Source organism: Notolepis coatsorum (genome assembly GCF_963971535.1).
Source record: "Notolepis coatsorum genome assembly, chromosome: 1".
NCBI lineage: Eukaryota > Metazoa > Chordata > Actinopteri > Aulopiformes > Paralepididae > Notolepis > Notolepis coatsorum.
This window is the reverse complement of record NC_140165.1, coordinates 48,910,660-49,054,838: the sequence shown is the minus strand read 5'-3', so window position 1 is coordinate 49,054,838 and position 144,179 is coordinate 48,910,660. Positions and strand designations below refer to the sequence as shown.

At 44.0% G+C, this 144,179-nt stretch overlaps 1 protein-coding gene across 1 annotated transcript; it reads left to right on the top strand.

Annotated features, from left to right (window-relative positions):
• Positions 1–23,421: 23,421 nt before the first annotated feature.
• Positions 23,422–72,325, top strand: LOC311232067 (carbonic anhydrase 12-like; the record flags this gene model as incomplete). Its single annotated transcript, XM_084318743.1, has 7 exons — positions 23,422–23,712; positions 25,703–25,799; positions 27,016–27,164; positions 27,570–27,665; positions 30,132–30,210; positions 30,689–30,852; positions 72,305–72,325. The coding sequence occupies 7 exons, from the start codon at positions 23,422–23,424 to the stop codon at positions 72,323–72,325; spliced, it is 897 nt and encodes a 298-aa protein (XP_084174869.1).
• Positions 72,326–144,179: the final 71,854 nt, after the last annotated feature.

The following is a 144,179-nucleotide window of genomic DNA, read 5'->3' as shown; positions in this document are numbered from 1 at the left end:
GGTGGTGACGGGGGGCACGTCGTCTCACGCTGGAGACGCGGCAGTAGAACACAGGGGTTCCAAGGGGAACAGGGTGAGAACACGGCCATCCTCCCGTGGAATAATAGGGAGCGATGGCGAGCCTCACCCCAGGAACGGGGATCATGAAGAGGGAGCTGGGAAGTAGCCGGCTTGACGTCTGGAGTGGGAACACTGGAATCCTCCCGTAGAGTATTAGAGAGCGAAGGCGGTGTCCCACTCCTTGGCTCGTTTAACAATATGCAAAATATGTGTACAGCCCTGTACTCATACTGAAGTTATTCTTGGTATATACTACTACACATACTAGTAGTTAGGGAATTTTAGCAAGATGTTTGGACCATCTGTGAAAAAATGTATTACCAATAGCTTTCTTCACCAAAGTGTTCCTATAGGTGTCTACTAACACCACTCAATTTATTCAAACCCAAATCCTCTGGGAAAATTCTGGAGAGCCAATCAAAGTTAAGGAGCCCAGAGGGCTTGGGCGGAAAATATGAAAAAAATAAAATATTAACGTGTGGGGTGACTAACTAGGGGTTTTCAGGGGTGCTGAATCTATTCCAACCATTAGTTTTGAGTAAAATTGGCTCCCTGGCCATAAAATATTGGTATACCCAGAGGGCTTGGGTGAAAAATATGAAAAATCAAATATTAACTTGTGGGGTGTCTAACTAGTGTTTTTCAGGTCGCTGAATCTATTCCAACCATTTGTTTTTTAGTAAAAAACTATTTCTTTCCATAAGAACATATATTTTTACTTTATTCCAAGAGAAATGTAACGTTACATAGAATGGAATGGTATAGAAATGTGCATTATTGATACATGGTTTCAGTTTTTTTTACTAAGCCAACTCCCCATCTTCCTCACTCCTTTTCTCGTCTGTCTGGTTGTTATGGCACTCTCCTTTACACTTGCCACAAGCAGATATGCACTTGACCCCCTGTTTTTTACAGCAGCACCTGCGTGTACTGCAGTCTCCCTCACAGTTGCAGCTGATGAATTTCAGGAGATAGTCTGGGGCAATGGGGTCTGTGGTAGGGACTGGTGCATAGCCTTCTTCTCCCAGTTTCCAGCCATAGTCCAGAACATCCAGTGATGGACTTTGTAGTAGAAGCCAGTCTCTGGTTTGGAGATATGCCCGGAGAGAATGTTGTGCTGCTGATTGTGACGAATCGATTCCACGTCGCGCTGTGTGTGAGAGAGAGAAAGAGAGAGGGGGATACTAATTAATTCCGCCCCCCCCCCCGTGAAGAATTCACGAGCCGCCACTGTCTCTCATCTCCCCCTATATCTCTATCTCTGTCTCCCTCTCCCTATCTATCTCTCCCCCTATATCTCTATCTCTGTCTCTCTCCCTCTCTCTCTCTCCCCGCCTATCTACCTGTCTCTCTCTCCCCCCCCCCATCTCTCTCTCCCTCTCCATGTGCCTGCGAAGTGCGTGCAAGGACCTGGATTTATGTTGTTTTACTGCCTCCCCATTTAGTGGGTTGCATGCGCATTAGGTTTCATGAGTACGCCATCAAATATACACAGGGACAGCCTCTTAAAGGTGACATTATTATGTGTCCTTTCAACAGTTTTATATGAATTCCTTGAATCTGTGGAACATGTTTGTGAGGTGATTTTTGTGTGTGTGTGCAAAGAAACAAGTCTAAATACAATTTTAATGAATAATTTCCGAGCACATCTTTCTTCCCGTATTTAATACGCCAGTATTCATATTTAGCACAACATCTATTTCCTTCCCTGCCTGTCTACCCTCTGTAGTTTGGTAGTAAGTGTTCCTGGCTCCAAAAAGCAGTTTTGGCACGATTGATTACTTAACCTCTTATGCATCAGGCAAAAAATGGGGCTAGTTTTGCATAACACAGCTGGCGATTGCGATTATTATACTTTATACTTATAGCACATGCATTCTCTTCTTATAGCACATGCATTCTGAAAGGAAATATTCTGAACTTTCTTCCACACAGGAAGAATCACTCTGAGTGCTAATGAAATAGAGTTACAGAGGTTTGAACACACTGAAGTACGTTTTGTTTACTCACATTTCTGTTTACTTGTTGCCATATGCCTGTTTTGGGGTTCCAGCTGAGAGGAAGAAGCTGGAAAACATAACGGTTCCATAGCCTGAAGTCATATGTAGTAAAGGTCCAAAGTTTATAAAAATCCCACAGAAGATTTGTGTTTAACAAAGGTTTTTGTAATGTGCGTACCACAACAATTCAGCAGGATTATCCAACATGGCCGTCCACTTCCATTCATTCAGACGTGTGAGTCAAAACAAAGAGCTTGTACTCTTCTTCTGCCCCTTTCTCCTTGCAATCAGCGCTTTCAGAGCAGACGCTCCTTGACTAGAAAGGTGGTCAATAATTTTCACCATCAGCGGTGACTGGTCAGTTTAGGACCCTTTACAACCGGACGTGGTCACTCGTCGCAACGGCTTGTCAAATATTTCGTCTTATAACTCGAGACTCAATAGGTTGAGTGTGGTGACGATCGAAAGGCAGTAAATTTAACCTTCAAACAATGTATTGGATGATCGTCGAAAAATGCAGCCCGGAGCCGACACCACTGATGGCAAAGATTATTGACCACCGTTGTAGCCAAGGAGCGTCTGCTCTGAAAGCTGATGAGCGCTGATTGCAACGAGAAGGGGGCAGAAGAAGACCAACAAGTTCTTTGTTTTGACTTGCGCATCTGAATGAATGGAAGCGGGCGGCCATTTTGGATAATCACGCTGAATTATTGCGCTACATACATTACAAAAACCTTTGTAAAACACTCTTTTTCCGGGGGAGTTTTATAAACTTTGGACCTGTATGACTATAGGACTTCAGGCTATGGAACCGTTATGTTTTCCAGCTCCTATACAGCTGGAACCCAAAAACCGGCGAGTCAACACAAAAGTAAGGAGCAAATATTTTATTTCAGTGTTCAAACCTCTGTTTACCTCTATTACATTAGCACTCAAAGTGATTTTTGTAAGAAACCTCAGAATGTTACCTTTCAAAAGAGACCAGACTCATGCATGTGCTATAAGTATGAAGTATAATACATTGCAAATGACTTTGGGTATGCAATCGACAGGCGTTTTATACGTGCCCGATTGTAAAGGGGTTAATCAAAGCTAATGTATTGCTTGTAACGTCACAAAGGGGCAATCGTTCTGCACAGCTTCTTTAGGCTTGTTAACCTGAAGACTTCAAACCCTGGCTAAACGGCATGGATTTCCTGTGTCATTTTACCCCTCAGAGCCCTACATAATATTTCAGACTGCCACATCCGTGAGACTAGACAAAACACGCTTTCCATAATATGTCCCGTATAATATACTTACCCCCTCCTGTGCACCACATGTCTCATTTGTCTCATTTGCTTAAAGACCCTTCTTTAAACTGTCTCCTCTCCCTGCGCCTAATGGTGCATTCCATTAAAGAGGGAACTACAGCAGGAAAAATCCCACCTCTTTACTAGGAAAAAAGGCAACGGAACGGCTCTCGAACATGGAATTCAAAGTAGGAAACCTGAGGTTGGTCTCTCAACTGTAAACAGCTCGAATGGACCTCATGCTCCAACGGACTTACGATAAAGTTACAAACACATTTCTTCGTAACTCGGGCGATTTTGGCATGATCGAGCGGTTTCTTTTCGGAGATTAGTTCATAGCTACGAACATGATTTACGAACTCGATAAAGCAGTCGTAAGGCAGACAAGGCATCGTGAGCATTACACACACTGCAAATTACTAAATAAATAAGAACTAAACCCAATCACATGGATATAGCTATAGTGGAATAGACTAACAAATAGATATTGGTATTGTTATCAACTTTGGACCTGTATAGATAAGGCTTTAGGTTTAGGCTATGGACCCATTGTGTTTTCCAGGTCATACCTATCAGCTGGAACCTGTAAGAGGCTTCTGTTTGCAAGATAATTCAAATCAGTAAAAAAAACTTAAAAACGTTACTTAACTTAACTTAAAAATGTAAAAAGAACTCTGAGTGATTATTGCAGTTGTGGATGAAAATTCAGAATGTTTCCTTTCAAAAGAGACCAGCCTCATGCATGTGCTATAAGTATAAAGTATAATAAAGTATACAGTGATGGGAAAGCTACTTGGAAAATGTAGTAAGCTACACTACAAGTTACTCTCGATTAAATATAGCTCAACTACAATGGAAGCTATACCCAGATAAATGTAGCAAGCTACACTACAAGAACTTGGCAAAAATAGCTAACTACATCGGCACTACTTTTTTATTATTATAATTTTTTTACTTTATGATCAAGTTTCCACCAAAAAAATAGGCAGGCAAAAAAAAGTTCAGTTTGATTGTTTATTAGAAAACTGAAACAAGCCCTCGGTCTGGCTTTTTGTGTCATCATTTTAACATGAACTTGTATTATGTACAAAATGTTAATAAAGTATGAGGAAAGAACTGTGGAAATGTAATAAATAAAAGGCCAAATCAATCAAATAAACACCAATATATATACTCTCTCTATTGGAATGGAGACTTTTCAGCACAGGATAAACTGCCCACTTTATCAACCAAAAACACACTTCTTCAATATCATATATAATTTTAACTAATAATAACTGTCTTACTGCATTTTACTATTATGCTACCATGTCTATACTACCACCAACTATGCTAATATGTCTATACTACTACAGTATGTACTCAGAGTATAACACTCAAGCTCGACACTGCTAGACAAACAATACTACTTATCCTTGGCTGCTAGATATGTACCACTCCTGCTGACTTGTTGTACACAATTTGTAAGTTGCTTTGAATGAAAGCGTCAGCTAAATGACCAAATGCATTTAAATATGTAACTCACAAAACATTCCATGGCCCCAAAATCATGTGGGGACCCCCCCTGGGGGTCCTGACCGACCCACAGGTTGAGAACCACTGCTCTAGGTGATCTTTTCCCTCTTAGGTCGCTTTCACACAGGGGCTGTTTGGTCCGGACTTTCGGACCAGAATTCGATAGTCCGGTTTTTCGGGTCTGTGTGAATGCGCGTCGAACTCGGTCCGCGGACCAAGCAGGCAAACTCTAGTCCGCCTGAAAACGTAGGTCTCGGTTCGGCTTCAGCGGACCAAACGCGAACCAAATATAGGAAGTGATTATTATTACCACTGCTTGCAGCACTCACTGCAAAACAAGCACACTGCATCTAATCTCTCTATCTATCTATCTATCTATCTATCTATCTATCTATCTATCTATCTATCTATCTATCTATCTAACTGTGCATCTTGGGAAGAAGGAAGAAACACGCGGCTTATTATTATTACCGAGGCGCACGGCATTAATAATGGATCAATGCCACGTCAATACTATTATTATTATTATATTATTATTATTATTGGTCTACAAGTTGTTTAGCGAGAGGATGGTGGTAATGTGCTTCAATAGAACAATGGATCAATGCCATGTCAAAACTCGCTCCGCTGATCTGGAGGGCTTGCAGACAGCACACACAGACACACACGCGCGCGCGCACACAGGCTTGCAGCCACACACACATTTCCACTGTCCAATAGACAAGCGCCCTTTTCGACAGCGTGACATTGTTCAGAAGGTCTCGGTCCGCTGACAGATTTCTCTATGTGAACGCAGGCGAACCAAATGAAGAATGCAACAATGTTGCAACTTCACCCCCAGAACCGCACAGAGTCCACCAAAACTATATGTGAAAGCGACCTTAGTGTATGTATTATTTATGTTAGTTTGTTTTTTCTTTTCTCCACCCCCATAATATTGTTCATTTTCTGCCTACAGTGAAACATGATAGCAGCTATCTGTTAGTTAAAGCTGTTGACAAAAAGTGCACTGACTTGTGTGCTGTTTGGGAACAATTGACAATGTTTATGTAAAGCTTTTCATCAGCTCACCTGAATATGTGTTCTCAAGTTAGTGCTGGACGTGTGGGAAGTTGAGAGCAGCTTCGTTTTTGGCTGACACAATAAACACCTAAACACATATGTTTTAGGCGTTTTTTCAGTCAAACTCATAAATGTATCCAGATAGGGCCATGGAGAGGCATTGTTGTTATTGACATCATCTTCATCAATGCCATCAGCCCTGGAAACATCGAATCCCTCTGCCATTTCGCGCGGACTGGTTCATTCATTCATTCATGGTCTGTGTTTTGATTTTTTTACTTCCTGATTTGCGGAGCTGGAGTGGCATGTCCCGCCCTATCCTGCCTCTGATTGGCCTACACAGTCAATTTTGCTGAGTAAATTTTACTCAAACTGAGTACATTTTACTCAAACTGAGTAAAATTGTACTCACTTGGGCTCAAATGGACTCAGTTTGAGTAAAATTTACTCTGCGAAATGTACTGTGTACCCGTAATGTTTTGGCCTAACCTTACCCAATCGCGAGTCGTCATACTCATATCTAAACCAACCAACCAATCATAGTGGGTTTTTAGTCTGTTTCTCCGGATAGTAGCATGTAGCGTTTTACTCACGCTACGTCACTACTTGATTCTAAAAATAGCTGCACTACAGAGAACGCTACTTGGTTCAAAAGTAGCGACGCTACCATCACGCTACTGAGAAATGTAGTTAAGCTATGTAGCGTTGCTACTTGTAGCTAGCTACTGCCCATCACTGAAAGTATAATAAATTGCAGATTACTTTGGGTATGCAATTTTCAGGCGTTTTCTGAAAAATTTGCCCGCCTGTTAAGTTAAGAGTTTAACAAATTCCATATAAATCTATAGCTTATTAACGATGCAGCAGCTGATGCAGGCGTCTTGGTGAGTATACTGACATATCTGGACACTTGCACTCAGCGCACACACACACACTGTATACTGTATATGTGCATAATTAATCGTTCCAGCAACAGTAGGTCATGAACCAGGGGCCAGCGCATATCCGCAATCTCCTAATAAAACAAGTCATTCGAATAATAGAAGCCTACTGTAGCTGAAACTATTCATTATGCACATATACACTATACAGTGTGTGTGTGTGTGTGTGTGCTGAGCGCAGGTCGATGATGAGGTCTATTGTTTTCATCTTTCTTCTTTAGAAGGCGACTCAAGCTAGATTCTTATCAATGCCAGTGGTGTAGCCTAATATACCAGTGTCATAACATATTTTACATATGGTTCTTAGATAAACTACATATTTTACATGGATATGGTTCTTAGATAAACTACATAATACATGTATATGGTTATAAGATAAACTACATATTTTACATGTATATGGTTCTCAGATAAACTACATATTTTACATATCTATGGTTCCACGCAAGGCCTCTATTCTTTTGACTTTCAACAGAATGCAGTGAGAACTATTTATGTCCCTAGTGACGTGTTCATCTTTGAGGCTGTTTAAGTTGTTTGTTGAGCAGACTGTTGTTTGTTCTTCAGAATAACACAGATGCCTCACATGATAAAAAATTTATAAATATATATGTTTGTAAATATTTGCAGGCAGACAAGAGATAGTATAACCGTTCAACGTTGTCTTCCTGTCAAAATATAATTTTTATTAAAAAGAGCCTCATGCATTTTTATTATCTCATCTCTGTGTAGCAGGAAAGATAGACAGCCATGGATGCTTGGTTTTGCAGAAGCCACAACATTTCAATCCCGTCAGATATTTCCCAGTATAGGACGCATTACATTTCACTTAACACATTCCCTGCCATAATTTATATCCATCAATATAGCCAGTCTGACACCACTGTAAGCCTATCTTTGCAGGGCTATAACTTTTTAAATTGTATTGATAATTGACATTACTATGGCCCATTCAACATCGATTATCTATCGTTCAGGATGTAGGAACGTTATACTTTTTCATTCAAACATTCATACAAAAATACCTTCTAGAATATAAGTATGTTTTTATAGTTTTCTGCAGTAATTCCTAGAACGTGAGTCATAAACGCATATAGATTATCGATTGCCGTTTATTCCCGATACACACTATATAAAAAAAATTCAACTGTATGATACTATACGTTATGCGTCATCATGCACGGAGGAAAGGAGGGGGGGTCGTTTATAATTCCGTGATCGTCAGTAAATGCTTTATGTAGTATGGGTGATATATTGATCAGATCGGTTTGCAGTGACATGAATAAACAATTGGGCTGAAAATAACGTTAGCGTCCTTGTTACATTCAAGCCTAAAATATGGCTCGTGTAGGCCTTGAATGTAAAGTGGTGGACACTGGACAAGAGTTTATCAAAAAATAACAATATTTATTTGAACAGCTATTTAAATGGACAAAAGAGTTGGAGCTGGGTGTTCCAGACTCCAAAGGTCAATAACAAAAACTACTGCACATGGGTAAAAGAGAACAAACAGCAAAAATAGACAGGTAAGAGTGAGAGCAGGTGAGACTCTGGTGAGCTGACATCTCTTGTGAAGTGGGAGACACTGCAGCCTGCACTCTGCTCTGCTTTGTAGGGCGTGGTGCCTCATCACCACACCTGTGTCAATTAGAAGAGCGGCCATTTTAACTACAATCAAAATGACAACAGAAAGAAAACAGTGTGTCAATCAAACCACCAATTAGTGACAAGCAACACACTACAACCACAATGTGAATATGCACCACAGACAGTAAGTATCCCTCCACCATGTGAAAGTAATACGTAACAGTCCTCTTACCGTTCGCCAATGAGACTGGCGGTGAAATATCCCAGGTATACGACGCCGATCGCCTAGGTCCATTTCCGGTTTGTATGTCGCAATAAATGCCGAAATCATATCGATTATTAAGTTTATAAAGCGATCCATTATGTACATAGTGTCTGTCGGGAGTCATGCAACAATGTCTGACGGCCGGATGAATTTAATCGACGCACACCTCCCACTCCCTGTTGTTCGAGTGTAACTAGCCCGACCATCCACCAGGCGGCGGTATTGAGCCGTCGTTGTATTGAGCCGTAGGGTCCAGCTGCAGCGCCGGAGGTGTATATATGAATTATGAATGCCATGGCGAAAAAATGTAATATTGATCTCAATATCGCTGTACAGCGTGGTCTGGCGGTCAAAGCATGGCGGGCAATAACGTGTTACAGCGTGAATGGCGGTGGATGTGTTAAAGATGCTGTAAGTGGTATTTATTTTGTTATAATAAGTAGTCTACATGTTAAAATAATAGCTCTACAATACAGCCATCACTGTTATGTTGAGTATCTGGCCAGTAACATGGGTCTCCCAGTCCCTCCACTCTGCAGTAATCAGGAGAGAGAACTCCACACAATGGTCTGACAAAAATAAGTAAAAACTAGTTTTAAGCAAATATGTGCTTGAAACAAATAAAATAATCTGCCAGAGCCAGAGCAGTAAGAACAATTTCTTGAAATAAGTAAAAATATCTATTGGATAAAATGGGAACGGGAGGACATGTATTTTGTGTTTACTGCAGAGCGGAGGGACTGGGAGACCCCTGTTACTGACCAGCACGGGCGTAATTATGGGGGTAGGACACAGGGGACATGTCTCCTGCATGTTTTCAGAAGTTATTGTCCCCCGCACTTTTTTACTGTCCAAAACAATGTTACACGATAATAAGCGGTGACGCGACGCAGCACTTGGACCACACGGAAAACGGAAGCTTGTCCTATCTCTGAGCTCAGGTCTCTGATACTCTGAAGACCTGAGCCATTGTCATGCAAAGACAGGTAGCCAGGTGAGCACCTGGCGAGGGACGAGTCGCATTCCTGTGTGCACGCGCTAAGTACCGACCACAGCTGTGTTTGCATAACAACAGCCCCTCCCCTCAAAGTTTGGTGTGAAACTGTGAACGATGGTCTGTGTGATTGCCATGAAATGCAACAGTATTGCTTGGTGTCTGTGAAATATCTGTCTATGACCTTGTTGTATTTAAAAGCCTCTAGAGTCTAGGCTGTTGTTTTATACATTGTAGATAATAAATAGCGCAATCTCTCTCTCTCTCTCACACACACAACGCAGTATGTACGTTCCGAGACTTGCACAGCGTTATGACTTGTTGTCATAATATATATAAGTGAATTGTATAGAAACAACTCACCAAAATGGACTATTGTTCAACTGATTATCTTTTAAATCTACGACGGGGGTGGACCCCCCAGCAACAGCCACCCTCCGCCACTGACCACGCCCCAAATGTGCCCCCCCCCCCCCCCCCCCCCCCCCATTGAAAACAAAATTACGCCCTTGCTGACCAGACACCATCAGTGATGGCTGTCAGAATGTAGACCTAACTTAACACTTATTTGAACAAAAAATACCACTTACAGCACCTGTAAAAAAAAAAAATGAAAAGTGAAACATCAGAACAGATTGTGCTCTTCAAGCAGTGCCATGAATAAAGCCACGTCGGAACGCTTTATTTACCTGAGGATTCAATGGGATGGGGGGTGAACTCCCGACATGCCTGTCTGCCTGCAGCTCACCCCTTACGAAGAAGTACCGCGGTAGCTTGATGGTAATTTCAGTTTTACCATGTCTATAAATCATGTATATAGGTTATGTATTACGATACCGTGGGACTTAAATAATACCATGGTGTGCTCCAATTTAAACCCTGCTACCGATGGTAATGTCATGGTACTTCCATCATACCAAATTACATTGACACTCACCGGGTCAATGCCATTCACCTGGAAAGCCCTTGTGCTTGGAGCGTTTTCAAATGGACAGTGATGCAGCACGAGAGGCAACAACCATTTGTGTTTCATAGTTAACGAGTAGGTTGTGTGCTCGTAATGTGCATCCCACCGCACGTCTGGCTGCTCCACATGAAATGCACTTATAGTTAAAGTTGCGGTAAATGGTATGTCATTGCTCTACATTCTGACAGCCCTCACTGGTATAGAGTGTTTTGGTCAGTAACATGGGTCTCCCAATCCCTCCGCTCTGCAATAAACAGAAACTACATTTTCTGGTATCCCTTCCCATATAATCAGGAGAGAGAACTCTAGATATGTTTTACTTATTTCAAGAAATCTTGCCAAGCCAAATTTGCCTATCGCACAGGTAGATTATTTTACTTCTTTCAAATAGTACTAATTTGCTTAAAACTAGTTTTTATTTCTTATTTTTGTCAGACCATTTTTGCAGTGTGGAGTTCTCTCTCCTGATTGGATAAAGTGGGAACAGGATACCAGAAAATATATTTTGTGTTTACCACAGACCAGACAATCCAGTGATGGCTGTTGATAAGTGTAGAGCTATTATTTCAACATGTAGACCACTTACTTTAACAAACAAAAAACAACATTTACAGCATTGTCGCCAACTGTTGAGCGCCAACCATGGTGACTCATCTGAGTACTTGAAATTGCAATGACGATTGAATCCCGCAAGGTGGCAGTATTGCATGCCTTATTGCCAGCCCCACAGCCCCCAAACAACTAGGGACTCGTTGCGAGCAGCAGTGAGCAGGACACGTTCGACAATCGCGATCGCCTATTGGATATTATGAAGAAGAAGACTAAATGGATTATATGGATGATGATTATGGATGATAAGGTGCGTTTCCACCAGACTATGTTGGACTCAGAGCCTTCTAAAAGAGAGTTGTGACACTCTGTGATCTCGCCGCCATGCGATCACGTGGTTCATGTAGCTCCCATAGTTCCTCAACAAATCTGCACTCAGCGCTGGCAACCTGATTTTAGCGAGACAGAGGAGCAGCAGCGACTACTACTAGTCTGTTACAGCAATTGTCTGTAAATAAATATGAATACACAATGTGCATTGATCACTGTTGTGTTCTACCATTTATATGTCTGCTACTTTATTATTTACATTTATAATACTTTCTTTATATCACTAGGCACTGGCGGCAATATCGAACGTTAAACTATTGTTTTACTTTACATTAGCCATTTAATGGCAGTTGTTAAACACTCAAGCAACATTTTATTAATCAGCCCACATTACAGTTAATATGTTGACAACACTTTATATTCAATATATAATAGCATTTCTGGGGGGTGGCTCAGAGACAGCATTAATCAGTTTTTCTGTTGTCTGTGGGGACTGTCCCATAACCTAGGATAAGTTACGAAAGATATTAATGCATAGGCTAACGTTACATACTGTAACATTTACAGTATGTATGCATTCATATTTTTCTTGTGCTTCTAGTCATAAATATACACACACATCCTAATGTTATCTTATGTTAACACTTTCAGTGCCGGCCGTGTTTTCCTTTTTACCCCGTTGAATGCCACCATCCACGGCCAATGTTAACGTTAATATCGCCTAATCTATGTTTTAAATTATGGCTATGTTTCTAATTGCCCATCGCTTATCAAAGACTCATTTTCCAGTCAACATTGGCAAGGCAGATTTTATTTTTATCGCTTCATTTCCGTTTGATAGCATTTTGAAAATCACCCGTTTTCCGGGGAAAAACAACCCATGCCTATGATAATCGCCTTTTACTGGAATATTCCAGAACGTTGTCATTTGTCGGCCTATTTATGAATCGTTTTCAAATAAACGCTAGATGATCGATAGTATATGTGTGCACACACATGCTCGTGCCGTGCGCTGATAATCGCTGCTCTTATTTCCTCATGGCTTTTACAGTCAAAACAGCCATATCACATATCACATAAACTCTTATATCCGTGAAAACGAGTCTGATTATCCTAACACTGATAACATAGATTCCTTACCTGAGGTCAGATGGTATCCAAATGGTTTATTCCAATTTCCGATCGCCATTCGAAAAAATCGATAAATGTATTGATCCATCGTGTGTACAGTATAACACATGATCCGCGCGGCTCAGAGGCTCCAGAATGAACTCTGGTAGACCCCGGCTGCCAGAGTCAGTGAGAAGTAAAATGTGGAGTCAGAAATCCGTTCTCCCATTCACTTTCATTGAGTCCATTCCAAAAGGGTGATTTACCATCTGGGAGACGATAGGGGGTGCTTTTTTCACATCTGAGCGCCGGCGGTTCCTGGATCTCCAACGGTAGGCTCGCGTGATGCAATATGATTTCAGATCGCTAATAAAAAAATAAATACTTCAAGATGGCGGCCGTGCAGTAGACAACTTGCACCACATGCTCCCGGTGATAATTGACTAAACTATCTGAAAACACGGCTTAAATCCGAATACCCCCCGAGAAAAGCGAAGGGGAAAACAGTTTCAAGACTACTCTATTGAGAAAATGAAATGGAAAACTCTGAGTCGGAAGGAAAAGGCGATGGAGAGTCGGAAATAAATAGGCGCTCCAATAGGCACAGACAGACCCATGTACCGGAGGCTTTGGGCCTAGGAGCGATTAGCAAGAAGCTAACGGCGGTAGACACCAGGACACCAATGGCTAGTAGGGCTGAAATAAGCGCTGGCAAAGAGGAAGAGATAGCAGCGGGTGTGGAGACTGGAGAGGGAGAAGGAAAGACGGCTATGACAATGGAAAACATGCGCTCGCTATTGAGAGAGCTCTTGTCAGAAGAAGCCGAGAAGAGAAACCAACAAACAATGGGGGCCATGTGCGCACTGTTGAAGGGAGAAGCAGAAAGGAGGAACCTGCAGGGTCCGTGTACGTTTTGATAGTTCGTTTTTCGTTTCAAAAGGAAAAACCAAAAAACCAAAAAAAAACTGAAATACGAGGTGTTTCCTATTTCCGTTTGAAACCAAAATCGAAAAAACAGGGAAAAACTGAAATACGGACCTGTTTTTCTTATTTTGGTAGCAGAATCAAATGAAAAAAAAGAGTCAATAATGTAACGTTTTTGATGTGAAGAATGGAGAACGGAACCACGTGACAAGTACATTTTTCAATGTAAAAGCCATGCACGATCTAACGTTAACGAATATGTTATGAATAAATACATGCATACAGATCTATACCAGGGTAATGTTATGATACATACATTTTTTGTTTTGTGCATTTCATTTAGACATGATATTTTATGTGAAGTAATAGCCTAATAATATGGAAATAGCCTGTGTGGTCTGTCCCAAGCAGTGTTCTAAACGCACGTTATACAGATGGAAATAGCCTGTGTGGTCTGTCCCAAGCAGTGTTCTAAACGCACGTTATACAGATATCCTAGTTCAGTGCAGTGGTCGGCAATAGGCGGCTCGCAGACCGAAATAGGTCCGCCAGCAATAATATCTGCCGATCAGATTATTTTGAGAATATGATTTGTGATGAAGACTCGCTTTATTGTATCGGAATCGGGAGACTTAGGTAAAGTTAGAAAGATATTCACAGATTCGAATTTCCGCGTCAATAATTCTTAAGCGAAATGTTTTTAAAACACAAAGGACACCTCTTTCCTATCGTAGTAAGGTAGACAATGAGCTACAACCTTACTTTCACCTAAACGAGGCGAGCCGGCCTCGGAGCTGTACATTTAATAATAATAATAAATTGATCTATATGTGCAGTCGGCCTTGACGAGGCAAGTGCGCAGCCAGGGATCGTCTAAAAAGTGCAACACCGAAAAGAGGCACTGCAAAAAGATTCAATAACTTCACGTCATACAGTGTATAGTGTCACCAAAATCACTGCACACATCATCAATGGTATCCTATTGGTTATACTACAACACTTAGATTTGAAAAAAATGCTTTTTCATAATTCTGGGGATTTTGTATTGGAAAAAAACATTAAATATCTTCACTCTTATAGAGTGTAGTGTCACCAAACTCACTGCACACACATCAATGTTATCTTACTGGTTATCCTCGTAGAAGGGGTGGGGGAGGGATTCTCCAGGATAGTGTAGTGGATTTGGATAGTGTAGTGATATGCAGTAGGTACCATATAGTGCATGTCTTGATAACACAGATAGCAGCCAGCTTCCTTCTCATCCCCCTCTCTGTCATCACCTCTAGTCTGACCAGCTCGACTCCCACCACAGAGCTCAGCTTGTTCAGTTTGTTGAACGAATGAATGAATGAATGAATGAATGAATGAAAACTTTATTTAACAGATTGCAGAATGGGTACAATACAGTACGGCTCAATACACACAATTGTTAAGGGGATGCAGACCAGAGAAAGACGTTTGTCTTGTTTACATCATGTGTCCCTTGAGTTGATGTAGCGCCCCCAGCATAGAAGAGGACGCTGGCCACTACAGACTAGAATGACTGCAGCAGTCTATTGGACACATTGAAGGACCGGCCCACAGCAAAAAGACCAGTGTTGAATGAACTCCCAGAGTTGATTTCAACACTTTTTCAGGGTTTATATAGCTCCAATTAACACTTGTAAAATAGTTAAACATTTAACACTATGCCAGTTCCTTCTTTAACTCCAAAACAGAGTTAAAGTAACACTAAGGGGATTAGATAAATAACACTGCTCCAAGTTAAATTTTTACTATTTGGGAGTGTTAATTGTACTCCCTAAAGTGTCAAGTCTTGCCCCTCCCTACCTGTCCGACCTCCTCAACCGTCACACGCCCACCCGTCGCCTTAGGTCTGCAGATGCCAACCTCCTAACACCTCCCATGACCAAGCTCCGGACCTGGGGCGACAGGGCCTTTGCTGCTGCTGCCCCCTCCCTCTGGAATTCCCTCCCCAGCCATATCCGTGATGCAAACACCCTGACATCTTTTAAATCAGCCCTCAAAACTCACCTTTTCAATCTTGCTTTTGACCTCTAATTCTGTCGGTTTTATTTTATTTTGTCATGTATTATTTTTGTTCTGTTTTGTTCTGTTTTTTTGTTTTGCCATAGTTTGTCTCTCCTGCCCATGTGAAGCGTATTTGAGCACCTGGAAAAGCGCTATATAAAATAGATGTATTATTATTATTATTATTATTATTATTATTATTATTATTATTATTATTATTATTATTATTATTATAATAAGTTATCAACTCTGATTTTTTTTTTATGAATTTTATATACGTATATAAGAATGAATTCCATAAACAAAATCATTTTCAAAAATAACCATCTGTGTGCAAGCCAGTGCCGGTTCTAGACCCTTTTTAGGGGGGCTGAATGTAATATTAGCCCCCCTAAGATAAAAAATATTATTATTATTATATATTTTTTTGTAATTACATTTTTTTATGTTTTATTCTTGTTTTATTATTATTATTATTATTATTATTATTATTATTATTATTATTATTATTATTATTATTATTATTATTATTATTATTATTACAGACATAGATTGCCGGTAGTAGCCTGTTGACCTCATTGGTCAACTATAAAAAAATAAAAAAATAAATATTCAAAGATGTTGGTAATGTCATGTCAAGTCCCAGTCCGACATTCAACACAAGACGTGGAAGCAGATGTAGCTAGCAACCTACTGTAACTAGTTTAGTAATAGTGCATTTGCCAGTGCTGATGGGGAACAAGACAAGTATGTTGAAACGTTAGCTAGCACTATATAAAATTACTGACTATTCTGACAGGGAACGTTGTAAAATAGGTCATTAGTTCCATGGTGTTGGTGACTGTAATCAGAGGTGCGTTGCTCATGGGACGGGGTTGCACACCGGGCAACCAAGCTTTTGTGAGCAGAAGCCAGTGTGTTCCTTTCACTAAAAGGCAAGGTATGGCGAGGAAGGGGGGGGGGTGAAGGGGGGTGTTTCCCCCCCTTTATTTTTATTTTTTTTGGTGTCAAATCAGTTGTGCAATAGTCACTTTTGGTGAGTTGTTTCTATACAATTCAGTTATATGACATTTAGGTATGACACAGGACTACACAAGCATTTTTAGTATAGAAATGTGTCAACAGACTAAAGCAGGGAACCACAATATTTTGCATACAAATTATGCAGAATGTAATATCATAACTGTCTATTACTTTTCTTGCAATTGAGCCAATTTTCCTTAGGTACGGTTTTGAGGTGTGTGTTCAACAGAATGTTGTATCAAAAACACATTCACAAAAAGTATGCATTACTGAATGCTGAACTGCACTATTATAATCACTAAGCCAGACCTGTATCACTTGTCTCTGCTGCCCTTTGATAAAAAAAACGTCCCTATGTCCATTTTCCTTTTTTTTGGGCATATTTCAGTTAGTCACAGCAAAAGTCACCTAGTAAAAGTGAGATAATTGACAATATCAAAACATGCTAGGGCTGTACCGAATAGTTCGAAGCTTCGTTCATAATGTTGACATTCAAATTCTAAATCAACATAAAAAATTGTAATTTTTTTTTTTTTACATTTTTATTTGCCATACCAAATGGACGCCCCTGGCAGAAGCGCGTGCACGCAAGAAAGCGCTGCACTCGACTCGTCGCGTGTACCTGGCTACCTTGCATAAGCATAACAATTCATGGCAATCACATTCACAGGCAGGCATGCGTTCTTCATGGGACGGGGGTGCCCCAGATAAGTACTCGCTATTTGCATATCAATAGCGCCGGTCGTCAGGTGTGTTAAATACGTTCTCAGATACATTCACACCTAACTTGTTGTGAAGACATGTGTTACATTCCATTCGTAGAGGCAATTAGGCACTGTCTTTAGTCTGTGCTCAAGCGAGGGGACATTAAATGCACATTCAACTGGGAGGCGATACAGGGCCTTCATCTGGGAGGAGATACAGGGCCTTCATCTGGGAGGCGATACAGGGCCTTCAACTGGGAGGCGATACAGGGCCTTCATCTGGGAGGAGATACAGGGCCTTCATCTGGGAGGCGATACAGGGCCTTCATCTGGGAGGAGATACAGGGCCTTCATCTGGGAGGCGATACAGGGCCTTCATCTGGGAGGCGATACAGGGCCTTCAACTGGGAGGCGATACAGGGCCTTCAACTGGGAGGCGATACAGGGCCTACAACTGGGAGGCGATACAGGGCCTTCAACTGGGAGGCGATACAGGGCCTACAACTGGGAGGCGATACAGGGCCTTCAACTGGGAGGCGATACAGGGCCTTCATCTGGGAGGCGATACAGGGCCTTCATCTGGGAGGCGATACAGGGCCTTCATCTGGGAGGAGATACAGGGCCTTCAACTGGGAGGCGATACAGGGCCTTCATCTGGGAGGTGATACAGGGCCTTCAACTGGGAGGCGATACAGGGCCTTCAACTGGGAGGCGATACAGGGCCTTCAACTGGGAGGCGATACAGGGCCTTCATCTGGGAGGCGATACAGGGCCTTCAACTGGGAGGCGATACAGGGCCTTCAACTGGGAGGCGATACAGGGCCTTCATCTGGGAGGTGATACAGGGCCTTCAACTGGGAGGCGATACAGGGCCTTCAACTGGGAGGCGATACAGGGCCTTCATCTGGGAGGCGATACAGGGCCTTCATCTGGGAGGCGATACAGGGCCTTCATCTGGGAGGCGATACAGGGCCTTCAACTGGGAGGAGATACAGGGCCTTCATCTGGGAGGCGATACAGGGCCTTCATCTGGGAGGCGATACAGGGCCTTCATCTGGGAGGCGATACAGGGCCTTCAACTGGGAGGCGATACAGGGCCTTCATCTGGGAGGCGATACAGGGCCTTCATCTGGGAGGAGATACAGGGCCTTCAACTGGGAGGAGATACAGGGCCTTCAAAGCTCCACCTCCAGGCTGCAGAACAGCTTCTTGCAGAGAGCCATCACTGAACTGAACAATCACCCCCCCCGCCCCCTATTGTTGCCACCACATCTACAACCCACCTCACTATAATTTATACTTGTATGTGCAATATGACAGATGTTGGGACATGTGCAATAATGCAATAATGGTTCATGTGCAATATTTTCCGCCGATGTGCAATCTTTTTTTTCTACTGTGATGATTTTGCAATGCTTTTTTTAACTGAATTTGGTGGTACTACAGTGTACAAGAGTGAACTATTTTATACTATTTTCCTCAATCAAAAATCCCCCAAATTATGAAAAAGGATATATATATATATATTTTTTTTTAATCTAAGTGTTGTAGTATAACCAATAGGATAAAATGTATCTGTTAAGTGAGTTTGGTGACACTACACTCTGAGTGAAGATATTTAATGTTTTTTTCCAATACAAAATCCCCAGAATTATGAAAAAGCATTTTTTTTCAAATCTAAGTGTTGTAGTATAACCAATAGGATACCATTGATGATGTGTGCAGTGATTTTGGTGACACTATACACTGTATGACGTGAAGCTAAAAGCAATTGGTTTTGATAGTTTATCAGTGAGCTGGATACAATCCTACCTGGAGGGGAGGGAACAGATGGTGGAGGTAAACGGTACCCTATCCCCCCCTCACAGTGAGCTGTGGTGTTCCACAAGGAAGCATACTAGGACCGCTACTATTCCTAATTTATGCAAATGACATGTCGTCAGCTTGTGACTGCAACTTGTTCCTGTTTGCGGACGACTCAGCCCTGCTGGTCTCTGACAAGAACAAGTTACAGGTTGAAAAAGCCCTCAGCTCGGAACTAGGCAAAATCTGCATATGGCTCGCCGACAACAAACTATCATTACACATGGGCAAAACAGAGTCCATTCTCTTCGGTTCAAATAACAAACTCAGCAAGACCGACGGCTTCTCGGTTACAGTGGGTGACAATATTATCACAAGGAAAGATGAAATTACCTACCTGGGTTCCATCCTAGAGGCTAATCTTTCCTGTGACAAAATGGCATCCAATGTAATAAAAAAAGTCAACCAACGAACCGATTCTTGTACTGGATCTCCTCTTTGGTAAACAAGAATACCCTGAAGACTCTAGCAGGAGCACTCATTCAAGGGTACTACGACTATGCTTGCACCTCATGGTACCAAAGCACCTCAAAGGCACTAAAAAACAAATTACAAACATCTCAAAACAAGCTAGTCAGACTACTGCTTGACCTGACTCCTAGAACCCACCTCACCCCTGCCCACTTTGACAACCTAGGATGGCTTAGAGTAGACGACAGAGTACAGCAACTTGCAATGGGCCTGGTCTACAAGATACACTACGCGACCAAGGTACCCATGTACATGTCAAAATACTTCCCAAAGGTCAGTGAATACCACGATCACAACACCAGAGGGAGCTCCACAAATCATGTAAAACCCAGATTCGGCTCAAACAAGGGACTAAACCCGTTTCGCAATTATGCCACATCAATGTGGAACGCCCTACCTAAAGCTGCAAAGGAATGTGAATCACTACCCACTTTCAAAAACACTCTCAAAAAACACCTACGTGAGACTGCAATTCGAAACTGGCCCCTACAAATGTCCTAACCTAGTTGTACAGTAAATGACCAAGTAAGGCTTTGTCAGTATTCCAATGTACAGTGTAAAATGTGTGTGTGTCCCCTACCCAACCCCCCCCCCCCCCCCCAACTCCAATGTACAGCCCTCACCCACCCAACCCCACCCCACCCACCCAACCTCCTCCAATGTACAGTTTCTACGCCAAATGTATATACACTCTTTTTCTGGACATTTTTGTATCACAAACAGTACTGTATTTGCAAATCTGATGTCATAAATGTATAGATGTAGCAGTACTGTCTATCTGTATGTCATGTATGTCATATATGTTATGATGAATTGAAAATGGGGGACCCTGATGTAAACAAGACGAAAGTCTTTCTCTGGTCTGCATCCCCTTAACAATTGTATGTATTGAGCTGTACTGTACTGTACCCATTCTGCAATCTGTTAATAAACGTTTCAATCAATCAATCAATCAATCTTTTTGCAGTGCCTCTTTTCGGTGTTGCACTTTTTAGACGGTCCCTGGCTGCGCACTTGCCTCGTCAAGGCCGACTGCACATATAGATCAATTTATTATTATTATTAAATGTACAGCTCCGAGGCCGGCTCGCCTCGTTTAGGTGAAAATAAGGTTGTAGCTCATTGTCTACCTTACTACGATAGGAAAGAGGTGTCCTTTGTGTTTTAAAAACATTTCGCTTAAGAATTATTGACGCGGAAATTCGAATCTGTGAATATCTTTCTAACTTTACCTAAGTCTCCCGATTCCGATACAATAAATGCGAGGCCCCCCTTCCCGCGAGGCCCTTTTTCATCACAGACCTAAAATCTAGTTTTGCTTATATGCTTATATATTTCACATTAGACACGTTTGTAGAATGTGTCTGACTTGTTCCTGGGTCTGCAGTCCTGCAGACATACTCACTATTGGAGCTCAGCCTCTGGTGGGGTTCTGCAGCAGACATACTATTGGTTTCAACGAAGGGAGTGGTTTTACTTACATCATGTGTAGTACGCCGGCGTGGAAGAAGAAGAAGAAGAGTCAGCTGCGTTTGACTATTTCGCGCGTGCAGCTTTTGACTATGCTTAGTTATGCCAGCCAAGACGAAGAAAGAGGTCGGTCATTATCAGTCGGTCCGGTCGGTCACCAAGGAACGTTGCCGAAAGGCCTCTCGCTAGCGGGACAAATGGCCGGAGCCTTGTCATGGTATAGCCATGATGATGTCGGCTAGTAGCTAGCTTAGCTAAAGGCTAACTAGCGTTAGCTAACCTATTCAGAGGAGCGAGGCGAGGCGAGTGGATGTCTTTTCAAAAGAAGGAGAAGAGAACTTGTGAGCAGATAAATCTGTTAGGCAGCAATACGCCGAAAGGTGTCCAGTCTGCCGGAAAGTACTCGAAGAAGAAGAAGAAGAAATTACACCGTGGGCCAACTTTACCATTGGCGCCGCCGCGTTGATACTGCGTTATGGTGAGTCAACCTATGATTATATACCCGCCGTGGACCTGACCTATCTCTCTTTCTCTCTCTTTGGAGCCAAACTGGTCGACTAGCTAATACTACTAGTAGCTAACGGTGTGTGCCTGATTGAGCTAACTGTTAGCCAGTTAGCTGTTTAGCGTCAGCTGGGAACGTTCGTTTGATGCTATCAGTTAGCCTTGAGAATAGCAGGCCCTTTGACAGAAGATGTAGTCGGGCCTGCACCATGACAAGGCTCTGGTCCCGACAGCGAGAGGCCTTTCGTCAACGTGGAGACCTGTGTTGCGGCCTTTCGCCCTGCGTTCCTCGTGCAGGTAAGATTAATGAAAATGTCATTAATTAACCCCACTCTTCCTTCCTTCCCCTCCCGAATGTTTTGTTAATAACGATGTTTTTTTCCAGGCAAAACATATGCTACTTCACAACATTTGGAGATACGACATGTGCTGTGTGTGAATTCATTGTCTTGGTCGTTTGTGTAGCTTGGGTAGCGTTGGGCCGTTGGCCAAAGCTGTGTGTGGCCTGGTGTCAGTAGCCTACCTGGCTAGCCTTTAGCTGATGTCGGCCATTGGCTCCTTGCTGCTTTGTTTTATCTGGTATAGACCCTCTTCTCTTTGGATTTAAGTGTTGATACATGCTCTCTCTCTAACACACACACACATGACAAACACACATGTTCTCTCTCTCTCTCTCTCTCTCTTTCTAACACACACAGTCTGCCTATGGCGGCCTTTCTCGATGGCTAGGCTGTGCTCAAGGATCTTCAGTCACAGTGCTCAGGTATTCTGCCACTGTGTACTCTCTGCTTAGGGCCAAATAGCATTTCAATTTCTTTCCAATGTGTCTCTCTCTCTCTCTCTCTCTCTCTCTGTACACTGTATATTGACTGTAGAACGGGAGCTCTCTCTCGCTCTCTCTTTTGCTATATGTTGACTGTATCATGCCCCGCCTCGGGCAGCGCTATTATTTAAGAATATGTTGACTGTATAAAAAATATATATATATATATATATATATATATATATATGTATAATTTTTTATTTTATTTTTTACCTTGGGGGGGGGGGGGGGGGGGGCTTGCGTTAAATCTCGCACAGGGCCTCGCATTTCTCCCAGGCGGCCCTGTCTGTATGCATGTGTATTTATTCATAACGTTATACATATTCGTTAAAGTTAGATTGTGCATGGCTTTTACATTGAAAAATGTACTTGTCACGTGGTTCCGTTCTCCATTCTTCACATCAAAAACGAAAAACGAACTATCAAAAGTACACGGCCCATTATTTACCCCTTTTTTTCATTTGATTCTGACACCAAAATACGAAAAACAGCTCCGTATTTCAGTTTTTTTTTTTCGTTTTTCGTTTTTCCTTTTGAAACGAAAAACAAACTATCAAAACGTACACGGACCCTGCAGTTAATGGGCGAATTTGCACGGTTGGAGGAAAAGCTGGAGAAACAAAACGAAACTTTATTGGCAAGTTGGGAAAGAAAGATAAAAGACGGGGTGGATGGAAAGATGGAGGCATGTGAAGCTACCGTGGCTAACCTAGAAGCGAGGATGAAGGAACAGGAGAGACGATACACGGAAAGAGAGGCCTCGTTGGATAGCAGAGCTACGGACCAGGATTGTTGGGAGAGGGAGTGCCAGAGGCTCCGAACTAACAGTAAGGAGATGGGAGAGAATATGGAAAATATGATCAACTATGCTAAACGGAAGAATCTGAGAGTGATCGGCATACCAGAGGAACAAGACCCGAAGGACCGAGAAGGACAATGACAGAATACTACTCAAAGATGTTCGGGGGGTTAGCGGAGGTAGGAGTCTTCACTAAAAATCCCAAGCTGGAGGCGGTGTACAGAGGGGCTCCCGCAAGAAGGAAAAAGAAAGGTGAAAACGGAGCCGGGAGGAGGCCACTCATAGTGGTATTCTCCAACCAACGGGACAAAGAAACCATACTAGACATCGCAAAAAAGAAGCGAGTTTTGACACACGAAGGATTACAAGTGAGGATATACCAAGACCTCGCCCCGTCCCTGGTCAAGAAGCGGGAGGAATACAGGGAAGTGAGACTACTGCTTTCGGGGGAAAGGATAGACGGGCTTTGTGAGAGGAGTCATTCTGAAGGTGACGTGGGAAGGAAGAACTACTTTGTGTGATACTCCGGAACAAGCCCGACGAGCCTGGGGTATGACGGTGGGGACAGACCCAACGCGACTGAGACAGACACTTGCGGGGCAAGGACCAGGAGAAGAGCAACAGGAGAGACCGCCACAGGTGGATGACACGGGTAGCTAAGAATGGTATATAGAAGGGAGGGGAGGGGGGGAAGGGAAATAATCTATAAAATCGGGCAATTTCAATGGTTCAATATATACCCAGATAGAAAAAGGTGTTAATTCAATGTTGATTTATGGTCACAATGCTTGATTTTTGGTTAAGGTCGACGATTGATGTTGAATCACCCATTAACCTTTAAAGCAATTGACTAATGTTGAAAACATATCATTGAATCAATATTGTTTTGTGGTTGCATTTTAATGATTGAAATGCCAATATCTAATAAATGTTGAATCAACGGATGCTGCTCAACATGCTGTCGTCATTGTCTCATCACCCAGACTGCACTGCACTTGTGCTGCCCCGCCTCCCAGAATGCACCTGTGCGGCAGCTTCCTGGCTGCTACCTCATGTCTCTCTGCATCGGTGAGTACTGCATGGCAATAATGTCGATTATGTTGTATGTTGTATGTTGTATGTATGCTTTCGATTGCAAACGCCAGCGGAGTAGTGCCGTGTTCGTTTTTACATGGTAGAGAATATTATATTAACAGTTATTCATGCCTGCTAGCTGAAGCTAATTTAGCTAGTAGCGTTAGCAGTTAGCTATGATTGTTTCTTGATTTTGGTGTTTAGTGATATCCACCTGTTGTATATACTGTTATACATTTTATGTAGGCTAACGTCAGTAACGTTTCAAAATGTGGCTTATGATGTATTCTTTAACAGGATACACTGGCACAATCAGTTAGCTTAGCATTGCTGCTACCTTGCTTGCTAAAAAGTCATGGTAAACCAACATGGCAGGGTGCAGGCATACAGGCCGGGCCTGTCTCTCTCCCTCCCTCCCTAATGTGTTTGTGCTTAAAACAGTGAATGATGACCGCATGTTCTCAGAGCATTTTCAGAGCACTGTTAAACTGTTAAATGGTCATTTTAAAACTAATATAAGAAATTAATGTATATAGTGGTATATTTATGAGGGAAAACAAATATTTGCAACAACTTTTAACATTTATACAGGTAGGCTATTGATAACTAATTCTGCTATGAGTGTCATATTATAATCAATCAAAGCGAGGAACATAGAACCCGGGGAACATAGGACCGGGGGAACATAGGGATGATCCCCTGGTGGGTATCCACTTGCATTCATTGTGCTACAGTAAGCTAGGCTAGCTGGTTTGTATCCACTTGCATTCATTGTGCTACAGTAAGCTAGGCTAGCTGGCCTGTTCTGTTTCCATTCATTGTGCTAAGCTAGGCTAGCTGGTTTGTATCCACTTGCATTCATTGTGCTACAGTAGGCTAGCTGGTCTGTATCTGCTTCCATTCATTGTGCTAAGCTAGGCTAGCTGGCCTGTTCTGTTTCCATTCATTGTGCTAAGCTAAGCTAGCTGGTCTGTACCTGCTTCCATTCATTGTGCTAAGCTAGGCTAGCTTGCCTGTTCTGTTTCCATTCATTGCGCTAAGCTAGGCTAGCTTTCAGCAGGATATCTTTCTACTGAATGCACAGAGAGGAAACTGGTATCTATCTTCTTGTCTGACTCTGGAGAAGACGATAAGACAATTTCCCATAATGTTGGCGCATTCTACTTTAAACACTCACTTTTAACATTCACTTTAGACACTTTAAAAAATGTTTAACACTCCATCATATAATATCTATGTATTACTAAACTATACTATATTTTGTATCCAGGTGACAGCCACTGGCCCACTATCGCCCCAGACCATTGCAATGGTTCCAGACAGTCTCCCATCGACATTGTGTAGGCTAATGCCACCGAGGACTCTGCCCTCACTGCCTTCTCCTTCGTCAACTACGGCAACACCTCTGCCCTGTACGAGAGCGAGAACACCGGCAAGACAGGTGAGCAATGATAGGGACCCTGTATTGAGAAAGGATAGGGACCCTGTATTGAGAAAGGATATGGACCCTGTATTGAGAAAGGATAGGGACCCTGTATTGAGAAAGGATGGGGACCCTGTATTGAGAAAGGATAGGGACCCTGTATTGAGAAAGGATAGGGACCTGTATTGATAAACTATAGGGAACATGTATTGATAAACGATAGTATTCAGTCACATAAAGAGGAACAAAAATAAACAGGATGATTAGTAGTCATTTAGAACAACGCCACCAGACTGTTTGTAAAGAGTTTCTAGTTTGAGGAGAAACAGGATTCCTTTCACTCGAGTCTCCAGTCAGTCTGGGTGTAGTTTGTGTTCAGTGCATCACCTCCATCCCAACAAGAAGACCCCCTGGAGACCCCTGTCCTAGAGGACCTCTCTCCCAGTCCAGACCCCTGTCCAGGACCTCTCTCCCAGTCCAGACCCCTGTCCAGGACCTCTCTCCCAGTCCAGACCCCTGTCCTAGAGGACCTCTCTCCCAGTCCAGACCCCTGACCTAGAGGACCTCTCTCCCAGTCCAGACCCCTGACCTAGAGGACCTCTCTCCCAGTCCAGACCCCTGACCTAGAGGACCTCTCTCCCAGTCCAGACCCCTGACCTAGAGGACCTCTCTCCCAGTCCAGACCCCTGACCTAGAGGCCCTCTCTCCCAGTCCAGACCCCTGACCTAGAGGCCCTCTCTCCCAGTCCAGACCCCTGACCTAGACTAGAGGACCTCTCTCCCAGTCCAGACCCCTGACCTAGGGGTGGTTAAGGACGGGGACATGTAGGCCTGTATGGAGATGTTTTTCATCCACATGCTCTTGTACAACCCCATCATGTCTGACTCTGTGTGCATGTTATGCTTGTTCAGTTTATTATTCAACGTTTTGTGCCCTGGCTTTCTGGAATAACTTATTTTTTTGTATGCAAGAATGTGCTTTAAAACTCAATGCATTATTCTGTGTTTTGGATTATTAAAGCTGCAGTAGGCAACTTCGGAGAAGTTTAGCAAATAGCAGTTATGAATAGAGGACAGTTTAGCAGTTATGAATAGAGGGCAGTTATGAATAGAGGGACAGTTTAGTTAGACGAATTGTGCACCATGACAATTCGACGAAAGGTCATAAGCCAGGATTTGAACCTGTAGCGTCGCGGTACGTAGCTGAACCCACCCTCTGTTTGTTTGTCTTCCAGTCAAAGTGACTCTGAGGAGTGGCGTGCAGGTGTCCGGGGGGGGTCTGTCCGAGGCCTACGACAGCCTACAGTTCCACCTGCACTGGGGCAACGGCTCTGAGGTGAAGGGGTCCGAGCACACGGTGAACGGCAAGCGCTACGCCATGGAGGTACGGGTTCGACTAGGGATCAGACTGGGGGCTAGATCCACAAAGAATGTATTGCACGGTGCTAATTGCACCCTTACTTACAATTCATTATGAATTCAAAATGGGGGACCCTGATGTAAACAAGACGAAAGTCTTTCTCTGGTCTGCATCCCCTTAACAATTGTGTGTATTGAGCCGTACTGTATTGTACCCATTCTGCAATCTGTTAATAAAATGTTCAATCAATCAATCACCTGCACTGTGATTGATTGAATGACATTTGTACTGTACTTTACTGTACATATAAAACCATTGAAACAATAGAAAAAAGATGCAGGTGCGTTGAAAAAGGAGTCCAAAGAAGTGGGCGCAGGCGAGCGTTTTGAGCCCCAGATGTTCATTAACCCCCGCATGGCTTCCCCTCAGATGCACATCGTGAACCTCAAGTCGTCCTACGGCGGGAACACGTCGCTGGGCGTCGCCGACCCCGCCGGGCTGGCTGCCTTCGGCTTCTTCAACGAGGTGAGGATGTGTGTGTGTGTTTGGGTGTTCGAACGTTCGGACCTTCGTTCATTACGTTGGCATTCAAATTCTAAATCAACATTAGAAAATTTTCATTTTTAATTAAAAAAATAAATCTATTATTTTTAATTGTTTATGTCTATTCATTCTGTTTAAACCAATGGGGTTTTTCTTCACAGTTGCAGATAGAGATTAGGCTACACTAATATTATAGTATTAAAAACTGATGAATTATATTCATTAAAGAAAGTTGATTTAATAAAAGAAAAAGACTCACTTTATTCAAATTGAGGATTTAGTTTGAGGATATTTATATATATAAAAAAAGAAATACATTTTTTTTTTAAAGATTTTTTTTTATTAAAAACGTAGGATCAAATGTCCGTTTGAAAAACCCTGACGAAGTTCGAATCCCAAAAACAGGCTTCGGGGACAGCTTTAGTGTGTGTGTGTGTGTGTGAGAGAACAGGGTACAATAGACTCGAGCGCTAAACCATGACTGCGTTTTGACAGGAAATGTCTGGAAATGCGACTAACTCACCTGCCAGTTGGAACGCCTTGACCTCCCACCTGAGCAACGTCATGCTGAAAGGTAAGAGGATGTTTCGATATGTGTTGCCTTGTCCAACGAGAGTTAAATCATCTCCTATCAGGCTGTCTGGCTGCAGGTTCAACAAGTTAAATCATCTCCTATCAGTCTGGCTGCAGGTTCAACAAGTTAAATCATCTCCTATCAGTCTGCCTGTAGGTTCATATAAAACCATTGAAACAATAGAAAAAAGATGCAGGTGCGTTGAAAAAGGAGTCCAAAGAAGTGGGCGCAGGCGAGCGTTTTGAGCCCCAGATGTTCATTAACCCCCGCATGGCTTCCCCTCAGATGCACATTGTGAACCTCAAGTCGTCCTACGGCGGAAACACGTCGCTGGGCGTCGCCGACCCCGCCGGGCTGGCTGCCTTCGGCTTCTTCAACGAGGTGAGGATGTGTGTGTGTGTGTGTGTTTGGGCGTTCGAACGTTCGGACCTTCGTTCATTACGTTGGCATTCAAATTCTAAATCAACATTAGAACATTTTCATTTTTAATTAAAAAAATAAATCTATTATTTTTAATTGTTTATGTCTATTCATTCTGTTTAAACCAATGGGGTTTTTCTTCACAGTTGCAGATAGAGATTAGGCTACACTAATATTATAGTATTAAAAACTGATGAATTATATTCATTAAAGAAAGTTGATTTAATAAAAGAAAAAGACTCACTTTATTCAAATTGAGGATTTAGTTTGAGGATATTTATATATATAAAAAAAGAAATACATTTTTTTTAAAGATTTTTTTTTTTATTAAAAACGTAGGATCAAATGTCCGTTTGAAAAACCCTGACGAAGTTCGAATCCCAAAAACAGGCTTCGGGGACAGCTTTAGTGTGTGTGTGTGAGAGAACAGGGTACAATAGACTCGAGCGCTAAACCATGACTGCGTTTTGACAGGAAATGTCTGGAAATGCGACTAACTCACCTGCCAGTTGGAACGCCTTGACCTCCCACCTGAGCAACGTCATGCTGAAAGGTAAGAGGATGTTTCGATATGTGTTGCCTTGTCCAACGAGAGTTAAATCATCTCCTATCAGGCTGTCTGGCTGCAGGTTCAACAAGTTAAATCATCTCCTATCAGTCTGGCTGCAGGTTCAACAAGTTAAATCATCTCCTATCAGTCTGCCTGTAGGTTCATATAAAACCATTGAAACAATAGAAAAAAGATGCAGGTGCGTTGAAAAAGGAGTCCAAAAAAGTGGGCGCAGGCGAGCGTTTTGAGCCCCAGATGTTCATTAACCCCCGCATGGCTTCCCCTCAGATGCACATCGTGAACCTCAAGTCGTCCTACGGCGGGAACACGTCGCTGGGCGTCGCCGACCCCGCCGGGCTGGCTGCCTTCGGCTTCTTCAACGAGGTGAGGATGTGTGTGTGTGCGTGTGTGTGTTTGGGCGTTCGAACGTTCGGACCTTCGTTCATTACGTTGGCATTCAAATTCTAAATCAACATTAGAAAATGTTCATTTTTAATTAAAAAAATAAATCTATTATTTTTAATTGTTTATGTCTATTCATTCTGTTTAAACCAATGGGGTTTTTCTTCACAGTTGCAGATAGAGATTAGGCTACACTAATATTATAGTATTAAAAACTGATGAATTATATTCATTAAAGAAAGTTGATTTAATAAAAGAAAAAGACTCACTTTATTCAAATTGAGGATTTAGTTTGAGGATATTTATATATATAAAAAAAGAAATACATTTTTTTTTTTAAAGATTTTTTTTTTAATTAAAAACGTAGGATCAAATGTCCGTTTGAAAAACCCTGACGAAGTTCGAATCCCAAAAACAGGCTTCGGGGACAGCTTTAGTGTGTGTGTGTGAGAGAACAGGGTACAATAGACTCGAGCGCTAAACCATGACTGCGTTTTGACAGGAAATGTCTGGAAATGCGACTAACTCACCTGCCAGTTGGAACGCCTTGACCTCCCACCTGAGCAACGTCATGCTGAAAGGTAAGAGGATGTTTCGATATGTGTTGCCTTGTCCAACGAGAGTTAAATCATCTCCTATCAGGCTGTCTGGCTGCAGGTTCAACAAGTTAAATCATCTATCAGTCTGCCTGTAGGTTCAACAAGTTAAATCATCTCCTGTCTGGCTGCAGGTTCAACAAGTTAAATCATCTCCTATCAGGCTGACTGTCTGCAGGGTTCAACAAGTTAAACCAAGACCTTTTAAGGCTTTAAATGGAGAATTATGAACGTAATACTTTTTAAGACTTGTTAACCCTTTCACTATCACACTACAGACGGTTAACCCTTTCACTATCACACGACAGACAGTTAACCGGTCTGTGTCTCTGAGGATGTGTCTGCGTCTCTTTTCTGAGGATGTGTGTCTCTTCTTTGAGGATGTTTGTCTGTGTCTCTTCTTCTTTGAGGACGTGTGTCTCTTCGTCTCTGAGAAAGTGTGTCTGTGTCTCTTCGTCTTCAGGTCAGCACGCGTCCCTGCCAGCAGGCCTTTCGCTGGACGATCTGCTAGAAGGAGTGGATCGTACCAAGTACTACCGCTACCTGGGCTCCTTGACCACCCCCGCCTGCAACGAGGCTGTGGTTTGGACCGTGTTCAAGGACTCGATCAAAATCAGCAAAGATTTGGTGAGGTTTCATTTCATCATAGATGTTAGCTAGCTGGCACCACAAGTCTCAAGAGAGATGTAAATGATCGACCACAGGAAAAAAGGTACATAATGTACATTATGTTATATCCTCATACGTCTTGTATAAGTCAGCAAAAGTCAAAAAGTGACCGGTAGTCGAACCAACAATGATTGTAGTTGTGGTTTGAGTGCTCTCACCACTTGACTAAGCATCCCACCCTGAAACAAACACAGCTCTCACCACTAGACTAAGACGACACCCACCCTGATACAAACACTGTGACAGACCCTCTAAACACTGATAGACCCTCTAAACACTGATAGATCCTCTAAACACTGATAGACCCTATAAACACTGTGACAGACCCTCTAAACACTGTGACAGACCCTCTAAACACTGTGACAGACTCGACAAACACTGTGATAGACCCGACAAAAACTGTGATAGACCCTCTAAACACTGATAGATCTATCACAGTGTTTAGAGGGTCTATCAGTGTTTAGAGGGTCTATCACAGTGTTTAGAGGGTCTATCAGTGTTTGTAGGGTCTATCACAGTGTTTAGAGGGTCTATCACACCCTCTAAACACTGATAGATCTATCAGTGTTTAGAGGTGTCACAGTGTTTGTCGGGTCTGTCACAGTGTTTAGAGGGTCTGTCAGTGTTTAGAGGGTCTAGCAGTGTTTAGAGGGTGTGATAGACCCTCTAAACACTGTGATAGATCTAGAAGTGCATGGATACACATTGTATTGCCTAGATGGTGTCAGGCTAGGCGATTGCTTAATTCTCTTTCCTGTCCAGTCTAACTGGATGCTGACTGTAGCTTGTTACTGTAGACCTACAGAGTGAGTAATTGAGTGATTAAAAAAAATCGCACTCGTGTGAAGTGAGGGGTGCTCTTATCATCGTACATCATCTCACCTCTCTTCCTCCCTTTTTTATTTTTGTGTCTATCAGCTGCTGCTCGACAGTTTGACCCCAAGCTGACCGACCAGGACTACAGCGAAACTGTCAAGAAGTGGCTTCGTTATGCGCCAGACCGGGAGGGAGGCATCTCAAGGAACCGAAGTGACCCAAACTTAAGTCAAGCGAACCAGAGTCAAACTTAGGGTACCACAGCACAGCACACACACACTGTTTCCCTGGTTCATACAGTACAAGGAATTACCCTGGCATCTACTTGAATGACTTATGCTGCTTCAGCCTGTTCTTGGAACCGAAGTGACCCAAACTTAATTGTCAAGCGAACCAGAGTCAAACTTATGGTACCCCAGCACAGCACAGCTACCCCAGCACAGCACACACTGTTTCCCTGGTTCATACAGTACAAGGAATTACCCTGATGGACACTGTTCTTCCATGGACGGCATCTACTTGAATATGCTGCTTCAGCCTGTTCTTGGAACCGAAGTGACCCAAACTTAATTGTCAAGCGAACCAGAGTCAAACTTGGGGTACCCCAGCACACTGTTTCCCTGGTTCATACAGTACAAGGAATTACCCTGGACACTGTTCTTCCATGGACGGCATCTACTTGAATGACTTATGCTTCAGCCTGTTCTTGCAGTGTTTATTTTTTTAATTTTTTATTTTAACCTTTATTTACCCAGGGTAGGTTCGCTGAGCACAGATGCTCTTTTTCAGCTACGCCCTGCTTCACATTCACAGAGTTCCATTCACACCTGGGAGCTGCCCAGGCCTAACAAAATTAATAGTTGGTTTCAGGTTGCCGACCGACCCTGCCGATTTAGGTGCGACCCAATATATTTTATGAGTTTTTAGAAAAAAGTATTAAAAAAAAAAAAACACATTTTTTTTTTTTTTTTTTAATAAAGTTTCATAGAAATCTTAGTCAAACATTTAGTATTATGGATATTAAACATGCTGGCAGAGTACATGCATCCATGTTGTTGTGAACATTTTAATTAAATAAAGAAATTCCCTATCCATAGTCGCCGTGGGAAAGAATAAAATAAAAAAATAAAATAAAATAAATTCCCTACCTACCCATGGCCAAACTGACAACCAACCTGAAACCAACTATTAATTTTGTTAGGCCCCAGTACAACCACAGTCTGACACTGTTGGCCACTGAGCAACTCCACTGGAGCAGTTGGGGGTTTAGTGCCTTGCTCAAGGGCACTTCAGCGGTTGGTGTTAAGGGTATGGGAGAGAGTTATATGGGAGAGAGTTATAGAAACATTAGGGGTGTAACGGTACACAAAATCCACGGTTCGGTACGTACCTCGGTTTTGAAGACACAGTTCGGTATTATTTTCGGTACAGTGGGGGGGGGGGGGGGGGGGGGGGGGTAATCCAAAAAAAATTGCTTTTCATTTATCTATTTATTTAACTGTATTAAACAATATAAAACGAATTGGCCATAATTGACTGAGCAAACTAATGCTTACTGCTGTAACCTACTAATAACACTTAAGTAAATCTGAAGATTATTATATAGCAGATGCCTTGGAGGATAAGTCGTGGACAACTGTAGATCATCTAAGCTCCACTGTGTTTAAATTCAAATCCTATGCCATTGTTTATATTTAACCCTTGTGTCTGAAAACTAAAGTATTATACTCTTATTAGGGGACTAAATTGAAAAACTCCATAAAAAGATTATGTTGAAATAATTTCCCACTTTCTTTTCCATAAATATTTTATTCAACTTCAGCCCTGATCATAACCATTTTTTATATTATTTTTGTAATGAAATACTCCCACTTTTCTGAAAAGAGTTGTTAAATATGACAAAAAAAATAATATGTGGTGGTTATGATCGGGCTGAAGTGGAATAAACAATTTATGAAGAGTAAAAAAAAAAAATACAAGATAATTTAAAGATTATGCCACATATTATGTTGGCTCATCACTGCAAAGTTATCAAACAAATACGAATCTGATCAGACACAAGGGTTAAGTTGTTCCCTTTCTAATTTCCTCAAACATCTAGTCTAGTTAATGTGATCAATATTATTTGACAATTGATGCTTTTTGTTGGACATTTCAGTCAGTAGTGAGCTCATACTTTGAGCTCATAAATTTATAGTTAAAATGATTGCAATCTTGTCTTCGTTGTGCATGAATGCGTGTGCTCACCACACACAATATGTGTGTCACTATTCTGGCAGTGGCTATATTGTTAATGAAAGCCTGTTATAAGGTCTGTTATTTGTTTTTTGTAAAGTTTTAGTCACTGGAAGTTCTGATACCCTAGAAAAAAATAAATTTTCATTTTAAAAGCCATGTTGTCATTTTTGTTCACACATTTTTGGAAATATGGTCATATAAGAATTTTATTATTATTTATTTAACAATAGTGTGTTTAACAGCAGGAAAAAAACATGTAATGTTATGATGTATACATATCAGCAGCAATATTTTAATGTAAAATGTACATTAATCAGTATTGATTCCTTAACTTTACAAGTTACAAGTAGATGTACAAGTTACAAATGTACAAGTAGAGTACCATTTAGATTATGGTTGAATAAACATTGATGTCTAACATTGATTCAATATAAAATCAACTAAAATGTGCATGTAGATTACCATTTAGATTATGGTTGAATAAACATTGATGTCTAACATTGATTCAATATAAAATCAACTAAAATGTGCATGTATATTACCATTTAGATGATGGTTGAATCAACATTGATATAGTATCAGCTATGGTTGACACCTAACGTTGATTCAACGTTAGGGTCATAGACAACGATCTATATAATTTAGATGTCAGGCTTCAACATAGATTCAATATTTCTGCTGAACCCTATTTCAACGTTGATTCACTCATTTTTTGCTATCTGGGTAGGCTGTACAGGTACGGAGACACTATGGATTGTAATTTCTGATTGAATTCTCTAGGAGACATACCCCCATTCTTGAAATGCAAGGGAAAAGGCTTGTATATATATGGCAGGCCCCCCTTCTTACCGGATAATTGATATGAATATAAGATATATATAGGGGCTTTATGTAGGAATAAGAGGTTCAAGGACCCAACTTAAAAGTGGGAAGGGGGGGGGGGGGGAATGGTATATTCTATGGAAAAGGGTAATTTCTATTTTTCAATATGTGGAATGTGCAGTTATAGTTAAGTAGTTATAGTAGTTAAGGGCACTATGGAGAGACCGAGGGCCAAACATAGACAGAAGGAGGAGTGGTTAGCTAGTAATGGGGAAGGAAGGGAAAATGTATATTTCATAAAGGCACTGCAATTTTTGGTTTAGATAGGGGAAACTAATAGAGGGAAAAATGTATAGGGTATAAGGTCTGGCGACCTCTACCGTTCAGTATAGGTACTGGACACACACAGACAGGTAAACGGGATAGTTATATAGGGACACTACGGAGAGGTCAAGGACCCAACATAGGCGTGAGGAGGAGTGGATAGTTAGGATTTGGGGAGGAAGGGGAAGGGTATAATGCATAAAGGTGCAGCAAGTTCTGATTTAACTCTACAAAAGATACCTCCCTTCTTAACGGGTAAAGGGTATACTGTATGTGACATACGTGGGTTGGTCATTATCATTATTACTGTATTTTGGAAGACCATGTGAACATCAGGTTATGTTGTTCTTGGTTGTGTGATGTGTCATCTTTAATTCTGTTTCTTCTCTCTTTTTCCCAGAGACCACTCATCCTCCTGATTGAGCTGATTGCACCTGCTTGATTACACCTGTGGGCAGTTAGTTGGATGAGTGGATATAATCTGGAAGATGACACACACACGGGCCCTCATTGATGGAAGTCACTGCCACGTTTCAGGGTGGAGTGAGGAGGCTGCCGTCTCGCCTATCTGTTGCCTGAAGCAACACTGTGTGGCTGGGTGCCATTTATCGCATGGAGTGTGGATTAAACCCCATAGCTGTGGTGTCCTATGATGGGCACGTGGTTGTATTTTGACTACTAAGTGTTTGTTTGTTTACCTGTATGTATTGTTTGTCCTCCCCTACCTTTTCCCCTTTTTGCATTATGGTGGAGGTTTAAATCCCTACCACCATAAACATATAATTTACTATTTGGAAAACGTCTTGTGTTGTGTCTTCTTTTACCTACACCTGGGACCTTGATTTGAACGCATTTACTGAGAGAGGCTGCTTTTGCTCATGTGCCGCCCTCCAGTTGTTATTATTAGACCTTCGTACATGACACTGTAGCTTAGAGGTTTTCGTAGGTCATATCCCCTTTCTTAACAGGTATTGGATATGGTCGATGCCCGGTTGGGGGCGGATTTGGTTTTGTTTCAATGTTTTAAGGTGATAGGGATCCAGGAGTTTAGAGGCTGAAATAGAGGGTTCCTCGAGATGGTTACGAGAGGAGGAAGGGGGGGGGGAGTAGGGATACAGGATCAAGTTGAAGATAGTTTAGTCAAGTTAGGCTTTAAATAGCAGAAATGAGAAAAAAGGAGCATGTGGTTAGAGCATACTAGGAGGGAAGAGCGGCAGGAAAGGGAAAAAGGCAGGTAAGATGCATCCTGTCAAAAGGAAGCAGGAAGGGACCTGTAGGAAGTCGGACAAGAGGAGGGTCAGAGGTCCGTGCCCAATAGGGGGGGACGTTAGCTTTATATGTGGGGTTTGGGGGTACTTGTGTTTTTTCTCTTTTTTTATTTATTATTACAGGACACTTCGGCTGGATCACCACATCACAAAACATAGAGGAGAGAGGGGGGAGGAGGGCAAGAAGAGAGTGGGCAACATAGGACATAAGGATGAGTAGGAACGAAATAAAATATATGAGCTGGAACGTGAGGGGGATGAGCCACATTATTAAAGGATAACTCCACTTTTTTTTTTAAATTAGCTTATTTAACATCTTCCCTGGAGTTAGACAAGAAGATGCATACCTTTTTTGTCTCTGTGCGTGCATTTTAGCTTTGGGAATAGACGCTCCGTTAGCATAGCTTAGCTTCATCACTGGAAGTGGGGGAGGACAGTAGCCTTACAGTGCCTTACAGTGTATTGCAAGGTCTGACATTGACCAAACTTGATATGCATGACCTTGGTGGGCTCTAGGTCAACTCCTGAAAAGGGGGTCAATGTCAGACCTTGCAATCAAAAGTTAGGGGCGCACTGAAATTATGGCAAGGGTTATTAGCCCCCTAACTTTTGATTGCAAAGTCTGACATTGACCCCCTTTTCAGGAGTTGACCTAGAGCCCACCAAGGTCATGCATATCAAGTTTGGTCAATGTCAGACCTTGCAATACACTGTAAGGCTACTGTCCTCCCCCACTTCCAGTGATGAAGCTAAGCTATGCTAACGGAGCGTCTATTCCCAAAGCTAAAATGCACGCACAGAGACAAAAAAGGTATGCATCTTCTTGTCTAACTCCAGGGAAGATGTTAAATAAGCTAATTTAAAAAAAAAGTGGAGTTATCCTTTAAGCTAAAACAGATTCTAGGGAAGATAAAACGATCAGGAGCAAAAAAGTTTATTTACAGGAAACACACAGCACCGGGGAAGATCTCAAGAGGGTCAAGAATAGATGGAAGGGACAGGTATACTCGGCGCCATACAACTCACAAGCTAGAGGAGTAATGATACTAATAGACAAGTCGATACCATTTACTTTAAGAAATAAAATTGTAGACCCGGGAGGGAGATTTATAATATTAAGCGGTACTATAGTCTCCACGCAGGTGAACCTAGTAAATATATATGGACCAATCAATGATGACCCGCTGTTTTTTCAAGAACTGTTTATGAAAATGGCATATCTCACGGGCCAGTTCATCATGGGGGGAGACTTTAACTGCGTGAGGAGGCCGGAAATAGATAAATCAGGGGGAGTGGATACCTCCCACGGAAGAACAAGGAAAGTGATAGATACGTTTATGAGGGACCTCGACTTGGTTGAGATATGGAGAAAACTAAACTCAGGCAAGAGGGAATATTCGTGCGCTTCAAAATTACTAAGTAGGCCATCGTTCTCTAGAATAGACAATTTTTTTGTTTCGACAAGCTTGATGTCTAAATTTACAGGAAGTGAATATGACAGTAGATTACTGTCTGACCATTCTCCGATGACGTTAACTATGAAAATGCCGGAAATAGCGAAGGCACCCCCTAGATTCAGACTCCAAACCAAGTGGCTCAACAATCCGAAATTTATGACTTTTATAGATGAAAAAATAGACATATACTTCTCCATAAATACAGACCAGACAAGTGCAACGACGAGATGGGAGGCATTTAAGGCGTATATAAGGGGAGAGATGATAAGCTATACTAAACATAAATCCAAGGAACACTATAAGCAAATGGAGGACATAGAAAGACGGGTAAAAGAAGTGGAAGAACAGCTATATAGGGGAGAAGACCCAGCAAAACAGAGAGAACTACGGGTATTAAAGGCCCAGTACAAGCATCTATCCACTACAAAGATAACATCGGACTTACAGTGGTTAAAACAATCATACTACGACCAAGGGGAAAAAGCAGGCAAGATACTGGCATGGAGAATTAGACGGAAAGGATGATAAATACGATCAAATTAGGGAATGGGGTGGAAACAAATGACCCAATAGAAATAAATAATGAATTCCTGGACAAGTTAGAATTCCCAAAAATAACGGAGGAGGAACAGAAACAGTTTAACCAAGAGCTAACAATAGAAGAATTAAACGAGGCGCTTACGGTTATGAATAGCGGGAAGGTGGCAGGACCAGATGGGATACCAACAGAAATATACAAGAGATTCACAGGGAAACTGCTACCCCACCTACTGGAAATGTTCAATGAAGCATATGAGGAGGGGACTTTGCCTCCATCCTTAAGATCGGCGATGATTTCGGTACTTAAGAAACCGGGAAAGCCACCCTCAGACACAACTTCATATCGTCCTGTGTCCCTCATGTCCTGTGATACGAAGATTTTATGTAGGGCGCTAGCTAGACGCATAGAGAAGTCGATTCCACATCTGATAAAAAATTACCAGAACGGATTTGTATTGGGAAGACAGGGATTTCATAACATTAGGAGATTACTAAATGTTTTCACACTAAGAAAAACGAAAAAGACCACGCAGTTCTGTCATTAGACGCCGAAAAGGCATTTGACAGGATTGAGTGGGGATATCTGTTTGAAACACTTAAAAGGTTCGGGTTTGGGGAAGGATATATAAAATGGATCAGGATTCTATACACGGACCCAATGGTCGAAATAGCTACAAACAACCACATATCAACACCGTTTAAACTACAGAGATCTACCAGACGGGGATGTCCGATTTCCCCGTTGCTATTTTTATTCGCAATCGAACCATTAGCGATGACGATTAGGCAGGACCCGGGAATCACAGGGATGAGAATACTATACTTAACAAAATTGGAGGCCTCAATTAGAAATGCGAACGAAATACTAGAGACATTTTTAGTATTTTCAGGATATAAAACGAATCAAAATAAAAGCGCACTTATGTTACTTAATAAAAGAGAAAGGGAAAAAGCGCCGGTGCACACGCAGTTTGCGAGCTCCCCCAAGGGGTTTACGTACTTGGGGATAAAGATAACCCCGGAGATTAAAGACTTAGTACAAAGTAATTACGATCCAATAATGACAGATGTAGAAAATAGCCTTGAAAGATGGAGCAAATTACCAATATCAATGATAGGCAGAGTGATTATTATTAAAATGACTATATTGCCTAAATTCCTTTACCTATTCCAGTCAATCCCAATGCCCTTACCGGAAACTTTCCTTTGGGAGATTGAAAACGATGTTCACACGTTTCATATGGAACAATAAAAAACCCAGGTTGAGACTGACAGAGGAGGGCTTAGACTTCCAGATATGAGGCTTTATTACTGGGCGGCACAGCTCAGGACAGCAATGCTCTACTTTCAACATGCTGATATACCGGCTTGGATGGAGATAGAAAAAGAAGAGACAAAGATAACACTAGACGCATATATATATTCACGACAGAGTAACTTGTTGATAAAAAATACAAAGAACCCGTTCCTCCAGAATACAGTAAGGATCTGGCACAAGGCGCATTTACACTTAGGTAGAAGAGATAAGTTATCGGGGTATACACCAATCTGGGGGAATGAGGAATTTAAACCGGGAAGGAATGATGGGGGGTTCAAAAATTGGCAGAAAGAGGTTTGGGTAAGATTAAAAACGTATACTTAGAGGGAGAATTGATGACCTTCGAACAGATAGTAAGCACATTTGAAATCCCAAGATCACATAGATTTAAATACTTTCAAATCAGGAGCTACGTAGTCTCAAAGAACGGGGGCACAGAGGAACCACCCACATCCATAATAGAAAGACTTACGAGGAACAATATGGTGGGAAGAGGACAATTATCCAAGTTTTATGATGTGTTGTTATCAGGATCGGAAGAGAGCTCTTTGAGCAGTTTGCGGGCATGGGAGAGGGACATGGGGGTAGAAATAGCAGAAGAGGACTGGGAACAAGCATGTGAGATGTCACAGACACTTTCAATTAATACCAGATGTAAACTCCTACAATATAAGTGGATACATAGAGTATATATGACACCAGAGAAATTACACAAGTTTTATCCCATGATCCCGGATGAATGTACTAGGTGTGGGGTAGAGGTGGGGACCCTGTACCACTGTATGTGGGAATGTGAAAAGATACAGGAATATTGGAAGGAGATATTGGAACTCATATCGGAGATGACAGAGATAGAAATCCCGACCGATCCTAAGTTATGTATACTACACTTATACCCGGAAAAGTTCCCAGCTTATATTAGAAAGAGGAAATTGATAAATTTTTGTTTGTTACAGGCCAAGAGAGTGATAGCTTTGAACTGGAAGGAGATACAGAGACCAGGAGCTAAACAGTGGTTATATGCCGTATTTGCTATCGCGTTCCGCTCTGAGCCTTATGAGATATTCTATATTCTATGATACCTATTGTATCCCCTTACGAACAAAAAATACATGCACCACACCTGTATGGGGCTCCGCCCCCATGGCGGCACCGCCCATATAGCAGTGACGATAGTCACCACACACCCTTCCTCTATTTTCGTCCCAGCGTACTCGGATGCGTGCACCGTACGATAAACTAGTAGGATGAAAAGATTAGATTCATAATGTTGGAAGCTTACCGGAGGTTGCTGGCCCCTGGCATCTTCGACGCATGTTTTCGGCGACACGACGGGCCTGTGTTGATGTTCCTCGTTTGATGACAGCACATCGAGGTTCAGCTGTACAAGGCTGGCTGTCGGGCCAGCTTGTACTCAGGTAGGCCCTGTGTCTTCAGGCATGGGTATTAGTGTTAGTAATGCTGGTTTGTTTTGTTAACACAACCATGTTGTGTGTTGGCGCCGGGGGCAGGATGGTTTGGTGAACGTTCTCTGCAGGGAACGGTTTCCAAGCTGTCTTGGGCGTGCTGCTAAAACATCTAAAGCTATGCTACATGCTATCGCTACTGCCGCATGCTATTACTACTGCTAATTGCTATGCTGTTTTAATGTCTCCGCCGTGAGATGTTGTCACTCTCCCTCCTCTTGCCCGGTTCATCAATGAAGGTCAGTCGGTAGCTGTTGTGGGGTTTTTTGAGTTCTATTTACCTTTTTCGGGTAAATGGGTTGACAACGGGGTAGGTCGTGGCTAGGTTCCTAGCCAGGTATTTTACCTTGTGTTCTGGCGGGGTTTGTTGAACGGTGTTCCCATCTGGGTTGGCGTCGGGTAGTGGGGCTATGGGTCCAGCCGACATGGTAAACATGTTGCGTGTCTGTGCACAGGCAATTGTTGTCTTGGGTCCCACATTGCCTGGTGTTAGGCTGCAGTAGTATAAGGGCAGGGCCGCCTGGGAGAAATGTGAGGCCCTGTGCGTTTTTAGACGCAAGGCCCCCCACCTCCTGGGGCGGCCCTGTGTAGGGGGCTATTGTTTCGTTTTGTCACTCTGCTATGAGAAGGTCTGTCTTGCTACAGTTTTCTCTCCTCTCAAACCATTCATACTGACGGTCAATCGGTATACTGGGGGAGTAGTGCGGGGGGGGGGGCTTTGTTTACCTTTTTTGGTAAATGGGCTAAACTGGGGCTGGTGTCCTGTCGTGAATATTTTGAATGAAGACGGGTCTGGTCCGTCTCCCCTTAAACTTTGTGTGTATGGGTTTGCTCATTCTACAGTTTTTTGTGGTTTAGCTCTTTTATTCATTTAACCCTTTCATGGTGCACACCACAGTGGAGGGTGCTGTTTGCAATCACCACTGGTGCTCCATGTTAACATCAGTCCTTTGTTTTTGATATGTTGAAACAATGCCCCGCCCGGTCGACACCATGGGTGGGTCAGCCTGGCGAGTGGCTGGTGGGCTGTTAAGGCTTGTACCGCCACGGTATGGAATTGGCAACGAATAGAACTGTGTTCGAATTGCTGTTTTTTTCTATAAAAAAAATGGTGTCTGGTGGAGGGGCCTTGAGGGCCAGCCGACGTCGACACATCGCGCGAGGTTGTTGACCCAGCCGCAAGCTATAACCGCTCAGGGTTCCCCTCTCCGCAGGGGATTTTGGTCTTCTGCTGGAGCGCGGGCGGTATTGTCCTAGGCCCTACACCGCCTCACACCGCGCAGCCAGAAGAAGAGAGAGCACGGCCTCGTCAGCGGCGATGACGGGGCCCTCGACAGGCGGCCATGTTTTTCCCCCGCCAGAGGTATCCTGGGCGTTGATTCGACAGGTGTCCACAAGGCCGACAGCCTTGGCGGCCGAGGGATCGGCCATGTAGGATGGGTTCGGCTTGAACAAACAAGCCGTCACCGTCCTGCCGCGAGCAGCCCGCTCTCCGATCACTCCCTTCCCCAACACCAGCGGAAGAAGTGGGCTCTGATTGTTTCCTTTGGCTGCGGGCCGCGTGCCTTCTTGATGCGCGGGCGGCCCCCCTTTTCGCTTCTCATGGGGACAGGGGCTGACACCCAGTTGATGGCTGAGCCTGGGTCTGTCCGTGAGAATGTTGTGCTGTCAAGCGGCTCCCACACCTTGAACTGTGTTGGTTGAGCCTGGTGTTACGTCTGTCAACTTAAGTGTTGTCAGCAGGGGGGCTCGAAACCTTTTGAGGCACACAGTGCGGGCTTCCCCGGCCTCGCCTTCGCCAGGCCAGGTATCATGTTGGTGCCTCCCACTCCTGAAATATTGGCAAGTGGTCGCAGCTCACATGGTTTGGGGTGGTAGTAATATCACTGCAGGGCTACGGTGTGTAGGAACCCATGGGGGCCTTACACCTTGCATGTCCGGCTGCAGAACAACTCCTTCAGGATGTTCTGGAGGGGTGTTCAGTGGGGGGGCTTTTTTCATCGGAAGCCCCCCGTATCAGACCGGCCCTTTCTGTCGGGGTTCCCCCTTGGGTGCGATTGCCTCGTGGGTGGTGTCAGGGTCAGGTGTTCCGACACGGAACGCGCTCCTCGCACGGTTCCAGGGTTGTCTACGCACAGCGGGGGGACCGGGCCAACTATCTACAGTTCCTGGCGGACCTGCGCCACGTGACGGCGGGTGCGTTGGGAGTGTCGTCACATATGACTACGGCAGTACCATATGTCGAGGTAGATGGAGAGAACGGTGAGGCGGGGACTTGTGTTTACACAACCCCACCCGTTTTCAGGTTTGGTACAGACCCTGTTGTCGGGGTCTCCAGCAGGGACAGCTCTGGTCAACGAGATCCAATCTCTGTGGACGAAGCAAGCCATCGTCGTGGCGTTCTCCTCCCGGTGTTCTCAGCCCGAGAAGTCGGGAGGGAGGGGTGTAAGACCCAGGCTGGACCTGTCCCATGGGAAGGTTCAGCATTTTTTGGATCGTCTCCTACCTGTTGAACACTGTCAGGTGGGGGTCTGGTTGCGCATCCCCGATCTTCCATCCTAGGGCTTACCTACGCTTCCTTTGCAGGGTTAGCGTATGAGTACCAGAGGCTGCCGTTCGGTTTTCTCTGGCTCCCCGCATCTTCACCAAGTGCGTGGAGGCCGCACTGGGGCCTCTGCGTCGTCCGGGGTTACGGAGTGTTCTGCCCTGATGACGTTCTGGTCCTTCGCGGTCAGGGTGGATCGTCAGGTCTCGTACCAGGCAGGTCTCTACCAGCCTGGGGTTGCTGTAGACTGGATGTAGAGTATTCCTCTTCCCAGTCAACGGTTGGAGGGCTATGGGCATCCATCTCAGAGCGTGTTGTCAACACGCTCGGGAGGTTCCGTCCTAGGACGGTTACGGCGCTGTCTCACGTCGCGTTTTCACCGACGCCTCCCTCGCTGGTGATGCGTCGGGCCAACGCAGTAGGGGGCAGCTGGCAAACCATGCTGCCCGGTCTGCGCTACGTTCAATGTGTTGGTGTTGAAAGCGGTCCTTCTGGTCCACAAATGGTGTTGATCAGGACGGACGATACGACGTCAGTGTCGTGTATCGACAGACAGGGAGGAGTACGCTCCCCCTGTCTGCACCAGGCGGCGGGCGGCTGGCTATGGGCGTCCTCCATCTGCGCGGCCTGAGGGCTCCCCACATCCCCGGCAGGGAGAATGTGGGTGCAGGTGTACTGTCGCGGGGCGGCCCTCATCCTGACGGGTGAGGATTGCGTCTGGACATGGCCAGGCAGGTCTGGGACCGATGCCGTGCCGCCAGGGATTCTTCCCCATACATCTGTTAGGTCAGTTGTTGGGACGGGTACGTTGAGGGGCGCAGGTTCTTGATCCTGATGGTGTTACCATCTGGAATGCGCATGCTCCCTCCACTGTCGCGCTTACGCGGGCAGATGACGTATGTTCCAAGTGTGGTGTAAGGCGGGGGGCCAGGACTCAGTCTCCTGCCCCCTGGATGCTGTCCTTAGTTACCTCCAGTCTCTCCTTGATAGACTGTCGGCTTCGACGGTGAGGGTATATGCAGCAGCTATATCCTCCTATCATGAGGGGTTTGAGGGGATGTCTTGTTCAGCCACCCTCTTGTGAAGCGTTTCCTGCTTGGCGCTCAACGCGTTAAGCCGGTGCAACGCTCCTTGGCTCCGACTTGGGATCTTCAATTGGTCCTCGGTCGGTTGTCCTTGGCCCCGTTTGAGCCGCTCGAGCAGGCGCCGTTGGGACAGCTGTCCTTCGAGACCGCGTTCCTTCTGGCTGTCACTTCCGCTAAACGCGTAGGTGAGCTCTGTGCTCTCTCGGTACGTCCAGAGTGCCTGTCTTTTCGGACCGATTGCGGTGTCACTCTGCGACCTAATCCTGCTTTCGTGCCTAAGAATATCCGGAGTTCCTTCCGCTCCCGGGATATTGTGGTTCAGGCGTTTCGTCCTCCTCCTCACACTAGTGAGTTAGATGCGGGCCTTCACCTGTCATGTCCAGTCCGTGCTTGGGGATTTACCTCAGCCGTACTCAGGATTTCAGGGTTACCGACCAGCTTTTTGTCTGTTACGGTGGGGCTCGTGCTGGTAAGGCACTGTCGGAGCAGCGCCTGTCCCATTGGTTGTGCGAGGGTGTTACCCTCTGCTACACGTTGGCTGGGCAGGATCCCCCTGGGGGCGTCAGGGCGCACTCCACTCGTGGGGTGGCTGCCTCTGCCGCTCTCCTGGGTGGGGCCTCGGTGGAGGCCATCTGTGCTGCAGCTTCATGGTCCTCCCCGGGCTCCTTTGTAAGGTTTTTCCTCATGGACATGACCGGGGGTTCTGTCTCCCAGGCGGTTCTGGGGTCTGTGGCCTTTCCTGCTTCCCGTCCTTTGGTCGGGTAGCCGGAGTGTATGGGTTTGGGCCACAGTGTGTTGAGTCACACGTGGTTCCGCCTGTACGGTGTGTTCAAGGGGTTCTAGTTTCCCTCTTGTTCGCATTCAGGTGGAGTTGACTGCGCCCCCCCTTCATTAGGGAGGATGGGGTGACAGGGCTCCCCGCACCCCTTGATGTGGGCTTACGGGTCCTCAGGGGGTACATTTGTCGGGCTTCGCGTCCGCTCTTCCCCATATCTCATAAGGCTCAGAGCGGAACGCGATAGCAAATACGGCATATAACGGTAGGTTATGTAGATAACCTAGTTATATTAGTATTGGCTGAGCGTTCCGCTCTGCGCGGCCCTGAGTTCCCTCTTGAGGAATCTTTTCCTGGGACGGGTTATTGGCGAGGAAGGGTGTGTGGTGACTATCGTCACTGCTATATGGGCGGTGCCGCCATGGGGGCGGAGCCCCATACAGGTGTGGTGCATGTATTTTTTGTTCGTAAGGGGATACAATAGGTATCATAGAATATAGAATATCTCATAAGGCTCAGAGCGGAACGCTCAGCCAATACTAATATAACTAGGTTATCTACATAACCTACCGTTAAAGGAAGTGTCAGAAAACTTAGCAATGGAGAAACTAACATACATACAGAAGGGAAAAACAGAACAGTTTGAAAGGAAATCGTTTATACACTTCCTGGAGAATGTAAGAATCTAAAGGAGAGAGATAGGAAACATGAAAGGTAAGGGAAAGGAAAGGGAAAATGGGAGAAAGGTTTAAGGGAAGAAAAAAAAGAAGAAAAGTGGATGGAGGTAGAGAAGCCGAAGAACAGTTGTTTATTTTTTATCTTTATTTTTTATCTTATTTTTTTTATTCATTTTATGGTATTTTATTAGTGTATCTTGTATTGTATTTTTATATTGGTTTATTTTTTATTTTTGTGCTGATATTTCCGTGATTTCTTGTAGGTAATTTAAAGGAGAGCTATTTTGCTGTTTCTTTCACGGTGTGGGAACTTTTACACAGTTCCTGTGAGTCTATGGAACACCTCTGAAAGGTTTGAAAAAAAAGGAAAATAGGAGGATCATTGTTCTATATTTCTAATCAGGTACTGAAAAGCAGCAGTGTTCTACATCAGGATCTTGGGACATATTAAGGCTGGGCTCCTACCAGTGCATGTGAGCGGATCGGAGCGTGAGCGGCGCGGGGCGCGGAGCGGCCGGTTTTGACGTGAGCGAGGAGTGGGTTTTAAAATGAGTCGGCGCGACGTCCGGAGCGAGAGTTCTCCTCCGCTCCAATCCACTCCAGGCCGCTCACAGTGGTTTAACACTGATGTAATAATATACATGCAGTACAATGCCAAAGCAACAGATGGCGATGTACAAACATGAAGGCCATTTTCAACCAATGAGAAGGGTGAACCTGTGATATCATGTTCAGGCTTCACTCCTCCTCCTTCACTCACTCCTGTTAGAAAAAGTATCGACGCCATTGTTGTTGACGTTAGCTTACATGCTAACGTTAATGGCAGCGACCATAGCATTGTGGCTCGGCTAGCCTATCATCGCTTAGTAGAGCTAGTGAATGGATAAACAACGTTATTTAACATTGCAGAATGGGTACAATTACAATGCGGCTCAATACAAACAATTGTTAAGGGGCCCAGGGGGTGTAGACTGTTGTAGTTTGAGCTAATTTACACCATGCTCAAAAAAAAAAAAAAAAAAAAATGCCGAGCGATCTGGAGCGGGGAGCGCTCGATTCAAGGTGAGCGGGGAGCGAGCGGAGAGCGACTTGGGGGCGGGGTCAACATGAGCGATTAGCGGAGCGGACCAAGCTTTAAAGAGCGAAGAGCGGATTTCTCGGCCGCGCCGATCCGCTCACGTGGCCTGGCTCCTACCACTGTGTGGCCTGGGACCAAATGCCACACCGACTGCCACATTATTAGGTGGTTGAGGAATCTTGGACATTGAGAGTCGGAGACGTGGAGCATGTAGATATGAATCCACATAGCTGGGGGACTTTACTGGACACTGAGGAAGGCCATTTATAAAATAGTTCCCCTTTAACGATTAACAATTAAGCATTAACAATAATTGTTTCTATGGTAATTGTAAAGTGTCACAGCTAAATAATGACACGGGTTATAATGACATCCTGTTCTGTCTGTCAATTATGGGATGTAAAAGGTTTAAACATATGTTTATTATATAGGATTGGAGCTATGTATATGACCTGTATATTCATCATACACTTTAAAACTAAACTCTGGTTGGAAGACAGTGATTGTGTGAATCTAACCTCGTCAGCGTAAGAATGAATTGCCTGCTCTGTTTGTGCAGGGGATAACAGAAAGAGGGGGGGGGGAGGCCTCTGCCTCTGAGAGCATGCCATAAAAGCACAGAGGGCCTAGCCTGCCTGCATCTGTTACTACCTGTTACTTACTGGTCCGCCTGCTTTTTGCTGATAACATGGCAAGCGAGGGGGCCCCAGGGAGATAAAGGCGGAGGTTGTGAAGTTTTAGAGTAGAGGAGACACACGTTATGTGTGCCACAAATCAACAAGCGCCACCTGTGTTATAAACTTATACAGAGTCTTGAAACGATAGAGAGAATCTTAAATCTATATAACAATTAAATGTTAAATGTTTACAGTCAGAAATGTTGGAGTAAGAGGTGTATACATTTCTGCTGCATTAATTATATGTTTCATAATGTCATGCTTAAAATTAACTGTCAGTAGAGAATAATACTATATATTGTGTAAACTGTTTTCTGGAGGGCATCTCTGAAGATTCTCTGCTATAAACTCTAAGGAGTCTTGATAAGAAATCTCATGGATGGCCTCGCCCGGTACTGCCTGGTACCGCATGGTTAACAGGCTAACCCTTTGTTTGTTCTGAAAAATGGAGGGACTTTCTCATACTTAAAAAACTAGGTAACTAAAGGTAACGCAAGTAAAAGAAGGAGGGGAGTCCATCCTTACTACGTATTGTACTTTGGTTTGCTAGTGAAATGACATCCCTGTGACATCACTGTTTTTAGACCAATCGGAATATGATACAGGATCAATATAAAAATGACTGTTGCTCCTTCGAGAGCCAGATTTTTGAGAGATTTTGTGGAGATGACTGAATTCTGATATATTGTGAGCAGAAACCTGTGTACTTATAAACATGAAACTGTGCCTTTAATGTAATCTTATACTTTAAAAAAATGAAACAACCTTCTTTTGGAACACACCTTTTTGCTTCCATTCTTCTAAAACTGAAAGACGACGGGTAAGCATTGAAATGTTTTTTGCATTGTAACTTTACCCATTGCTTCCTGATTTATGATGTAAAGACTTTAGAAGTGACCCTTTAACCAGCCGGCAACCACGCGGTCCCGTAATGTTCCTGATTTATGATGTAAAAAGAAGTTTAGAAGTGTGGCTTTATCCAGACGGAGACCTAAGGAGAGAAATATATATATGTATATAGATTAAAGGTGGGTTCTGTATAATGTGATTATCAAGTAAAGCCATACAGTGATAATACCTCATCTGAATAGGAAAAGTCCTTCCCAGTGCAAATAAAATAAAAAGATTCCGCAACCCCAATCAATCGACCTAAGGTCGATGACTGGGTGGGGTCGGAACAGTGCATTCGCTGTGTCTTGTCGGTCAGTGAAGTAACAAACGACAGTTTGTAGACTCATTTGGTCCTGCATGTCAACCGCTTCGCAGGACGCTGTTTGATGTGAAGATGAGCAGACCAATGAGATATGAAGTTATCGATCTGACCTAAGACCTAGCATGGGCACTTATCAGTAATATGTCTGCGGAAAGGTCAATTGTGTTGTAATCAGTGTTAATTTTGTTGACTAAATTGATGACGAAAGATGTTCGTCAACGAAGGTTTTTTTCATGACGACAACGAGACGAGACGTCACGTTATTGAAGACCACGTGACGCCAACGCAACTAAATAGTTAATTACATACCACAACTGAGTACACAAAAATGTAGTTTACAAAAACCATGACGAATTCTCTCTTAATTTATGTTGACTAAAACAAGATGAGACAAAATAATTATAACTTTTAGAATAAGTCACGTTATTATTTCAGCATTTCCCATTTCCGTTTCCGGGTTAAGCGTTTATGGCTAAAAGCCAAGCTACATAACATACGTGAGGCTAAAAACCGTGTCCCAGGTCTCTCGTGACTACAGCTTATACCAATAACCATGAACGGAATCTGCTACTCTCTCAACACTCCTGCGGCAGCCGAACAGTTCTACCAAAAGAACATAGCATTTAAGACGACGGAGGCTGAGAGGATGGCTAGGCTGCCAGAAGAGCTAATAGCTAATAGCCTGGGAGTCGGGACCTATATCCCAGACACAGACTTGCTCTCTTTCATCTGTGTACACTCACTACTATCAACATTACACATGGATACAACAAGGACAAGACCACGTTCACTCAAAAAGGTAATGTTAGTATGAAAAGAAAAGAAACAGACGAGTACTAACACTGAGATTGACTCTGCTATAAGTTATGAATCCCTTTAGCGCTTGAAGTGCACTAAAACGTCGTAATGACTTTTTATTTTTCATATAATGTTGGGTACATGCTCAGTAGAGTTAGAACGCTCCCAGTCTTAGGGGCTGTGATATTTTGTTACCACACTTTATGCACATAGAAGTGCGGTGGCAGGGTCGCTAAGCTAATGTTATTAGCCGAATGCTCTGATGGGGGCCGCCATTTTAAGTGACGTCAGCGATCTACGGTACGACTCGAGGGACAAAAGGGAAATAAAGCAATTTAAATCAGAATATGTTCCATTCCATGTCCACTATTTCTGAATCTATTGACCATTTCAAGGAATGTTTGGTTACTATTGTATTGGGCTTCTAGTCTTCTACTGAACTTATTGTGAATCAGCTGATAGGGTTTGGGCTAGACTATACTTAATAAATAGAATTGCATTATTTACAATATAAAAATATAAAATGCCTTTTTTTCATTAGCAAAAACTAGACAAAAATCATCAGTTTTCTGCGACTAAATCTAGACAAAAACAAAAAAGACAAAATCGAGACTAACACTGACTAAGACTAAAATGCTCAGACATTTAGTTGACTAAAACTGACTAAACGAAAAATAAATGCAGATGACTAAATATGATGAAAACGAAAAAGGAGCACTTGACACATGACTAAGACTAAAATGAAAATAGCTGCCAAAATTAACACTGGTTGTAATTAGGGAAGGGAGGGGATTGAAGGGTGTCTTTTTAATTTTTGTCATGTGCTGTTGTTTTGTATATATGTATGTTTGTGTAAAAACATTGTTTAAAAAAAAATACCCGAGAATACTCGTGACCGTGGCATTCAACGGTCGGGGCGTAAACCCGAGAAAAGCCGTGAGTGGCACTCAAAGTGTTAAGACATCACATATACATGCACAAAGTGAATATGGAAATGCAGTGAATATCATACCTCAAGCTGTTATTACTCTGCATTTCTTAGCATTTGCATTTCATACTGTATTGATTGATTGATTGATTGAAAACTTTATTAACATATTGCAGAATGGGTACAATACAGTACAGCTGAATACACACAATTGTTAAGGGGATGCAGACCAGAGAAAGACTTTCGTCTTGTTTACATCAGGGTCCCCCATTTTCAATTCATCAGGACATATATGACATACATGACATACAGATATACAGTACTGCTACATCTATACATTTATGACAACAACATTGTGATACAAAAAGAGTCCAGAAAAGAGTATATACATTTGACGTAAAAACTGTACATTGGAGGAGGTTGGGTAGGTGGGGTGGGGGGCTGTACATTGGAGGTGGTTCGGTGGGTGGGGTGGGGGGGCGGGGTTGGGCAGGAGGGGTGGGGGGGGGACACTGTACAACTGTACAAGCAAAGCTGTACATTGGAATATTGACAACCATACTTGGTAATTTACTGTACATTGGAGGGGGTTGGGTTAGGACATTTACATGGGCCAGTTTCGAATTGCAGTCTCCCGTAGGTGTTCTTTGAGAGTGTTTTTGAAAGTGGTAGTGATTCACATTCCTTTACAGCTTTGGGTAGGGCGTTCCACATTGATGTGGCATAATTGCGAAACGTGTTTAGTCCCTTGTTTGAGCCGAATCTGGGTTTAACATGATTTGTGGAGCTCTCTCTGGTGTTGTGATCGTGGTATTCACTGACCTTTGGGAAGTATTTTGACATGTACATGGGTACCTTGGTCGTGTAGTGTATCTTGTAGACCAGGCCCATTGCAAGTTGCTGTACTCTGTCGTCTACTCTAAGCCATCCTAGGTTGTCAAAGTGGGCAGGGGTGAGGTGGGTTCTAGGAGTAAGGTCAAGCAGTAGTCTGACCAGTTTGTTTTGAGATGTTTGTAATTTAGTTTTTAGCGCCTTTGAGGTGCTTTGGTACCATGAGGTGCAAGCATAGTCGTAGTACCCTTGAATGAGTGCTCCTGCCAGAGTCCTCAGGGTGTTCTTGTTTACCAGAGAGGAGATCCGGTACAAGAATCGAGTTCGTTGGTTGACTTTTTTTATTACATTGGATGCCATTGATGTATTATAAGAGCTCTAATACATCCATGACTAACTTAAATGCTACATTTCATACTGTCCATACTGTTACTACTAGTGTTCACACTGTATATATCTTAGCGTATTCATACCAGTCTTTTCATACAGTTCATTCTGTTAATGTTCATACTGTATCTTAGCACATTTGTTGTGAAGGATCAGATTAAACCGAATATATATATTTATTTATGGATATATATTTAATAGTATTTGTATATCGTTTGATATCCCCTGTATATTCCTTGTACAATATGCACTGAATATCCCTTTAGTCTACTAACAGCCCATAATAGTTTCATTCTACCATTGGACGAGAACCTGGCGCCAGCAGCCATACCCCTAGGTTCAAGTTCAATCGTGCCGACCAACATGTCGTGGCAAGCCCGGTTCCGCGTAGGAATACGTCTGGCGAAATACGAATGGTACTATTTGTTCACAGCGCATATATATATGGCGCAAGTAAAGTAGAACTTTCTTTTAGTCCATTAGTTCTTTACCCTCCAACTAAGTAACAGACGCAAAGCCTCACCCACGACGCACGTGTGGTGCAGTAAGGCCTACTTGGCCTCAGAATAGGCATTGAGATATCGTGTGGATTAATAGTTGAATTGTCATAGTTTGGCACTATACCGTCGAGTTGGACGTATTTCTATTAAGCTAATAATAGTCTATTATGTATGGTGCATCGTTCGGTTAGAGTTATAAAGTGAGCAGTACCCCCATCGTTCCTGACGTTATCTGGAGTCTTAACCAGGCTGGGCAGACCACGTGTGGTGCTTGCATCCGAGGAGCTCCGGGCCAGGACGAGTGGACCTGTACATTGGATTACTTTACCCGGACGACGGCGAGCCTTCCACGGCTTGGATTATCTACATGCTTTGGGTGCTTTGATTATTCCATGGATAACGGCCAACACTGCTGAGTGTTGGAACTACCCCCCGGAGAGGAGTCCAGGTGAGACGGCGCTCTACCCCGAGTGAGGTCGCCTCACGTCTCTTCATCTGTGGACCGGCAGCTACCGTCCACCAGAGGGTCCAGCTGTATTCATCTGCGGACCGAGGTTCTGTGGGCATCGTGTTCAGGACTCTGAATTCTCCCAAGAAATCGTCGGCCAGATGGGATACCGCCAGCGGCTCTTCTAACCCCCCCCCCTACTGTCTTACAACCAGCGGGACCCCCCCCCCCCCCTTAGTGTATCCAGCTATAATCATTTAAGTACCATCGCTATAGTTCCCTAAAGAACCAGGTTGTATATTTGCTCCCTGCGTAACCAGAGATTGGACATTCAATGTTGATTTACCTACGAATACTCATTTGCCATACAAGTGCATTTCAAATCATAAATGTCATTAAGTGAACGTTGTATATACCCTTTGCTATATAAAATATTCGATTTATACATTTGTGTGGACTTCGTTTCATCAGGTGGGAAAGTGTTCATCATATCTATATCATGTACTGGATGGCCAGAAGTTAAAGTACAAGCGGTAGTGGTTTAATGATACCATACTTATCAATACAGTCAGGGAATTGTACCCCTCAGTTACAATTGGTCCTTCGAGCCGGAGGGTAACTAGTGTAATATTAATATAGTGTTATTAATATTAAAATGGCCTATGATGAACACTCCACGAAACGGTCCTCCTAACGTAGAACGCCCGCAGCGCAGACGACAGCCACCTCAGTACTTAGAGGATTACGCTGTCAGTCAACTACCTAGCCTTCGACAAACGGTAAACGCGGTAAAAGTAGAAAGTAAAATTATGTCTGACCTTAACGACCAGGTTTCCCCAACCACAGAGGCCCTAGTGGGTTCTAATGTAACTGACCAAGCTCACGGTGGGGACCAGGGAGCTGACATGCCCTTACCCCCCGCCAATACCGAAGAAGTAGTTCCCGACCAGCCCCGGGAGGAAGACAACCCTACAGAGAGAGAACTCTGCACGGAAGAAGAGGAGGAGAGCGCCGAGGAAATAGAGCTCCAGGACTCCCCAACGAGTACACCCAGGAGCGGCTCACCCAGGAGCGGCTCACCTCCACAACCGTCTTCCCCCAGCGAAGCGGAGAGGATGCTACAACAGGCGTTCCTCGTCAGCCTGACAGCCTCTACCGAACGCGATCGACTTCAGGGTGAACGCGATCGACTTCAGGGTGAACGCGATCGACTCCAGACACAGCAACGGAGCGAAGAAGAGCGCATACGCCTGGAGATGAGACGCCTTCAGACGGAAGAGAATATGGCAAGAGACCGGGCCGACGCCCAGCGCGCCGCTGCCGGTGCCCAAAGAGAAGCAGATCTCACCAAGCGCGAAGTCGAGCGCGACAAGTTACAAGCGCAGCTAATGGAGCAGCTGATCCTCAAGGCAACACCCTCTCCCTCCGCCAGGGGTTCAAGGAACTCGTCGAGACAACAGTCAAGGGCAGCGTCTCCTAACCGATCAAGCGACCCTGAACTTGACCAACAGACCAAGCCTATACCCCCCGCAGACCCCCTTCCCATACCGGTCCAAGCGAGACCCAGCTACAAGGAAGGAGCGGCATACACTGCGGAGAAGCTAAATAAACGACTACAGGATCTAGAGGACCTGATAGAAGAAGAAGAGGGAGAGGAGGAGAACCAAGCCCGACGACAGCACAGTACTCCACCGGACCAGGAGGTCCAGTACAGCCCAGGCTATACCCCCGCGGCGCTGCGCTACAGACCCCCGACTCTATTCACGGGTGAGCACGACGCACGACCAGCCCCGAGGAATAGCACCTGGACCAGCGGGCCATGGTACCCTGTCGGTACCAGCCCACAGAGAGGCGCAAGAGGAGACTCGCCTAGGAGGTCTCTCCCCCAACGCTCGCCGATGTATCAGCCATCCACGGCGTCATACATTGCCACGCCGTCGTTTCCAGACTTCACCTATGAGAATCGAGCACAGTACACGGAGCTCCGGATGTGCTTAGAGACAATGATGGTGGATGTCGCTGATGAACGCCACAAGTATGCAATATTACTGAAGCACCTGAAAGTACCGCGAGCGCACAATATAGCGCTAGCCTATGCCACCTCTACGACCCCATACACCGCGGCCCTAGCAGCGCTGGACCAGAGATATGGACGTATATGGGATTACGTAATCCAAGAGATAAGGCATATTGATCGCCTACCCCCAGCAACAGACAATCGCTCATTAGACGACCTGTCAATCAAAGTGCAGTCCCTGGTAGGGATGCTGGGAGCGCAACGGGAAAAGGGCATGCACGAGCTATACGCCAACTCTAACGTCGAGAGGATTCTAGAGAAGCTGCCACCCGCAAGACAAGAGCGTTTTAGGCGGCAGAGAGACTACCGGGATCCTAACGGCCCCGAACCATCCCTCCTTGATCTAGCCGACTTCCTGGCGAGAGAAGTCAGCAGCTTACGACTGGATACGTTCGGGCGGAGCACGCCAAGCTCCAGAGAGGGACCCAGGAGAATAAATGATGGAAGAAGATCGGTGACTGTCATGCACCAATCAGAGTCAGTACCGAGCAGTAAGAGCCACAGTACCCCCTCGAGAAAAGAGAAGTGGAAGATGGTGTGCCCCTACTGTGAGAAAGAACACTGGCTGTCACAATGTGACCTGTTCACAAAGATGAATGCAGAAGAAGTGAGTCAATGGATAAAGTCCAACAGGCGCTGTTACCGATGTGCGCGCAGTCACATGGCAGCCGAATGCCGCCTAAAGAAAAGGTGCAGTCGGTGCGACGGAGCCCATCTAGATATACTACACGACAGTAACAGAAGACGGCCTTCACCTGCACCATCGAGCGGCACCAAGGCAAGTGTCATGTACATTGACCCCGCCAGCAGCAGCGGCGCCCAAGTGCTCTTAAAGGTAGTCCGTGTGACATTGAGCTACCAAGATAAAGTCATGGACACTTACGCCGTCCTTGATGACGGGTCAGAGAAGACCCTTCTGCTCGCGTCCGCTGCGGCCCAGCTGGGACTGCGGGGGAGCGAGAACCAAATGACGATTCGGACAATAAGAAGAGATTTAAAGACGATAAAGGGCGAGAATGTCTCCTTCACTATCGCAGCAAGCGGGCAGCCAGAGCGACGGTATAAGATTACAAATGCTTTCACCAGCCAAGAAATAGGACTATCGCAGTACACCTACCCCATCGCCAAGCTGATGGATAAATATGTGCACCTGCGTCAACTACCTATCCCGCTCATAGACGGCGCCACCCCGACCCTGCTGATAGGCTCCGACCATGCAGAACTTATAGTCCCGATTGACCGGGTCCATACAGGACCCCGAGGCTGTCCTGCAGCAGTCGAGACCCGCCTAGGGTGGACACTACAAGGCCCCCTCGCTAAATCTCTCAACCGAACAGCAGCCACTAGCTGCCTCCACTCCAGAACGACAGAAGAAGACACCACTCTCCTGCAGCATGTCGAGAGGCTATGGACACTAGAGACAATGCCCTTTAAGAACGAAAAGAAAGATATTCGCTCTAAAGAAGACATTTACGCCATCAACCTACTCGAGCAAGGGACAAAGAGAGTCACAGTCGGCGGAGTGATGAGATACGCAACTCCACTCCTGAGGCGAGAGGGAATGCCCACCTTTCACGCAAAGAAAGACGCCACGGAGCGCTATCTATTGAACACAGAGCGGCGCCTAGCCAAAGACCCCGCTCAAGAGAGTGTGTACCGCGCTGAGATTGAGAAGCTAATCACAGCGGGACACGTGACAAAGATTGACATTAAAGAGGCCGATCAGACGACCGAATCATGGTACGTGCCGCATCACAAGGTCCACCACAACGGCAAGGATCGCATTGTGTTTAACTGCAGCTACCAGATCGGATCCCAAAATCTGAATAAAGAGCTCTTGCCCGGCCCCACACTCGGCCCCTCCCTACTGGGCGTGCTACTGCGCTTCCGCCAAGACAAGGTGGCTATCAGCGGGGATATCAAAGGGATGTTCCTGCAGGTGAGACTAGTGGAGGAGGACAAGCCCCTGCTGCGGTTCCTATGGAGAGAGAGGATCGGAGATGAGAACCCAGCCATCTACCAGTGGGAAGTACTCCCCTTCGGAACCACATGCAGCCCGTGCTGTGCTACATTTGCACTACAGAAACACGTCGCAGAGGACCCAGCAGCAGATGAAGAGGTCCGACACAGTGTGAAGAACAGTTTCTACGTGGACAACTGTTTACAAAGCGTTTCGACTCAAGAAGAAGCCGAGGCTCTCCTAATCAAGCTACGCGCCTCCCTGATCAAAGGCGGCTTTGATCTCAGGCAGTGGGCCAGCAGTGACCCGCACGTATTGCGCAGCCTCTCCCCCGCGGACAAGGCTGCCAGCAGCGAGACCTGGATGGCGACCATCCCAGGAGAAGCCCAAGAAATGACACTAGGACTGGCGCTTCAAAACAGACTCGCTCCACTATAGACACAACCCTGACTCCAGAGCAGGGAAGGTCGACGGCGACACCGACCACCAGACGGAGTGTGTACAGAACACTCGCCAGACAATATGACCCGTTGGGATGTATTCTACCTTACACCACCAGGGCAAAGATGATTGTACGAGCACTATGGGACAAGGACCAGGGCTGGGACGACCCAATACCCGCACACCTTGCCTCCACATGGAGAGAGTGGGAGACGGAACTCCGCTCACTCCCAGGCGTCAATATACGCCGCAGCTACTTCCCATCCACAGTGAGGCCAGAGACATGCAAGATTGATCTACACGTCTTCAGCGACGCCTCCGAAGTAGCCTATGGATCGGTGGCCTACTTGCGTGCCCAAGAGAAGGGAGGAAAGATACACACTGCTTTCATCCTGGCTCGCTCAAGAATAGCCCCACGAAAGCAACAATCTATCCCGCGTCTAGAGCTCTGCGCAGCCCTAGCAGGAGCGCATCTAGCCACGTTAATCCAACGTGAACTCACCATTCCGGTGCACAGAACAATCTTGTGGTCAGATTCCACGACAGTACTCACATGGATCAAGTCTGATTCATGCAGATACAAAGTCTTCGTGGGAGTCAGAGTCACCGAGATTCAAGAGTTAACAGAAGCAGCGAGCTGGCGGTATGTGGACACCAAACACAACCCAGCTGACGTCATCACCCGGGGAATGTCTCTGGATGACCTCACCCGTCGCAACATCTACAGTGACGGACCAGAATTCCTCAAGCTCCCGGAAGAAGAGTGGCCTACGCCCACCCCACGGGAAGCAAGTAAAGAGGAGGCTGAGAACAAGAAACCTATGTTCTGTGGACTGAGCACAGTCGCCTCCACAGACCCCAACATAGATGACTGCATTACCCTACAGAGTGCGCAACTAAAGACATTCCTGTGGCACCACCCAGAGAGTCAGTCCACCACTGACATTTCAGCAGCTGACTACGAAGAAGCAGAACTTCTTCTACTACAACGAGCCCAGAGAGACTCGTTCCCCGATGAGCTAGACTGTCTACAGGGAGGAAAGCCCGTCCCATCAGACAGCAGACTGCTCCACCTGGCACCCGAGAGTGACGCCCATAATCTCATCAGAGTGGGTGGTCGCCTGCGGAGAGCCCCCGATCTACCGGATGACATTAAGTACCCGATAGTCTTGAACAGCCGACACAAGGTCACAGAGCTGATCATAAAGAAATACGACGAGGATGTACACCACGCAGGAGCAGAGAGAGTCTTCGCGGAGATCAGACGTCGCTATTGGATACTTCAAGGAAGAGAAGCGGTGCGACGCTTCCCAGCATGCCACGGATGGCTGACCTACCCCCCTGTCGCCTCCGACTCGGCGACAAGCCATTCCACTCCACAGGCATGGACTGTTTTGGCCCGTTGTATATAAAGAGAGGAAGAGGAACCGAGAAGCGGTGGGGTATTGTATTCAAATGCATGACCACCAGAGCGATACATATCGAGCTCCTTCCGACCATGAGCACAGACTCATTCCTTATGGCCTTCCGAAGATTCACATCACGGAAAGGAAAACCGTCTACATTGTTGTCTGATCACGGGACAAACTTCAAAGGCGGAGAAAGAGAGCTGAGAGAGAGCTTCCAAGCTATGGGCCCAGAACTTAAGACCCACCTCGCTCCATCCCAGATTGACTTCCAGTTTAATCCCCCGAACGCACCCCACTTCAGTGGAACCTGGGAAAGAGAAGTACGTTCTATAAAGACAGCCCTGTACGCCGTGCTTGGGGCCCAGACTGTGGCGGAGGAAGTCCTAATGACAGTCCTCACGGAGATCGAGGGAGTATTGAACTCCAAGCCCCTCGGTTACGTCTCCAGTGATATAGCAGATGTCGACCCAGTCACCCCCAACACACTCTTAATGGGGCGGCTGGACCCCGCGCTACCCCAGACAATGTACAGGCCTGAAGAAGCGAACGGCCGAAGAATGTGGAGGTACAGTCAAGTGCTAGCTGACAAGTTTTGGAGCAGCTTCCTACTCCACTACCTACCGTCTCTACAGACCCGCCAGAAGTGGGTAAAAGAGAGAGACAATTTGACAGAAGGAACAGTCGTCATGATTATCGACCAGTCACTACCCAGAGCTATGTGGCCGGCTGGCCGCGTAAGCAAAGTAATCACCGGTGCCGATGGCAAGGTCCGAGCAGCTGAAGTGCTCGTCCAAGGGCGAACTTACACACGACCCGTGGCGAGGCTAATAGAACTGCCCCGACTCCCAGACACTATCGATGATGACCATGACCCCATGACTTTGTGAGTTGACTGACCCTTACAGCGGACCTTGAGTGGTAGACAGTGCGGTTAATCTGTCTCTGCTTAGCTAATTAGGTGGGACTAATTAGGGGGCGGCTGTTGTGAAGGATCAGATTAAACCGAATATATATATTTATTTATGGATATATATTTAATAGTATTTGTATATCGTTTGATATCCCCTGTATATTCCTTGTACAATATGCACTGAATATCCCTTTAGTCTACTAACAGCCCATAATAGTTTCATTCTACCATTGGACGAGAACCTGGCGCCAGCAGCCATACCCCTAGGTTCAAGTTCAATCGTGCCGACCAACATGTCGTGGCAAGCCCGGTTCCGCGTAGGAATACGTCTGGCGAAATACGAATGGTACTATTTGTTCACAGCGCATATATATATGGCGCAAGTAAAGTAGAACTTTCTTTTAGTCCATTAGTTCTTTACCCTCCAACTAAGTAACAGACGCAAAGCCTCACCCACGACGCACGTGTGGTGCAGTAAGGCTTACTTGGCCTCAGAATAGGCATTGAGATATCGTGTGGATTAATAGTTGAATTGTCATAGTTTGGCACTATACCGTCGAGTTGGACGTATTTCTATTAAGCTAATAATAGTCTATTATGTATGGTGCATCGTTCGGTTAGAGTTATAAAGTGAGCAGTACCCCCATCGTTCCTGACGTTATCTGGAGTCTTAACCAGGCTGGGCAGACCACGTGTGGTGCTTGCATCCGAGGAGCTCCGGGCCAGGACGAGTGGACCTGTACATTGGATTACTTTACCCGGACGACGGCGAGCCTTCCACGGCTTGGATTATCTACATGCTTTGGGTGCTTTGATTATTCCATGGATAACGGCCAACACTGCTGAGTGTTGGAACTACCCCCCGGAGAGGAGTCCAGGTGAGACGGCGCTCTACCCCGAGTGAGGTCGCCTCACGTCTCTTCATCTGTGGACCGGCAGCTACCGTCCACCAGAGGGTCCAGCTGTATTCATCTGCGGACCGAGGTTCTGTGGGCATCGTGTTCAGGACTCTGAATTCTCCCAAGAAATCGTCGGCCAGATGGGATACCGCCAGCGGCTCTTCTAACCCCCCCCCCCTACTGTCTTACAACCAGCGGGACCCCCCCCCCCCTTAGTGTATCCAGCTATAATCATTTAAGTACCATCGCTATAGTTCCCTAAAGAACCAGGTTGTATATTTGCTCCCTGCGTAACCAGAGATTGGACATTCAATGTTGATTTACCTACGAATACTCATTTGCCATACAAGTGCATTTCAAATCATAAATGTCATTAAGTGAACGTTGTATATACCCTTTGCTATATAAAATATTCTATTTATACATTTGTGTGGACTTCGTTTCATCAGGTGGGAAAGTGTTCATCATATCTATATCATGTACTGGATGGCCAGAAGTTAAAGTACAAGCGGTAGTGGTTTAATGATACCATACTTATCAATACAGTCAGGGAATTGTACCCCTCAGTTACAACATTCATACCTACCTTTACTGTTTATTCTATTTATAAATATTATACATAATATGTACGTTTTTTCACTTCTGGTTCGATGCTAAACTGCATTTCGTTGTCTCAGTACTTGTAGTCTGTGCAAATGACAATACAGTTGAATCTAATCTAATCTAAATATCAATCATGCCATAAACTACTCAATTAAGCCAAGAAAGAAGTTTGGTCAACAGTAGAAAAAATACAAGGCAAGCAATTGCATTCCACACATTTGTAGTAAGTAAGTGCAGTAAGTAAGTAAAGTAAAGTAAATTTACCAGCGTGTGCCGCCTCGGAAACAATGAAAATGAATGGCGTTCAGCTGGAAGCTTTCTGTGCTTGGAACTATGGACCGCCCATGAGGCGCTTCACTTCGCTATCAGAGTGTCGCAAAAATCTTATTATATGGCTCTGGTTGGACTATGTTGGACTCAGCACTACTGGTAAAACATAAAAAAAACTATATTCAAACCAACCGATGAGAAAACCTATTCGGCTCCGTCTATAGTCCCGAGCAGATGAAGAAGACGGATGAGGGCTACCTAACGTTATATGTATTGATCCTGTTCTGATTCAAGACACTTTTTGACTCGAAGTGAGAAATGGAGTACCTCTAAAACAAAGGTAATGTCTATTTTACGTGTACTTTATCGAAACTCCATCATAAAACATGCATTTGTATGATCGCAGCATCGGATAAATGACCCCCCCCCCCCCCCCCCCCCGGCTTTGTGAAGAAACAAGGTCATGTGTTTACCTTTGACCTGGCAATAATATAGGTTTCAAGCTAGCAGCCGCGAGATTTACACATACGCTGCACAAAACACTTTATCTCACAATCTAGAAAACCAGCCTGGATTATTTTGAAACGGGGCAAAGTTTACCTTGGGATTGTGAACGAACGAGGGTATGTAGAAATGAGCCATACTATTGTCTCCATAGCTATAATATAGAATATACAATAGCTCCGCAAAGATCATGAAATATTGTGAAAATGGTCAAAAACAGCTGGCGTCAGGCAGTACAGATGGGGAAAGAGCATGACAGTCAATGAGTTAATAGCAATCCTAATCGGTAGCCTATTGTTGACACTGCTGGTAACTTCTCTCCTTGGGTGAAGATAAAAAGGTAGGTGTGTCCGAGATTCAATACTTTCAGTTTGTTACGACGTAAAAAAAATTCCTTCCTCAGAAATGGAGTGGTACTGACTTGTGAAAATAAATTAGAATCATAGCAGTGGGTATACGCTCATTATACCACTGCTATGAACCAATCAGTTCGCTTGATTTGAGACACCCGTTTTATAATCCAATTTAAACCATGATACCGATGGTAATTTCATGGTATTCCAATCATACCAACTGACATTGACATTTTCCAGGTCAATGCCGTTCACCCGGAAAACACTTTTTGAATGGATGACGGTGATGCAACATAAGAACCCCCTCCCTTTTGCTTTTGACAGTGCCTGCCAATCTAACCTACCTGCCTCATACTATAGTCTACCCATATATCTCTGTATGATAGCATGGACAATAGTGCTGTACAGTATATATACATTTATATATTTATATTTACAGCATATATATATAACGTGCTGCGCTAACGCTATACTAGTATCGTGCGATAATATAATTAACGCATTAATCTAAAAAAAAAAAAAATGTTACCTTTATTTACCCAGGGTAGGTTCGCTGAGCACAGATGCTCTTTTTCAGGAACGCCCTGCTTCACATTCACACAGTTCCATTCACACCTGGGAGCTGCCCAGTACAACCACAGTTGACACCATTGGCCACTGAGCAAACCCACTGGAGCAGTTGATTCAAGCCATGTCACATAGTTCAAGTTTGAAATGATTCTTTCTGTTTTGCTCCTGAGAGTGTGCTAGATACTGTACTGTACTGGTAATATTATTTATTTGTGTTAACTTCTGAATAAAACAACTTATTAAACACAAGTACATCTTATTGAACATTATTTTGATATTTTCATTACCAATGATCATAGCAAAACAGCTTTTTTCAAACAGTCTGTAATGCATTTTGGAAACGGGAGATGGGCTCATGGTGTAATGGGCCACCTGGCCTGAGAAACATAAGGAACACACATATTTTGAATGCCTTCTGCAGTTTTTTTTTTTTTTTTTAGCCATTTTAATCTAGATTAAATCCAGGATTGCAGATAGATTAATATATATCCATATCTGTCTGAATATACCTACATATAATTATTCTATATATCTACTATACACCTGCATATGAGCCATATAACTGTTACAGGTGAGTGTTGACAAGGTACCAGTTGTGGAGGAAGAAAAGAGGCAGAGAGTTGTTGCTCTTCAATAGTGGTTCCTTTAATGAAGGAACGGTACACCAGAGCAAATAGGTAGCAATGACGCTGAGCGTCTACTGAGAAAGCACACAAAATAATAAACCTAACGAATACAGGACGATTGGGTGCCAGGGAACATCCGTGATCCAGGGTACCACCGTGTACCGACGCTGGAAGTAGAATGAAGAACCGACGATAAAACACAGGGGAGACAGGGGTTACATAAGGTCACATTCCACAGTGACAGCGAATCAGAGAACACAGACAATCAGTGACAGAGGGAAGCAAGTGACAGGTGTCAGAATGGTGGTATGGTTCTCAGGCAACAGCCAGAGAACCCAGAACGTTACGATAACTGTATGATAGCATGTACAATAATGCTGTATATACCATATATATTTATTCTTAGCATATATATCCACATATGTCTGTACATACCTGCATATAATCCTTTTTACATATCTGTAAAAATATGCCTATACTGTACCTATTCTTACTAGCTGCTGGCCAGAATGACTACTACCATAGTCTCTTTGTGATAATATGTATCACTGTACATATTAATACTACAACCCTGTACATACATCTGCTTATCACTATATTCAGTAGTAATTTATTTATATATTTTATACTCAGTTTAATCACCTGTGCATTATTACTATTGCACTTTGCTATTATATTTGCACTCTGGTCGGATGTCAAACTTATTTTCGTTGTACTGTAGCCTACTTGTGCTGTATGATCATCAAATCAAATCAAATCTAGAATGAAACGGCTTGTTGTTGTTGTAGACGGCTGTGTTTCATCCCCCCCCCCCCACCCTCTTCTCCTTCAACCGGGGGGGGGCTGTACGAGGCAACTCTATTACAGCACTGCGGTTTGAACAGATGAAGGGGCACTAATCCTATATAGCCTGAATAAACACCTGTCTGGAACTGGCGGAAATCTGGAGCACTCGACGCGGTGAAATGCCACGAAACGCCATCTTAAGTGCCTGCGCCTGCGCTGCCGATTTCATCAGGGCCCCAGGTTTGCCGCCTTCATGTGCCGTTGACAGCCCATTCATAGGCTCACAATGGAAGCCTTATTTATTTCTGCTCCTCGTGGCCTCAAGAGAGCGAGCGCTCGCTGTGTGAGGAGTTTGAAGAAGACCCTCGTAATGAAAGCAGACTAATGTGCCCTCCTTTTTAATGTCAACACGAGTGTGTGTGTCACACACTTCTACACGTGCATGAATGCACACAGACATAGCCTGTGTGTACACGGACACTGCTTCTTGAGTCTGCATGCACGCCCACACACACACACACCACATTGCGCTTCATATATCCATAAAGTCCACACTAATGCCCGAGGCTGTACTGGCAATGAGCGGGCTGAAATAATTGGTCCGCGGGGAGTTCCCTGTTTTGTCTGTGTCAGGAGAAACTACACAGTGATAAAAGGCAGAGATGCGTTAATCAAAAATAACGCTGGGTTATTGCGAAGCGTGCGCTGACCCCCTAAGTTAACAGGAAGGATCTCTTTGAGAGAAAACATATCTTGGACAGATGAAAGGCTCGACAGCCAATACTGCACCGTATACTATGCTATGATAAAGCGCAAGCGATGATCAAATATTATTCAACTCCGTTGGCTCGTAATGAGAGTTAAGAAAAGTCCACACTATCTCTTTTCCTCGGGCCAATCTGGAACCATGTCGCTGCAAAAATAAAGGTACATCTCAGAAATGACAGCGTTATCGTTTGAAACTTGCCAATTAGCCGATTTCTTTTTTTGCGACAAGGTCGCGGCAAACTCTGCCCATGGGGGTAGACGGACACCGAATCCGCACTCTGGCAGACCTGCAGAATCCCTCGTCCGCGGCCCCATTAGACCCGGCAATCAAACAATAGGACTCCACTGGCCAACAGCAAGCTTAACAGATCTGTGGCAACTCTGTGGGCCGCCTCTCCCCGGGACCCAGGGGTTCAAATCCTGGTCAGCTTTTCACTTCGACTCCAAAGAACTTCCAAGGTGATTCGGGAAGTAACTTTTTTTACATTCTCTCTCTCTCTCTCTCTCTCTCTCTCTCTCTCTCTCTCTCTCTCTCTCTCTCTCTCTCTGTCTCTCTTTCAGGACATGAGCATTTTCCCTTCTAACTTTGGTTCGGTTCCAGGAACATCCTGGAACATCCTGTACATTCTGCCAGGAGACGGGGGCGGGCGGCCTTTCAGAACTTCAGACGTGCGCGCACACCTCTCCATTCACATTCAACTGAATATATGCACAATTATTCTCAGCCTCGCTTTCTTCCAAGGTTGCCGTGGCTGTCGCCGCCGATGGGAAACTGTCCAGAGACCACTCTTAACGACAACAGCGTTACGGCAAAACTTAGCCCAAACTTAATTTGCATCTGGATCAAGGACAAAGGGGGGGGGGGGGGGGTAGTTAAAAAAAGGGAATTGTGCTGTACTCTCCCATCCCCTGCGGAAGGGGGTATTGTAATTTTTTTTGTAAATTGTATAGTAGTCTTTTGTTATCATGCACAACTTGTGTCTTACCTATTTTTTTTTTCTATGCCTATTTTTATTGTATTTTGCACAATCGATGTGGGCATGACCACCCGCATTTCACTGTATGCCCTGGTATGTATGTGACAAATAAACCTCTTGATTCTGTGTTGGGGAGTCGTCACAGGATCTGAACCAAGACAACGCACGCCGCCCCGTGGGAACACTGGGTATGTCTCGAGATCGACTCTCGGAGATGAGAAGTGAAAGGAGGTAGGTTTTGGTAGATCAGACGCCCCCATCAACCCCCCCCCCATTCTTCTCTAACAAGGGTCTGTATGTTTTGGTAGAGCAGACACCCCCCCCCCCCCCCCCACCATTCCCCATTCTTCTTTAACAAGGGTCTATACTGTACGTTTTGGTAGAGCAGACGCCACCCCCCCCCCCCTTCATTCTTTTTTAACAAGGGTCTATACGCTTTCGTAGAGCAGACGCCCCCCCCTCCATTCTTCCTTAACCCATTTAGACCTAAAACGCCTGCTAATAATGCATTATATAGCCTGCATATACACACAAATGTGTTTCCCGGTTTCATAACACAGGTCTATACGTTTTGGTAGAGCAGAGACGCACCCCACCCTCCATTCTTCTTTAACACGGGTCTATATGCTTTGGTAGAACCAACCCATTTCCAGTTCCGCGTTCGCGTTCTGCGATCTGATTGGCCACTGACGTTTCTGGTGCGATCTGATTGGCCACTGACGTTTCTGGTCATGTGACATGTGCGCCCAATCGCGTGACGCCTGTTTCTGCGCCCATTTCCGCCTCGAACAGCCTGCAAACTACCTAACGCCTAGTTTATCACTGGTTAAGCTTAGGCGACTCTTTCGAACTTGGTTAAGGTTAGAGTTTGGAATCAGGGCTGGTGTTCTATCGCCCTGCTCTAAGACAAACTCTAACCTTAACCAACTTCGAAAGAGTGCCTAAGCTTAACCGGTGATATAAACAGGCGTCACACGATTGGCGCAGATGTCACACAACCAGAAACGTCAGTGGCCAATCAGATCGCAGAACGTGAATGCGGAACTGGAAATGGGTTGGTAAAAAACTAGACGCAAACCGGACAGACGCCGTAGTTCTTCTTTATAGGGCCTCATTACGGAAAGACAGCTTCTCTTATCTCTCTGCCTCTCTCTCTCTCTCTTTGCCTCTCTCTCCGCCTCTCTCTCACTTGCCTCCTCTATCGTTTGGTTCTACTGTATGTGTTCTCTCTCCCTCCCCTTCTAGTTGGCTCTCTCCATTCCCTCGCTTTCTACCTGGCTTTATCCATGTCTCTCCCTCTGTCCTTTTGAAGGGGATAAAGGTTTGTTACGCAACGGAAGGCCTTGCTCATGCCTGCCATTGAAGAACAGCCCTCGACCCAGGGCCTCTCTCTCGTCAAACACTAGGGAGGGAGAAAAGAGGGGGACAAAAATAAAAATCGTAGTGTTTTATGTGTCTGTAACTCCATGGGTGGGCCGCCTGAAAGAAAATAGGTTGCTGTCTACTTTATTGACCTCATGCTGCAACATCTACCTGTGACTGTGATGTTCTCTTCTCTGTAATAAGAGGGATGTCACTGCTATGGTACTGTAAGGCTGAAGAAGTGACCTGGGGTAACATTACATTTTCAGTGATGTTGGGTGATTAAAGTAGGCCAACTGTGGCCAAATGTCAGCTAACTGTGAGGGGATATTACAATCAGAAAATCTACAGGTGTGTTTACATTCACATTGATCTTATATGTCAATTCCAATATTATTTAGGATAGATTCAGTACAATGAAATTTGTGTTTTTCGATATTGTTGCATTTTCTTTGTTTTGAATTTGATTGAATACTTTATTTTGACACAATCGTAGGACAAACATTTGAAAAAGACAATAACAGTGTCATCACGCTGGTCAAAAATGGATAAAACACAATAAAGCCATGGCTTGTTTCCATTGTGGTCCATACATGGAACATAAAATGGCACAAAACACGAATGTACACGAGACAGGACACCCTAAAAATAAGTACAATAACACCTAACCTGAAAACTCATATAGTCAACTAATGTTAAAAGAAAATAAAAAATCTGCAAACCCTTAAAAGCAACTCATGATAAAAAGAGATAAAAACCAAGTTATGATAAACCATATTAAGACCAATTTGAGTTGCTGCTGAGCCATGTTTTTACGGCGGATTTAAATCCGAGAGGGGAGTTCAGGAGTTTTATGAATGTTGGCAGAGCATTCCACATTACAGTAGCCGAGTAAAATAAAAAAATGTTTGATGTAAAATCATCCAAACATTTTGTTGTTGAAAATTATGTCTAAAGCCATTTCATATATCAACATAATCAAACCATTTCAGATATCCAATCTGCTTCCCTGAAAACATTGCATAATCTACCCAGGTTACCCAGATAGGCCAATGCTACTTCTTTGCTACAATTCTATTAATTTTAGTGGTTCAAAATCATCCACTGCAACTGTGACAATTCATGTATCACCTGCTAGCACTGGTTAGACAATGTTAATCTCCCATAGCAACCGATCACACTGGTCCCATGAATATGTGGTGACCCACTTGGGACATAATAATTCATTGCAACTTCCGTTGTTTGTAACGTGTCTGTGTGATGTCGGTGCGTTCAGTAGAAAGCTATCTGGCTGAATTTAGTGCTCATTTATTTTTTTATTTTTTTATCCACTTTTTCTCCCATTTTCTATATTTTCTCCCATCCCAATTTCGTATCATCCAATTCAACCCTCCCCTGTCACGAACGCTGTTTCTTGCCTCCCACAAGCCGGCTGCAATGTGGACTAAGTCATACATAGCACAAGTCCCCTCCGGTACTTGAGGTAACAGCAGTCGCATCTTTTCACCTGCGCAGCTCGATCTCTCAGTGGCGAGGAGTAACGCGTGGGAGGCTCACGCTGCCCCCGACACTTCCTGATTCTACTGCGCAGGCGGACCAACCGACCTGTAGGAGTCGCTGTCCACAACGCCCGATCCCCACCCATCAGTTTCCCACCCCCTAATACGGCCAATGTGTATTAGTATGAACGACCAGCTAAACTGAAAGCAATGTGGAGCGCTGGGCTCGAACAGGCAAGCCCAGCGTCTCCGTCATTCGTGGGGAGCGCCTTGCCCACTACGCCACGTAGCCGCCCGCAATTTGGTGCTCAATTCTCATGTATTGCTCAGATCAGATTTTGTTCACATTGTTTTTATTTTATTTAAGTGGCTAATATCAGATTCCAGTGTGAACTGAACTGACCGGCATGCGCAAAATGAACAATATTGAAGATGGAGTTTTTTTTCTTTTTTTAAAGAATGACGTTGCATGAAAGTTGCATGACTCCTCAGACTGAGATCGCATTGCAAGAAATCTGACCTGTATCTGATTTAGGACCACATACGAAAGTGGCATGCTTCTCACTGTCCATAATGTAATCTGCACAGCGAGAGATGACTAGAGAGAAAAAGAATAGGCTTTGATATTTATTTTGCGTGTAGGCATGAAAGAAGTCCTCTCTTTCCCTACACACGTTCAGAAGTGAAATGTTAGGAGCACCCCCCCCCCCCCTCAAAAAAATACAAGGATTCCTTTTCTTGGCAAATTTTTTATGTAGAAAATAATGAACTGCCCTGGGACCAAGTCAAACCCACAGTACGTGGTAACCTTCCAAAGCGGCAGAAAGAATGGGTGTCGACAAGAAAATCTGTTTCCTCTTTCTCCCCCGTACACTTCCTGAAAAGGTTCACCGTGAGACACCGACAATTTTGACTAACACCCCTCCATCTGTATTCACCAAAGAGCCCCTCATCAATCACTCCTCGGCGTGTGATTCCACGTTCAGTTCGCCTCGCTACAACACGAGTCGCGAGTCGAGTTAATGTGCCTCGCATGAAACTCCCAATGAAGATCCGCGGGGCGAAGATAAATAAATAAAGACCCCCCCCCCCCGATTTCCCTATCGCTCTCAGCCTGCCAACGATTTCCAGGCGCCCTGGAAAAAGCAAACAGGTGGCGCACGGCTCCCCAGAGACACCGGGACATGTCGGGAAAACAAATGTTGGGCCGTCTTGACTCGTAGAGTCTGTGCCGAGTCGGCTCCGCACATGAATATATTTGGGTTTACTTTTCATGATCAATGAGTGGTTGATGGACTGGGGGAATATGTATACAAAAACAACAAAAAAAACATGATACACAACCCAAGGTAATTCCCCTTTGAAAGTGTAACGGCTGTCACGCGATCCACGCACATGTTCCCCCCCCCCCCCCCCCCCGCCCGCTGTCATGTGCCTGCTGTTCACGACACAACAATCGGGTTTGCTTTGCATGACACAACCGGATAGACCCTCTCTCTTTCATTCCACAGCCTGTCCGTTGCTTGTAAACACAGCGCGGTAATTTGCGGCGATTATGGCTGTAGGTAGGGTCGACTCCTCCACTTCACCAAAAAAAACAATGCTGATTTATTTTGCACATAATATAACGCACTTCCAAAAACAGTTATTGAGAGTAAATTAGTTTTAATATGGCCACCGGTCATCGGGGACATTGAATCCTCATCTTAATTACAGCATGTTGAAATGTAGTGGATGAAACAATAGCAATATCTTGTCTAAGGACTGCTACCTTATCATTTCACTGAGCTGTAATTAACACAACACAATGATTCAATGTCAACGATGACATCACTGGTAGCCATATTTAAAGTCTGATAACTGTCAAACTAAATGAATGTGCGCTAAACTGTTTTGAGTTTTTGGACGGAGATTATGTGCAAAACAAATCAGCATTGTTTTTTGGTGAAGTGCTCCTTTAAACGTGTGACGCATATTGCATGCTGACAGTTAATTATAGCTTGGCCTAATGTTTTACAAACCAATATGACGGAATGAGTCCAATATATATGTATATATATATAAATTGTTTACGTTCTCTCAAATCAAATGGAATGAACCATTTATGAGCATTGACACAGATCAATATTTAATGTCTATGATGTAATTAGTATGCTAATGAGCGCACAGCCACATCATTCTATTTATATTCCATTGTTTCCATGTTTTCCCTCCCCAGAACTGTCAGTTAGAGTCTGAAAAACGATGGAATACGCAAACTAATCTTCTGTGGTTTGTTTTCCCATTACAACACAAGCTATATTTCACCAATTCCGTAAACAAAAGTGTGTCACAGATTCACACGAAACACAAAATCTTCTGGTTGAAGATGTTTATGTTGTAATTTAACAGGTTGCCCCCTCTCCTCTCAGTTTGGGCGGCCGTGTTTCATTGTACATTGTTGTAAATGTTCCCGCTGACAGTGTTTTACTACCTGGCTGTGCGCGTTGGGTGACGAGGGTGCATTGGGTGACGGGGAGGTGTAATCGCTCGGGGTAATTCTCATATTTATTCATTTAACCTAGACCAAGGGAAACGAATGAAACGTCTCCCCCTGGCAAACCACAATCGTTTCACATCTAAATATGTAATTAATCAGGCCCAATTATACAATTAGGTTTTAATTGCGTTTTCCAATTAAGTAATCAAGAACAAATTGGCTAGCTCCAATAAATATGTGGGTCTGTGTGCAGGCCTTATTATCAAACGCATGCAGGTGTTGAAAACAACACAACATGTGTTAGTATTAGCAACAGTTTTAAGCCAGGTGTAATTTTTTGTAAGGGTTGTTTCAACACACTTTCCTTTAAGATAGAGAGAGAGTATATGTGTGTGTGTGTGTACACTAGTATTATCTCCATCCATTGGCCTGGTCCTCTGTGTGTGTGGAAGCATGTGGCCCTATAATCCGACATGATTGTGATTAGAAAGACACCGTCTAATTGGCAGATTGATCTCAGTTTGATGTCAATTATCCATTAGTCACCTCCCAGATTCATGGACCTCTCCCCTCTTCTCCTCTCATGTCCCCTCTCCTTTCTTCTCTTCTGCTCTCCTCTCATCCTCTCCTCCTTTCCTTCTCTCCTACCCATCCCCTCTCCTCTGTCCTGTCCTCTCCTCCTCTCCTGTTGTCTCCTCTCCTGTCCTCCTCCCCTCTCACCTCCAGTCCTCAACTCTGCACCCGTAGCGCCAGTCTGTACAAGCCCTGAAATAAAGCTAAATCTTACTTTGAGAGCACTTTAAGGTGATCACAAGTGGGTGAATATTGGCCATTTTGGTAACAGGGCTGCAACCAACTTGACCGTTGAATTGTTATGCTAAGCGTACACTGTCAAAATCACAACACCATTCACACTAAAACGTGAAAATCTCTCTCGCTCTCTCAACTCTCTTATTGTCAACCCTCTGAGGTTGAATCTCCCGTCGTGGGAGAACAATAGACTTGAAAAGGTGTGAAAACAGACAGGCCATGTTTTGTAAACTAACGTTATGTTTAGAATGGAATGAATACATGGGTCGGGAAAGATAGTTAGCTCAAAGCTAATCCGGAAGGACAGCTAACAGTAGCTACTGTCTAACTGTGATGCATTTTCTGTTTGCAGTCCAATGTTCACCAAAACACACACCCACACACTTATAATTTGTTCCTCAACGTTATATAGACAGGTCATGTTTTGTAAACTAACGTTATGTTTAGAATGGAATGAATACATGGGTCGGGAAAGATAGTTAGCTCAAAGCTAATCCGGCCTGTTTAACCACTAGCTTCTGTTAGCTAATGCTGGCTGAGCAAGGAAACTAACAGTAAACGTTTTTACATGAAATACAGCCCAAAAACCCTGCTGACAAACGTTTGCTTATTAAATACATTCTATACTATAATAATACAAACGTTTCATTGCCTCTCTGTGACGACAAAGTTGTTTAAATAAGGGGAGAAAAGTAGCTAAAACCAATGTATTTGGATGGGACAGGAAGTGCTATTGGCAACCGGAAGTCAGCCGGAAGTCCCTATATTCAGGTTGTGCAAGTGGAGAATTATTTTAATGGCAACAAATAAATAATAATAATAAAATTAATAAATAAAATGTTAGAGGAGTGGAGGGGGGGGGGGGGGGGGGGCAGAGCGAGGTGGGTGTTAGAGGAGTGGAGGGGGGGCAGAGCCTCATAACATTAGCTGCACTCATAGGATGTTGATGTAGCCTCATAAAGCTAACATGCTGCACTCATAGGAGCGTGTTGATGTAGCCTCATAAAGCTAACAAGAGTATATGTAATACTGTGGTTATGGCCTCTATAGTTAGCAGCTCCCCAAGCTAACACAACATGGACCGCAGCTCCCCAAGCTAACACAACACAGACTGCAGCTCCCCAATCTAACACAACACAGACTGCAGCTCCCCAAGCTAACACAAGCTAACACAACATGGACCGCAGCTCCCCAAGCTAACACAAGCTAACACAACACAGACTGCAGCTCCCCAAGCTAACACAAGTTAACACAACATGGACCGCAGCTCCCCAAGCTAACACAACATGGACCGCAGCTCCCCAAGCTAACACAACACAGACTGCAGCTCCCCAAGCTAACACAAGCTAACACAACATGGACCGCAGCTCCCCAAGCTAACAGAAGCTAACACAACACAGACTGCAGCTCCCCAAGCTAACACAACACAGACTGCAGCTCCCCAAGCTAACACAAGCTAACACAACATGGACTGCAGCTCCCCAAGCTAACACAAGCTAACACAACACATACTGCAGCTCCCCAAGCTAACACAAGCTAACACAACACAGACTGCAGCTCCCCAAGCTAACACAAGCTAACACAACACAGACTGCAGCTCCCCAAGCTAACACAAGCTAACACAACATGGACTGCAGCTCCCCAAGCTAACACAAGCTAACACAACACAGACTGCAGCTCCCCAAGCTAACACAAGCTAACACAACACAGACTGCAGCTCCCCAAGCTAACACAAGCTAACACAACACAGACTGCAGCTCCCCAAGCTAACACAAGCTAACACAACATGGACTGCAGCTCCCCAAGCTAACACAAGCTAACACAACACAGACTGCAGCTCCCCAAGCTAACACAAGCTAACACAACACAGACTGCAGCTCCCCAAGCTAACACAAGCTAACACAACACAGACTGCAGCTCCCCAAGCTAACACAAGCTAACACAACATGGACTGCAGCTCCCCAAGCTAACACAAGCTAACACAACACAGACTGCAGCTCCCCAAGCTAACACAAGCTAACACAACACAGACTGCAGCTCCCCAAGCTAACACAAGCTAACATAACACAGACTGCAGCTCCCCAAGCTAACACAAGCTAACACAACACAGACTGCAGCTCCCCAAGCTAACACAAGCTAACACAACATGGACCGCAGCTCCCCAAGCTAACACAAGCTAACACAACACAGACTGCAGCTCCCCAAGCTAACACAAGCTAACACAACACAGACTGCAGCTCCCCAAGCTAACACAAGCTAACACAACATGGACTGCAGCTCCCCAAGCTAACACAAGCCAACACAACACAGACTGCAGCTCCCCAAGCTAACACAAGCTAACACAACACAGACTGCAGCTCCCCAAGCTAACACAAGCTAACACAACACAGACTGCAGCTCCCCAAGCTAACACAAGCTAACACAACATGGACTGCAGCTCCCCAAGCTAACACAAGCTAACACAACACAGACTGCAGCTCCCCAAGCTAACACAAGCTAACACAACACAGACTGCAGCTCCCCAAGCTAACACAAGCTAACATAACACAGACTGCAGCTCCCCAAGCTAACACAAGCTAACACAACACAGACTGCAGCTCCCCAAGCTAACACAAGCTAACACAACATGGACCGCAGCTCCCCAAGCTAACACAACATGGACCGCAGCTCCCCAAGCTAACACAAGCTAACACAACACAGACTGCAGCTCCCCAAGCTAACACAAGCTAACACAACATGGACCGCAGCTCCCCAAGCTAACACAAGCTAACACAACACAGACTGCAGCTCCCCAAGCTAACACAAGCTAACACAACATGGACCGCAGCTCCCCAAGCTAACACAAGCTAACACAACACAGACTGCAGCTCCCCAAGCTAACACAAGCTAACACAACATTTTCTGTGCATTGAGTAGAAATCTATCTGGCTTAGCACAATGAATGGAAGCGGACATGACTGTGTATAGCCTTCGGGAGAGGTGTTAGTTGGACAATGCCTAGGCTAACCAGTCATGCCCGCTTCCATTCATTGTACTAAGCTAGGCTAATATGCAGCCAGATAGCTTTCTACTCGACGCACAGAGAGGAGACTGGTATCTATCTTCTTGTCTCTCTCTGGAGAAGACTGCTAATTTCACAAAATGTTGGGAGTTTTAAGTGAAAGTATGGGTACCGTCTCAAAATTGTACTCGAGTAAAACACATGAGTAAAAGTCTCTACTAAAGTTTCTACTTTTAAATGTACTTAGTTAAAAGTACAAACATTTTTTCTGACTGTCTATTCTTCTGATAGCAGTGTTTAATCAAAGATCCCCGCCTTCTATAGTCTTGCACAAGGACCAATCCGCACTACTCAAGTAAAGTACAAATGTACTTTTGACTAATTGCACTTCATTCTTTACACCCATGTTGCGTGTATGGACTATTTTATCTTGTTACATGTTTTGTTAATTATCTCTCAAGGCCTGTTTTATGGTACACATGTTGAGTATGGACTCTGGGAGAAGACTGTTATTGAGTTGTAACAATGATTATATATCTATAGTCTTGCACAAGGACCAATCCGCAAACCTAATACTACTCAAGTAAAGTACAAATGTACTTTTGACTTATTGCACTTCGTTCTATACACCCATGTTGCGTGTATGGACTATTTTATTTTGTTACATGTAATTATCTCTCAAGGCCTGTTTTATGGTAATAAATGTTTACTAATGTTCACAGAGAGAGAGAGAATACATTATTCTATATGTATGTTGGTGTAGGTATATTTACATAATGAGCAATAATGGATATTCAAATGTTTATTTTTTTGAAGGTAGTAATTACCACCATAGGTAGAAAAAAATTGAAACTGATCATTCATGCTTATGTGTATTTGAGTAATCTATCTGTACATGATTTATTGTGATGTTGATTTTGATTAACCTCATTTTGGGTGTAATGGCCCAGTAAAGTCAAATGTGATATTTCATTTGCTAATAAATGTTTAAATATCTATTCAAGTTGTCATTTTTAACTGGAAAAAGTAGCATTGTTACTTTACTTGATATTTGAGCTTCACTGCAGAATGATGTATATTGTGTACAATATGCACATACATTGAGAATATATTTCAGTGAGGTAGGAGACGGCATGTAAACTTCTGAATTTTTCAATGAGGGACATGCCAATACTGAATTGGTAAAGGGAAGGGTCCTTAAATATGTGGCATTGTATTACTAATCAACCATTTCCTACTGTATTTCCGGTAATGTACGGTCATAGGCAGATAGTGGAGTAGCTCTGGCAGATGGGTACACAGTAAATTCCGCTGACTCAAACTGAGTACATTTCACTCAAACTGAGTAAAATTTCTTTACTCAGTTTGAGTCAAATCTACTCTGCGTAATTTACTGTGTAGTACCAGTATTGCATTGGCAGTGTCGGCTAGGCTTCGGGCAACCAAACCTGGCCCAGCGTGTGTGGGTCGCATCTGGGCTGCTTTAGGCAACCGGACGTTCACCGCTTCCGGCAACCCCGGACATGGCCCAGTGTACTCGGGCCGGAATCGGCCAGTCAGTCATTGCCGCCTACTGGGCCGATTCCGCCAACGTTCACCGCTTCCGGCAACCCCGGACATGGCCCAGTGTACTCGGGCCGGAATCGGCCAGTCAGTCATTGCCGCCTACTGGGCCGATCCGGACGTTCACCGCTTCCGGCAACCCCGGACCTGGCCCAGTGTACTCGGGCCGGAATCGGCCAGTCAGTCATTGCCGCCTACTTGGCCGACTCTGGCAGCCGGACTTGGGCCGACTAATTTCTTCCGGCCTGCCGGATACAGGCCATTAATGGGCCGGAACTTTTTGGCCACCTGGGACATAGACTGAAGGACATAGCATACACTAAACTACCAATCAAGCACTGTGAACGGAAATTTGGCCCCATAATTACTCATGCGATCCGGATATGGCGTGAAACACAAAAAAAATATCCTAACCCACATAAATGGCACAATCATACTCCCTTATTCAATAACAAGCACTCTTAATTGAAAAACGACCTATACGATTCCCCATATGGGAAGAGCAAGGCATACACTCATTAGGGCAGGGGTCGGGAACCTATGGCTCGCAAGCCATATATGGCTCTTCTGGTGACAGCATATGACTCCCATAAATTTTTTAGAAAAAAAAAAAAAAAAAAAAATTCGACTAATCGGTCGAAAGGAGCCGTAGTCGACTGCCAACCTCTTAGTCGAATACAACAAAAAAATAATTATAATTATTATTATTATTTACTTTTTTTTGTATCATTCTTTCCAAAAGAAAAGAGGCCTAGAAGCGTGGCTAACACTAATGTCACGCATACCAGAGGCTAACTGCCTACGAAAACAGGCACAGAGGCACTGAAAGAGGATTTCACCCATCTAATGAACACGCTAGACTAGACAAATATCAAGATGTATCCATCAGTGGACCAATCGCATGCTTTTGCAGAGGACAAGAAGCCTTCAGTCGACTCCTTCAGACATTAAGCACCCCCCACAGCCCAAATGGAATGATAAAAAAATAATATATATAATAGTCGACTAACGGCAAATTTTGGCCAATCATAGTCGACTATCCAAATCCTTAGTCGGGGACAGCCCTACTATCTATATAAGAATGTATTATTATTACAAGCCTTTGTGAGTGTGATATCTAGACTCTTGGAAGCACTGTTTTTGCATTGGCAGTGAAAGAGGTCATTTGGCATGCGGATGAGGACACACATTTCCAAGTGTTCTCTTGCACACTTATTGCTAGTGTGCCATTGGCTAAGCTACCGCGTGCCTAATGTCGCTAACCCCTGATATCGATGCATTTCTATTAGGGGTGTAGCGGTACACAAAAACCACGGTACGGTACGTACCTCGGTTTTGAAGTCAAGGTTCGGTACAGGTTTTCGGTACAGTGGGGGAAAGTTTGGCTTTCCATGTTCCACTCAGGGGTGATGTAGTGTGCAGTAACTAATTGTACTTGTAGGGCTGTCAACGAATATTCTACATTGAAATTAATAATCGACTTGTAAAAAAAATAATAATAATAGAATAATAATTATATTAGATTGTGAAAAAAACTGCCCCAGGTGGGCGGTCGTTAGTGGTCAACATACCGTTGTATTCGTTCGGTACACAGCCGTTCACTATGGATACGTGTACCTTTACACCCCTAATTTCTATACATTGAATGAAATCAGGTTTAAAATATCCTCTCCCCTCCTCTTCCCGCCCGCTGTCCCTCTCTCCTCCTCTCTTTTCCCCTCCTCTCCTCATCTCTCCTCTCCTCATCACGTATACCCCCCACCAAAACCATCCGTGAAAAACACACACACACACCACCACCCGGTCTTCCCGGAGGGAGAGAGGGGGGGGGGGGAGAGAGAGAGAGGGGGGAGAGAGGGGGAGAGAGAGAGGGGGGAGGGAGGGAGAGAGAGATAGAGAGGGAGAAAGAGAGAGAGAAAGAGAGAGGGAGAGAGATATAAACACATCATTCTAGAAGATCCGTGCGTCATTGGCTTTCAGAGACCATTGGCTCAGTTACAAGCCACCTGCTGTGAGCCTTGGCCCTGCGGTTTTGGTCGTGGCGTAGGGTGTTATTTTGTGGATCCAACTGGCCTCCAACTGGCCCCCAACTAGCCTCCAACTGGCCTCCAACTAGCCTCCAAGTACTGGCCTCCAAGTACTGGCCTCCAACTGGCCTCCAACTAGCCTCCAAGTACTGGCCTCCAACTAGCCTCCAACTGGCCTCCAACTAGCCTCCAAGTCCAACTGGCCTCCAACTAGCCTCCAACTGGCCTCCAACTAGCCTCCAAGTCCAACTGGCCTCCAACTAGCCTCCAACTGGCCTCCAACTGGCCTCCAACTGGCCTCCAACTAGCCTCCAAGTCCAACTGGCCTCCAACTAGCCTCCAACTGGCCTCCAACTAGCCTCCAACTGGCCTCCAACTAGCCTTCACCTGGCCTCTAACAAGCCTCCACCTGGCCTGTAACAAGCCTCCACCTGGCCTCTAACAAGCCTCCACCTGGCCTCTAACAAGCAAGGGGGGAAACCAACGCAAGACAATTTCAATCCAACCCTCTTCTGGAAAGGGCACAGAGACGCAGCCCAGGGCCTGAATGGAGAGTCGGAGTTAATCAATAGGAATTCTGAGAGAAAGAAGAGGTGACCATGAGGGGTCAGATCATCTCAAGAACAAATTGATTCCTGGGCGACTGTGAAAGATTGAGGTTAGTATCGAGAGTCAACAGAGTCAACTGTGAGTCACATCGCCTGGGATTTAGTGGCTGTTGCTTTACATTATGAAAAACTGATTGTGGCATTGGGAGTTTATGCATTTTGATATTTAAACACACACACACGTATGTGTTATGATGAACAAATCTCTCGTGACTAGAGTGTGTAAGGAAGGAGTACAGGTATCTACAGTTTCCTGCACCATGTTTTATTTCACATTATTATATGAATATAAGGAATCAGTATTTTACACCATGTTCATATATGCACATATAAATACATACACAGACACACACGTGAAAAATCTATACACAAGCACAAATGCACCCACACACGCTACACATACACACGCTACATGTACACGTACACCCGCTACACACATGTACACACACTACACATGCACGTACCCCCTTCTTCCTCCCTTAGTCTATATTTAAACATAATCATATAAAAAAAAAAAGCAGACATTAGCATATGCATGTACATGCATGCTCTACTGTTGGAACATGCATGCTCCCTCTTTCTCTCCTCTCTTCCCGCTGTCTCTCACACACACAGAATAAGCTTAAAAAATGTGGTATATTGAATAACAATTGGTTTGGTATGATCTTTCCACCAAAAATGTTTTCACTAAACTACTGAAAACGCGTGGCAGCATCACTACACCTTTGTCTAGTGCCTACGTCTTCTTCCCTCTGGCCGGTTAACCTTTTCCACCTAAAATGTACTTCACACCCATTCTTGTGTTCCTTCACTCACTGGCTCCTCCCCGTAAGGTATAGGATTGACTTCAAAATACCTCTCATCACATACAAGGCCCTACACCTACATGATCTCGCCTCCTCATTATATCACTGAACTGTTGCAACCTTATTCCACCTCTAGGCCTCTCAGATCCTCCAACCACTGTCTCCTATCGATACTCCTCTCCCTCTAGGCATCTCATATCCTCCAACCAAGGTATCCTATCTATACCCTGCCCTCTCTAAGGCCTCTCAGATCCGCCAACGTAAATCCAAAGGCGATTGCGTGGTTTTGCCGTAAGGGCCCCCCGGCCCTCTGGAACTCTCTGTTAGATCAGCAGAATTGCGGCTTAGACAAACAAACAAAAAATCTCAAAACACATCTCTACCAACTTGCCTTCCCTGTTTAGGGGCTGTACTGTAATGTTTCTATCCTCTTGCATTTTTCTGTTGGATTGTGTTATGCGATGCACCTTGTTTTAATTGTTGTGTTATGTGAAGCACTTTGCAAAAGGTACCATATAAATTAGGGCTGGGACTTTATCGCATTCATTTAGATTAACTACAGAAAGAAATTGATGCATTTAATCGCATGATGATTTTTCTTTATTGTATAAGAATGTTACCTTTCATAGGAGACCAGACTCATGCATGTGCTATAAGTATAAAGTATAATACATCGCAAATAAAAAAAATTCTTAGTCTGGTTTGTTCATAAAAAAACTGTTCTGGAATGTACTTCATAGTACTGTGTTTGACTTTTACCTCGAAAGTGCTTGAGTTTACAAAAGGTCCTTTGCGCTATATATTATTATTAGGGATGTCCGATATTATCGGCCTACCGATATTATCGGCCGATATCGGTATTAAAATGTGATATCGGAAAATATCGGTATCGGTTTTCAATTTTTTTTTTTTTTTTTTTACATTTCTATAACCTTTATTTACCCAGGCAAGCAAGTAAGAACAAATTATGATTTTATTTATTGTCAAAAGTATGCATAATGTTGTGTTAATTCCACAACAAGAGATATGTAATGTTAATGACCTGAAATTATAAAAATGTTGGGGGGGGGGGGGGGGGGAAACCCTGCATATATCGGTATCGGTTGATATCGGTTGATATCGGTATCGGAAATTGGACAATATCGGAGTTGGACAATATCGGTATATCGGTATCGGTAAAAAAGCCAATATCGAGCATCCCTAATTATTATTCCTAAAATTGCTGCACTTTGTTAAAAATTTCATTGATCGGTTGGTCTGTGTAGTAGCTAATACAGGATTTTGCTGCTTAAACGTATGTATAATGTATATTCATTGATTTACTCGTATACCAAAATTCATTTGAATAAATTTTTTAGCTTTTCGCATCAAATATTGATATGCGATTAAAATGTGATTAATTTCGATTAATTAACTATAAAGTCTCGAATGCATTCGATCAAATGTTTTAATCGAGTCCCACCACTAATATAAATACAAAATGTACTTACTTACTTACTTACTTCCTCAAGTTTCACGTTAGCATTCCTGGATGATAGGGTTGGGCAATAGCGACTATGATAGGTTCCCAGGATTCGTTGAGTCACACACAAGGAAACTATAAAAGAAGGAAGGGTCATCACATCAGAATACCAGCGTTCTATGCTCTGCTTGCTGCCCAGACCTTGGTGAAGTGTGTGTAATGTGAAAAGGCTGTACAAATAACAACCTGTCATGCCTCCAAGAAGAGTTAATAACAATGGGTCTCATTCCCGAACGGATTTACGACAAAAGATTTGCTCTCAGGCAAATTATTTTTTTCAACTTCTTTTTATTTGAATAACAGGTGTACAGCAGATACATGTCCCACAGCACACTGCAATTATCTCACCCTCTGGACCCTTCCCCCACCCACGGCCAACAAAACAAAATAAAGACAGGACAATAATAAAATTAAAATAAACAATAATAAATAGTGCTGTCAGGCGATTAAAAAAATGTATCTAATTAATTACAGGATTTGTAATTAATTAATCTAATTAATCGATTTTTATCGCATAACCATTTTATGCCTGATATTCTATATTCTATAATCATATTTCAAATTGCATGTGTCCGGATGGCAGAATTCAGTACTGTATCTACAAAACCTTCTGTTTAATAATCTTCCATCTATTAATTTGCTTCGATTTTTCAGGTCTGGTCAATTTGAGCATAGTGTTATGTACACAGTACACATTTTTTTTTTTTTTTTTTTTAACTTAAATTTTTATTAACAGTTTTAGACAAACAGCACTTACAAAAAAATAAATAAATAAACTAACATCACAATAAAAACAAAAAGAAAAAACAGTGCACATAAATATTTACATGGGTATCATGGTTAGTTGTCTGGTTCCCCTACAGTTGTTTTCCAGGTACTTAATACAAAGGCTGATTGTGTATCTCCCTTAAACAGGCATAAACAAGTAATTCCTACTCAAAGATGATAAATACTGACTAAGGCATGTATGTGTGATCTGGGTCCAGAGACCCTCCTTGAGCTTCTTTCTTCCCTTATCCTTCGTCCTTTTTTTTTTTTTTTATTAACTTTCACTTTGCCTTTTGATTCACCCATACACAAACCACATCATCCCTGAATATTAATATCACACCGTTAAACAGACATAAATAATAAAGTATAAAAACATAAAGCAATTGTAATACCCCCAAAAAAATAGAAAATGCTAACTACAGCATAGTTGTGTGACATGGGTTCAGAGACCCTCCTTGAACTTCTTTCCTCCTTTACCCTTCGCCCTCTTGTGTTGCATTTGGTTCTTCCTCTGTGATGTCGTTTTCGTTCCCTTTATAATCCTCCCACTTTCCCCATCTTTCCCCAAATGTCTCTTCCTGTAACCTCAGCATGTGTGTTATCCTCTCCATATCCTGTATTTCTTCCACTATTCCTACCCATTGTGCTATTGTCGGTGGGTCTTCCTTGTACCACAGTCTCGTTATTGCTTTTCTGGCCGCTATCAACATTATCTTTATTAAATATTTGTCCCCCCCTTGTATTCCCTCGTGTCAGGTCTCCTAAGTAAAGCACCAGTCCTGTTTGTGGTAACCCGTATCCTAATATTCTGATCATTGCTTCCCCTATCTCCTCCCAATACTCCTTCAGCTTCTGACATCCCCAGAATATGTGCGTGTGATTTGCCCCCTCCTTCCCACACATCCTCCAGCATGCTCTTTGTGTTGGTGCATATTTTCCCTTCAGCTCTGGGGTTATAAAGAATCTGATTATGTTTTTCCATCCAAATTCTTTCCATATCCTCGATCCTGTTGTTGAATGTTGCACCTCGCATATGTTCCCCCATTCCTTCCCTGTTATTCCTATCTCTAGTTCTCTCTCCCATTTCTCCCTTATATAATCGGTTGTGTGTCCCTTGCTGGTCATTATAGCCCGGTACAGTGCTGATATTACCCTTCCTTTCCCTCCTTCGTATGCCCTTACTATCATCCTAATTATTCCATTCTGTTCTTCTTCCTTGTCCCCTCTTATTTCTCTATTATAGTAATCTCTAATCTGTAGATATCTGAAGTGGTCCTTGTTTTCTAGTCCAAATTTCTCCTTTAATTTTTGTAGTGTTTGCATTTCCCCCTTCTCTATCATTTTGCATATCGCTGTTGCCCCCCCCCCTCTCCCACCTTCTGAATCCATGGTCTAACCTCCCTGGTTTGAATCTCTTGTCATGTGCTTGCTTCTCCAATTTGTGTGTTTTTACTACTCTGTTCCATATGTTCAAGGTGCATTTGGTGATTGGATCTAATAATCCCTCTTTCTCTTTAAATAGTTCCCTATCTCCCACCAGAGCTTGTACCTTGTATCCCTCCCCTTCTTTTTCAATGTCTTTCCATCTTGCCTCATATCTGTCGTTACACCAGCACGTCACTGCTCTCAGTTGTGCTGCATAGTAGTAATCTTGTAGGCTGGGTACTGCCATCCCTCCCTCTTCCTTTGGTAGTTGTAGTGTTTTATATCTGACCCGTGGTCTTCTCCCCGCCCATATAAACCTCGATATCAGTCTGTCCCACTCCCTGAATTGATTCTGTGGTATTTGTATCGGTAGTGACTGGAATAGGTACAGTAACCTTGATAGTATGTTCATTTTAATGACCTCTATTCTTGAATTGAAGTCCAAGGGCATTACTGTCCATCTCTCTAAGTCTCTCTTGATGTTCTGATTTATCTGTGTATAGTTCGCCTCAAACAGTTTCTCCACCCCTCTCGTGATGTTCACCCCTAAGTATTTAATCTTGTCCATGTCCCATCTTATCCCGTACTGTTCTCTAATTTCCGTCGTTGGGGTATAGTTCCATGCTAAGGTCTGTGTCTTTGTCACGTTTAGTTTGTATCCTGAGTAGTGGCCATATTCCTTCAGTAGATCCATCAGTGCCGGGAAGCTCTTGTCTGGTTGCCTCATGTATACTATCACGTCGTCTGCAAATAGGCCTAGTTTATATTCCGTTCCCTTTATCCTTACTCCCTTGATGTCCTCGGTCTGTCTGATCAGTTGTGCCAGTGGTTCTATGAAAACGGCGAAGAGCGTCGGTGAGAGACAACATCCCTGTCTGGTAGCCCTCTCTAATCTGATTCTATCCGTCAAGCTGCCATTCACCTTAACCCTCGCTGTCGGTTCTTGATATAGCGCCTTGATCATCTTCATCGCCCTCCCGTTCAGTCCGAACCTCATCAATGTTTTATATAAAAATGTCCAGCTCACACTGTCGAATGCTTTTTCTGCATCTAGGCTAATCAGTACCGCGCTACCCCCTTGTTTTTGTATCTCCTCTACTATGTGTAATGTCTTTCTCACGTTGTCCTGTGTCTGTCTCCCTTTAATAAATCCAGTTTGATCTTCATCTATAATGTCTGGCCTAAACGTCTCAAATCTCTTTGATATTATCGATGTATACATCTTGTAATCCACGTTAAGTATGGACACAGGTCTGAAACTACTACATAATTCCCTATCCTTCCCTTCCTTCGGTATCGTGGTGATTATGGCTTCCTTCCACGAGGGGGGCATTTTACCCTCTTCCATCGTGTGTCTGAACGCCGCCCCTAACATGGGTGCTAATTCAGTTCTAAATGTCTTATAGAATTCCGATGGGAATCCGTCGCTCCCCGGAGACTTGTTGTTTTTAGCTCTACTAATTGCCTCTTCCAGTTCTTGTTCCGTAATTATTTTATTTAATTCTTCATTCTGTTCTTTCCCTATCGATGGTAACTCTAGCTTCTCCAGATATGTTTCTATTTCCTCTTCTCCCGCTGCTTTTGGCTGTGTGTATAATTTCTCATAGTATTCTCTAAATGTCCTCTCTATTTCAGCTGGGTCCCTCAATATTTCATTAGTCTTTGTATCCCTTATTGTGTGTATCGTGTTCAACTTCTGTTGCGTCCTAATTCTCCTAGCCAACAGTCTGGTCGCTTTTGGTCCCCCTTCATAGTACGTTTGTTTCATGAACCTCGCTTTCTTTTCTATTTCCGTCAATAATTCCCTATTTATCCTGGCCTTTACTTCTTTGATTTCTCAGAGCGTTTCCTGTTCTTTTGATATCTGGTGTCTCCCCTCTAGCTTCTTCAGCTTCCCTATCAGATTGTGATATGTCTCCGTTCTGGCCTTCTTCAGCATTGCTGTTTTTTCCATCAATTTCCCCCTTATCACCACCTTCAGTGTGTCCCATATAATGTTCGGGTCTACCGCCCCGTTGTCATTTTCTTCCTTATATCTGGCTATCTCCTCCTTGATCTGACTCACCACCCCCTTGTTATTTAATATTCCTACATTTAGTCTCCAAATCGTGTTCCTCCGTCTCCCTTCTAGATCTACTGTCAGATATATGGCACTGTGATCCGATATGTCCGCCACTCCTATACTGCTCTCCCGTGCCCTGTAACTGTCCCCCGTCGTCATCAAAAAGTAGTCTATTCTCGCATATGTCACGTGTGGGTGTGAGTAATGTGTGTATTCCCTGTTCATGGCGTGCATCCCCCTCCAAATGTCTGTAATTCCCATTTCCGTCATCTGAATATTCATATATCTACTGATGGGTGCTCGTCCTTTTCTAGTACTCGTGGTGTCTAGGTCGTGATTCAGTACTACGTTAAAATCTCCCGTGCATATCAATATCCCTTCTAGTTCCATCACTATCATATCAAAAATGGTCTCATATAAATCCCTCTCACTCTCTGGGGGTGCATAAACATTCACTAACGTAACCATTTGGCCCTCCATTTTCCCCTTCACCAGAACAAACCTTCCCTCCTTGTCTCTTACTTCCTTGATCAATTCAAATTTGACTGTGTTTTTGATTAACGTGATTACTCCTCTCCTCTGGTTTTGTTTAAAGGAACTATAGTATGCATTTTCATATCCAAATCTCTTCAGTTTCTCATGATCCTGTGCTACCAAATGTGTCTCCTGCAGAAAAATCACTTCCATCTCACTTTTTTTACATTTCAACATCACTTTGCCCCTCTTTATCGCATTATTCATTCCATTAACGTTTAACGACATCATTTTTATACCTTTAACCATTGTCATCTTTCTTCTTCTTTCGTCTGTCAGTCCCCCCCATGTCACACTCATTCCCCCCTCCGGTTGGAGCCTCCGCTCTCTTCACCGAATACATATAATGATTAACATAAATAAAAAACATAAACTTTACATAAAGTGCTCCCAAGGCGTTCGGGGGGTCCCTGTGTCCCCCCTATCCCCTGCTGGTGGGTGAGGGGTAATTGCTCTCCTAGCGAGAGGCCCCCTCCTGACGGCTTGGGGGTTTGAAACCCTTACCCCCAATCGCTCGTCATATTTGTCCAGCTTTCTTACTGTTTTTTTTTTTGCTGTCGAGCTCCTGGTCAAAAGCGCTCTGTCCTTCCTTCTGACCAAAGACCCTCTTTTCCTGGTCCCTCTCAATGTGACTCATATGTTTCAATGTCCCTCCTTCCTCCCATACCCGTGTGCGGTGTCTCCTGTGTACCCCTTTTTACTTTCTTTTCCTCCCTTCTATTTTCTATGTGATGTCCATTTATCCCCCTAATCCCTCCCAACTGTGTTACTCACAGCGTGTGTCTATGTATTTGTTTCAGTATGTTCTGTGTCTCGCCTATCAAACCTAGTTATATTTCCATTTATTTCCTCCATCAGCTTGTGTATTATGTGTCCATGTATACGTTATGTTCATTTCTATATCCTGCCTCTACCTGGGAATGTGTGTTTATGCATATGTTATTTCAGTTTCTATATTTTGTCTCTATTTGAATAGTTTTTTCAATCTCTTGTGCGTGTACTCATCCGTTCGCCTCCTCCCGCCTCCTCTCCGTCTCTGGCCTCCTCATCCTTCTCCGTCCTCGTTCTGTCACGTTTCACCTCGGCCTTCTCCTCTCTCCTCCCTCCTCCCTGGTTTCGGTCTCCTGCTCTGGTCCATCTGCGTGCCCCCTCCAATCTCTGCTGCAGGCTCCGTGTCTGGTCCTCCTGTCTCCGTCCTTCTCCGTCCTCCGTCATCTGCATCCCCCGTCGTCTCATCTCCTGCGCCGCTTCTCGTGCCGTCGCATACGTCACCGTCCCTTCCTCCCAGTGAATCCTTAGCGAGGTCATGGGTGACTGGAATCTCATTCCGTTTTCTTTCAGAGTTTTCTTCAGTCCCGCGTAGGACCTGCGTGTTATTGCTACCGCTGTCGAGTAATCGTGATCAAACGATAGTCTTTTCCCTTCGATTTCAATCTTCTTGGTCCACGCGGTTCTGAGTATCAATTCCTTAATCTCAAATCTCAGAAAGTTAATAATCACCGCTCTCGGAGGTCTGTCCGGTTTCGGTCTCGGAGCCAACGCCCTGTGGGCCCTCTGAATCTCCATTTTTTCCAGTCCCGTCTCCTTCAATTGCTCCTTGATAAGCTTTTCTACATAATGGGTCACCGATTCCCCTTCGACTCCTTCTTTCAATCCCCATATTCTGATGTTGTTTCTCCGTGACCTCCCCTCCATGTCCGGCATCTTTGTCTCCATCTGTTCTTGTTTCTGAATCGCACATGTTAATACCTCGTGTATCTCCGTGTTCCATTCCTCCGCTTGTGCCGTCCTAGTCTGTAACTCGGTCACGTTTCTGTCCTGTTCCGCCATCTTCTCCTCCACCCTTTTGAGTTCTGTATTCATTTCACCTCTGAAGTCCTCCTGTTCCTTCCTCAATTCCTCCCGTAGCTTCCCAATATCATTCCTTATCGTGTCCGTGTTCAGTTTTATCGCCGCTGTTATGTTCTCCAGTATCCCGGCCTGCATGACCACGGCCCATCCTGGCATTCCCGTGTCTGCCTCAGCGGGACCTCCCCCTTCTTCCGCCTGTCTTTTCTCGGCTTCGCTTCGGGGACTCTGTTTCTTCAAATTCTCTTCTTCTCGTGTGTTCTCCATTTCTCTTTCCTTCACAATCGTTGTCTCTTCCTTACTTCTCGTGTGCATTTTCATTTTTAATTACTTTTCGGGTCCTTTTTTATCCGTTTTTTCGCTCATTTGACCAGGAGCTCTATCGCACGTGTGTTACCCGTCTGCTCTCATACCGGAAGTCCCAGTACACAATTTTGTATTGATATTCTCATTTGGTTCATTACAATTTACTCAAGCCTAGTAACAGACACAGTATTTCTGACACTGGGAATACATTCCATGAGATCCATAGATGTCCCTAGAATCAGATACCAAGAACATGCAAATGGACCATATATATGGAATGAATGAGATAGAAAAAAAAGTATAAAAAAAGTATGTAAAAAAAAGGAATTGTAATAAATTTTGAGTTAATTTTCATAACGCGATAATTTGCTGTGTAATTAATTAATCTAATTAACGTGATAAACTGACAGCCCTAATAATAAATAATAACAACAATGACAACAACAACATCATTGTTGTACAACAGACGGGCCTCTTACACGTCTGTTGTACAACTTCTTCCACTAGGGGAACCCACCTCCAAAAAACACAACCGGGGACAGACACCCCAAGACCCCCGGCCCCCACCCCTCCCCCAACCAAACAGCAAAACCACCAATCGACACGGCCAGCGACAGCATGCGGATATATTCACATACCGTCACTAGCCGCCATATCAATCAACAGCGGAGAAAACAGCGGAGACCAAAGGTCCCGGAACATCCACCCCCGGCCATGTTCCTCCAAGGTCAATCTCTCCAGTGGAAGAAGCTGGGATATCTGATCTTGAAACATCTCAAAAGTGGGCGAAGAGTCATTTTTCCAAAACAGGAGAATACATTTCTTGGCAAAGTATGTTATAATAATCAGAAATCTATATTTTTTTGGATTCATCTGGATCTCAGGTAATTCATTTAGTAAGTAGGCACATGGAGACAAGTCAAATTCCGTTTTCCAATATAGATTTTGTAAATGAATGAATACAATTTGAATCGTTTTAGTTTTTCACAGTGCCAAAACATGTGTAGAAATGGTTAGTTTTACATCTAGGACAGTTTAATGAGTTATCTCTAGAAATTGTATGCATTTTTATTGGAGTTAGATACAATTTATGGATACATTTAAAATTAGCTTCTTTGATTTTGTTACTTGTAAATGGAAAGTGTATTATATCACAAATATTTAGCCAGGTATTTTCATCAAATTTCATGGTTATGTCTGTCTCCCAAATCCTCAACAAAGGCAAAAAAGATGAGTGACATTCTTTGGAGAAGATGTCATACAATTCACTAATTTTACCTTGAATTGTGGTCGATGACGTTAGTATTTCTTCTATTTCATGTAATTCTAGTCTTAGTTTATTTTCTCTTCTAAGTGTATGTATAATGTTTCGCATTTGTAAATATTTAAAGAAATCAGTATTTGGGATGGCATATTCTGTTCTTAAATCCATAAATGATTTTAACTGCATATTTGTGGGAAACAGGTCTTTGAATTGACTTATCCCCAACTGAGCCCATTTGAGTGTATTAATTGATGTTAGATGTAGATCAGGATTGTGATAGATAGGAGAGTATATGGAGGTACAATTGATGATACCAAGTCTTTTTTAGCAGTCCTTCCAAGCACATAGTGTGTTAAAAACAGTGAAACAATTACCTATGTTTCTTATCTTTTTAAATAGTTTTATAAATATGAGAGTCCAATGGTAACGGATCAACAAATTTAGCTTCTAGCTGAAACCACTGTAAGTCCCGTCTTCCCAACGACCATGACAGTACATTTCTTAATTGGGCTGACCAAAAATAATATTGGAGATTGGGGAGACCGAGACCTCCCATGGATTGTCAATAACTTTATCCTATGCATTTTGTTGCACCAAATACATTTTGAGATGGGTCTATTCATAGATTTGAAAAATTTGCTCCTCTGGTGGCTGAGGATTTGAGACGCAGGCTCTTCGCCTCTGCTCGCTCCCGTCGTAGGGCGGCGAGCTGCAGGGGCGAACGGCCTGGCTTTGGGGAGGTGCTGGAGCCAAACGAGGGTGCTCTTGCTCTGTCTCAGTTTCCGATGGAAACTGAGGATCATATGGAGGGAGCGGGAGCGCTCTTGTTTGATGCCCCAATGGAGTCGTATCATTCTCCCCCTCGGGGTGTGGCAGGGAGTGTTGCGTCTCCTTGGGGTCCCTTGTTCTCCGGTGTTGGGTTAGAACCTCCGACCCTGAGACAAGATGCCCAGCTATCTGCCGCGTCGACATGGCAGCCTCCCGTACGTGAGGGACGCGGGCGACGTGGAGGAAGGTGTGCAAGGGGAGTTGCGTGCCTTGTTCCCCGAGCTCATGGCGGCCGCCGCAGCCGCTAATGGCGTGGCGTTGCCGCAGCCTCTGCCTGCACCTGTTCCTGATGACATGATAGGTCATCTCTGGCAACGTCATCCTGTGAGGGAGACGGGCGTTGTCTGCCCATTCTTCCCTTCAATGGAGGCCTACGTGAAACAGGGACAGGTAATCTCCCGCATCACTGGCCTTACCTCCGCCTACGTGCCAGTCACGCGGGTGGCGGGTTTGGTCCAGGGACTAAAGGACGGGGTGCCTCGGCTTGATAGCCCGATGACATCTTCTTTGTCCCGAAGTGGTGTGGGAGCCGTTGCGGAAGCCGGTTCCCCAAGGGAAATCGGCTAGGCAGATGGCTAACTGGAGTGACCAGGCGTACATCGCCGCGACTCAGAGCCTAGCTGCGACGTCTAACATCGCGCAGCTAGCGCGCTACATGTCGGGGATGATGGCGGGCGGGTCGGTGTTGGACGACCATCAACAATACCTTCACGCCCAGGCGGCTGGAGCCATCCTGCACCTTACCCAGCTGCAGGCGATAGCCGCCGGGAAGGGCCGAGCCCTGGCCACTCTGTCCCAGCGCCACCTTTGGCTGGAGCAGGCGAGGGTGCCGGAACAGAAGAGGATTCCCCTGCTCACGGCCCCCCTCTCCGATGCTGGGCTCTTCGGGTCAGCCATGCAGCAGAAGACGGCTGCCTGCAGAGAGATGGAGGAGGAGCGCGCTGTGCTCCAACCCCATTTCCCCCGACCCGATGCCACCGGTGATGGCCGACGGAAACAACGCCGGCAGAGGACCGCGACCGTTGCCTCCGCCCACCACCGCCGCTGCTGGGCCTTCGTCGAAGAAGGCCAGGAGTGGAGGGAGTGCCTCGTCCACCGCAGCCAGTCGCTCCACGCCCGGAGGTGATGGTAGGGATCGACGTGACCAGACGCTCCAGACCCGTCCCTCAGGGCTGGCTCCCCATGGGGGCAAGCACCGTGCTGCACGCGGCAGGTGCCGGTAGTGACTTTTCCCCTGTTTACCCCTGTTCCCTTCCCCTCCCCAGACATATGATTTTGTTAAACTAAATAAAAGGTCCCTCCTGGTGAGGGACTGTTTTTTGTTACAAACTGTGTTTTTATTCACTGTTATATATTGGGGATACAATGTGTAAACCCTCACCTAGCTGTGGGGTTGTGTGCTGTTTAGGAGAGTAGGACAGTTTCTTGTAAATCGGTCTGGTCGCTATATATATGTGTGCTTGGCAAGGCCTGTGGCTAGCACTCGTCGAAAGACTTTTCTTCCCTCATCATGAAGAAATCTGTGTTCTTCTTATAGTGGTAATTTTTTACCATTGTCTGAGGGGGTTGTGTGTATTCTGTTACATTGGAAACATGGCATAGAGTCCACAACTTGGTTGGGGTGTTAGCCTACAGAAGTGCTCATATATGTAGCTTGTACCGAGGTCTTGACCCTCTCTTAAACTTCTGTGTTTTTTCTTAAAACATGAAACACAGGTGTCGTGTTCGCACATGTGCCTACGGCCTTGTTTATAAACCCTGTTCGCAGACGAGTTATCGTCTGTGGCTGGCGTGCGTTGGTTTAGCTTATCCTTGTGGATATACGCTTTTCATACAGCGTGCTGGCTACACAGGTATCATCGCTGTTGGTTGTTTTTCATCGTATCCGGGGTGTGGGGTCATGGGGGGGTGATCTGATAAACCATAGTTATATGAGTATAGCGAGCGCTCTGCTCTATTGGAACATATCCCATATCCAGTCTATATACTGAATAAATTTCTCCACATGTACCTATACACACCCATCCATCTGGCCACACCCCCATCCGCTCCTCTACATAAGCAGGGGTGTGGCCATACTAACAGCTCCTTCCCAAGTCTTTCACCACCAAGGCGAAGACCACGGGGTCCTCAGTGAGTCATACTCATATAACTATATTATCGTATAGCTTACGCTCTGCTCTATTGGAACACAGGAGCTGAGCAGAGCGGAAGCTCGACAAATGTACCCGCTGAAGCTCCCCACAACCATCAGAACCGGGGAGGACCCGAGCCCCCGGACCCCCGTAGTGGAGGACGGGAGGGAATCGGATCCGACTGTGCGAAGAGGGGTTTAGCAACTCAAACGCACAGGGTGAGAACGTGGGACGTACCTTCCCAAAGAAGAACCCACGACTACACAAACGCGCAACCCACATGCCACTAGGGAACAAACGGGAAGCTGCTACGGCCTTGCCACAGGGTTGGGTTCTTGACCTTGACCCTGTGATGTTAGGGGTTGTAACAGGGTTTTTTTCCTTCCCGTTCGTTCCCTAGTGGCATGTGGGTTGCGCACCTGTGTAGTCGTGGGTTCTTCTGTGGGAAGGTAAGTCCCACGGTCTGCTCACCCTGTTTGTTGAGTTGCTAAACCCTCTTTGCACAGTCGGATCCGATTCCCTCCCGTCCTCCACTAGGGGGGTCCGGGGGCTCGGGTCCTCCCCGGTTCTGATGGTTGTGGGGTGCCTCAGCGGGTACATTTGTCGAGCTTCCGCTCTGCTCAGCTCCTGTGTTCTACATTGAGCGCAGAGCGTAAGCTATGACATAATATAACATACGGTTATCCTATAACCATAGTTATATGAGTAATAGCGAGCGCTCTGCGCCGGACTCACTGAGGACCCCGTGGTCTTCGCCTTCGGTGGTGAAAGACTTGGGAAGGAGCTGTTAGTATGGCCACACCCCTGCTTATGTAGAGGAGCGGATGGGGGTGTGGCCAGGCGGATGGGTGTGTACATGTACATGTGGAGAAATGTATTCAGTATCTAGGATGTTATGGGATATGTTCCACTATTCCGCTATTACTCATATAACTATGGTTATAGGATAACCGTATGTTCTGGGTAAGGATATTTGATTGATTGATTGATTGATTGAAAAGTTTATTAACAGATTGCAGAATGGGTACAGTACAGTACAGCTCAATACATACAATTGTTAAGGGGATGCAGACCAGAGAAAGACTTTCGTCTTGTTTACATCAGGGTCCCTCATTTTCAATTCATCATAACATATATGACATACATGACATACAGATAGACAGTACTGCTACATCTATACATTTATGACATATCAGATTTGCAAATACAGTACTGTTTGTGATACAAAAGTGTCCAGAAAAAGAGTGTATATATTTGACGTAGAAACTGTACATTGGAGGAGGTTGGGTGGGTGGGGTGGGGTTGGGTGGGTGGGTGGGCATGGGCTGTACATTGGAGGTGGGGGGGGGGTTGGGTAGGGGGGGGGACACTGTACACTGTACATTGGAATACTGACAAAGCCATACTTGGTCATTTACTGTACAACTGGGTTAGGACATTTGTAGGGGCCAGTTTCGAATTGCAGTCTCCCGTAGGTGTTTTTTGAGAGTGTTTTTGAAAGTGGGTAGTGATTCACATTCCTTTACAGCTTAGGGTAGGGCATTCCACATTGATGTGGCATAATTGCGAAACGTGTTTAGTCCCTTGTTTGAGCCGAATCTGGGTTTAACATGATTTGTGGAGCTCCCTCTGGTGTTGTGATCATGGTATTCACTGACCTTTGGGAAGTATTTTGACATGTACATGGGTACCTTGGTCGCATAGTGTATCTTGTAGACCAGGCCCATTGCAAGTTGCTGTACTCTGTCGTCTACTCTAAGCCATCCTAGGTTGTCAAAGTGGGCAGGGGTGAGGTGGGTTCTAGGAGTCAGGTCAAGCAGTAGTCTGACTAGCTTGTTTTGAATGTTTGTAATTAGTTTTTTAGTGCCTTTGAGGTGCTTTGGTACCATGAGGTGCAAGCATAGTTGTAGTACCCTTGAATGAGTGCTCCTGCTAGAGTCTTCAGGGTATTCTTGTTTACCAGAGAGGAGATCCGGTACAAGAATCGAGTTCGTTGGTTGACTTTTTTTATTACATTGGATGCCATTTTGTCACAGGAAAGATTAGCCTCTAGGATGGAACCCAGGTAGGTAATTTCATCTTTCCTTGTGACAATATTGTCACCCACTGTTACCGAGAAGCCGTCGGTCTTGCTGAGTTTGTTATTTGAACCGAAGAGAATGGACTCTGTTTTGCCCATGTGTAATGATAGTTTGTTGTCGGCGAGCCATATGCAGATTTTGCCTAGTTCCGAGCTGAGGGCTTTTTCAACCTGTAACTTGTTCTTGTCAGAGACCAGCAGGGCTGAGTCGTCCGCAAACAGGAACAAGTTGCAGTCACAAGCTGACGACATGTCATTTGCATAAATTAGGAATAGTAGCGGTCCTAGTATGCTTCCTTGTGGAACACCACAGCTCACTGTGAGGGGGGGGGGATAGGGTACCGTTTACCTCCACCATCTGTTCTCTCCCCTCCAGGTAGGATTGTATCCAGCTCACTGATAGACTATCAAAACCAATTGCTTTTAGCTTGTCAATCAGAATGGTGTGATTGACAGTGTCGAAGGCCTTTTGTAGGTCCAGCATGACCATGCCGCAGTATTTGCCCGCGTCCACCTCTTGTTTGATGTGGTCGTTCAAATAGAGAAGGCATGTGTGAGTGGAGTGGGATGTTCTGAAGCCAGATTGGAATTCGTAGATTAGATTTTTTTCCGCGAGGTACTTTTCGATCTGTTCGTATACTATTTTTTCCATGACTTTCGAGATGGATGTAAGGATAGAAACAGGGCGGTAGTTGCCCGGGTCTAATTTGCTGCCCTTTTTGTGCAGGGGTGTTACTCTAGCAATTTTGAAGTCCTTGGGGACGTGTCCCTGTTTTATGGAGAGGTTTATTATGTGTGTGATGACTGGGGTGATGGCTGCTGCTGAGTCTCTGAGGAATTTGGAGGGGATGTTGTCATGGCCAGTGGCCTTGTTCGGTTGGAGGGCGCTCAGTTTTTTGAGTACCTCATCTGTAGTTACCATTTCCAGTTTGAAGTCGTCTTTGTGGACGCCTAGGTTCTTGTAGTATGCTACTATGTGTTCTACCCCATACTGCCCTGAGTGGGAGGGTAGTTTGTTTACCAGTGTTGTGGCTATGTTTGTGAAGAAAGTGTTTAACACTTTGAGCGCCACGCCGGGTTTTCCTTTTTACCTGCTGAATGCCACCATCGGCGCCAATGTTAACGTTAATATCGCCTAATCTATGTTTTAAATTATGGCTATGTGTCTAATCTGCCCATCGCATTATTAAAGACTATTTTCCAGTCAGTGCTGTCAAGGCAGATTGTTTTTTTATCGCGTCATTTCCGTTTCAGAGCATTTAGAAAAGCACCCGTTTTCAGATAAAAAACAGCCCATTCTGGACCATTCTATGAAAATCGTCCTTTACTGGAATATTCCACAACGTTGATATTCGTAGGCCTTTTTATGAATCGTTTTCAAATAAACGCTAGATGATCAATATTATACGTGCACGCAAGCACATTCGGGCCGCGCACGGATAATCGCCGCGTTGATTTCCTCTCGGACTTTTACAGTGAAACCGAAAGAGTCCATTTCACAAAACAGCCTATAACTTCATCAAAATTAGTCTGATTATCCTAACACTGATAACATAGAGTCCTTACCTGACATCAGATGGTATCCAACTCGTATATTCCAATTCCTGATCACCATTCGAAAAAATCGATAAGTGTATGGATCCAACGCGATACAGTAGAACTCCATGATCAGCGGGGCTCAGACACTCCAGAATGAACTGTGGTAACCCCGGCTGGATCAGTGGACTGGAAAATGTGGAGTACCGGATTTTTTCCCCCATCCATTTTCATTGAGTCCATTCCAAAATCCCTTATGTCATCTGGGAGACGATAGGGGGCGCTTTTTTCCACATATAATCTCCGGCGGAGCTCGTGTATACTCGGGTAGGCTCGCGTGATGCAATATGATTTCAGATCGCTAAAAAAATATAAAAAATAAAATTCAGAGAAATCTCGTGAGTGGCTTTCAACCACATAAAAATAAACCCGAGATATCTCGTGTGTGGCAGTTAAAGTGTTAAGTAATTGGCTACATCCAGTTTGTCTGTGATGAGCGTGTTGTCCATCTTTATGTTTATGTTTGAGAACCTGGTTTTAAGTTTTTTTTACTGCAGCCTAGTTGATTGTTGAGTAATTTCCAAAGTTCACGTGGTTTATTTAGTTTTCCTCGGTTTTGTCATTGATGAAATTTTTTTTAGCAGTTTTGATCATGGAGTTTACGTCATTTCTTAGTCTGTTTCTTTCTAGTTTGAGTTCAGTCACGTGGTCTTGGAGTTCACTGCTCGTGCTTTTGGTAAGCTTTGACTGACTTTTACGAAACTCAGAGCATTTTTTGTCTCTGGCTTTCATAGCGGTCAGTATTTCAGTGTGCATCCATGGCTCAGCGCGATTTTTTACCCTGGTGGTTCTTAGGGGGGCCATGTTGTTTAGTATTGATGAAAATTTGGTTTTGAAGCCAAGCCAGGTTTCTTCAACCAGTGTACCATTGAGTTCATCTGACCAGTCCAGACTCTCCAGTTCGAGGTTCCTCATTATTCATTTTCAGTCCTTTAATGTTAATATTGTCTCGTACACATGACGCCAATAATTCAATCACCATTGCGAAGAGTGAACTTGACAGTGGGAATCCTTGTCTTGTTCCTCTCGTTAGTGCAAAAAAGTCAGAGGAAGCTCCATTGGTAATGACAGCTGCTTTAGGATTTTTATAGATTGCTTTAATCCAAGCGATAAAATTCGGTCCCATATTAAGCTTGTCAAGTATAGAAAAAAGAAAGTTCCATTTAACCCTATTGAAGGCCTTCTCTGCGTCCAGCGATAGGAGCAGAGAAGGGCTCCGACTGGTGGACAAATGATTTATTACATTCAAAAGTCTCCTCATATTGTCAGCAGAATATCTCCCTTTTATGAAACCTGATTGGTCTGGATTAATCAATTTAGGCAACATATCTTCTACTCTTTTTGCTAATATTTTGGTTATAATCTTGTAATCGTGATCTAAAAGACTAATAGGTCTATATGATGAACAATTTAAAGGATCTTTGCCACTTTTGTGCAATACTGTGATATGTGCTAGGTTCATTGAGTCTCATTCCCGAAAATTTTTAAAAGATATATTCTGGAAGACTTATCTTGGAACCACTGAGACATAATCAATGACAAGTTCACTCTGAGTCCTGAACGTGCTGGTAATATGTCTTAAGTGGCTGAAAAAGTCGCACAAATTATATGATCTGATATCTGCTTGGAGAATGGCATTCTGTCTTAAACTCGAAAGCGCGTTCCCGTTCAGGTCATTTGCATACAAAACACCGCCTCCAGAGCTCCTTATAAGGCAACTAGTGACGCAGCTGTGTGCAAATGGAATGGCGGAAGTGCTTTGCGAGTCTTGCGAGCCGCGTGATTACGAAACCTAGCGTCAGTCAGTGCCAATCAGAGAGCGTCTCCGAGAAATGCGGCTAGGTTTCGTAATCATGCTTGCGTGCCATCAAAATTAGATTAGATTAATGTATTGGCATCATATACAGCTCGCGGTACACCTGCCGCAGCGCGCACGCACACACACAAACACACACGCGCGCGCGCGCAGTACTGTATATGAATGAATGAATGAAATATAATATATATAGCCTACGGCGGGCCTAATGAATGAACGCAGTATGGCTTATTATTCCATAATTAAGCCTATAGGCTACTGTTCATTCGTAGGCGCACACAAGACTTGTTATGGAATATTAATGCAGTCTATTTCCACCGATTAGCTTTAGTTCTTATTTATTTATCCACTGTCATTTCAGTGTTGGTGTATAGGCTATATAGTGTATTTCAATATAAGTTTAATTGATTAATGATATATTCGAAGGAATGCAGGTTTATAGCTATATCAACCCCCTCCAATGTACAGTAAATGACCAAGTATGGTTTTGTCAATATTCCAATGTACAGTTTTGCTTGTACAGTGTAAGTCTACCACCCCTCCTACCCAACCTCTTCCAACAGTTACTTTCTACATCAAATGTACTCTCTTTTCTGGACTCTTTTTGTATCACAAACAGTACTGTATTTGCAAATCTGGTATGTCATAAATGTATAGATGTAGCAGTACTGTCTATCTGTGTCATATATAATAATAATAACTTTATTTGTATAGCACTTTTCATACAGAGGTTGCAGTTCAAAGTGTTTCACAACAGTAAAAAATACAGGCATGAGCGAGCATAGCAAGGTATGGTAAATCACAGTGTTTCACATTAGGATCTAACATCCTAATAGGCTCTCTATTCAGTAATACAAATAATAAAATAGTTTAAAATGATTAAGTTTAAAAATAGTCTAAAAATTATAAAATAGAACGGACATACAACAGTAAAAAATACAGGCATAAGCGAGCATAAAAATAAAAAATTTAAATAGCAAGGTTACAGTAAAAAGTGTGATAAGATTGTTCAAGCAGATGAAAATGGCCCAGTTAGGAGAATCAACCTTGGCACGATGTACCTAACTGGAATGGTAAACAACTTTGCTAGATTTAGGTCAAAAGTCATCTTCTCCTCACAACAGAGCATCACTCTAACATACATATGAATTTCATTGGACGTGTATGAAAGTAGGTAGGGTAAGAATATAGCTCTGTTTACAGTTTGATTCAGTAATACAAATAATAAAAATAGTTTAAAATGATTCAGTTTAAAAATAGTCATCAGTAAGAAGTAAAAAGTGTGATAACCGACACATGAATTTGATAGGCAGTGTATAAAAGTAGGCAGGGTAAGAATAGTGCAGGTAAGTACAATTTGTGTCAGGATATCCCTGATGTTTCTATAATAATATTTCCCCTTGCCACTAGGTGGTAGCAGATATCTATCTTCAGATATTTGCCTGCATTACCCCACAGTGAAATGCCTGAGCAAAGAGGTTTTAAGCTGTCTTTTAAAGATGTCTAGCGAGTTGGCTTCTCTGATGTTTTGGGGTAGTTTGTTCCACAGTTTTGGGGCATAGTTGATAAAGGCTGCATTACCGATCCTCTTTTGACTGTTTCTGGGAGCCTCTAGTAGTCCAGCAGCTGATGATCGCAGTGTTCTTGCTGGTGTGTAATTTATTAGAGTGTTGGCGATGTAGCTAGGTCCCTGTCCATTTAGAGCTTTGTATGTAAGGAGAAGGACCTTAAAGTCAATTCTAAATGTTACGTACCCCCGTGGGGAGACGCAACACAAGGCCACAGACAGGGTAGGTGAGGGTGCAGTGACACAAAACGCCAGAGACAAATTGCAAAATAATAATATTTATTTCACAAATAAGGATTAGCAACACAGAGAGCAAAGAGGACCTACCAGTGAGCACCAAATCAAATATTAAAAGGAAACAAAAACCCACCCCCCCCCTTTACAGGCGTGGACGCCCCAAAGTACAGGTGGTGGTGCTCACTCTAAAGCTGGTGTCTTTAACAGTAGGTCGCCTACGTGATGCAGAATGTAGACCCAGGGTATCTTCCTGCCCTCAATGTCCCTGTGTGCGAAACAAAAGGTTATCAACAAGAAAAACAATCACCATAAACTGGGTGATGAATTAATAAACAAATATACAATACAGGTTATGGGTAAACAGAAAATATACAATAGGCAGGATCACACAAGGTACAATACTAGGGTAAGTGGCTAAACCACCAGAGCCTTGCCCAGCTCTCACACAATTGTTAGCTCAACAGAGCTGTAACTGGCTCATGTAACCAGACCCGGCGCCATGGGCGGGCATTAGGGGGCCGGGCCCGCCCACTGAGTCACCTGTGCCCACCCTGGTAAAAAAAAATATATATATATATTTTTTTGTCAATCAGTAGATTGTAGACTATCCAAATCCTTAGTCAGGGACAGCCCTAGTGGGCACTGATGTCAACAACAACACTACTGAAGCTAGCACGGCACTCTGTGAGAATTTGTTTTCTACCCTCAAGAACGTCTTTACAGAACATCGCCTTAGTATGCTTCATCGACGCAAGGCCAATTTAATTCAGTTGGCATTTGAGAAGGACTTAACAAAAAAGTTCAGGAATGAGTGGAGGGGCAGTGTTTTAAGAAGATTTCACTGTCCCCAAACGCTGCTTGCCACTCTACTAATGAGTAGCCTGTGGAGGAATTTTGTTAGCTTTTTATGCACCTTATTTTTGTCAGTACAGTTCAGTTTGTCAGTGAATTCAGAAGTGTTGAATAAATGGAGACTTTTCAAACATATAGAATAGAATAGAATAGAAATGTATTATCCTGAGGGAAATTTGACACTGCAAATCACTCAACATTAAACATTTAGACAGAACAAGTCACGAATAACAAAACAAATGACCTAAGAATAGAATAGAATAAAATGAAATAGAATAAAAGATACAGTAAATAAATACAGTAAAAATATACTGAAGTCTACAGTAGGTGTAATATTGCACAGTGGTGTTTAAAAAGTAAGAGTCCAGGGCCCTCATTCATCAATAGTGTGCGTAGAACATTTCTATTTCCACACGTAAGCACGGAATGTAGAACTAGTGTACGCACAGGGCAGTCGGGATTCATCACACGGTGCGTACGCAGGCTATATGCCCCTCCGTGTTGATGAATACCACTTTGTTCTACCGTCAATGCTCGTGCATGATTATCCATATATGGTCATGAAAATGAGGAAACACCCCCCATGGGATGTGAAATAATGGACTGACCCGAGCGGAACCCTGAGAAACTCCACGAAGATTGTTCACTGCTGTCGAACCAAGAAGACACTATCGCGTATTATGGGATAAATAATAAAAGGCGGACTTGTAAACGGTGATGTCAGATATCAACGGCTCCCTAAGACCATTGCTGCAATTCTGCCTGGACAGCTCAGAATACTAATAAAGACCGTTCGTTGACCACTGTTTGGCGTTGGTTGTGTGTCATTATAACCGTGCTGTAATATGAATGCCTTTATTAGTTGTGTTCGATTGGCTATATGATTTTTAGAGGCATCTATTTTGTTGTCGGCTAATAAAGACCGCGCTGGAATATGACTGCCTTTTCCCGTGTTGTTTGATTGATACCCAGGGATTAAAGTTCTCCTCAATTCTATTCCAAATCGCGATGGATCTCCCATCAATTTTCTACCTGCTGCATATGATTTCTAGAGGCATACTACAATCTATTTTGATGTCAGTATTGGGTAGCCTATATAAACAATAATAGAGAGCATATACAAGAACAATGAATCTCACTGCATGTATGATGTAGGCATGCCTTTCAATACATGAACTTGAATTCCATCATGTTTGTGTGCGGGACTCACAAGGCTGTTGTCACAATGGGTGGTACCGGTACAGTAATAATTACAGTCCACACAATATCACGATCCATGCCATAGCCTATGTTCTATTAGGACATGATCTGTGACGACAAATGTTCTAGAATGTTTGATTAAGATATCATACTCTGACAGCATGCCTATGAGCAACAAAAACGCGAACTTGAATCCCATCATATACATAGTCTGTCCACTATCTGCATGGTGTCATTGCAATGCGTTTTCTATTCTTTCTTATACAGTAAAAAGGGGGAAGAACACTATATTCATATGACTTATTCCGCTTACAGCTTCGAAATTCCACTTGTTTCGTTTAACGTAAAGCCTTTTAAATATAATCAAAACGTTCCCGTGTTTCGGCGGTCTGTGCGCAAAATAATAACGAGTTGAGCTTTATGATTTATGATGAATTGAAAATGGGGGACCCTGATGTAAACAAGACGAAAGTTGGTCTGCATCCCCAATTAACAATTGTATGTACTGAGCTGTACTGTACTGTACCCATTCTGCAATCTGTTAATAAACTTTTCAATCAATCAATCAATCAAGCTACGCGGAGCGCAGTCAGTCAGTAGCCTACACCCCGTATATTCCGATAACGCTATATAAACCATGCTGCATTCATTCTGAGAGAAAGATCTATTATTCCAAATGCTATTTATAGGGTTTTGACCATAATTACACTACTGTTGCTATTTTACAATGCACTATAATGAACTACGGTTCGTACAGAACATGCCAGTGTTATTATGCACAGAAGCTCATTTCCTTGTTGTAATAATATATTCTACCACTGGGCGTCAGGTAAGTGTGGTCTGACCTGTGCGTAGATGTAAGCACGGAGTCAAGTTCAAATCGAAATTGATGAATCCCACTCTTTGCTTAGAAATGATCGTACGCACAGGGTAAGCACAGATCTGTGCGTAGAACACGTTGATGAATGAGGGCCCTGGAAGATGGTAACTGTCACTCTGTGCTCAGTGATGCAGTGAGGCACAGTGATGCATTGTATAGTCTGATGGCTGTCGGAATGAAGGACTTCCTGTGCCGTTCAGTGCTGCATTTAGGTAGTGTGAGCCTATAACATGCTCCTCCTGTCAGCCAAGTCTGTGTATAGTGGGTGGGAGTGGTTTACCCTGATGGCCTGGAGCTTAGCAAGGTTCCTCCTCTCCGCCACCCTCGCTAGAGTCCAGCTCCACCCCAACCACGCTACTGGCCTTCCTGACCAGCTTATCCAGCCTGTTTGTGTCCCCTGCTCTCAGTTCGCTGCCCCAGCAGGTCTGTTATATATATCCGTTCAGTCTGTTTTTGTATAAGTGAATGTTCTTAAGATAGAGAGAAATTAGATTTTTCAATTGCCTCTCTGCTGTTTAGTTCAGCACCGTGGGCAGCACCAAGCAAGCCACAGCGCTGTTGTCCCAGCTGAAACGTATAAAAGGGAACCTGTGTTGAAAAATCATTGTGCCCCCCCGAGAAAATTGTATGCCCCCCCACTAATTTGTTTCTGCAGCCTGGTCTGCATGTAACAAACATGAGCCCCACAGAGCTTTAACTAGCTCTCTCACAAATACGAGCCCAACAGAGCTTTAACTGGCTCATGTAACAAACATGAGCCCAAACACAAATCAAATGAGAGCCCTATTACAACACCACCAGATAGTTACCAACATACACCGACCGGGCTCTGGCTAACTTCTTCTTCTTCTTCTAAATGGTGTTTTACGGCGGACGGCCACCAAAATTGGGGCATTTACCGCCACCTACCGACCCGGAGATCGGGCCAGTCTTCCAGTCTCCCCTCTCTAACCACTAGTCTAACCAACTACCTAACCTACAAACACCTTCCTACAACCACACTGTCCACCATCCCTATAAACCTACATCTACATTATACTACATATCCCACTCTCTGACTGATGTATATTTCAACTTTCTATCTAACTTCCAACTCTGACCCTTTCCCTCAGACCCTATCATACACCCCCACATTCCTCAAAAACCCCATCACCACCCTCGCCTTATCTCCCCCTCCCCCACTCAGTATTTCCAATATCCCCAACTCCTTAACCCCCATCTCCCTCAAACCTTCTGTGATACCCCGCCCGAATAAAGCACCCTATGCACCTCCTTCCACCCCAGCCCCTCTACTCCCAAATGACTCACTGCTGCCTTCACTACCACCTGAACCTTTGCAGTCCTAGATGTAACCCCGAAAGCACTATTAATCACCTCAGCTACAAAAAACACAAGCGCCTTCTTCTCCACTAATATCCTACCAGCCATCTGCCTATCCACCTCACCGACCACTACCTCCCTCGCCTCCCGCCCCCTGGCCTCTCCACCTTGTCCCCCCTCCGCCCTTGCTGCCTGAGCATATGAGAGCCGACCTTCCACTCTCACCTTCTGGACATTCGTCTCCCTCCTCATGACCTCACAATCCCCAGAAGCCACATTGTGCTCCCCACCACAGCTACAACACCTAGGCTTCACCTCCCTGCAATCCCCATACTCATGGTCCCCCCCACACCTCGCACACCTCCTACTTTCCCTACATCCCCGGGCCATATGGCCAAACCGCTGGCAGTTAAAGCACCGCATCGCCCTCGGCACATAAGCCCTCACAGAGTAGCTCACATACCCCAAATTCACTCTTCCCCTGTCACGACCGTCCCCGTCCCTATCGACTCCTCCCTCGCTCTCACTACCCTCCCCAGCTCCCGACGTCGAAAGCAGTTCATCACAGATCAACAAGGCTGCCACATCCATCTCCTCGTCACCGTTATAGCCATCAAACTCGACCCGGCACTTTTTTCCTTCGATCCAGGAAACAACCCCCGGGTAACTCTTGCCGTCCCCCGAAAACACAGCACGACAACGGGATCCCACCCTAAACGCCGGTGCCGCCTCCACATCTCCGCATAACTTTCTGACATCAACTTCCAAACTCCGCGCCATCACCCTCTCGTCCATCCGCCGACACACTTCCTCCCAATTCTCAGACCCTCCCCCGCCACGCTTTGACTCCGCTTTCTCTCTCTCTCTCTCTCTCCGAGCGACCGGGTCCAACCCTCCTCCGTGCCTTCCTCCTCTCTCCGACGCCATCTCAAATGACTCAGCGCCAGCCCTCATCTCCCTGTCTGTGAGTTGACTCGGCTCTGGCTAACATTGCATACACAGGGATTATATGAAGGGATGTGGAGGCAATTAGTCTGATGAGCCTCAGCTGCTGTTGCTGCTGCTTCTGTTGTTTGGAGTGGGATGGTGATTGACCCTGAGAGATAGATAGGTTATACAGGGGGGAGACAAAAAAAATTTAAAATACAACCTGCCTACATACATAACACATATTATATACATATAATACCCCATACAATATAATAATACATGCATACATAATGATATAAGGACACCGTCCGTAACACCCCCCCCCCATAAAGAGTCAGCCCATGGCTGGCGACAACACAACATACCACCCAAGTACCCCATCAGTTTTCCCAAAGAACACACATCATAACACAAAACAAAACATCCACCACTGCCACCAACCAACCAGACCATCACCTTCCGCTTCTTCATACCTCTCTTGGTAGCATTTGATATGATCAGGGGTGCTGTCGACACCAAAATGTCCAGGGTCCCAACACCAACATCAAAAGTTTTAAGACCGTAGTCTGAGAAGGCACCTCACAAAAAAAACAGAGGGATGGTCCACGGTCAAAATGCACAATGGTAGACTGCTGCCCACCCCCTTCTCACAAAGAAAAATACATAATACATTGTGAGAAAGTTCACACAGCACAATACAAAATGCAGCGTCACAATACGCTGAGCAGCAGAGAGACCCCCCTCATAGACAGCACTAGCCCCATGCAGCCACTTCTCAAGCCTGCACACACAAGACAACAAACCTCTCACCTGAGGCTTGTTGTGAAGAGTCTCTCCCATCAGCTGCTTCCTCAACAGCCTAAAAGGGCTGCTTACTGACCGAATGCTACCCACAACAGAACTGACCACCTCTCTGCTTCCAGCTATCCCTGGAGCAGGAGCAGTAAATGAACATGTAGCCAAACCAGCGTCTTCACTCCGAGCAACTACCAGCTTACCACAAGTCCTGGGTAACCGTGTTGCCTCAGAGGCTAGTGTACCACGCCGAATCGTCACCCTGTCACTCGTCACAACTACAGGTTGTGGAGCACGGGTGATCGTACACACTGGCAATACATCTGGGAGCAACGGAGCAAACATATCACGGCACAAAACAGTAGGGTGATCCAAAACTTCAATACATGGCATAACTCTGCCACCAGCGATGTCATTACCTAACAAAAAGGTGACACCTCCCACTGGTAATGATGGGCGCACGCCCACCTTGAACACCCCCTTTGCCAACCCGCAGGTTAAATGTATCCGATGGAGGGGCACCGACACAAAGCCCATGCCGATCCCCTGCACCAACACACTAGAGCCAGTCGATGACTCATCACAAAACGGTAACATGTCTGTTATGATGAATGACTGTGCTGCCCCAGTATCCCGCAGTATGCATACTGGACGCTTGTCCAACTCACTGCCACTGAGCGAGACCAACCCGTCCGACATAAACGGATTGTAACTGGGACCTGGGATGTCACACACTGTCTGGACCAAACCAACCGCTTTAGGTCATCCATCTGTCTGAGACTGCTCCTTGCGTCTCAAAACAACACAGTCACTTATGAGGTGGCCCACCTGATGACAGTAAAAACACTCCCGCTCCTCCTTGTAGCGGGGCGACACTGAGCGGGGCGGACTAGTCTGTCCAACATAGCCACTGCGGCGGATCTGCGGCGGACTAACATGTGACCTAGCTGGAGTGTGAGCAGAGGGATAAAAGGTCCTACCCTCATGTCGGAGAGTACCAAAAGTTTGCCTATGGGTCAGCACAAACTCGTCAGCGAGCACTGCAGCCTGAGCCAACGTACCAACTTTTTGCTCATTTAGATATGTCACTAAACGGTCATTCAGACTATTTTTAAACTCCTCCAGTAACATCAACTCAGACAGAGAATTAAAATCAGCTACATCACAAGCCCTACACCACCGATGAAATAGGGACTCCTTCTCCCGAGCAAACTCCACAAAAGTCCGGCCAGGCAACTTTCTGTGAGTTCGAAATTTCTGCCTGTACGCCTCTGGCACTAACTTGTAGGCTCTAAGTACAGCCGTTTTGATTGAGTCATAAGACAAACTGTCGCTGAGAGGGAGGGCAGACAAAATCTCCTGGGCTTTTCCCGTGAGCTTACATTGAAGTAAGAGAGACCAGACCTCTTTAGGCCACTTTAAAGATGTAGCAACTCGCTCAAAAGCATTAAAATAGGAGTCTACCTCCGCCTCACAAAATTGAGGTACAAGAGAAATCAGTCTACTCACATCGTAAGCCCCCACAGCCGTAGAAGAGGGTTGAGCAGGACTCCCAATTTTAGCAGCTTCAAGCTCCAGCTGCTTCATTTTAATTTCAGTGTCCATCCGGCGGGCTAGAGCCTCAGCCTCAGCCTCCAACTCCATCTTCCTGACAGCTAACCTGTGACTATTCTCCTCCCTCTGTGCCTCCCTCTGCGCCTCAAATTGCAACCGTGCCAAACTTAGCTGAAGACTGGCCTCCTCAGTACTCCCACTAGGGATAGGTGAAGCATGTCTGAGCACTGGAGACGTGACACCCGAAAGGGGAGGCTTATCCTCTACCCCGTCTTTAACCGGGTCTACCATCTGAGGTACCTCGCCCTCCCGCTCCTCGTCTGAGACTAGAGGGGAAGAAACAAAAGTCGCCCCCTCACAGACACCGAGCTCCTTTTTCCACACTAATAAGCGCACCACCTCTTCTCTCAGGTCAGCCTTAGCCAAACTCTTAGCAAGGGCGACCTGAAAATGCGAGGCGATGGCAAACAAGTCTTCCCTCCTACATTGATCCAAACGATCAACTGAGGGATCACTCAGAAACTCCTCCACCCCAAAAGACGACATGCCTACCCAGACACTAGTGCAAACACACACCAAAAACACACTGACCAAACTACCACCAAAAACCCAAACCAACCAACGTGCCCACCGCACACCAACACCCACTGTCTGTTGCCTACTACCGAGCCCCCATTTATGTTACGTACCCCCGTGGGGAGACGCAACACAAGGCCACAGACAGGGTAGGTGAGGGTGCAGTGACACAAAACGCCAGAGACAAATTGCAAAATAATAATATTTATTTCACAAATAAGGATCAGCAACACAGTGAGCAAAGAGGACCTACCAGTGAGCACCAAATCAAATATTAAAAGGAAACAAAAACCCACCCCCCCCTTTACAGGCGCGGACGCCCCAAAGTACAGGTGGTGGTGCTCACTCTAAAGCTGGTGTCTTTAACAGTAGGTCGCCTACGTGATGCAGAATGTCCCTGTGTGCGAAACAAAAGTCCCTGTGTGCGAAACAAAAGGTTATCAACAAGAAAAACAATCACCATAAACTGGGTGACAAATTAATAAACAAATACACAATACAGGTTATGGGTAAACAGAAAATATACAATAGGCAGGATCACACAAATCAAATCAAATCAAATCAAATTTATTTATAGGGCCCAACAACACACGTTAATGTCCCCATGGGCCGTACAGATCTTCTTTAAACAAGTCAAGAAGAAAACATAACAATAAGTCAAGAACAGAACAAGAACACCATAAGGTGCAAACATTTTTAGATGGATGCAAATAAATGAAAGAATGCAAGCACTCCCAGACATACCCCACGCGAAGGTAAGGAAAAACTCACTAAAACCTAACAATAGGGGAAAAAAAGCTCCACAGGCAGTGTGGAGGAGAGAAACCTTAGAAGGGCCATTCAAGGGGGGATCTCCCTTCTTAGATGTTGGTGATAGTAGTGTTGCAGATGGACAGTTGGTAAGCATGCACTCATGTGTGTAGTGGAACACAGATGAGTGCATGCAATAGCAACTGTACATTTTGAAAAATTAAAGATAGAGCTAATAGCGATAGCAACTGAACATTTTGAAAGATTAAAGATAGAGCTGATAGCAATCTATTTGAGGCACAGGGGCGGCGCAAAGAGGGTCACGTCCTCCCCGTCTTAGTCAAGGGACATTTAACACTCCGGTCGTTGCTCAGGGACAGCCGGAGACAGGGAGATAGGGGCGGCGCAGAGAGGGTCACGAACTCCCCGACATCATCGCGGGACATCCGGCACTCCGGTCACCACTACGAGACCTCCGGAGACAGGGGGGCACGCAGAGGGGGTCGCAACCTCCCGGCCTTCGTCACGGGACGTCCAACACTCCGGTCAACACTCCAGGACAGCAAGTCATAGGGAGACAGGGAGACGGGACAGGCGTTAGACGGCTCATGAGATTGTAGTAGGCGGACATAGCAATAGATACAAGTGGTAGGCATATATGTGAAAGGAGTAGATATATGAAGTAGGCGTATTATGTGAATAGAAATGGAAGTACTTAGTACTCAGTTGACAGGACCACGGACAGACGGCGGTGAATAACTGATCCAAGGCCTCGGAGGTGCATGTAGAGCAGTCACTACAATCTTGGCCAAGACCCCGAGGCATCCATCACCTTAGTCAGCGCCAGGAGACGGGCACTCAGAGAGAAGGGGGGGGGGGGGGGGGGGGGAAGGTACAATACTAGGGTAAGTGGCTAAACCACCAGAGCCTTGCCCAGCTCTCACACAATTGTTAGCTCAACAGAGCTGTAACTGGCTCATGTAACAAACATGAGCCCCACAGAGCTTTAATTAGCTCTCTCACAAATACGAGCCCAACAGAGCTTTAACTGGCTCATGTAACAAACATGAGCCCAAACACAAATCAAATGAGAGCCCTATTACAACACCACCAGATAGTTACCAACATACACCAACCGGGCTCTGGCTAACATTGCATACACAGGGATTATATGAAGGGATGTGGAGGCAATTAGTCTGATGAGCCTCAGCTGCTGTTGCTGCTGCTTCTGTTGTTTGGAGTGGGATGGTGATTGACCCTGAGAGATAGATAGGTTATACAGGAGGGAGACAAAAAAAACAACAATACAACCTGCCTACATACATAACACATATTATGTAAGGGATAATGTATAGCTACGAGGTCATTGTCGCAAAATAATTGACCGACACGTAGTTTAAAATACCGAGCCGCTTCGGCGAGGTGTTTTAAACGTCAGTGAAGGTCAATTATTTTGCGACAATGACCGAGTAAAGGTATACATTATCCCGCTTATTACATGGCTAACTTACTAACAATATACCTAATTCATTTGACAAATCGCAGTTGTTCTGTGGCTCTGTCAGCCCAAATAAAGTGATTATTATTATCGCGGGCAGCAGCCTCTGTTCTGGCTCCGCTGTGTTCTGGCTCCGCTCGTCGCTCCGCCCCCTGTCATCGCCGGCAGCACTGAATTGCACTGAAACAGTGTGTGTCAGTGGGCTTGATTGCGCACAGCTGCGCACAGCGGTCATTATTGAAAAAACAGCGGTCATTATTGAAAATAATGACCGCTGTCGGGGGGCTATTGACCAATCACAAGCAAGCATTTCGGCGAATGTGAAAACGCCATGTAATAAATACATATAATACCCCATACAATATAATAATACATGCATACATAATGATATAAGGACACCGTCCGTAACATAAATGTTACAGGAAGCCAGTGTAAAGCAGCTAAGACTGGACTAATGTGCTCTCTCCTTTTGGTTCTAGTTAGCAGTCGGGCTGCATAGTTTTGGATTAGCTGAAGCCTCTCTGTGGTTTTCTTAGGGAGACCTGTGAAAAGTGCATTACAGTAGTCTAACCGGCTAGATATGAATGCATGAATTAGCTTCTCAGCATCGTTCTGATTAATAAATGGTCGTACTTTTGCTATATTTCTGAGATGGAAGAACGATGTTTTCGTCACTTTGCTAATATGAGAATTGAAGTTCAGTTCTGAATCTATGATAACCCCGAGACTAGTGACCTCAGATTTGATCCAAGGGGTTAGTCCTCCCAGGTTCTTTATTAATGTTTCTTTTTAGTTTTGGGGCCGATAATTCGAATTTCAGTTTTGTTCTCGTTTAGTTTCAGGAAGTTCTTACTCATTCATTTATTTATTGCCAGTAAGCAGTCTGTAATGGAGCTAATCGCTGTATCATTTGGTTCAGCAGATATGTACAGTTGTGTATCATCCGCATAGCTATGTAAATCTACATTATGTTCTCTGATGATATCACCCAGCGGTAACATGTAAAGGGAGAAGAGTAAAGGACCTAAGCAACTCCCTTGTGCAACTCCATAGTTGTTGTCGTATATATCAGACATGTGATCTCCTAGTTTAACATAGAATTTCTTCCCTCTGATGTATGTTTTAAACCAGCCTAGCACATGTTCTGAGAAACCGACATGGTTTTCAAGACGATCGATTAGAATATCATGATCGATTGTATCAAATGCTGCACTGAGATCTAGCAAGATACGGATGGAGATCTTATTCTCATCAGAGTTTAGCCTGAGGTCACTGATTATTTTGGTGAGGGCAGTTTCAGTGCTATGATATTTTCTATATATATGTTATGATGAATTGAAAATGGGGGACCCTGATGTAAACAAGACGAAATTATTTCTCTGGTCTGCATCCCCTTATGTAATTGAGCTGTACTGTACTGTACCCATTCTGCAATCTGTTAATAAAGTTTTCAATCAATCAATCAAACAAAGGTCTGTCCCATTGTATACCAATCAATGGGATACATTGCATGTTGACCTGCATTCTTTCTTATGTATATAATTAATCATTAAAACAGATGTGTAACAAATAAGAAATACAAATTCCACAGAAGGCATTAAATAATTATTATTTTCAATCATTTCACAATAATTGCATAATTGTGTTTGAATATCTGAGTAATTAAAGTAATTATACATTTGTCCAAAATAGCTGGTTCAGATATGGTTAAGCAGCTGCCCTGTGATCAGATGAATCCATATTATTTATTTTTCCGACATCAAATGCGTAATTTCTTATCGTACAAATATTGTCATATTATTATTATTTTTTTTTAAACTTTGACCAGTCAGCTGGTTCTTTTAGCGTTTATCGCTTTTTCATCGCATTCATACTTGGTCAAGTTCGACCGACAGAAGCAGGCTGAAAGGGTTCAGATGGGGGGGAAGACACTCTGGGAAAGGCACGGCTGCCGTCCGGGATTCGAACGCGCTCAGCCCCAGATCCGTGACGAGCACGGTTGTCCACGGCGCTGAAATAGCACTCGCGGTACGTGGTGAGCTACTGGAGCTCTGTCATATTTATTTTAATTATGATTAAGTAATTAATTCCAAGGAGGCCTGTAGCGTTGACGTGAAGGAATCACTATGAGAACACAGTCTGTCAAGTTATAATGAAATTTTAAATTAGTCAATCAATCATGAGATTTGATCGTGGCTGAGAGCAGATTTAAGAGTGCTCCTCAGCACTCTTAAATCTGCTCTCAGCCACGATCAAATCTGATCTCAGGAAAATTTGAGGACTCCCACTCCCAGCCCTAATATGTCTTAAATGGGCCGAAATCTGGCTAAGACGAAATTTTTGGTCGTAACTTCGTTCGGGAATGAGACCCATTGATTGAGGGAGTATTCTGTTATGACAGAAATTATACATCATCGCCATACAAATGGGATGAAGTTCAGTCCAAAATTCATTATAAAATTCAGCAGAAAAAACATCTGGTCCTGGGCTTTTATTTATGGGCATTAACTTAATTGTGGCCAGAACCTCTTCTTTTGTAAATGATGAGTTAATGTATTGCTGGTCTAATTCAGATAATTTTGATCATTTCTTACTTTGTACTGGTCCAGTTGTTCTTGTGAATGAGAACTTTGAGATTTGTAAAGTGTATTGTAAAATTCAAAGAAAGCTTGATTAATCTCTTTTGGTTGATATGTTATATTATCATTGAGATTAATTGCTTTAATAGTTCTTTCAGTTTGTTCTTTCTTTAATTGATGGGCCAGTAATTTACTTGGTTTATTGCCAAATGCTTTTGTCTAACGTAATTCATTTTTGTTGTAATTTCATTTGAAATATTAAGGTTTAATTTGGCCCTGGCCACAATTAATTGTCTCCAATTGTCCTCTGTAGACGCTGTCTTATGAAGTGCTTCACATCTTATTACTTCTCTCTCAAGTTCTTGTGCTTGTGCTCTTTTTACTAGCTTTTTAAATGAACCATATGAAATGATTAGTCCTCTTAAAGTGGCTTTTGCAGCCTCCCAGATAATTTTAGGGTCAATGAGGGGGTCATTATTTTCCTTTATTACATGGCGTTTTAACATTCGCCAAAATGCTTGATTGTGATTGGTCAATAGCGCTCGGTTGCCCATAGCAGCGGTCTGTTATTTTTCGATAACGGACCGCTGTCAGGGGCAACCTAGCAATAATGATCGCTGTTCGCAGCTGGAGCAATCAAGCCCACTGACACACACTGCATCAGTGCAATCAGACACACCTGCCGGCTGCCGGCGATAATAATAATAACTTTATTTGGGCTGACAGCGGAGCCACAAACTGCGTCTGCATTTGATCTCGTCTTGTCGATGGTGTAAAATGAATTAGGTATATTGTTAGTAAGTTAGCTATGTAATAAGCGGGATAATGTATAGCCTATACTCGGTCAATGTCGCAAAATAATTGACCTTCACTACGTTTAGAACACCTCGGCGAGGCGCCTCGGTATTCTAAACTCCGCATCGGTCAATTATTTTGCGACAATGACCTTGTAGCTATACATTATCCCTTACTTATGTAGTTTGTAATCCATGTTCGCGTTTTTAATTTAAATTTAAATTAAAAAATCTTGGAATAATGAATTATCAAATTTCCATTGTTTGGTGAACGAGTTGTTCCTATTAAACTGAATAGTCAGGCATATTCTGGCATGATCTGATAAAATTATTGGACTCATTTCACAATCCTTTATCATGTATATATATTTTTGAGTAAATAAAGGCATAATCTATTCTACTATACGAGTTGTGTACATTTGAGAAGAAGCTGTACTCTTTAACAGTGTTACTAACAGCGTTAGTTTTTTCAGTAACGAGTAATCATTACTCATCCAATCTTAATAACGCCGTTACCGTTACTGAAGCTTTTTTTTTCATCAGAAAGATCTCTGCGACGAGAGGCATTCTATAAAGCTGGGAACAAGGTTAGTCCTTCTCAGCCAACCTCAGCGCGCGATTGGCTGAGCTTGAGTAAAATGCCATGGTAAGCCAATCAAAGGTAGAGGTGGGCGGGTTCATCCAGATTCTGAAACACAGCGCGACCAGGGGCGTAGCTGGGGGGGGGGGGGGGGTAGTTTAGGATGATTCCAAGGGCCCAGCACTGGGGGGGGCCCACATTTTTTTTCTTTTTATACTAGACATCACTCAGGTGTATTATTGATGCTCTCATTGATACTATGTTTGTTTCTGAAGTGTGTGTGTGTGTGTGTGTGTGTGTGTGTGTGTGTGTGTGTGTGTGTGAGAGATATAGAGAGAGAGGGGGGGCTTTGGTAGACTATTGCATTGGTCCATTCATTGAAGATGAACGCAATGCAACATCCTTTACTAGGCTCACCCACCAACAGTGCAGGTGCTGAACTGCTGATCCGAATGTATAGGTAAAAACCATATTATGCGTTTTCATCAATAAAAAAATGGCCAAAAAAAATTCGGCTCGCGCGCTTAGGCGCGCGAGCATTCACTGAGGGCCTACAAATACATTCTTTCATGGGGCACAGAATCTGGAGCTACACCCCTGAGCGCGACAACACAAGCCAGTCGACGTGAGACCGCGGTCCGTGTACGTTTTGATAGTTGTTTTGGTGGCCAAATAATCCAAAACGAATCCAACGAACAACACGCGCGAGCATTCAATGACAGACCGCGGGTCCATGAGCGTTTTTGTTCACTCTAGTCTTGTGTTAGTTGTGTGTTGCACTGCAGTAGGGTTGGCTCTACTCTGCTGACATAGTGCTGCACTTCCTGGTTTAATAGCACAGTCTGTTCAGGTGCTCAGAGTCAGAGATGCGTCTCTACTTTCCGTAGCTCCATTTCTGCAGACCCCTCTCTGATTGGTTGAGCCCATTTCTGCAGACCCCTCTCTGATTGGTTGAGCGAAGCCCCTCTCTGATTGGTTTAGCTCGTCACGCGGTAAAAGGCGGATGTAATGTTATCATATCAAGAAGATAAAAAGAAATGTACTACCAGATTCGCGTATAACGTTATTTCGCGTGACTTCGCGGTTTATTCATAACGTTATGCACATTTCACAACACAGCCAGCTGTTAGAAACTGTACATTGTAACGTTATATAACATAACGTTATGTTATTTCGCGGTTATTTCGCGGTTTATTCACATAACGTTATTTCACGTGACAAGTTCAACACAGCCCAGCTGTCAGAAACGGAAGGTTATGTATATAACCTAGTTCTATGAGTTAAATGGTGCGCTCAGCACCTGTTCTGCACTGTACTTCACTTCGTGCACGTGCACTGAATAAAAAATTCCACCATGTACCTTTACATCCCAACATCCGTCTGACCACACCCCCTTCCGCTTACCTTCATAAGCAGGTGTGTGGTCACCTACTCGCCTCCTTCCCAAACTTTCACCACAAGGCGAGATCAAGGGCTGCAGCGGCGTCCAGGTGCTGAACGCACCATTTAACTCATAGAACTAGGTTATATACATAACCTTCCGTTCTATGACGTTAATGGATTGCTCAGCACCTGTTCTGCAACAGGGGCTGAGCGGGAGCCATAGCCTGACCAATGTACCCCGCTGAGGCCCCCCACAACCATCAGACCGGGGAGGACCGAGCCCCCCCGACCCTCCCTAATGGAGGATACGCCCCCTATTGGAGGTTCACGGGAGGGCGACGGATCCGACCGTGCGAAGAGGCACTCAAGCAACTCAACGCACAGGGTGAGCAGACCGTGGCTTGACCCCACGACTACACACACGCACAACCCGCATGCCACCCGGGAACGAATGGAAGGAACAACCTCGTTACTGCCCCCAGAAATCACGGGGTTAGGAGCAAACCCAACCCTGTGGCAAGGCCGTAGCAGCGGAGCGCGAAGGAAGACCCAGACCCACTGAAGGGACTGGATCCCCTGGAAAACGGGGGCCCGGAGAGGTCAATGACGCCAGGCATCAAGACCCCACCAGGTGGTCACTTAGTGACACCGCCCCCCACATCGCCAGCGTATTCGGATAAGGCCCCTCCAAGAGCGGGCCCTTTCCCCCCAATAGCACACCGCCTGGCACACTGACCCTGCAGAACAGGCAGTCAGCATGGCCGTAAGCACACAAAAAGGTTAACCTGAGCCTGGAGCACTGTGGACGAGACAGGCGCCAAAGGAGTCAGCTGAAAACAGCCGCCCCGGCGGAAGGGGCGTATGCTGGCATTGTTGATCACCATGACAAAGCCTCCATTAAAAAAAACCCACCCAGAGGGGTTGAGGCAGAGAAGGCTGACATGATTGGCAGACGTCATGAACGTGCAGGGGCACACTCAACCGGTAACCCGGGAGTTGACTCTGCTCCAACACACCAGGGAATCAACCACCCGCTCGGTACAGACGGTGGTTGTTCCTATAACCCCTCAAGAAAAAACTCCAAAACACACCTGCGGGTATACACTGGCTATACCGCAGTACAAGTGTTTCAGTTTTCAAAAAAGGGTTATCCCAGGCCTCCGGTATCAACGAAACTTTACTTCGGACCGGGCCCGGCGGCACGCGAAGCACAGGATTACCAGAGGAGGTCCAAGACCACCCCAACAGCCCTCTCTTCGCCACGCGTGAGAGAGGAGCGAAAAGAATGGAGAACCAGCCCTAAGCACACCGCACTTGGTATTCCCAGGCGGTCTCCCAACCACAACATGTACCCAACATAGGGTCTCCATAACGCCTAACCCTGTGACACCCGGACCGACCCGGCATTTCCCCCCCCCGAAAAAAGCACAAGTCCCTCAGGGTACCAGAACAGCAGATCTGCATCCCCGGCGGACAACGGGTTAACTGACCTGGACCAGCGTGACCAGACCAGTCCCGTGTCCTAACCACGCCAACATTCCCACTCCAGGAGAGGGGGTAGGTATGCGTGTCGATCTAAAACATGAAAAGAGGGCGCCACCCAGACGGTCCCATTAGGACCGTGCTCAGTGGCCCACCCCAAGGGCGTGAGACCCCTCTACCTATGTTCTGATCTATTCCGTTAACATCCCCCAGATATGAACGAGAATTCATCGAGACAACCTAGTAACTGGCGCTCGGAAGAGACAAAACTCCATCCCAGTTGCCCTATAAAAACGCTGTTTTAACAAGCAACCAAGGCGCGCTTAGCCCCTGTGTGATTCTGTAACAGAAAACACACCGAGCCAGCACTATGTATGCGTTGAGACCCAAACACATCAATGGATAGTCTAGCAAGACACCAAACATTGTTCCTCCAAGTCCCCTGGGAGAACGACACGGAGCCGTCGTGCTTCATGTACCTTCCTCTTTTTATTCAAAAAAGAAAGAACACAGACTGACATGAATCCCTCGTGATGCAGCTGAGGGTAAAAATTGTTTACATTTTTACATCCCACCACCCTCCCATAGGGAGGAGATGGAAATCCCCAGAGAGACTTCCCACGCGAGCTGTATAGATTGAAAAGAATATATTGCAACATTGAGCTATGTAAAATTTGGGTTAGGGCTCTCCGAGGAGGAGGCACTGAACCAATACACACTCAATAATCAAATTGAATCGAATACACACACAATAGAGCAGGACTCCTTTTTGAAGTTCTACTCATCTTGACAATCCGAGGAGGAGGCTCTGAACTCTGAGGAGGCTCCCTCACAGGGAAGGAGAGTCCGAACTCACAGAAGGCCCGAGTAGGAGCTTCGTGAGGAGGAGCCCTGACCACTCCCTGAAACAGATCCATCATATGGACCTGAACAACTCACGGAAGTCTTACCAACAGAGACGCGCACAGTGACGTACTCTATGGCGGGGGAATTTCTGCGGTGCACACGACCAGGAAACTCCCCCCCCCCCCCCTCTTACCCTGTAACGTGCCGAACAGCAACGTGACAGGAACCTTGAAGGACAGGAGGTTTTAACCCCTGCCCATCAAAAGGGGAGGAAAGGATTACCAGTTCACCCCTTTACGACCCCACACCCATGATACGATGTAATGACAAAAAAGAGCATGACACAGTCATAGTCAGCTACATGAAGTGTCTAACAGCTTCACACAGCTCATGTGCTAACCTGCTATCTGATTTTTACTAAGGAAAAAACACAGAATAGAGAGGGCCCCCTTAACACTTTAACTGCCACACACGAGATATCTCAGGTTTATTTTTATGTGGTTGAAAGCCACTCACAAGATTTCTCTGAATTTTTTTATTTATTTTTTTTAGCGATCTGAAATCATATTGCATCACGCGAGCCTACCCGAGTATACACGAGCACCGCCGGCGATCATATGTGGAAAAAAGCGCCCCCTATCGTCTCCCAGATGACATAAGGGATTTTGGAATGGACTCAATGAAAATGGATGGGGGAAAAAATCCGGTACTCCACATTTTCCAGTCCACTGATCCAGCCGGGGTTACCACAGTTCATTCTGGAGCCTCTGAGCCCCGCTGATCATGGAGTTCTACTGTATCGCGTTGGATCTATACACTTATCGATTTTTTCGAATGGTGATCAGGAATTGGAATATACCAGTTGGATACCATCTGATGTCAGGTAAGGAATCTATGTTATCAGTGTTACGATAATCAGACTAATTTTGATGAAGTTATAAGCTGTTTTGTGAAATGGGCTCTTTCGGTTTCACTGTAAAAGTCCAAGAGGAAATCAGCGCGGCGATTATCCGTGCGCGGCCCGAATGTGCTTGCGTGCACGTATAATATTGATCATCTAGCGTTTATTTGAAAACGATTCATAAAAAGGCCGACGAATATCAACGTTGTGGAATATTCCAGTAAAAGACGATTTTCATAGAATGGTCCAGAATGCGCTGTTTTTTTATCTCAAAACGGGTGCTTTTCTAAATGCTCTGAAACGGAAATGACGCGATAAAAAACCAATCTGCCTTGACAGCACTGACTGGAAAATAGTCTTTGATAAGCGACGGGCAGATTAGACACATAGCCATAATTTAAAACATAGATTAGGCGATATTAACGTTAACATTGAAGGTGGCATCAAGGGGGTAAAAAGGAAAACCCGGCGTGGCACTCAAAGTGTTAAGAGCCCCGGTACCAGACTTACACATGTGCTTCTGTGGCCAACCTAACCCAGTTGTAGATCACAAGACACACACAACCCTTTATCACAACAAAAAATGGCAAGTACACTCCTGCTACAGAGGAACGCCGTTTTTCATAACGAGAGAATACAGAATCCTCGATTAGTATCGGCCACAGGCCTTGCTAAGCACACACGAAAAGCGACCAAACAATCTTTTCTTTAGGAAAATATAGTTTCTCAAGCGGTTAGCACAACCCCAGCAACTAAACTAAGGGTTACATCGTATCCCCACAAACACAGTGACACAATATATTGTAAACAACATGTCTGAGAGGAGGGTGGGGAAGCCCCAGGGAACCGGGGGAATCACCCCTCCTACCTTACCCTTGATACGGCCCAGTTGAACAGGTAACCCTGTTTAATATGTGAACACACTGTTCATTGTCATTACAGGCTGAGAAAAGAATTCATTCTTCACTCATATGTCACTAAGCATAGCTTTATAGGTTAATTAACCCCCTTAGTTGTGAGTACACGGTACATGAACACACATGATGTTCTCAACACAACTAACCAGATCATTTTTACACATGTAACAACAACCCGATTTGTATGGAGAAGAAGCTATACCAGTGACAAGACAATTCACACACAACACACGTCGTATCCTCAATGTATTGCAGCAACACCCGTTTTGGAAAACATCGTTATTACAAAACATTTAGAAGGGAAGGAAGAAGACGTGTTTAAGGTCTGGTCGGGACCTTCCTACCGTGAGCGCAGGCCAAGCGAACTGCAGTCTGGCTAATGGGGCACCGACGGTAAACACAGCATTCCTGTGTTGACGACAAGGGCAGCATCGCTGCGCCACCCAGCCGATATGGTTCTCCATGTTGACGCAGTCCTCGCCGGCCGGGCTCCCAGTAGGTTCGACTAACATCCTCTGTCAAAGATGACGTCGTAGTCAGAGTGTTTAAGGCATGTTATAGTCACAGAAAACATTCAACAGTGTAGCATTAAGCTAACAGCCATTCGGCTGATAGCAACAAGCTAACATATACCAGCCTGGTAAACACAGCGAGCTAACGCCGCAGCTAACAGCTGCGCAGCTAACAGCTGACTGGCTAAAACAGTAGTCCACAACTAGCACGCAAGCTTAAGCAGCTATCACCTGAACTGTATACAATGACATAACAAGCCACACTTCAGACAGGCCGCTGTCCCAATCCCTCCCCTAACAGGGAAAAGAAAAAGAAATGTCAGAACACAGTTGTCAACGGTGATCCAGACATACACAGGGCCCTTTGAGCATGGAACTTCCGATAAAGAAGATCTTATGCCCACATTTCCTCGTTAGGGTATACTTTCATTTGTATATGAAAGATGGGGCCTACACGGGACAGAGAAGCATCGCTCGTCCAGAGAATCCTGGGATCACCAGTTCCTGGTCGCGGCCCACTAGTTGACTATAATGGGCTTCAGACCAAGATCCTCCGACCGCCGTTTTAAGCCGAGCAGAGGACCCTAGCCTGGGGTCGGCGTTTCGTAAATTGTTAGCTAACCCCCATAGCATCAACAACAACCAGAGCTGGCAAGCAAATCAGTACGTACCCAACCTGGAAAAAAACGCTTCTCACAACAGACGGTGCGTCCTACAGTCCAGCTGTGTTGCTGGAGGGTCTTTACCCCATCCAGCCGCAGCAAGGAGGATTGTAGTTGGGAAGCATGTCAGCGGCGTGAGCTCCTAATACGAAAAAAAGTTGAAGGTCGGAATGACCCAGACACTCCAGTAACGAAGACAATATCGCCGTATTTTCTCGAAAATAGTGAGAGAGAAAATAAAGATATGATGTCAACGTATCTCTTGTTTTCCAACTTTCTTCTACTAACAACCTTGTCAAGTGGGGATCTACCGAAGGCACTTCCTTGTGGTGAAAGTGAAGAAGGAGGCGAGTAGGTGACCACACACCTGCTTATGAAGGTAAGCGGAAGGGGGTGTGGTCAGACGGATGTTGGGATGTAAAGGTACATGGTGGAATTTTTTATTCAGTGCACGTGCACGAAGTGAAGTACAGTGCAGAACAGGTGCTGAGCAATCCATTAACGTCATAGAACTGTACATTGAGGGGGTTTGAATCACTGTTTAGTGTTTACACTCCCCACTTACTGTAACTGTACCATGACGCACTCCCCACTTACTGTAACTGTACCATGTTCTACATATAACCTCATCTCATCATGCACCTTGTTGTGTTTCTTTTTCCTCATTATTATATTCAGAGTTAATTATATTGTTTACACTGTCTTTCTTCTATTATAACCCTGCCCATTTGATGTTCCCAAATCATATTCAGAAAGTATCACAGAGACTTCTATTGACCAAGGAATTAGTTATTATTAGTAAGACACAACATTTCCGTAGCAATCCGAAGTGACATTGACCACCAGACTCTTTCTCTTAAGGCATTAACTGGGTTAATTAATATAAATGTTATATTGTAACTGTCTAGTTACACATTGGTTCCGAAACATGTATGTTCCAGGCTGCAATTAAAACTTTGAATCTGAGAGAGCTCTGGTCAGCGAAGCCGGCGATGCGAGCGATTATTATTGGTTTTTAATGACAAACCAATTACATAATCCAACATATGTGTAAAGGCACACACAACATATTCCAGTTAACTCTTTCAGTGCCACTCACGAGATCTCTCGTGTTTTTTTATAGGTGGTTGCTAGCCACTCACGAGATTTCTCGGAATTTTTTTTTTTATTTTTTTTTTGCGATCTGAAAAATTATTGCATCACCCGAGCCTACCCGAGTATTGCCGAGCTGCGCCGGTGATCACTGTGGAAAAAAGCGCCCCCTGTCGTCTCCCAGATGACATAAGTGATTTTGGAATGGACTCAATGAAAATGAATGGGGAAAAAAATCCGGTACTCCACATTTTCCAGTTCACTGATCCAGCCGGGGTTACTAGAGTTCATTCTGGAGCCTCAGATCCCCGCGGATCATGGAGATCCACTGTGTCGCGTTGGATCCATACACGTATCGATTTTTTCGAATGGTGATCAGGAATTGGAATATACCAGTTGGATACCATCTGATGTCAGGTAAGGACTCTATGTTATCAGTGGTAGGATAATCAGAGTAAGTTTGATGAAGTTATAAGCTGTTTTGTGAAATGTCTTCTTTCGGTTTCAATGTAAAACTCCGAGAGGAAATCAACGAGGCGATTATCCGCGCGCGGCCGTAATGTGCGTGCGTGCACGTATAATATTGATCATCTAGCGTTTATTTGAAAACGATTCATAAAAAGGCCGACGAATATCAACGTTGTGGAATATTCCACTAAAAGACGATTTTCATAGAATGCTCCAGAATGAGCTGTTTTTTATATCAAAACGGGGGCTTTTCTAACTGCTCTGAAACGGCAACGACGCGATAAAAAAACAATCTGCCTTCACAGCACTGTCTGGAAAATAGTCTTTGATAATGCGATGGGCAGATTAGACACATAGCCATAATTTAAAACATAGATTAGGCGATATTAACGTTAACATTGGCGCGGATGGTGGCATTCAAGCGGTAAAATGGAAAACCAGGCGTGGCACTGAAAGAGTTAACGGTATATTTTTAATGATTCGTTATGACGTAATCAATACTTCCATGCGTATAAATTGCGTTCGCGACCTCCATGTTTTGGGGGTATTCATCCGAAAACTCGGATCCGGGATTCGGCTCCCATCCGTCGGGCAAGAACTGTGGGTTTTCAGCCTCTCTCTCTGGAGCATAACGGAGTTTCGATTCCTGGCTAGAGGAGCTTGTCGCGGCTCATGCGCATGCGCATGCTCGGCCAATCAGAGAGGGGTTTGCAGAAATGGGCTCAACCAATCAGAGAGGGGTCTGCAGAAATGGAGCTATGGAAAGTAGAGACGCGTCAGAGATATATATATCTGTATGTCATGCATGTCTTAAATGTCATGTTTAGATGATTAGATTAGATTCTTATATCTGTATGTTGTGTATGTCATAAATGTCATGAATTGAAAATGGGGGACCCTGACAAGACGAAAGTCTTTCTCTGGTCTGCATCCCCTTAACAATTGTGTGTATTGAGCTGTACTGTACTGTACTGTACCCATTTTGCAATCTGTTAATTAAAATGTTCAATCAATCAGTATATATTTGTTATTTATTTTTGGTATAGTGCTTAACAAGCATAATTTAATGTTGCCCAGTTGTGGCCTGTTGAGGGGCAATACATGATATCAAAAGTTCCAAAACATCTATTGTATTTGTATGATCCACTATATAAACATAGTAATTATAATAATATCTACATACATGGCATTTGATTGGAGGCTAGTCTCACTTTGTCCCACAGCAACATTAAAATAGTTTAGATTTGTGTATGTTGTTTATGTAAAAAATAATTACTTGAAAGTAACGCAATAGTTACTTTCTGAAGTAACTAATTACTTTTATAATTTGTAACTGAGTAAGTAATTTAGTTACTTTTTGGAAGAAGTAACTAGTAACTGTAACTAGTTACTTTTTAAAAGTAACTTGCCCAACACTGGTCTTTAATGCCTTGATGTAATTCACGCCAGACATCAATTAGGCCACTTTCTGCACATAACCCTTGAAGAACTTTTGAGAATTTGGAGCTATGGTTAGTCTGATTAGATTTATCCAATGCTGTCATTGTCAGGTTAAAATCTCCCGCCATCACTCTTACAGTTTTCATTGAACAGCCACACCATGTCAGACATAAATGTGTGTGTCTGCATTGGGGGCATAAACGTTCAGAAAAGTAATGGATGTTCCCCAAATGCAGCCTGAAACCAAGACAAACCGTCCGTTTGGGTCTGTAATTGTTTTTTCTACTGTAAATGGTATTGTTTTGTTAATCAAAATAGCCATTCCTCTGATATGACTTTTATATGATGAGAAATAGACCTGACCTACCCATTCTCTTTTTAACTTTGCATGTTCAGTATCTGACAAATATGTTTCTTGTAAAAAAGCCACATCTACTTTGTATTTTTTTAGAAGGGATACATTTTTTTTCTTTTTAATAGGTTTTCCCAAGCCTTTAATGTTCCACGAATGTATTATTATATCTGACATGGTAGTTGGTGCGATCTTTGAGAATTATCTGTGACTGTATACATTTGCCTCAAAAATATTGTTGTTGCGTTTATTAATAAACATAACCAAAAAACAAAAACATAGAATACAAAACATACATAGAATACACATACATAGAATAAAAAACGTACATGAAATACATCGACCCACCCAAGCCATGGTTTTCTGAACCACGACATTTACCCCCTTACTCCTAGTAGGCCATAGAGAAACAATAATGGAAAAAACTAAATAACTGAAAAAGAATTAAATCTTTCTTATATTGGCCCCTGGAGCTCTTGTCTTCAGTGTAATCACTTCCCTTTTATTTATTTGTACACCCCCTCCCCTCTTCACTTCCCCCCATGTTGTTAAATATTAGTTGGTCACCTGATATTACTGAATGGGGAGGGAAGTTGCTTATTAGGCAGACTCTTTTTAAAAAAGAATTATTTAAATTTTTTACTACTGAGAGTTCTCCTCTCCACATACTTTTTAACATTCAGTCATTGTGACCTTCTAATGTTTGAGAGAAAAATATCAGTGCAAAACAAATACATATTAAATTCGTGCCATTCCTTGAACCCCCCTCCCTTCTTTTAGTCATGGTATCGTCCGTATGACGTCACACGTTGTTGCAGGAAGTACCGCTGCCAGTAAATACACGTTGAGAAGAAAACAACCGATCGCGACTGTATTGGCAAATCAATCAATACCCCTTCCTCTGGTGTTTCAAAGTCAAATGATTTGTCCATATTATAAGAGTCATAATGAGGGGGTGCAAAGAAAAAGAACAAAAAAAAGAAAAACGTAAATGTCATCTTCTTACCTCCACCCTGGATAACGGTTTACAAGGCAAAACTCAGTCCAGCTTGTCGGCGAATGATTCTGCCTCTTTTGGATCTTCAAACAGGACAATTTAGCTTTTATGGAGGAATCGAATCCTCAGGCAAATTTCTGCCAATTTAAGACATATTAGGGCTAGTAGCGTGATTCCGCAAATTTCCCTGAGAGCACACTTATGATTGATTGACTGATTGCACATTTTTTTTTTTTTATCCACTTTTTCTCCCATTTTTTTCTATATTTTCTCCCATCCCAATTTCGTATCATCCAATTCAACCCTCCCCTGTCACGAACGCTGTTTCTTGCCTCCCACAAGCCGGCTGTAATGTGGACTAAGTCATACATAGCACAAGTCCCCTCCGGTACTTGAGGTAACAGCAGTCGCATCTTTTCACCTGCGCAGCTCGATCTCTCAGTGTCGAGGAGTAACGCGTGGGAGGCTCACGCTGCCCCCGACACTTCCTGATTCTACTGCGCAGGCGCACCAACCGACTTGTAGGAGTCGCTTGTTCACAACGTTCGATCCCCACCCTTCAGTTTTCCCTCCCCGTAATACGGCCAATGTGTATTACTGCGGACGACCAGCTAAACTGAAAACAATGTGGAGAGCTGGATTCGAACACGCGAATCCTAGCGTCTCCACACTGGTGGCGAGTGCCTTGCCCACTACACCACCTAGCCGCCCTTGATTGCACATTTTATTAACTTGACAGACTGTATGTTCTTAACACTTTGAGCGCCACTCACGGCTTTTCTCGGGTTTACAACCCGTTGAATGCCACGTCACGGCTATTCTCGGGTGTTTATTTTTTTATTAGCGATCTGAAATCATATTGCATCACGCGAGCCTACTGTTGGAGATCCAGGGACCGCCGGCGATCAGATGTGAAAAAAGCTCCCCCTATCGTCTCCCAGATGGTAAATCACCCTTTTGGAATGGACTCAATGAAAGTGAATGGGAGAACGGATTTCTGACTCCACATTTTACTTTTCACTGATGCAGCCGGGGTCTACCAGAGTTCATTCTGGAGCCTCTGAGCCACGGCGAATATGGGTTATACTGTACACACGATGGATCAATACATTTATCGATTTTTTCAAATGGCGATCGGAAATTGGAATAAACCATTTGGATACCATCTGACCTCAGGTAAGGAATCTATGTTATCAGTGTTAGGATAATCAGACTCGTTTTCACAGAGATATAAGCGTTTATGTGATATGTGATCCCAGATAGCAAAAGATGTTAATTCAATGTTGAGTTATGGTCAAAATGCTTGATTTTTGGTTAAGGTCGACGATTGATGGTGGATCAACCATTAACCGATGAACCACTTGGCCAATGTTGAAAACATGTCATTGAATCAATATTGTTTTGTGGTTGCATTTTAATGATTGAAATGCCAATATCTAATAAATGTTGAATCAACGAATGCTGTTCAATGCTGTTTGTCGTCATTGTCTCATCACCCAGACTGCACTGCGCTTGTGCCCCGCCTCCCAGAATGCACCTGTGCGGCAGCTTCCTGGCAGCTACGTACCTCATGTCTCTCTCTGCATCGTTAAGACTGGTGAGTATACTGCATGGCAATAATGTCGATTATGTTGTATGTTGTATGTATGCTTTCGATTGCAAACGCCAGCGGAGTAGTGGTGTGTTTGTTTTTTCATGGTAGAGAATGTTATATTAACCGCTATGCGTGCCTCCTAGCTGAAGCTAATAGCTAGGCTAGTAGGCTAGCTGGTCCCTACTGCTTCCAGCCCTTGTGCTAAGCTAGGCTAGCTGCTTCCTACTGCTTCCAGTCCTTGTGCTAAGCTAGCTGCTCCCTACTGATGTTTTATATATTTACGTGCCGAGTATGTGTCCGGCGTGAATTCTGAGGCCACGTTCATAGTAGTGTGTGGTATACAGTGGACGTCGTTTCAATATATTGTGGCGGAAGAGAGTATTTTAGTATCATATTGAGCACATTGTCATGGAATACACCGCTTAGGAACAACAGGCTGGCTAGGCTAACTAGCTTGCACGGCGACGTTTTATATATTTACGTGCAGAGTATGTGTGCGGGGTGAATTCTGAGGCCACGTTCATAGTAGTGTGTGGTATACAGTGGACGTCGTTTCAATATATTGTGGCGGAAGAGAGTATTTTAGTGTCATATTTATTACATTGCCATGAGATATTCCGCTTGTCGGCTAACTTCTAACGTGCGCGGACTGATGACGACATCAACTCGACTCGAGATATTCGCAGCAGCATAATAAGACAACAGGCTGGCTAGGCTAACTAGCTTGCACGGCGACGTTTTATATATTTACGTGCAGAGTATGTGTGCGGGGTGAATTCTGAGGCCACGTTCATAGTAGTGTGTGGTATACAGTGGACGTCGTTTCAATATATTGTGGCGGAAGAGAGTATTTTAGTGTCATATTTATTACATTGCCATGAGATATTCCGCTTGTCGGCTAACTTCTAACGTGCGCGGACTGATGACGACATCAACTCGACTCGAGACATTCGCAGCAGCATAATAAGTTAATTAAACTTGACATACATTATATCGACGATAATTATCGATCATTTTTGGTCATATCGCCCAGCCCTAATGCAGGGCCTGTCTCTCTCCCTCCCTTCCTTATGTGCTCGTGCTTAAAACAGTGAATGATCTTGTCAGAGCATTTTCAGAGCACTGTTAAATGGTCATTTTAAAACTAATATAAGAAATGAATGTATATAGTGGTATATTTATGAGGGGAACAAATATTTGCAACAACCTTTATACAGGTAGGTTATTGATAACTAATTCTGTTATACAGTGACATTCATACAGTATCCTTTGATTTCACATAATTTAATTATTATTTCACAATAAAATACTGCAATCAAAATCCCCTGTAATATCACATCAGATTTTGTAATCTCACAATAACATAGCAATATTTCACATAATTTAATTATTATTTCACAATAAAATACTGTAATCAAAATCAAAAGGTTAATTTGCATATTCTTGGTATCTAGGGACATCTATGGACCTCAGGGAATGTATTCACAGTGTCAGAAATATTGTGTCAGGCTTGCTTAAATTGTGATGAAGGAGAATATGAATTATGATTTTTCTTTGCATCTTTGACAGTGAATAACACCATGCTAATAATGACCAAACATTAAAAACTGCCACTGATCTCGTTCAGTCCCCTCTTGAGATCATGTGTAAAAAAAAATCGAAGGAAATTAATAAAGGGAAGATGATTAAACCGAAGGTTCTGTAGATACAGTACTGAATTCTCCCATCCGTACCAATGCAATTTGAAATATTATTATAGAATATGATGCTTATAAATTACCTTATTATAGCTAATTTATAAGCATCATATTCTATAATAATATTTCAAATATTTCATATTTCAAATCTTTCAAAATCTTCACAGTGTTTAGAGGGTCTATCACAGTGTTTAGAGGGTCCATCACAGTGTTTGTCGGGTCTATCACAGTGTTTGTCGGGTCTATCACAGTGTTTAGAGGGTCTGTCACAGTGTTTGGAGGGTCTATCACAGTGTTTAGAGGGTCTATCACACCCTCTAAACACTGACAGACCCTCTAAACACTGTGACAGACACTCTAAACACTGTGATAGACCCGACAAACACTGTGATAGACCCTCTAAACACTGTGATAGACCCGACAAACACTGTGATGGACCCTCTAAACACTGTGATAGACCCTCTAAACACTGTGATAGATCTATCACAGTGTTTAGAGGGTCTATCACAGTGTTTGGAGGGTCTATCACAGTGTTTAGAGGGTCTATCACACCCTCTAAACACTGACAGACCCTCTAAACACTGATAGACCCTCTAAACACTGACAGACCCTCTAAACACTGTGATAGACCCGACAAACACTGTGATAGACCCTCTAAACACTGTGATAGACCCGACAAACACTGTGATAGACCCTCTAAACACTGTGATAGACCCGACAAACACTGTGATAGACCCTCTAAACACTGATAGACCCTCTAAACACTGTGACAGATCTATCACAGTGTTTAGAGGGTCTATCACAGTGTTTAGAGGGTCTATCACTGTGTTTAGAGGGTCTATCAGTGTTTAGAGGGTCTATCACAGTGTTTGTCGGGTCTATCACAGTGTTTAGAGGGTCTAGCAGTGTTTAGAGGGTCTATCACAGTGTTTAGAGGGTCTATCACACCCTCTAAACACTGATAGACCCTCTAAACACTGTATTAGACCCTCTAAACACTGTATCAGACCCTCTAAACACTGTGACAGACCCTCTAAACACTGTGATAGACCCTCTAAACACTGATAGACCCTCTAAACACTGTGACAGACTCTCTAAACACTGTGATAGACCCGACAAACACTGTGATAGACCCGACAAACGCTGTGATAGACCCTCTAAACACTGTGATAGATCTATCGCAGTGTTTGTCGGGTCTATCACAGTGTTTTGAGGGTCTATCAGTGTTTAGAGGGTCTATCACAGTGTTTAGAGGGTCTATCACAGTGTTTGTCGGGTCTATCACAGTCTTTAGAGGGTCTATCAGTGTTTAGAGGGTCTGTCAGTGTTTAGAGGGTCTATCACAGTGTTTAGAGGGTCTATCACAGTGTTTAGAGGGTCTATCACAGTGTTTAGAGGGTCTATCACACCCTCTAAACACTGATAGACCCTCTAAACACTGTGACAGACCCTCTAAACACTGTATCAGACCGTCTAAACACTGTGACAGACCCTCTAAACACTGTGATAGACCCTCTAAAGACTGTGATAGACCCTCTAAAGACTGTGATAGACCCGACAAACACTGTGATAGATCCCTCTAAACACTGATAGACCCTCAAAACACTCTGATAGACCCGACAAACACTGTGATAGATCTATCACAGTGTTTAGAGGGTCTATCACAGTGTTTAGAGGGTCTATCACAGTGTTTAGAGAGTCTGTCACAGTGTTTAGAGGGTCTATCAGTGTTTAGAGGGTCTATCAGTGTTTAGAGGGTCTGTCACAGTGTTTAGAGGGTCTGATACAGTGTTTAGAGGGTCTGATACAGTGTTTAGAGGGGATCTATCAGTGTTTAGAGGGTGTGATAGACCCTCTAAACACTGTGATAGACCCTCTAAACACTGCTAGACCCTCTAAACACTGTGATAGACCCAACAAACACTGTGATAGACCCTCTAAACACTGATAGACCCTCTAAACACAGTGATAGTCACAGTGTTTAGAGGGTCTATCACAGTGTTTAGAGGGTCTATCACAGTGTTTGTCGGGTCTATCACAGTCTTTAGAGGGTCTATCACAGTCTTTAGAGGGTCTATCACAGTGTTTAGAGGGTCTATCACAGTGTTTAGAGGGTCTATCACTGTGTTTAGAGGGTCTATCAGTGTTTAGAGGGTCTATCACAGTGTTTGTCGGGTCTATCACAGTGTTTAGAGGGTCTAGCAGTGTTTAGAGGGTCTATCACAGTGTTTAGAGGGTCTATCACACCCTCTAAACACTGACAGACCCTCTAAACACTGATAGACCCTCTAAACACTGACAGACCCTCTAAACACTGTGATAGACCCGACAAACACTGTGATAGACCCTCTAAACACTGTGATAGACCCGACAAACACTGTGATAGACCCTCTAAACACTGTGATAGACCCGACAAACACTGTGATAGACCCTCTAAACACTGATAGACCCTCTAAACACTGTGACAGATCTATCACAGTGTTTAGAGGGTCTATCACAGTGTTTAGAGGGTCTATCACTGTGTTTAGAGGGTCTATCAGTGTTTAGAGGGTCTATCACAGTGTTTGTCGGGTCTATCACAGTGTTTAGAGGGTCTAGCAGTGTTTAGAGGGTCTATCACAGTGTTTAGAGGGTCTATCACACCCTCTAAACACTGATAGACCCTCTAAACACTGTATTAGACCCTCTAAACACTGTATCAGACCCTCTAAACACTGTGACAGACCCTCTAAACACTGTGATAGACCCTCTAAACACTGATAGACCCTCTAAACACTGTGACAGACTCTCTAAACACTGTGATAGACCCGACAAACACTGTGATAGACCCGACAAACGCTGTGATAGACCCTCTAAACACTGTGATAGATCTATCGCAGTGTTTGTCGGGTCTATCACAGTGTTTTGAGGGTCTATCAGTGTTTAGAGGGTCTATCACAGTGTTTAGAGGGTCTATCACAGTGTTTGTCGGGTCTATCACAGTCTTTAGAGGGTCTATCAGTGTTTAGAGGGTCTGTCAGTGTTTAGAGGGTCTATCACAGTGTTTAGAGGGTCTATCACAGTGTTTAGAGGGTCTATCACAGTGTTTAGAGGGTCTATCACACCCTCTAAACACTGATAGACCCTCTAAACACTGTGACAGACCCTCTAAACACTGTATCAGACCGTCTAAACACTGTGACAGACCCTCTAAACACTGTGATAGACCCTCTAAAGACTGTGATAGACCCTCTAAAGACTGTGATAGACCCGACAAACACTGTGATAGATCCCTCTAAACACTGATAGACCCTCTAAACACTGTGACAGATCTATCAGTGTTTAGAGGGTCTATCACAGTGTTTAGAGGGCCCTCTAAACACTGATAGACCCTCAAAACACTCTGATAGACCCGACAAACACTGTGATAGATCTATCACAGTGTTTAGAGGGTCTATCACAGTGTTTGTCGGGTCTATCACAGTGTTTAGAGAGTCTGTCACAGTGTTTAGAGGGTCTATCAGTGTTTAGAGGGTCTATCAGTGTTTAGAGGGTCTGTCACAGTGTTTAGAGGGTCTGATACAGTGTTTAGAGGGTCTGATACAGTGTTTAGAGGGGATCTATCAGTGTTTAGAGGGTGTGATAGACCCTCTAAACACTGTGATAGACCCTCTAAACACTGCTAGACCCTCTAAACACTGTGATAGACCCGACAAACACTGTGATAGACCCTCTAAACACTGATAGACCCTCTAAACACAGTGATAGTCACAGTGTTTAGAGGGTCTATCACAGTGTTTAGAGGGTCTATCACAGTGTTTGTCGGGTCTATCACAGTCTTTAGAGGGTCTATCACAGTCTTTAGAGGGTCTATCACAGTGTTTAGAGGGTCTATCACTGTGTTTAGAGGGTCTATCAGTGTTTAGAGGGTCTATCACAGTGTTTGTCGGGTCTATCACAGTGTTTAGAGGGTCTGTCAGTGTTTAGAGGGTCTATCACAGTGTTTAGAGGGTCTATCACACCCTCTAAACACTGATAGATCCCCTCTAAACACTGTATCAGACCCTCTAAACACTGTATCAGACCCTCTAAACACTGTGACAGACCCTCTAAACACTGATAGACCCTCTAAACACTGATAGACCCTCTAAACACTGTGACAGACTCTCTAAACACTGATAGACCCGACAAACACTGTGATAGACCCTCTAAACACTGTGATAGATCTATCACAGTGTTTGTCGGGTCTATCACAGTGTTTTGAGGGTCTATCAGTGTTTAGAGGGTCTATCACAGTGTTTAGAGGGTCTATCACAGTGTTTAGAGGGTCTATCACAGTGTTTGTCGGGTCTATCACAGTCTTTAGAGGGTCTATCACAGTGTTTAGAGGGTCTATCACACCCTCTAAACACTGATAGACCCTCTAAACACTGTGACAGACCCTCTAAACACTGTATCAGACCGTCTAAACACTGTGACAGACCCTCTAAACACTGTGATAGACCCTCTAAACACTGATAGACCCTCTAAAGACTGTGATAGACCCTCTAAACACTGATAGACCCTCTAAACACTGACAGACCCTCTAAACACTGTGATAGACCCGACAAACACTGTAAACACTGATAGATCTATCAGTGTTTAGAGGGTCTATCACAGTGTTTAGAGGGTCTATCAGTGTTTAGAGGGTCTATCACAGTGTTTGTAGGGTCTATCACAGTGTTTGTAGGGTCTATTACAGTGTTTAGAGGGTCTATCACACCCTCTAAACACTGATAGACCCTCTAAACACTGGGACAGACCCTCTAAACACTGACAGACCCTCTAAACACTGTGATAGACCCGACAAACACTGTGATAGACCCGACAAACACTGTGATAGACCCTCTAAACACTGTGACAGATCTATCAGTGTTTAGAGGGTCTATCACAGTGTTTGTCGGGTCTATCACAGTGTTTAGAGGGTCTAGCAGTGTTTAGAGGGTCTATCACAGTGTTTCAATCAATCAATCAATCAAATTTATTTATAAAGCACATTTCACATGACGCGTGTCAACCAAAGTGCTGTACAGAGGGTAAATACACAAGATACATATAGACAACAATCACACTCCGTTTTATGGGAGGGCACACAGGCAAACACATAGAAAAACAGGGCATGAGTCAGTGAACGGGAAAGGCTAGTAGGTAGAAGTGGGTTTTGAGCCTCGATTTGAAGGCATCTATCGAGGGGGCGAGCCTAATGGAGGTGGGGATGCTGTTCCACAGTCCAGGGGCTGCGATAGCAAAGGCACGGCCCCCCCTGAGCTTGAGGTTAGACCTCCGGACTGTCAGGAGCCTCTGATCGGCTGACCTGAGGGACCTGGGCCCTCATGCATCAACGTGGACTTTGAACTTGACCTACTTCCACACGTAAGCACGGAATGTAGAACTAGCGTACGCACAGGGAAGTCGGCATTCATCACACGTGCGTACGCAGGCTCTATGGTCCTCCGTGTTGATGAATACCACTTTGTTCTACCGTCAATGCTCGTGCATGATTATCCATATATGGTCATGAAAATGAGGAAACACCCCCCATGGGATGTGAAATAATGGACCGACCCGAGCGGGACTCCGAGAAACTCCACGGAGAATTCACTGCTGTCGAACCAAGAAGACACTATCGCGTATTGTGGGATAAATAAAAGGCGGATTTGTAAACGGTGATGTCAGATATCAACGGCTCCCTAAGACCATTGCTGCAATTCTGCCTGGACAGCTCAAAATACTAATAAAGACCGTTCGTTGACCACTGTTTGGCGTTGGTTGTGTGTCATTATAACCGTGCTTGTAATATGAATGCCTTTATTAGTTGTGTTCGATTGGCTATATGATTTTTAGATGCATCTATTTTGTTGTCGGCTAATAAAGACCGCGCTGGAATATGACTGCCTTTTCCCGTGTTGTTTGATTAATACCCCATGGATTAAAGTTCTCCTCAATTTTATTCCAAATCGCGATGGATCTCCCGTCAATTTTCTACCTGCTGCATATGATTTCTAGAGGCATACTACAATCTATTTTGATGTCAGTATTGGGTAGCCTATATAAACAATATAATACGAGAGCATATACAAGAACAATGAATCTCACTGCATGTATGATAGCCTGCCTTTCAATACATGAACTTGAATCCCATCATATACATAGTCTGTCCACTATAGTGTCATTGCAATGCGTTTTCTATTCTTTCTTATACAGTAAAAAGGGGGAAGAACACTATATTAATATGACTTGTATTCTGCTTACAGCTTCGAAGTTCCACTTGTTTCGTTTAACGTAAAGCCTTTTAAATATAATCAAAACGTTCCCGTGTTTCTGCGGTCTGCGCAGAATAATAACGAGTTGAGCTTTATGATTTATGATGAATTGAAAATGGGGGACCCTGATGTAAACAAGACGAAAGTTGGTCTGCATCCCCAATTAACAATTGTATGTACTGAGCTGTACTGTACTGTACCCATTCTGCAATCTGTTAATAAACTTTTCAATCAATCAATCAATCAAGCTACGCGGAGCGCAGTCAGTCAGTAGCCTACTTATATATTCCGATAACGCTATATAAACCATGCTGCATTCATTCTGAGAGAAAGATCTATTATTCCAAATGCTATTTATAGGGTTTTGACCATAATTACACTACTGTTGCTATTTTACAATGAACTATAATGAACTACGGTTCGTACAGAACGTGCCAGTGTTATTATGCACAGAAGCTCATTTCCTTGTTGTAATAATATATTCTACCACTGGGCGCTAGGTACGCCAGGTCTGAAAAGTGCGTAGATGTACGCACAAAGTCAAGTTCAAGTTGAAGTTGATGAATCCCACTCTTTGCTTAGAAATGATCGTACGCACAGGGTAAGCACAGATCTGTGCGTAGAACACGTTGATGCATGAGGGCCCAGGTGTTGGAATAGGGGGATAGGAGGTCTGAGATGTAGGAGGGTGTGTGACCATTAAGGGCTTTAAAAACAAATAGGAGAACCTTAAAATCTATCCTGTAGCGTACTGGGAGCCAATGAAGGGAGGCAAGGACAGGGGTGATGTGGTCTCTCTTGCGGGTTCCGGTCAACAGTCTGGCAGCAGCGTTTTGTACCAGTTGTAAGCGGGACAGGGAAGACTGGTTAATGCCTATATAGAGGGAGTTGCAGTAGTCTAATCTAGATGAAATGAAGGCGTGGATGACTCTCTGAAGGTCTGCAGGGGAGAGAAGGGCTTTGAGTTTGGCAATGGTGCGTAGTTGGAAAAAACATGCCTTTACCACTGAGTTTACTTGTCTGTCAAATTTAAATTGTGGATCAAAAATGACCCCTAGGTTCTTGACATACGGCTTGACCAGGGAGGACAGGTTGCCAAGGCTGTTGGTAAGGGTGGTGACAGCGTCTGGGGGACCGAAGAGGATTATTTCGGATTTGTTTTGATTTAGTTGTAGAGAGTTTTGTGCCATCCAACATTTAACATCATCCAGGCAGGATATGAGACTGTTAAGTAGAGACTGGTTGTTGGGTTTCAGGGAAACATAAAGCTGTGTGTCGTCAGCATAACAGTGAAAAGAGATGTTGTGCTTCTGAATGATTGGACCAAGGGGTAGCATGTAAAGGGAGAACAGGATCGGGCCAAGGATGGACCCTTGTGGGACCCCACAGGAGAGGGAGGTTGAGGGGGAGGAGCAGTTGGCGATGTTGACAGCAAAGCTTCTATTTGTGAGATAGGAGGAAAACCATGCTAATGCAGTGTCACTGACACCAACCCCATGTTGGAGACGATCTAATAAAATGGTGTGATCAACAGTGTCGAAGGCTGCACTGAGGTCAAGCAGCATTAAAATAGAGCAGTCACGGTTGTCAGCGGCGAGGAGTAGGTCATTTGACACTTTAAGGAGGGCTGATTCTGTGCTATGGCCAGTCCTGAACCCTGACTGAAATGTCTCCAGGATGCTGTTCTGGTGCAGGTAGGGAGACAATTGGCACAGAACAACCTTTTCAAGTATTTTTGACAGAAAAGGAAGCTTGGAAATGGGCCTGTAATTACTGTGCAGGGTGGGGTCAAGGTTTGGTTTTTTCAATAGGGGCTGGACTACTGCATGTTTAAAGCAGGATGGAACAGTACCAGTTGCCAGGGAGCTGTTAATAATGGAGAGGATGCTGGGACCGGTTGTGTGAAAAACCTGTTTCAGGAGAGCAGTGGGAACAGTGTCAAGGGGGCAGGTTGCAGGTTTCATAGAGGAAACTATCTCTGTGAGGGTGAGTAGACTGATGGGCTGAAAGCAGGTCAGTGTAGATGAGCAGACCAGAGGGACAGCTACATTACGTGTGGGGGGTGAGATGTTCCTTCTGATATTTTCAACTTTGGTGGTGAAAAAATTTGAGAATTCCTCACACTTAGCTGGGGACACATCCAGGCAGGTGCTGGGGGGGGGGCTAATGAGAGAGTTGATGGTAGTGAACAGGGTCCTGGGGTTGTGGGAGTTGTTGATGAGGTCAGAAAAATATGTGATTCTCGCCGCTTTAACCGCTAGCTGGTAGTTAATGCGACTGTCCCTAAGCATTTCAAGTGAAACTTGAAGTTTGTCACGTTTCCACTTCCGCTCTGCCTTCCTATACTCTTTTCTCTGGGCTCTGGTGTTATCATTGAGCCAGGGCTGCCCTTTAGGCTTAGGTTTTTTCTGTCTAAGGGGGGCTACAGAGTCTAGAGTGGAGAGGCAGGTGGTGTTGAAAAGGGATGTAAGCTCTTCAGTGCTAAGATGGGAGGGAGAGGCTTCAATAGTGCAGGTGTCTATCACACCCTCTAAACACTGATAGATCCCCTGTTTAGAGGGTCTATCACAGTGTTTGTCGGGTCTATCACAGTGTTTAGAGGGTCTATCACAGTGTTTAGAGGGTCTATCACACCCTCTAAACACTGATAGATCCCCTCTAAACACTGTATCAGACCCTCTAAACACTGTATCAGACCCTCTAAACACTGTGACAGACCCTCTAAACACTGATAGACCCTCTACACACTGATAGACCCTCTAAACACTGACAGACTCTCTAAACACTGTGATAGACCCGACAAACACTGTGATAGACCCTCTAAACACTGATAGATCTATCAGTGTTTGTCGGGTCTAATACAGTGTTTTGAGGGTCTATCAGTGTTTAGAGGGTCTATCACAGTGTTTAGAGGGTCTATCACAGTGTTTAGAGGGTCTATCACAGTGTTTGTCGGGTCTATCACAGTCTTTAGAGGGTCTATCACAGTGTTTAGAGGGTCTATCACACCCTCTAAACACTGATAGACCCTCTAAACACTGTGACAGACCCTCTAAACACTGTATCAGACCGTCTAAACACTGTGACAGACTCTCTAAACACTGTGATAGACCCGACAAACACTGTGATAGACCCTCTAAACACTGATAGATCTATCACAGTGTTTGTCGGGTCTATCACAGTGTTTTGAGGGTCTATTAGTGTTTAGAGGGTCTATCACAGTGTTTAGAGGGTCTATCACAGTGTTTGTCGGGTCTATCACAGTCTTTAGAGGGTCTATCACAGTGTTTAGAGGGTATATCACACCCTCTAAACACTGATAGACCCTCTAAACACTGTGACAGACCCTCTAAACACTGTATCAGACCGTCTAAACACTGTGACAGACCCTCTAAACACTGTGATAGACCCTCTAAACACTGATAGACCCTCTAAAGACTGTGATAGACCCTCTAAACACTGATAGACCCTCTAAACACTGACAGACCCTCTAAACACTGTGATAGACCCGACAAACACTGTAAACACTGATAGATCTATCAGTGTTTAGAGGGTCTATCACAGTGTTTAGAGGGTCTATCAGTGTTTAGAGGGTCTATCACAGTGTTTGTAGGGTCTATCACAGTGTTTGTAGGGTCTATTACAGTGTTTAGAGGGTCTATCACACCCTCTAAACACTGATAGACCCTCTAAACACTGGGACAGACCCTCTAAACACTGACAGACCCTCTAAACACTGTGATAGACCCGACAAACACTGTGATAGACCCGACAAACACTGTGATAGACCCTCTAAACACTGATAGATCTATCACAGTGTTTGTCGGGTCTATCACAGTGTTTTGAGGGTCTATCACAGTGTTTAGAGGGTCTATCACAGTGTTTAGAGGGTCTATCACAGTGTTTGTCGGGTCTATCACAGTCTTTAGAGGGTCTATCAGTGTTTAGAGGGTCTGTCACAGTGTTTAGAGGGTCTAGCAGTGTTTAGAGGGTCTATCACAGTGTTTAGAGGGTCTAGCAGTGTTTAGAGGGTCTATCACAGTGTTTGTCGGGTCTATCACAGTCTTTAGAGGGTCTATCAGTGTTTAGAGGGTCTGTCACAGTGTTTAGAGGGTCTAGCAGTGTTTAGAGGGTGTGATAGACCCTCTAAACACTGTGATAGATCTAGAAGTGCATGGATACACATTGTATTGCCTAGATGGTGTCAGGCTAGGCGATTGCTTAATTCTCTTTCCTGTCCAGTCTAACTGGATGCTGACTGTAGCTTGTTACTGTAGACCTACAGAGTGAGTAATTGAGTGATTAAAAAAAATCGCACTCGTGTGAAGTGAGGGCCGGGTGCTTATCATCGTACATCATCTCACCCACCTCTCTTCCTCCCTTTTTTATTTTTGTGTCTATCAGCTGCTGCTCGACAGTTTGACCCCAAGCTGACCGACCAGGACTACAGCGAAACTGTCAAGAAGTGGCTTCGTTATGCGCCAGACCGGGAGGGAGGCATCTCAAGGAACCGAAGTGACCCAAACTTAAGTCAAGCGAACCAGTCAAACTTAGGGTACCCCAGCACAGCACAGCACACACACACTGTTTCCCTGGTTCATACAGTACAAGGAATTACCCTGGCATCTACTTGAATGACTTATGCTGCTTCAGCCTGTTCTTGGAACCGAAGTGACCCAAACTTAATTGTCAAGCGAACCAGAGTCAAACTTAGGGTACCCCAGCACAGCACAGCTACCCCAGCACAGCACAGCACACACTGTTTCCCTGGTTCATACAGTACAAGGAATTACCCTGATGGACACTGTTCTTCCATGGACGGCATCTACTTGAATATGCTGCTTCAGCCTGTTCTTGGAACCGAAGTGACCCAAACTTAATTGTCAAGCGAACCAGAGTCAAACTTGGGGTACCCCAGCACACTGTTTCCCTGGTTCATACAGTACAAGGAATTACCCTGGACACTGTTCTTCCATGGACGGCATCTACTTGAATGACTTATGCTTCAGCCTGTTCTTGCAGTGTTTATTTTTAAAATTTTTAATTTTAACCTTTATTTACCCAGGGTAGGTTCGCTGAGCACAGATGCTCTTTTTCAGCTACGCCCTGCTTCACATTCACAGAGTTCCATTCACACCTGGGAGCTGCCCAGGCCTAACAAAATTAATAGTTGGTTTCAGGTTGCCGACCGACCCTGCCGATTTAGGTGCGACCCAATATATTTTATGAGTTTTTAGAAAAAAATTTAATTTTTTTTTTTTTTTTTTTTAATAAAGTTTCATAGAAATCTTAGTCAAACATTTAGTATTATGGATATTAAACATGCTGGCAGAGTACATGCATCCATGTTGTTGTGAACATTTTAATTAAATAAAGAAATTCCCTATCCATAGTCGCCGTGGGAAAGAATAAAATAAAAGAATAAAATAAAATAAATTCCCTACCTACCCATGGCCAAACTGACAACCAACCTGAAACCAACTATTAATTTTGTTAGGCCCCAGTACAACCACAGTCTGACACTGTTGGCCACTGAGCAACTCCACTGGAGCAGTTGGGGGTTTAGTGCCTTGCTCAAGGGCACTTCAGCGGTTGGTGTTAAGGGTATGGGAGAGAGTTATATGGGAGAGAGTTATAGAAACATTAGGGGTGTAACGGTACACAAAATCCACGGTTCGGTACGTACCTCGGTTTTGAAGACACGGTTCGGTATTATTTTCGGTACAGTGGGGGTAATCCAAAAAAAATTGCTTTTCATTTATCTATTTATTTAACTATTAAACAATATAAAACGAATTGGCCATAATTGACTGAGCAAACTAATGCTTACTGCCGTAACCTACTAATAACACTTAAGTAAATCTGAAGATTATTATATAGCAGATGCCTTGGAGGATAAGTCGTGGACAACTGTAGATCATCTAAGCTCCACTGTGTTTAAATTCAAATCCTATGCCATTGTTTATATTTAACCCTTGTGTCTGAAAACTAAAGTATTATACTCTTATTAGGGGACTAAATTGAAAAACTCCATAAAAAGATTATGTTGAAATAATTTCCCACTTTCTTTTCCATAAATATTTTATTCAACTTCAGCCCTGATCATAACCATTTTTTATATTATTTTTGTAATGAAATACTCCCACTTTTCTGAAAAGAGTTGTTAAATATGACAAAAAAAAGAATATGTGGTGGTTATGATCGGGCTGAAGTGGAATAAACAATTTATGAAGAGTAAAAAAAAAAAAAATAATAATTAAAAGATTATGCCACATATTATGTTGGCTCGTCACTGCAAAGTTATCAAACAAATACGAATCTGATCAGACACAAGGGTTAAGTTGTTGTTCCCTTTCTAATTTCCTCAAACATCTAGTCTAGTTAATGTGATCAATATTATTTGACAATTGATGCTTTTTGTTGGACATTTCAGTCAGTAGTGAGCTCATACTTTGAGCTCATAAATTTATAGTTAAAATGATTGCAATCTTGTCTTCGTTGTGCATGAATGCGTGTGCTCACCACACACAATATGTGTGTCACTATTCTGGCAGTGGCTATATTGTTAATGAAAGCCTGTTATAAGGTCTGTTATTTGTTTTTTGTAAAAAGTTTTAGTCACTGGAAGTTCTGATACCCTAGAAAAAAATAAAATTTCATTTTAAAAGCCATGTTGTCATTTTTGTTCACACATTTTTGGAAATATGGTCATATAAGAATTTTATTATTATTTATTTAACAATAGTGTGTTTAACAGCAGGAAAAAAACATGTAATGTTATGATGTATACATATCAGCAGCAATATTTTAATGTAAAATGTACATTAATCAGTATTGATTCCTTAACTTTACAAGTTACAAGTAGATGTACAAGTTACAAATGTACAAGTAGAGTACCATTTAGATTATGGTTGAATAAACATTGATGTCTAACATTGATTCAATATAAAATCAACTAAAATGTGCATGTAGATTACCATTTAGATTATGGTTGAATAAACATTGATGTCTAACATTGATTCAATATAAAATCAACTAAAATGTGCATGTATATTACCATTTAGATGATGGTTGAATCAACATTGATATAGTATCAGCTATGGTTGACACCTAACGTTGATTCAACGTTAGGGTCATAGACAACGATCTATATAATTTAGATGTCAGGCTTCAACATAGATTCAATATTTCTGCTGAACCCTATTTCAACGTTGATTCACACATTTTTTGCTATCTGGGATATAGCTGTTTTGACTGTAAAAGCGATCAGGAAATGAGAGCAGCTATTATCAGCGCGCGGCACGAACGTGCGTGCACACACATATACTATCGATCATCTAGCGTTTATTTGAAAACGATTCATAAATAGGCCGACAAATGACAACGTTCTGGAATATTCCAGTAAAAGGCGATTATCATAGGCATGGGTTGTTTTTCCCCGGAAAACGGGTGATTTTCAAAATGCTATCAAACGTAAATGAAGCGATAAAAATACAATCTGCCTTGCCAATGTTGACTGGAAAATGAGTCTTTGATAAGCGACGGGCAGATTAGACATATAGCCATAATTTAAAACATAGATTAGGCGATATTAACGTTAACATTGGGAGTGGATGGTGGCATCAAGGGGGTAAAAAGGAAAACCCGGCGTGGCATACAAAGTGTTAATGGCTTTATTTCGGAGGAATCATAGTGATTCCTTCATGTCAACGCTACAGGCCTCCTAAGAATTAATTACTTAATCATAATTAAAATAAATATGACAATATTTGTACGATAAGAAATTACGCATTTGATGTCGGAAAAATCAATAATATGGATTCATCTGATCACAGGGCAGCTGGATTAACCATATCTGAACCAGCTATTTTGTACAAATGTATAATTACTTTAATTACTCAGATATTCAAACGCAATTATGCAATTATTGTGAAATTATTGAAAATAATAATTATTTAATGCCTTCTGTGGAATTTGTATTTCTTATTTGTTACATATCTGTTTTAATGATTAATTATACATTTAAAATAATGCAGGTCAACATGCAATATATCCCATTGATTGGTATACAATGGAACATACCTTTGTTTGATATAGCTATAAACCTGCATTCCTTCCAATATATCATTAATCAATTAAACTGAAACACTATGTAGCCTACTATACAGTATACACCAACACTGAAATGACGGATAAATAAATAAGAACTAAAGCTAATCGCATGGAAATAGACTGCATTAATATTCCATAAGTCTTGTTGTATGCGCCACACACATGCACACAGTATAGCCTACGTGTCTAATGAATGAACAGTAGGCTTATATTATTCTAATTACTTGTTTCATTAGGATTTAGTAGATACTATATATATGCTCTGCCCTATGTACAGTAAGTACAGTACACATATTAAGGCCACCAGAGTCAGGCGTACCATGAGCGGACTGCATGGTGGACTGTACTACGGTCTACGGGGCGGGCAGCGCATGTATCTTTGCTGCTCTCCTAATAAAACAAGTCATTCGAATAATATAAGCCTATACTGAGTGGATGGAGATGTGGACCGGGCTAATGAGCTAAACCTGTTTTACAATAGGTTTGATACAGCGGCCCCGGCCAGTCTGGCCCCCCTCCCTCCCCACTACTTCGTTGCCCTGCCCACCCCCACACCTCTCAGCCCTTCAACTCGAGCAACCCCCTCCCTCCCCCCAACTGCCCACGCCCCCTCATCTCTGGTGCAGCCTGTCTGCCCCCCGCGGCTTGAAGACCCGCTCCTCCCCCCAACACCTGATACCCCCACAGTATGGCTCTCTGCAGACCAGGTGAGTACACAGCTGAGCAAGTTACACGCAGGCAAGGCTGCAGG